Source organism: Punica granatum, chromosome 3 (assembly GCF_007655135.1).
Source record: "Punica granatum isolate Tunisia-2019 chromosome 3, ASM765513v2, whole genome shotgun sequence".
Taxonomy (NCBI): domain Eukaryota; kingdom Viridiplantae; phylum Streptophyta; class Magnoliopsida; order Myrtales; family Lythraceae; genus Punica; species Punica granatum.
The window spans coordinates 7,072,862-7,197,136 of NC_045129.1; the positions used below are offsets into that span (position 1 = coordinate 7,072,862).

Here is a 124,275-nt window from a genome sequence, read left to right on the forward strand (position 1 = left end):
TTGTCTTTCATAATTATCTAAATTAACCCCTTCAACTTTCCATTTTCTTTCGCATTCTAAAAGGGAAACCATAATATTATGAATTATGATACTTCTTCTTACTACTAGGTGGAAGATCCACACTTTCGGACAAAAGTTTTGAATTTATCATTTATATCAAAATACCTTTTGTGATTATTTTTATTTATTTATTGACTGAACCTTAAATAATATGAATGTAATCTATCATATGAAGTGTGACATAAGATAAATAAAATAAATGGTAAGCTAACTAATCATAAATATAGTAAAAATTATAAAACCGTGAAACTATCCTCAATTTTTTTAAAACAAAGTCACATGAAATTTTTAAAGAATGATGATATCAGTTAAGTTAGAAATCTTGATTTAATCAAATGATCTTTCTTTATGTTCATCACAATTTATGTGTGATAAATACCAAAATTTTAGATATAGATTATTTATATATTGTTGAAATCGGTTCCGCTATAAATTATAACCTATTTCTTTGACAATTGCATAAAATTCACAAAGAATTAATATTTTTCAACTAATTATTGATCGAATGAGTCGTTTCGCCCTTTAGCAAGACACAGGACTAGCGCCTAGTCATTTAAACAAACTAAAACTCTTGCACATGAGGACAGCTGTCAAAAAACAAAAACTCTTGTGCATGAGGACAGCTGTCAAGTTATTATAGGCTTGCCCTTCTATTATATCATTTTATAAAGAAAATAAAATTGATGCCCAGAACCAATTCAAAGCGGGTGGCTTGTTGGTAAGATCCCTTTCCCCTTATTTTGTGGTCCCAAGTTCAATTCCTTTCATTCACAATCACACATTCTGCCCTATTTTTAAATATTTTGGATTTGTTTTTATTTTATTTTTGTTTTTAACAATTAAAACAATTTTAGGTGCCAAACTACTTTTAATAAACCATAAAACTATTCTAATCCACTTATTTTCTAGTCGATTTCACAATAAGCCCTCAAACTATTGCTCATTCTTTTTGCTTTTTTTTTTAATATGATACCAATTAGAGAAGGAAATATATTTTTTCACGATAGGCACACAAATCTAGGTATATAGATGACTGAAAAATATATATAGTTTACTCTATTAACATATATGAGTTTTTATAGTTTCTTTTTAATGAATAAATAAATGCTCAAATAAACATGTTAGGGTCTTTTGTCAATTGACGTGCTCGTTTCTTTAGTTTTTACTTATACTGCTAGCAAATTTCATGAATATTGAGAGAGCTTTACTTAAAGTTTTAGTAAAGTGTTTGATTACGTTAGGTCACCAATTCTGGCAATTGCACTATAAAATGTTTCTACAGTCACGATCGAAGGAGAAAAGCTATCTCATTCAGCCAACTCAATTTCTCTTAATAATGTGAACGTGACAAATGAATTTAATTAAAAATAGATAAAGTACAAAAGTAGTAAAATCCGTGAGATGCCATGCGGCTTCATGACGAAACAGAGAGGTACAAGAGTTTTGGTTTTAGTTCATAAGATAAGATAACGATGGGTTTGTAAGATAATGAATTGGGTCTAATGAGTGAAAATGATGGCGGTAAGGAGAGAAGAGAGGACCAAGCCCCCAAAATAACGAGCGAACGACCCGAAGAACCTTAGGAATCCACCTAAGTTATTCGAAATCAGAGAAGAACAACTCAAAGAATGAATTACTCTAGAATATAAATTGATTACTTCAAAGATGACTTGCCCATATCCTTATAAGATCATCATATTTATAGAACAAGAACACAAGGACTTTTTAGCTTCCCAAGACACCCTATTAACTCTAATTCTATCTTCTCGGATTTTCTGGACACGACTCACAAAAATGACAATAACTTTTCCTAGACAATTCCAAATTACGAACAGTTTAATTCATTGGAAACTAGACTTCTAGGGCTTTCCAATGACATCTTATTTGAACCTATTTAGTGCAGAAATGACTCAGAAAACTAAGCACGATTTGACTCTTCGGTTTCAGTCCAACAGTCTTTAATTGTATTCTAGAACCATCATATGGTCTTCTCGTTTTCTCCATCATTCTCCCCCGGTTGGAAGAGACTTGTCCCCAAGTTGGACCCTTCGTCTTCTCCAGCATAGGGCAATAGGTCAGAGACATTGAAAGTTGCAGAAACTCCATAGTCTCCCGGTAGCTCAACTTTATATGCGTTTTCACCCACTCTCTTCAAAATGCGAAAAGGTCCATCAGCTCTAGGCTTGAGCTTACCAAAGCGACCTTGGGGAAATCATTCTTTGCGAAGATGAATCCATACCAAATCTCCTTCCTTGAAAGTTGCCGGTTTCCTGAACTTGTCGGTTTGCTCCTTGTACTTCTCATTTTGTCGGATGATCTTCTTGCGAACCTCTTCATGCATACTCCGAATTTGCTTCACTCTTTCTTCAGCATCACTACTGAAAGAGTGATTAATTGGAAGAGGGACCAAATCCAACGGACCAATAGGATTAGATCCATAAACAACCTCGAATGGGCTCTTACCGGTAGACTTGCTTTGAGACCGGTTATAAGCAAACTCCGCTTGAGGCAGCACCATGTCCCATTGACGAATAATTCCTTTCAAGCACTCTGTGATAGGAATGACAAGAGTGCTAAACCCCGCAATGAACCTCCGATAGAAAGAAGCTAGCCCATGGAAACTCCGGACCTCTTGGAGAGATCTTGGAGTCGGCCAATTTACGATCACCTCCACTTTACTTGGATCCATGCGAATGCCTTCTTGAGAGACAATATAACCCAAGGAATTGACACTATTTGTGAGGAAGTGACACTTCTTGAGATTGGCATATAGGCGTTGCTCTCGAAGCACCTTAAAGAGCTCTTGAAGGTGCTCCAAGTGCTCCTCCACGCTGGTACTATAGATCAAAATTTCGTCAAAGTAGACGACCAAGAACTTGCCGATGAAAGCTTTCAACACATGGTTCATGAGGCGCATGAAAGTACTCGGGGCATTAGAGATGCCAAATGGCATAACTAGCCACTCGTAGAGACCATCTCTAGTCTTGAATGCCGTTTTCCACTCGACTCCGGGACGCATTCGAATTCGATGATATCCGCTCCTAAGGTCGATTTTGGAAAAGACCGAAGCTCCATGAAGTTGATCAAGCAAATCATCAAGTTGCGGTATTGGAAAGCGATACTTGATGCTGATCTTATTCACAGCCCGACTATCAATGCACATCCTCCAAGATCCATCCTTCTTTGGCACGAGAAGAGCGGGAACCGCACAAGGGCTCAAACTTTCCCGAATCAACCCCTTATGCAAAAGTTCGTCGACTTGGCGTTGAAGCTCCTCATGTTCCTTTGGACTTATTCGATACGCCGCCTTACTTGGGATAGCAGCCCCGGGCACCAAATCAATATGATGTTGGATATCCCGCATGGGAGGAAGTCCCGACGGAATCTCATCGGGCACCACATACCGAAATTCTTCGAGCAAAGACTTCACTACGGGTGGAATATCCCATCGTTCTTCATTCTCCTCCAAGAGCATAAGTGCATAAGCCTTCGAAGAACAATCCATGACTTAGAGAAATTGGGATTTGGAGAGATAAGAGCTCCCTTCTCCCGTGACGGCCTTAGACTTGTCCTCCATTCTACAAGGTGCTAGAATAATCTTGACACCTTCCTTGACAAAGGAGTAGGTGTTCTTAAAGCCATCATAAATCACCCTTCGATCATATAACCACGGCCGTCCAAGAAGTAAATGACACGCATCCATGGGAACCACATCGCACATAATCTCATCCTTATAATGCGTGCCAATAGAGAATTGCACCAAGCAACGTTTATTGACATGAACGTCGTTACCTTTCTTGAGCCAAGAGAGCTTGTACGGGTCCGGATGAGGCTCCACCTTGAGATGCAATTCTTCCACCATGGTAGTGGAAATGACATTCTCACAACTCCCACTATCGATAATGACCGTGCACACTTTGCCATATGAAGTGCATCGGGTGTGGAAGATGTTATGCCGCAACCACTTATCGTCCTCAACATGTGCGGACTTCAAGATGCGTTGAACGACGAGAGCCTTCCCTTGATCACCATAAGTGACCTCTTCTTGCTCAACCTCATTCTCCTCGTCGTCGTAAGTGTCGTACACTGGCTCATCATTAGCTTCCTCCACTAAGGAAATAATCTTCCGATTCGGGCACTCGGAAGCGATGTGACCAAATCCTCGACACTTAAAGCATTGTTTTGATATCGTGCTTGAAGTGTTGCGAGAAGTAGCACCTTGTGCGGGTGTAGCCTTGGAAGAAGAAGCCTCACCAATCGATGATGACTTTGGAGTCGGAGCACTCCCCCAGTTAGAGACCCCGTCTCTTCCCAAGGTCTTATGAGTACTCTTATCCTTAGATTGCTTCTCCACACGAACGGCCAGCTTGCAAACATCCTCGAAAGTCCAATAAGGTTGCAATTGGACCACATTACGAATCTCGGATCGAAGATCGCCAAGATACCGAGCAATGGTTTGTTCCTCGGGCTCCACGAGATCGCACTTCATCATGAGATGCTCAAACTCCGCGGTGTATTTCTCTACGGTCAACTCCTCTTGCTTGAAGTTGTAGAGCCGAGAGAAAATATCTTGCTTGTAGCTTGCAGGAACAAACTTCTTCTTGAGCTCCCGTTTCATCTTTTCCCACGTCACAATCCTCTGTTTTCCTTCACGTTCTCGACGCCTCTTCAAGTTCTCCCACCAAACTGAAGCATGTTTTTTCAATTTGATGGCGACTAACTTCACCTTCTTTTCTTCGGAAATGTTCTTGAAGTCGAAGACTCGTTCAACGGTAGCCAACCAATCAATGAAATCTTCTTGGTGCATTTGACCTTTAAAGTCGGGAATGTCGACTTTGACGCCATAATCCTCAAAACGATTCCTCCGACCAAGTCTAGAAGAAGCCCTTTCGATGGACGAATTGGAATCTTCGTTGTGGAAAGGGTTCACCTCCCCAACCTCGCCAACATCCGAACCATGACGTGTCTCGTCACGGTTTCTAGCTTGGAGACGCACAAGTTGCTGTTGGAGTTGTTGCACTTGCCTCCTCAGCTCATCCATCTCGACATCACGAAGGTCACGCTCCGTGGGAGCCACGTTGACGTCAGGTACTCTACGTCGACGGTTCGCCATGGAAAGAACCGTGGCTCTGATACCAATCTGATGGCGGTAAGGAGAGAAGAGAGGACCAAGCCCCCAAAACAACGAGCGAACGACCCGAAGAACCTTAGGAATCCACCTAAGTTATTCGAAGTCAGAGAAGAACAACTCAAAGAATGAGTTACTCTAGAATATAAATTGATTACTTCAAAGATGACTTGCCCATATCCTTACAAGATCATCATATTTATAGAACAAGGACACAAAGACTTTTTAGCTTCCCAAAACACCCCATTAACTCTAATTCTATCTTCTCGGATTTTTTGGACACGACTCACGAAAATGACAATAACTTTTCCTAAACAATTCCAAATTACGAACAGTTTAATTCATTGGAAACTAGACTTCTAGGGCTTTCCAATGACATCTTATTTGAACCTATTTAGTGCATAAATGACTCAGAAAACTAAGCATGAAATGACTCTTCGGTTTCAATCCAACAGTCTTTAATTGTATTCTAGAACCATCATATGGTCTTCTCGTTTTCTCCATCAGAAAATGTCGAGCCTTTTGTCTTTAGTCCTTAAAAATTTAGTACCTCTGTGATGTCCTCATCAATCGCCACTATACTAAATGAACTTGATCTAATTGTTAGCTAGCTAAGTTTAATTAATTACTCGATCCCCAACCATTTAAGTTATGTTTATTGAAGAGTTGGGATTGCCATGAGAGATATAATGTTTGTTAAGAAGATAATTTCGTGTTAAAAATTGAGCTAAATAAAATATCAAAAGTAAAAATAATTAGATATATAACATGTAATTGTGGTTATTGTTGTAGAGAAAATAATTATTTTTTTGAATAAGTACCTTGGATAACTTATTTTTCAATTATTCGCCTTCTTAAAATAATTATTTAAGATTTACGTTTTTTCTATACTTGAAAAACTGGCGCATTGCTTTTCTTTTTGCATCAGAATTATTTTTCAATTTCAAATTGTATAATATCTAATTGTTTTACTTTCATAGATCACGTGATTTCTATGAGGAACAAGAACCTCAGTGAGGACATCAAAATTCCGCTCCTTGATGAAAAATAGTTTCTGTTAAACTCATTTAATTCTTAAGTGAAACAATTTTAATCCACAATATATTTTCTTAAATAAGAATTCATAACGTAATTAATTTTAAATACTACTTATTGTTTTTTGGCCAATATTACTTATTGTTAAAAAATTTAAAATCTTCTCGCGCGGTGCGCGGGTTATCACCTAGTTTATATGAATATTGAGAGAGGTTTACTTAAAATTTTAGTGGAGTGTTTGATTGCATTAAGTCATCCGTTTTGGTAACTATACTATAGAATTTAGCCATATTCATGACCGAAGGAGAAAAGTTATCCCATTCCACCAACTCAATTACTCTTAATAACGTGAACTAGTCGTTCGGCCTGAGCATCTAGAAATTTTTCATTGGTTTGATAATCTTTGATTTTCTCAATTTTTTTCATCCTACTAATCAACTGTAAACTATTGAGCGAGCAATAAGAGGAATTGACGTGAAAAAAGATAATAGTGGAATAATTCTTACATATTGCTTTTTCTTTTTTTTTTAGAATCACTAATTTTTTTAAAATGTTGTTTCGAGTAAATTATTTATTTTGGTGATGAACTACTTAAACCTTACAACTTCTTTCACGATCCCTTTAATTTGTATTTAATAAACTGTGACATATCAATACCATATTATGCCAACTATTATTTAGTGATTGGCTAGCATATGAATGGTCACTTAATGTAAGACTTCTTTCATCTCACGTAACATAATTTGACTTTTTGTGTTAACTTTTAATATTGTATATAGATATAGATGTGAGAAATAGTAAGAATTGTCCGTTAGTTAGATAAAGTAAAAAAAAAGCCTTAGGATGCCATGTGGCTCCATGAGGTAATAGAAAGGGAGAAGAGCTTTAATTTATTAATTTATAAAAGAAAGATAAGATGGTTGTTAGTATTTCGTAAGAGTAAATTATCAATTTCGTTCTTGACTTTTACAAATTGTATCAATCAGGTTTTCGAGAAAAATATTATATCAATTCGATTCCTAATCACATCAATTTGATTCTTAGTCAGTTTAATTTCATCGTTGGTCATATCAATTTAGTCCATTCACTTGATTACATAAATTCAGTTCTTCCTTGATCACATCATTTTGATTCTTGTCAATATCAATTCTTTACATCAAAAAGGTCCATCTGGTCTTCTCCATCATTTTTACTACTCTTATCTCCGAGCTGACTTTAGAGTATTCGTTCTCATTGCTCGGACCTCTGATTCTCATGTTCTTAGTGGCTATAGAAAGCTTATACATAGCACTACTACTTAGGATCAAGTTTCGAGCCAAAAAGCAAAGAAATAAGTTAGAAAAATGTTGTTGAAATTTGATTTTCACTCAAAATGAAGAAATTTCGGAGAGCGATATCTCTCAAACCGTGCAACGAAATTACTAACCGTCAAGTGCTGTAACTTCCTTACGATATGAGGAATCTGTTTTTGGACCAATATTGACTCTAGAAGAATTTGCCATTAATGATCCGTAAAGCTTTCTCTCTCTAAAACACCGGGAACAAATTCTTATAGAGTCAATATTAGTCCAAAAAAATTATATAGACAGATTCCTCATATTGTAAGGAAGCTATGGTGGTGTTTGGTTTCATAGTAGGATTTTAAAATCAGATTTTGATTTTGATTTTGAGTGGTATAAATGGGGCCCACCCTTTGACTTTGTATGAGTTATGTTGTTTTGTTGTGGGAAAAAGTGATAAAAATAGGACCCACTCTTTGACTTTGTATGAGTTATTTTGTTTTGTAGTGGGTAGAATTAAGTTAGAATTGTGATTCTAAAATACAATTGTGAAACCAAACAGGCCCTATAGCACTTGATGGCTCGTAATTTCGTTGCACGGTTTGAGAGATATCCCTCTCCGAAATTTCTGCATTGTGAGTGAAAACCAAATTTTAATCACATCTTTTTAACTTGTTTCTTTACTTTTTCACTCGAAACTTGATCCTAAGTAGTAGTACTATGTATAAGCTTTCTATAACCACCATGAACACGAGAATTAGAGGTCCGAGTAATGAGAACGAATGTTCCAAATTCTGCTCGGAGATAAGAGTAATAAAAAGGATAGAAAAGACCAGAGGGACCTTTTTTATGTGAAGAATTGATGTTGACAATGATAAAAATGATGTGACCAAGGAAGGATTGAATTGATATGACCAAGCGGAGATACTAAATTGATGTAACTAATGATGAAATTGATGTGACGAATGACAAAATTGATATGACTAAGGACGAAATTGATGTGACAAATGACAAAATTGATGTGACCATGGACAAAATTGATGTAACAATAGACCAAATAGATACAATATTTTTCTCAAGAACTCGATTTATGCAACTTGCATAAGTAGGAACGAGATTGATCGTTTACTCTGTTTCATAAGTACCTTTCATTAACAAAACATGCTTCATTTCTAAATTAATTTTCATAAAATATGTTTGGAAGGGGAGGAGACAAATACATGAGGATTGTATCAAAGAGGGTGTAGTATAGTAACTTTTGATTCTAGTCTTACATTTTATCTTTGTGCAGTGGACAGAGGAGGAGGGCTCAGTGGAAAGGGGGTTGTCTCATGAGAGAAACAAGGAGATCTCCTCAATGGACTCCTAACGTATGCGAAGGAGTGTAGCTTGTTCAATAAATTCCTACCTCTCTATCTACTTCTAAGATGTTTGAAATGGCACACGCCTTAGCCTAGTAACTAAGAGGTTTCATATTTGATATTTAGTGAGACTAGTAACTAAGAGGTTTCATATTTGATATTTAGTGAGACTATCCGTGAGCTTTTATTAGATATTAATATTAATATTTTATTTTATTAGGCTCATGAACCTCCATTGTACGAGGATTGTAACCAAATATATATTGGAAAGGATAAGAGGTATAAAAGTGAAAAATGATATAACTTTACGAAATTTTTGAATATATAAGCAATATAAGAAAACTAAAAAAAGAAAATGGAGAACACGTGTTCCCTTGTCATGTCTTGATACAAATCAGTTTTAATTTCTTTAACTTTTACTTATACTGCTAGTAAATTACATGGATATTGAGAAAGTTTTACTCAAAGTTTTAGTAAAATGTTTGATCACGTTGTGCCATCAATTCTGGCAATTTCACTATAAAATTTTTCTATATTCACGACCAAATGAGAAAAGCTATCTCATAAATATATAAAAGCTAAGGAGTTAAATGTTATTAGTGGCTCGAGTTAACCCATTCGATAAACCTAAACTCTTGATGAAGGCGTCAGTCAAAAGACAAGAAATGGGAATTGATGAAAGTTAGAAATCGCCATCAGAGTTTTGCTTACAAGGTTTGGCAAACACACCCTTCACTATTCAATTTCAACCTACTCAACCAATCCCTTTTCCCTCCCTCCTTCCCTATCTTTTTTTTTTTAATTAACAAACTGAAAAGCTCCATACATTGCATATATATGACTCCCGCTTGAGCTGGAGTGGTCATTCTCATATGCGAACACACATTCATACGAAGGAGAAATCAAATTGAAGAAATTTGAGATCAAGCAGCCTAGAAGAGAACCATGGGGAGCTGTGGGAGGATAAATTTTTTGAGGGTAACCCTTGTTCTCATAGGGTTGTTCCTCGGATCGTTCATCCTGTTAATCAACTTTATTCTATTGAGCGAGCAATATATGCAGGAAGAAGAATTGACGTGAAAGAAGATAATTGTGAAATACTTCTTACATATTACTTTTCCCTTTTTTTAGAATCACTAATTTTTTTAAAAATGTTGTTTCGAGTAAATTATTTTTTTTGGTGAATTCTAATAAACTACTTAAACCTTACAACTTCTTTCATGATCACTTTAATTTGTATTTAATAAACTGTGACATATCAATACCATATTATGCCAAGTGTTATTCAGTAATTGACTAGCATATGAATGGTCACTCAATGTAAGACTTCCTTCGTCCTAGGTGACATAATTTAGCTTTCTCTCTAAGCTTTTAATATTGTATATAGATATAGATGTGACAAATAGTAAGAATTGTCCGTTAGTTAGAAAGGTAATAAAAAGGTACAAGAGCTTTAATTTATTAATTTATAAAAGAAAGATAAGATGGTTGTTAGTATTTCATAAGTACCTTTCATTAACAAGGATGTGAAACGTGCTTCATTTCGAAATTAATTTTCAGAAAATATGATAGGAAGGGGAGGAGACAAATATACGAGGATTGTATCAAAGAGGGTGTAGTAACTTTTAGTACTAGTCCTACATTTTATCTCTGTGCTGTGGACCGAGGAGAAGGAGGGCTCAACGGAAATGGGGTTGTATCATGAAAGAAGTAAGGAGATCTCTTCAATGGACTCCTGACGTATACGAAGGAGTGCGGTTCGTTCAATGAATTCCTACCTCTCTATCTATCTCTAAGATGTTTGAAATGGCACACACCTTAATTTAGTAACTAAGAGATTCCATATTCGATACTCAGTGGGACTACACATGTTTCTTTATTAGATATTAAGATTTCTATTTTATTCTAATAGGCTCATGTGACTCCTTTGTGACTCCTTTTGTTGGAGGACATAAGAGAAAATCTACCTTCATGAAGCCGAAAGGAGCAAAGATGTGAACAAGAGACCCAAAACTGAGGCCTTCTCTAGTAATTGTGATGGAACTTCTTCAGAATTATGTGAGCAAAATGACTGTGGTTTGCTGGATGATTTGCTCGCAAAGTTCTTGCTATTGAATAGCGTTGATAGTGGTGTTGTCCAATCATCGTCCTTTATTGAATTCATAAATGCTGTGGCTGCATTTGGTGCCGCCTATAAGCCGAGTCATTCTACACTTAAAACTGTGGTGATTCCTAAGTTGCTTGGAGAAGTTGAAGCACATGTGAGAAGTGTGAAGGAATCATGAGGACAAACTGGTTGTACCCTCATCTCTGATGTTTAGTGCGATGAAATAGAGAAAAGCTCCTTCATTAATATCATGGCATACTCATGGAAAGGGATAGTTGTAAAATTCCACTAAGCCTATAAGCGATTGAACCCATCTTCAACCCAAAAGCTTGAGCTAATAGATTGTGGTACCCAATCTCTTGTAAACTTGTGGAATTCCTCTTATACGGACTTAATCCATTTCTTAATTCTCAACACCTGCCCTCACGTGGTAATGTGTGGTCCATCATGTGTCACGCGCCGTTAAACATCCGCCCTCAACAACTGACCACCAGCCGGGCATCCTCTTCCGTGCTTGGGCGATGAGGGACAAACCAAACTAACCACGAGATCCACACTCGGGTCTAACTTAACATGAGGCACATTCTTCGCTGCCTCGAAATTGGACCTAACCACACTCAGGCCAACACGAGTGCATTTTTCGACTACCCTCACAAACAAACCTTAAACCTAGTGTGGTGTGAGTCCACACATGTGCACGCGGAAGCATAATCTATCTTGGAACTATTTTTCTTGATATAGGACAGCACCACGAGGAAGACGATTGGAGTGGGTGAGCTCCAAGGGGGTGTGTACTATCTTCGGCTTGTGGCTATTCGGGAGCAAGCTAATAGAGTCATTAGCAACGAGACGGATGATTTGTGGCACATGTGACTTGGACATCCATCAGGACGAATTAAATTCAATGGTACTGGTTTGGGATCAAATGTAGTTATGAATAAAGAGTGTGATGTTTGCCTTCGGGCTAAGCAAACTCGATCAAATTTTGATTTAAGTATGAATAAAGCTGCTATTCTGTTTCAATTAATTCACTGTGATTTGTGGGGGCCTTATAAGGTGACATCTATTTCTGGGACTTATTATTTTTTGACAATTATTGATGATTATAGTCGAGCCTTATGGTTATATTTGATAAGGGAAAAATCGGAGACACAACACCATCTCGCCAACTTTAGCAAATTGATGAGGAATATGTTTAATCGCACTGTGAAAATAGTGCGAAGTGACAATGGGAAGGAATTTGTTTCTTGGGATATACAAAATTATTTTTCCACCGAAGGAATCATTCACCAAACCTCTTGCATAGACACGCCTCAGTAAAATGGACATGTCGAGCAGAAGCACGGGCACATATTAAATGTCGCGGGGGCTTTAATTTGTCAAGCAGCGCTTCCAACTGAATTCTAGGGAGAATGTGTTACTATAATGGCACATCTGATTAACATAACTCCCATACCAATTTTGGGAGGTAAGAGTCCACATGAGGTATTCTTTGACAGGCCGCCGAATTATTCAAATTTGAGGGTGTTTGGGTGCTTATGCTACGCTCATGATAGGCCGAGGGACAAGGATAAATTCGAACATCGATCAAGTGGATGTATATTTGTTGGTTATCCATATGGTAAAAATGCTTGGAGAGTTTATGATCTTGAGAAAAATGAAATATTTGTGACTCAAGATGTATGGTTTTGCAAGAGGGAGTCTCCATTTTCTGACCAGATGGATGATTCGAGCAGGAGGGATACAGGTCCCCATTTGATTTTTTGATACTGAGAGGCCTATTTATTGGGCAAGGAGTCAGGGGGGAGGGGGGGGAGTTGAGAGAGGAAATGGGTATTGGGCTGGACTAGACAAAATTTAACAATGAATCGAGAGAAGATTTTTTTGACAAACAGGATGCAGTGGACACGAGTGAGCCTGACACACCTCATATTGAGATGGAGAGTGCTGAACGAGTGTTACGACGTTCTGATCGACATAAATCTGCACCGAAATATTTGGAGGATTTTGAAGTTCACATTCACACTGCTTTACATACCCCCCACTCCCAAGCTCATCTGCTCCATCGAAATCCTCAGGTAAGGGTCATTCTATTGAACAATATTTGTCTTATTATGATGCCTTTCACAGATATCTTGCGTATGTAAGTACTTTGGACTCGGAGGTAGAGACTTCATCTTATCAGAATGCAGCAGCAAATTCACAATGGAGGCTGGCTATGGCAGAAGGGATTAAAGCATTGGAATCCAATGGGACGTGGACCATTGAGAATCTGCCTCCAGGAAACGACCGATCAATTGCAAGGCGAGGCTTTTTGCGAAGGGATTCACTCAGGTTGAGGGAGTGGATTTTAATGAGACATTCGCACCGGTAGCCAAATTAGTCACAGTAAGATGTCTTCTGACTGTGGTTGTGGTAAATGGGTGGGAGATACATCAAATGGATGTCAATAATGCAGTTTTGCATGGAGATCTTGACGAGGAAGTTTACATGTGCCTACCATTTGGATATTCTTCTCAAAGGCCATGAGTAGTTTATCGTCTCAAGAAGTCACTTTACGGGTTGAGGCAGGCTTCACGAAACTGTTATGCCAAACTTGCAGAATCCATGCAACACTATGGTTTCGGCAGTCTGGAGCGGATCATTCACTCTTCATATTTAATCGCGATAACATTTTCCTTGCGGCCTTAGTATATGTTGATGATATTCTTGTGGTTGGGAATAATCATGAGCAGTGCACATGTTTCAAGCGATATCTAGATCAGTGTTTTCGTATAAAGAATCTGGGACCGATACGATATTTTCTTGGAATTGAAGTGACCAGTATGGAGTTCGGGATATTTCTTAATTAGAGGAAGTATGTGCTCGACGTACTCAAGGAATGCGGGATGCTTGGTGCACGACCATCTCCATTTCCAATTGAACAACATCATCAGTTCACAACGGAATCGGGAACTCTTCTTAATGATCCCAGTAGGTATAAGCGACTAGTTGGTCGTTTGATTTATTTGACGATTACACGACCGGAACTTTGTTACTCAATACATATCATGTCTCAGTTCATGCAGGATCCATGTCAAGGTCACTGGGATGCCGCGATGCGGGTGCTTTGTTATTTGAAACAATCACCAAGACAGTGAATTTGTCTACGGCCAAGCTCATTGGAACTTGAAGTATATTGTGACTCGGACTGGGCCAGTTGTCCCACGACACGTCGTTTAATCACGGGATATTTTGTAACATTAGGGGGGTGTCCCATCTCTTGAAAGACAAAGAAGCAATCAACGGTGTCTGGCTCTTCGGTTGAAGCGGAGTATCGAGCTATGGCAGGGGCAGTTAGTGAAATCTTATGGCTTCGAAGTTTACTTAATTCTCTTGGGATCAATTATTCTGTGACTACTCGACTATTTTGCGATAAGCAAACTGCTTTACACATTGCAGCTAACCCAGTGTTTCACGAGCGAACGAAGCATATAGAGATAGATTGTCACTTCGTTCGTGAACATATTCGGTCTCGTGTGATCAAAATTTCACACATTTCGACAAGATTGCAACTTGCAGGTATCTTTACGAAAGCATTAGGACGAGATCGATTCCGCTTTCTCTTGAGCAAGTTTGGCATTCAAGATTCTCATGCTCCAACTTGAGGGGGAGTATTATGGGATACATTATGTTGCTGAGATTAGCGGAACTATTTTGTATCATATAATCTTAGTTAGCCTAATTAGTTTCATGTATGATAGGCAATTGGATATCATAGAAATCTTTCCCCTTTTTCCCTCTTGTACTCAGCTATAGGTACATTACCAGAACATAATCAAATTAAGCTTTTGAGCTTCTCAATCATTGGAGATTAGCGGAACTATTTTGTATCATATAATCTTAGTTAGCCTAATTAGTTTAATGTATAATAGGTAATTGGATATCGTAGAAATCTTTCATGTTTTTCCCTCTTGTACTCAGCTATATGTACATTACCAGAGCATAATCAAATTAAGCTTTTGAGCTTCTTATTCATTGGCATTCTATAATAGTAGTGTTGTTGAATACGTTCAAAGTACCAACGAACAAGTTAACCAGCGACTTATTGGAGGTAATCATCTGTTTTTCAATCAAAACTATTGGAGCAAACAATGTCGTCCAATATATTAACGGTGCTCTAAGTCTGGAAGCTACAGGGGCTTTGCTCGCTAATGAATCCTCACATATACATGACCCACTGTGTTGCTGCTGAATTTAGATGTCTACTAAATTGTGTCTACGGGCATAGCGACCTTTTGTCACATATAAGGAAGCACACCAACAATCGGGAGTTAAGACAACCTCAAATGATAGAGTTTTCCTTGAACTACGATATGCTACGATCCATCATTGAGCTTAAAAGTGAACTACTTCAACTTGTGCAGTCTTCTGACGTACAGAGTTAGAGAAAGAAGTAACTGAGATACTTCATAGTCCAAAATTTTGGAATGAAGGGCAAGAGATAATAGAGGTTCTGGAGTCGTTGTACCTAATTTTTTATCTAGTTGATAGATATGGTTCCTCTTCCGGGTACTTGTATATGGCGATGGAATTGGCGACAGAAGAAATAAGAAGGATTTATGAGCGTAATCCACCTAAGTACGAGAAGCTGTGGGAGACTTTTAACTCAAGGAAAGGCAGGATTGTCTATCCAATACATGCCGCTGCAACATTTCTAAATCCTGCATATGTGTGTAACAATGTGTTTAACGATAATGAGTCGAAGTAACTGAAGTCATGAACTTCGTGGTGGGAAATCTTGTGGCTGACGAGGATAAAGAAGCTTTCGTGAAGCAAATGATGGATTACCATGCTAGAGAAACCAAATTATTTACAGATATAGCAAAGATAATGTTGAAGACATCTCACCCTTGTAAGTTTCTTATATATTTGGTAATTTCTAGCAGCGATATTGGTTATTGTTGAGATCGATCTTGCTATAGAATATGATCTATTTCTTGGACAATTGCGTAAAATTCGCAAACAATTAATATTTTTGGATTAGACCTGTCAGCATCCCGTTTTGGTCCCCCGGCTCCAAGGGGGGACATCGACAGCACTTTTAACGTCAACCCTTGAACCGCAGCAGAAAGTGCTAGTTTCACAGGATCTACGGAAGCGTAAAAGGAACAGAAATTCAAAATTTTTTACTCGTCAAACTAATCCCAAGACCTAATAGAAGAATAAGAGTAAATAAAAGCGTACCTGGAATATTTAATATTGTCGACCGAGCGTCCCACGCGTGACGTCTCTACCGGTATCCACACCGATTTTGTCTACGAGTCTTCGAAATCGACGGTGCTAGCGACCAACACTCAAAAGAAATACCGATGCGACACTCGAAATTTTTAGACTAATGGACCTAATTTGAGTTTGAACAATTCAACCCAAATTATATTAATATAAACTCATATGCATACATGTATATATATAAGCATACACATATTTATATCCCCTTAAAGCATATGTCTCCCTCTGCCCCTTTTATAAGCAACAGGGGAGGGAACTTTTCTAAATCCCACCGAGGTGGGACAAGAGAAAAGTTAGATTTTCATGAGCAAGTGTATGGCTAAGTGTCATCATACAATTGGCCCATGTGCCTTTCTATAATTGGCTTCAAATGGTTTTATAGAAAATAACCACTTAGCACACCATTAAATCTAATAAATCGGATCTAATTAATCGACAAATTTAATTTCATTAAATATCCGATTAATCGATCGCACCATAAATCATCTAATCTTTATTAGACGATTTTATTGTTTCAAAATATCTCGTCAATTTAGTCGTAGTGTGTGACCCTGTAGGTTCCCAATTACGTTGACAGTAATATCGAAATCTCTATTTCAATATTACAAACAGTGAGCGGCATCTAGCAATGCATCACTATTACTCAAGTAATCGGAAAGTCAATTTCTCGACGAACCTTATGACCTACGCTGCTGTGTAATATAATTCATTTGTCTTCTATATCTCTATTGAGCCCAAGGCATGGTCGATGACATCCTTGTATGGCTCAATATCTCTCTTTCTTGGTTTACTGGGTAAGTCTATCAGAACAAATGAGTTCGATATCGCTATATCGACTCATTTGGGTATGCATACACTTTTAGACTTAACCACCAAGTGGCCGTGAGATATCGCTCCCGTTTCGTAGGAGGGACAAATCTTATCTTAGTCACTCACATTCCTCTCCATGCTTTGTGATATACCCAATAACTGTCTTTATAACCAGCCTGTTATGGTGACGTTTGACAGTATCAAAGTATATGACATTACATGTAGGAATCCATGGTGACCTCAAGTCAAAGAACCATTACACTAGAGTCACTTTGAGATATGCTAATGACAGTTACGTAACAACCCATGTAGCAATCTCATGGCAGGTCAGTCCAATACACATTACTCTTAATGCATACATGTGGTGTGACTTGATATCTCCATATCCATGACCTGTGAGACTTGGTCATCAATCAACACCCACACTAGTCTAACCGTATTATCGTTGTCCTAATTAACGATAATACTTTGACTATGGACATTTAGGAATAATGTTCAGTAATTATAGGATTTCACAATCAAGTCACACTTGATGCATATTGAACCTACTATTCCAAGGATATTATTGTGTAAAATCATATTTTAGCGCAATCTACACAATAACATAAATGCCTCGTAATATAATGAAATACATGTCATATTACAAAACTAATGATAGATTGCCTCTAGAGCATACACCAATTCCTAACAATCTCTCACTTGCACTAGAGCCAATTTGGCATCTGTCTAATGCCAATAGATCTAGTGTGAGCCTCGTGCTTGCGCTGCACAAGAGGTTTCGTAAGTGGATTTGCGAGATTCTCATATGTTGGTATTTTGCATATCTTCACATCTCCTCTGTCAATGATCTCGCGAATAAGATGGAAGCGCCTTAGTATATGTTTAGATCGCTGGTGAGACCTGGGTTCCTTAGCCTACGCAATGGCTCCATTGTTGTCACAATAGAGATCCACTGGGTCTGTGATGCTAGGAACCACAGCAAGTTCTGTCACGAACTTCTTGATCCAAACGGACTCTTTTGCGGCATTAAAGGCAGCAATATACTCGACCTCGGTGGTAGAATCGGCTAGTGTCTCCTGCTTGGAACTCTTCCAACTCACAGCACCTCCATTCAGCCAGAACACATACCCTGACTGCGATCTACTGTCGTCCTTATCGGTTTGGAAGCTAGCATCGGTGTAACCCCTTACAACGAGCTCTTCTTCGCCTCCATATACCAAAAACATCTCCTTAGTCCTTCGTAAGTACTTAAGGATGTTCTTTACTGCGATCCAGTGTCTCTCACCTGAATCTGATTGATATCGACTCGTCATACTCAAAGCATACGAGACATCAGATCGAGTGCATAACATAGCATACATGATGGATCCAATAGCCGACGCATATGAAATCCTATTCATGCGGTCCCTCTCCTCTCGAGTAGAAGGACTCTGAGCCTTCGAAAGGCTTATGCCATGTAACATAGGCAGCGGCCCTTTCTTAGAATCCTGCATGCTAAAACGCCGAAGCACTTTATCTATGTATGCACTCTGACTTAGGCCAAGTAGTCTCTTGGATCTATCTTTATAGATCCTGATACCTAGCACATAGGTAGCTTCGCCTAAGTCCTTCATAGAGAAACACCTTCCCAACCAAGTCTTCACAGACTGTAGGGAAGGAATGTCATTCCCGATCAGAAGTATGTCGTCTACATACAACACTAGGAAGATTACTACGCTCCTACTAACCTTGTAAACACAGGGTTCATCTTCATTTTTAATGAAACCAAACTCTTTGATTGCATCATCAAAACGAAGATTCCAGCTCCTAGAAGCTTGCTTCAGTCCATAAATAGACCGTTGTAACTTACAAACCTTTCCGGCACTATGTGGATCGACAAAACCCTCAGGTTGTGTCATATACATATCCTCAAGGAGATTCCCGTTCAGGAAAACAGTTTTGACATCTATTTGCCAGATCTCATAATCATAATAAGCTGCAATTGCAAACAAGATCTTGATGGATTTAAGCATAGCCACCGGGGGAAAATGTTTCGTCATAGTCAACAATATGAACTTGTCTAAAACCTTTTGCCACAAGTCTGCCCTTAAAGGTAATCACATTACCGTCCATGTCAGTCTTCTTCTTGAAGACCCACTTACACCTAATGGGTTTTGCCCCTTCAGGTGGATCAACCAAAGTCCATACTTGGTTAGTGTACATGGACTCCATCTCAGATCTCATGGCCTTCAGCCATTTCTTAGAGTCAAGGCCTATTACGGCTTCCGCATAAGTTGTAGGCTCATCATCCTCTATGAACAATACGTCAGTTTTTGAGTCACGAGAAATCCATATCTCTCGAGCTCATGACGTATCCTACGAGACTCCTGTGTCACATGTGCAGAAGATTGTACCACAACACCTTGTGGTACTTGTTCTGCAACATCACCCGTCGATTGGTCAATGTCATTTTGTGGTAGAACTTCCCCAAGTTCTAATTTCCTCCCACTAGTTCCTTTGGAAAGAAACACTTTCTCAAAGAATACCGCAGTTCGAGCAACAAACACTTTGCCCTCGATGGGATTATAGAAATAGTATCCTCGAGTTTCCTTAGGATACCCCACAAAGTAACATTTGTCCGATTTAGGGCCAAGCTTATCCGAAGACAATCTCTTCACATAAGCTTTGCAACCCCATATTTTTAGAAAAGACATCTTGGGACACTTACCATACCACATCTCATATGGTGTCCTTTCAACTGATTTTGACGGAGCATTGTTTAATATGAGAGCAGCTGTCTGTAGATCATATCCCCAGAAGGAGTCAGGTAAGTTTGCATGACTCATCAAAGATCGAACCATATCTAATAAAGTTCAATTCCTCCTCTCATCTACACCATTCCACTGTGGTGTTCCAAGTGGAGTCAGTTGAGATAAAATCCCACACTATTTAAGATAATTAGCGAACTCATAGCTCAAATATTCACCTTCTCGATTTGATCGAAGAACTTTAATGCTCTTACCCAACTAATTCTCCACTTCATTCTTAAATTCTTTGAACTTTTCAAAGGATTCAGATTTGTGTTTCATCAAATACACATATCCAAATCTATTGAAATCATCAGTAAATGTAATGAAGTAGAGATACCTACCTCTAGCAAGCTTGTTCATTGGTCCACATACATTGGTATGTATGAGAGCCAGAAGATTACTAGGTCGCTCACCCTTTCCGGTAAAAGGGGCCTTAGTCATTTTCCTCATTAAGCAAGGTTCGCATGTCTCAATCGATTCTAAATCAAACGAGTCTAGTAATTCATCCTTATGGAGTCTAGAGATGCGACTCTCTCTAATGTGACCTAAACGACAATGGCAGAGGTAAGTCGGGTTTGAATCATTAGATTTGAGCCGTTTGGTTTCCACATTATAAACGGGCGTATCTAGATCAAGAACATATAAACCATTACTTAAATGTGCACTGTCATAATATACATCATTCATGTACATAGAACAACACTTGTTCTTGATAGTGAAACAAAATCCCTTCTTGTCCAAACAAGAAACAGATACTATGTTTCTACTAATAGCAGGTACATAATAACAGTCGTTAAGATCTAATTCTAGTCCAGTAGGCAAAACTAGGTGATAAGTCTCTACAGTTAATGCAGCAACTCTTGCTCCATTTCCTACTCGTAGGTCCACCTCGCCCTTTGCCAACGATCTATTGTCCCTTAGGTCCTACATATTTCCACAAATATGAGCACCACATCTGGTATCCAATACCCAAGATGTAGATGTAGTAGATACATTGATCTCTATAACATGAATACCTGAAGTGGAAGTCTCACTTCCCTTCTTCTTCTTCAACTCCTACAAGTATACCTTGCAATTCCGCTTCCAATGTCCAGCGTTGCCACAATGGAAGCAATAATCATTCTTCACCACCTTGGCTTTAGGCTTCAACGCACCCAAGTCATACTTGGATGCACCTTTAGCCCTCTTGCCTTTGCTCTTGTCCTTGCCCTTTCTTTTGGTCCCCTGGACCATTATAATGGACTTTCCCTTGCTGATATCATGCTCAGCTGTTCTCAACATGTTAAGAAGTTCAAGCAATGGTTTATTGTAGTCATTCATATTATAGCTCATGATGAACTGACTATAACTGCTGGGCAGTGACTGTAGGACTAAATCTGTGGCCAACTCTTGACCCAGAAGAAATCCCAGTCGTCCTAAAGTCTCGACGTACCCAATCATATCGAGTACATGAGGACCTACCGGGCTGCCCTCAGTCAACCTTGCTTGAAAGAGTGCCTTAGAGATCTCGAATCTCTCATGTCAGGCCTGCTCTTGATAGAGCTGCCTGAGATGCACGATCATATCGTATGCCCTCATGTTCTCGTGTTGCTTCTGAAGCTCCGAGTCCATGGTGACTAATATGAGACATCCGACGTTCACGGCATCATCATGATGCTTACTATAAGCATCTTTCTCAGCTTGGGGGGCATCGTCAGGTGGTGGCGCAAGAAGATGTTGCTCTAAGACATATAACTTTTTTTCTTGGGTGAGGACAATTCTCAAGTTTCGATACCAACCTAGGAAATTATTCCCTGACAGTTTATCCTTATCAAGGACGGATCGCAAATAGAAAGTACTAGAAGTGCTCCCTGCCATGGTAATTACCACAGAAATATGCAAAATAAGTATTATGACACAACAATATTCAATGAGGACTTTATTAAATATTGCTCCAACTATTTATATCAAATCAATAACCCTCACCATTGATTCAGAGAATATCATTCTCATAGTAGTTCAAGATCTATATCTCACCAAGCTCTGAGTCAGCGAGGGCTGATTCACCCAGAACTGGCTATTTAGGTAGGGAAGTCACTTTCCCAATTGCAACACATGCAACTCTTGATTAGTTGGGTGAATAACTTCTTATTCAAATCTATCTTGTAGATCGATGCCCAACTATATGCCTCTGAACTCCTAATCCTATTAGGCTTGCTCAGTTAAGTCCGACCCACTGGTAAACACCACGTCTTACTATGATAGATGAGGGCATCCTGCGAGGGCAAGGTCTACACATTCATCGATCTTGGTCTTGACGAGCGTTACATGGTGGAAGGATATGGACTTAAAATTTTGAGGGATTTTATTAACATTTAATCGATCTCACCATACACTATTATGTAACCATTACATAATTGTCTACACGTATAACTATTATACTAACACAACTAGGACCTAGTCCATGTCTAACAATCATGCACCGCAAATATCAAACATAATCACACCAATACCAAGCATAAAATCATATTTTATGCTATTATCTACTCAGATTCTAACTAGCTAAGCTCTGATACCAATTGCTAGTTTCACGGGGCCAACAGAAGCGAAAAAGGAACAGAAATTCAAAATTTCCTACCCGTGAAACTAATCCCAAGACCTACTAGAAGAATAAGAGTAAATAAAAGCGTATCTGGAATATTTAATATTGTCGACCGAGTGTCCCACGCGTGACGCCTCTATCAGTATCCACACCGACTTTATCGACGAGTCTTCGAGATCGACGGTGCTAGCGACCAACACTCGAAAGAAACACCGATGCGACACCCGAAATTTTTAGACTAATGGACCTAATTTGAGTTTGAACAATTCAACCCAAATTATATTAATATAAACTCATATGCATACACGTATATATATAATCATACACATTATTATATCTCCTTAAAGCATATGTCTCCCTCTGCCCCTTTTATAAGCAACAGGGGAGGGAACTTTTCTAAATCCCACCGATGTGGGACAAGAGAAAAGTAAGATTTCCATGAGCAAGTGTATGGCTAAGTGTCATCATACAATTGGCCAATGTACCTTTATATAATTGGCTTCAAATGGTTTTATAGAAAATAATCACTTAGCACACCATTAAATCTAATAAATCGAGTTTAATTAATCGACAAATTTAATTTCATTAAATATCCGATTAATCGGTCGCACCATAAATCATCTAATCTCTATTAGACGATTTTATTGTTTCAAAATATCTCGTCAATTTAGTCGTAGTGTGTGATCCTGTAGGTTTCCAATTATATTGACAGTAATATCGAAATTTCTATTTCAATATTACAAACAGTGAGCGGCATTTAGCAATGCATCACTATTACTCAAGTAATCAGAAAATCAATTTCTCGACGAACCCTGTGACCTACACTACCGTGTAATATAATCCATTTGTCCTCTATATCTCTATTGAGCCCAAGGCATGGTCGATGACATCCTTGTATGGCTCAATATCTCTCTTTCTTAGTTTACTGGGTAAGTCTATCAGAACAAATGAGTTCGATATTGTTATATCGACTCATTTGGGTATGCATATACTTTTAGACTTAACCACCAAGTGGCCGTGAGATATCGCTCCCGTTTTGTAGGTAGGACAAATCTTATCTTAGTCACTCACATTCATCTCCATGCTTTGTGATATACCTAATAACTGTCTTTATAACCAGCCTGTTACGGTGGCATTTGACAGTATCAAAGTATATGACATTACATGTAGGAATCCATGGTGACCTCAAGTTAAAGGACCATTACACTATAGTCACTTTGAGATATGCTAATGACAGTCACGTAACAACCCATGTAGCAATCTCATGGCGGGTCAGTCCAATACACATTACTCTTAATGTATACATGTGGTGTAACTTGATATCTGCATATCCATGACTTGTGAGACTTGGTCATCAATCAACACCCACACTAGTCTAACCGTATTATCGCTGTCCTAATTAACGATAATACTTTGACTAGGGACATTTATGAATAATGTCTAGTAATTATAGGATCTCACAATTAAGTCGCACTTGATGCATATTGAACCTACTATTCCAAGGACATTATTGTGTAAAATCATATTTTAGCGCAATCTACACAATAACATAAATGCCTCGTAATATAATGAAATATATGTCATATCACAGAACTGATGATAGATTGCCTCTAGGGCATTCACCATTTCCTAACAGAAAGCTACCGAGCAATCTTCACAGTCTGGTCGGCCATGTTAACATGACGGCGTAGGGAGTTCAATTTCAGTTCACTATAAATATATATTTCATACTGTTCAATTTCTTCAACAAGCAAAAATCCATTAATTCTCGAATTATGACAATTTCTTCTATTTCTTCACTATTTATTTGGAGCTCCCCAAATCTTGCTTCAATTCAAGCTGCAAAAGATCTTATCGACCTGTAGTTGTAAAATGAGACAACTTCTTATACAAGAGATGATCCAATTCTTTTTTATATATATTTTGTTAGAAATTTTGATACACTATAAATTTTCATTAGGGGTTTAATTAGAATACCAATAATCATATTTTATACAAAATATACATTATTATTCATAAAACAATTCGCACAATGCATGAGTTTTCATCTAGTTCAACTTAAAAAGAAAAAAAGTATTTGTTATGCACAAATTTGCAAGGATGAGATAAGATGCTTGTAAGTATTTTAGAAATACCTTTCATTAACAATAATGTAATACGTGCTTCATTTCAAAATTAATTTTACGGAAGACATGTTTGGAAGGGGAGGAGATAAATATACGATGATTGTATCAAAAAGGGTGTAACACAATGGCACACGCCTTATCCGATAATCAAGAGATTTTAGATTCGATACTCAGTGAAATTATCCACGCCCCTTTATTAGATACTAGCTTATTGGAATTGTGCGTCGCACGAATTATTTAAAGACAAGTTTATTATAAAAGTTTAAATATGAAAAGAACAATTAGCATAAATTAATAATTTATAAGTAAATTGTGATAGTTTTATCTTTTAAATTATATAAACTTTAATGCAGTAAATTTAGACTTGTGATAGAAGAATATATATCAAAAGTTTAAAAGTAAGGAATTTATATAGTATATACATCATTACAATTAACAATTTATATTTTAAGAAAATTAACAAAATTTGAGTACTTTTAGATTAAGTAGTTAGTTTTATTTGATGAAAGATTAATAATTTCAGAACCCATATAACTTTTAAATTTCATTATTTGCTTATGCTTTATTATACATAATATTCCATATACTAAGTTTTACAAATTCGAATAATTTTAGATAAAATGACCCAATCATTTTGATGAGAAAACTTTATATAATCATAAATGATACTTTATTTTCTTAAAGACTATGAATATACTTATTTATTAATGAAATGATAATAAGTGATCGAAAATTTGAAATATTCTTTCATAGTTATTTGAATATTTTTTTATATTCATATATATATATATTGCTATTAATTATAATATTAACTATTACCATTTAATTTCTATATAATATATTAACATATAAATTAATAAGGAATTTACTGATTTATCCCTGTTTATTAGGGTGTTGTCAACTTAATTATAATATTAACTTACATGATACTTTATTTTCTTAAAAATTAAGAATATATTTATTCATTAATGAAATGAGAATAAGTGATCGAGAATTTGAAATCTTCTTTCATGCTTCCTTGGATATTTTCTTTATATTCGTATATTGTTATTAATTATTATGTTAACTATTATCATTTAATTTCTATATAGTATACAAGCATATAAATTACTAATTTACCCTTATTTATTTGTATTTTGTCAACTTTATAAATTATATAGATATAGATTAGGATTTCTATTTCATTCAATCAGGCCCATGAGCCCTCATTGTAATCGAAAATATATTTGAGGATTGTAACCAAATAAATTGGAATGGAAAAAGGGGGTAAAAGTGAAAAACTATATAAGTTTACGAAATTTTTTAATATATAAACAATATAAGAAAACTAAAAGAAGAAAATGGTGATCACGCGTTCCCTTGTCTTGTCTTGACACAAACCGATTTTAATTTCTTTAGTTTTTACTTATACTGCTAGAAAATTTCATGAATATTGAGAGAGTTTTACTTAATGTTTTGGTAAAGTGTTTGATTACATTATGCCATCAATTCTGGCAATTGCACTATAAAATGTTTCTACAGTCACGATCGAAGGATAAAAACTATCTCATTCTGCCAACTCAATTACTCTTAATAATGTGAATGTGAACAATAAATTTAATTAAAAATAGATAAAGTACAAAAGTAGTAAAATCCGTGAGATGCCATGCGGCTCCATGAGGAAACAGAGAGGTACAGGAGTTTTGGCTTTTGTTCATAAGATAAGATAAAGATGGGTTGTAAGGTGGTGACGGTGTCCTCCATGAATTGGGTGTAAAGAGTGAAAATGTCGGGCCTTTTGTCTTTAGTCCTGAAAAATTTAGTACCTCTGTGATGTCCTCGTCAATCGCCACTATACTAAATGAACCTGTTCTAATTGTTTGCTAGCTTAGTTTAATTAATTACTCGATCCCCACCCATTTAAGTTATGTTTATTGAAGAGTTGGGGTTGCCATGAGAGATATAGTGTTTGTTAAGAAGATAATTTCGTGTTAAAAATTGAGCTAAATAAAATATCGATAGTAAAAACAATTAGATATATAACATATAATTGGGGTTATTGCTGTAGAGAATTGTTTTACTTTTGCAGATCATGTGATTTCAATGAGGAACAAAAACCCCAGTTGGGACATTAAAATTCCGCTCCTCGATGAAAAATAGTTTCTATTAAACTCGTTGAATTCTTGAGTGAAACAATTTTAATCCATAATATATTTTCTTGAATAAGAATTCATAACGTATTTAATTATAAATACTACTCTTTTTTTTGCCAATATTACTCATTGTTAAAAAATTAAAAATCTTTCCCGTGTATCACCTAGATTATATGAATATTGAGAGATATTTACTTAAATTTTTAGTGAAGTGTTTGACCACATTAAGCCATCAGTTTTGATAACTATACTATAGAATTTACCCATATTAATGACCGAAGGAGAAAAGCTATCTCATTACGCCAACTCAATTACGCTTAATAATGTTAACTAGTCTTTAGGCCTAGCATGTAGAAATTTGTCATTGGTTTGAAAATCTTTGATTTTCTCAATGTGTTTTATCCTGCTAATCAACTTTATTCTATTGAGCAAGCAATATATGTAGGAAGAAGAATTGACGTGAAAGAAGATAATAGTGGAATACTTTTCACATGTTGCTTTTTCATTTTCTTTAGAATCACTATTTTTTTTAAATAATGCCTCAAGTAAATTTTTTTTGGTGAAGTCAAATAAACTATTTAAATGTTACAACTTCTTTCACGATCACTTTAATCTATATTTAATAAACTGTGACATGTCAATACCATATTATGCCAAATGTTACTCAGTGATAGGCTAGCACATGAATGGTCACGCGATATAAGGCTTTTTTCGTCTTATGTGGCATAATTTGGCTTTCTGTCTTAGCTTTTAATATTGTATATAGATATAGACGCGTCAAATAGTAAGAATTGTCCATTAGGTAGATAAAGTTAAAAAAAAAATCCCTAAGATGCCGTGTGGCTCCATGAGGTAATAGAAATGTAGCTTTAGTTTATTTAATTTATATTTATTTATATTATATACGATAAGATAAGAATGGCTGTAAGTATTTTAGAAATACCTTTCATTAACAATGATGTAAAACGTGCTTCATTTCGAAATTGAGAATAAAAGATTAAGATGGTCGTAAGGAGATGGTCGTAAGGTGGTGACGGTTCCCCCCATTCATTGGGTATAAAGAAAAGGTAGGTGCCATTTTGTTTTCAAATATAAATCTTATTCCATTCCACTCCACTCCACTAATTTATTCTCTTAGTTTAACAATATAATCATTACTTTTTTTATCATTTTTTCTATTTAATAATATATTCTCACACGCTTTTTTCTAACCATTATATAAACAAAATATGAAATATATTAGCAAATAAATGAAGAAATTCTTTTTCTTTCATTTTCTATAAACCTTTGCTTATTTCCAATTAATGTAAATACATAAAATAACTCTTGCTTTAATTGTTCTTTATAAGTATTTAATTCTTGACTTCTTTTGAATAATGGCGTTTGATAAATTTTTGGAATTTTTAATAAACTTTCTAAATTATTTATTCTCTCTCTCAAAACTTTTTTGTATTTTATCCATTCACTTAGATCATTCCTATCAACGTTTATATGAATCATTAAATGTTTGATTGTTTGATTATAACTCATTTTCATTCACTCTTCGGGATCATCGTCTCCTTGAAACCAATCACTATCTAAGCTTTCATTATCTTGACTTCTAAGTCCTCCATTTTCATGACTTTCATTTTCTTTTTCTTCGTAGAAAGCATTTATCATGTTTCCAATCAGTCTTTGACTATGTTCGTGATTATTAAATACGTATCCTGGTAAGCTTGCATAATAAAATAATGAAGAATCAACATAAAAATGCATAAAGTTATTAAACCTTTTATTCCAATTTAATGACTTTATAACTATTCTATTTATTGAAATCTCAAAATCATTCATGACATGATGTATGCAATGAATGCTAACAAATATAGGCAACTATTGATCACCTATTTTCCTCATGTTTTCTCTTTACGTCTAATATCATTTTGATATTTCTATTCATTAGATCAAAAATAACTTTGTTGTATAAAGCAATACTTTCATTTTGGGGATATCTTAGAACCACAAATAAACAATCAAGCTCAAATCTTTTGTATCTTATTTTTTGATAATAATTCATTTTAAACCAGTAAAACATGATAAAAGATAATTTTGAACAATAGAAATACTTGTAAATCTTCCTTTATTTCGTCAAGGATATCTTTCGTACAGAGTTGAGGAAGAAGGAATACAAATTCGTGGAAAAGGGATACAAGCTTTGAGCATAGCTATGGAAATTCTAAATAGGATATCAGGCAGTGTTTTGGCAATGCCTTCCTCCCTTCCATCTATCCTATTTATACAACAAAAGCAAAGCTTACGATATTCTCGAATTATAACAATTTCTTCTATTTCTTCACTATTTCTTTGGAGCTCCCTAAGTATGCTTCAATTCAAGCGGCAGAAGATCTAATCAAATCTGTAAATGTTATTGCAAAATGAGAAAACTTTTTATACAAGAGAAGATCCAATTCTATATCTTATATATTTCGTTAGAAACTTTGGGGCACTTTAAATTTTCGTTAGGGGCTTAATTAGAATATCGATAATCGTATTTTCTTCGGTGAATGATATCGATGACTATATTAAATTGAGAAAATTTTATGAAATGTTAAATAATTACGAAATCTTAAGTGTTGATTATTTTTTATATTTTGTAAAAAATAATTACTTTTCTGTATAATTGTTGCATTATTATTTATAAAAAATTTCCACTGAAAAAGAAAGTGCAGGCTTCCAATAAAATAAAAAAGAGTGTGAAAACTAAAATTTGAGAAATCGACAGCCCAAAATCCATGGGAAATGTTTCCTCTCAAACTGATAATGCCTTCTTTTTTTGTTTTTTTTAGCACTTTTCCTTATTTAGTATATGCTTAGTTTCTAATAAAATTAAACTGTTCATCTAAACAGTATTCCTCTTATTAGTTTCCTTTCACAGCAGTGATATTTTTTGACTTATCATCTAACCATATCTTTCTTGTAAAATTTATACTTACTCCTAAAATCCCCCATCCAAGTGTTTCAAATCACTAGCGTTCACCACTCGGCACACGTTAAAACTCCATCCTAAACGGGAATGGCCCCAAGATCATGAAAATCCTTTTCCCTTCAGACTGAAACGCTCCTTTAACCACCACACGAAAGTTCTCGGAACCTTATTCTCCTCAAACTTACGATTACGCAAATTATGTTATAGGCTAGAGTCAGGCCTTTCTTTACTCTAGTTTTATGCATATCTGCTTTTTTTCATTTTGGTGTAAGATACGAAAAAATGTTAAAGATGGTTCTATGACTGGTGGCATTTTCATGGGGCTCTCTAAAAAATTCTACTGCTCAAAACGTATAAAGGATGAAAAATGTTCAGAGATGAAATCATCATTGAAAGAGGAACATTTATGGCTAAAGGACTTTCACTTTTTTGCCCAATTCTTAGATCCATGAATTTTTTTGTTGAAACTTCAAGATCAAAAAGATTTCCCCGGAAGAATGCCCACAGATCAATTACGACAGGTGTGTTTATCATTTCCCTAAACTCGGTAGACAGTCTAAGGTATATCAGAGCATTTAATATTAAAAAATTAATTTAATATCAAGTAAATAAGTTTTACTAATTTTCATACACCTGTGCAATGGCAAACTTGCACCTAATTGTTAATAAATTACATGAATATTTAGGGAATTTTACTTAAATTTTTAGTAAAATATTTACATAATACACCATACCATCTCTTTTTATCTTAGTGATTGTACCTTATAATTTCCTTATTCTCTTATGGAAAAAGTTTCATAGCGTGTAGTAACGAAGTTAAGTTTAATTTGAGGATATGAAAACAAAAATAGTTAGGAAAAGTATGTGAAAATTTTAAGAAGAAGATAAAAAAGTAATAATTGTGTTATTGAATTAATTCCAAATTTATCTAGGGTTAATTTCTCCGTCAATATTTAACGGTATTGCTGATGTGGAACATAAATGAGCTCATTCTTGCCGTTGTGCACCTTTATCCGGGATAGATTTGATAAAAAAATTTAAAATCGTGGAATAGGTTTGGAGCCTACTTACATTTCATCAACAGATAAATTGACGGCGAGATAAATTTGGAGCAAGATGTAAACCATAGAAAGCATATGATAGATTTGAAAAAACGGTAAAATTATTGGATATATGGTGTAATAACAAAAAAAAAACCTTGCAATCGACATGCCGACCATCAATGTATACTACTCGCTACAAAGTTACGTGAGGGCCATCGTGGCCATCGTTTAACCCCGAAGAAAAAATAAACTACAAAACTGCTTGTCTTGGCGGAGGAGGACAGCTCCCAGCTGGCTAGCTTTAATATTTCTGGACCCAACCATGCGTTCTTTCATGTTTTTAATCATAACAGCCATGATCTAAATGCTAAATATATATGAAGCGAAGGTCAACGTGGATAGGTTCAATCGGTTCGACACTTATTTCGTTTAAGCAATGTCTCAGATTCTAGTGCTTGTGAATGTAGAAAATTCACTCTGAGAGAACTTCTCAGCTCGAATGAACAAAATATGCATAACCCAGCAGAATATAAATATATAGGGAAAATGACACTTGAGATCCTATATGTTTGCTAATTTTTGACATCGAGTCCTACATGTTTCACTTTGAAAAATCAAGTCCTATAAGTTTGGAAAATGTGTCAAATTTGGTCCTATCCGTTATCCCCCTTAACGGTGTGTCGACGTGGCCGTTAATTGCCAACATGGCACGAATGGGCCGACTCCACCTCTCCGGGCCGCCCGACCACGAATGACCCGACTGAAATTCCAACCCGACTTCGAGTTCTACCCGAGCAGAACCCTTCCTGATCATGAAATTCCAACCCGACTTCAAGTTCCCAAATGCTTCCCTAATCGTGAAATTCGTCCCTAATTCCGCGATCCCTCCCTCCTGAAGTCGAGCATCCTGAAATCAACTACCCCTGCTCATCCCTGTCATCCGTCCGTGCTCCATCCGTCCTGCTGATCCTCCATCCGTCCTGCTCATCGCTTTCATCCGTCCTGAGCAGCTCGTCCCTCTCCTGAACCCCTTTACAACTACCCCTCGGCTCTTCGTTTGAATCTAATCCCTTCCTTTATACATGGTTTTGGTTATAAACTAATAATTAAGCAAGTTAAAAGCATCATAATTAGAGGAATCTTCCATTTGCCGAAGAAGCTGAGAAGGAATTAACGATTTGGGAGGATAGGAGCTGAGAAGAAATTAATGATTAAGGTTGTCTTTTATATTTTTTGGCAGAAATTAAGCAAGAAAATTTCTTTGCATTACTACCATTACTACCATCAATCAAAATAACCACTGATTAAATGACATTCAATACAAAAAGTTAGGTACATTTCATTGATTGAATTTCAAATTAAATTTTAGAGAAGAAGAGGGGGAGCTCGACTCAAAGAAGAAGAAGATTAATATTTACTGAGCTTTCCTCAGTAGGTACTCTTCATTAATATTTTTGAGCTTTCTGTTTTTTAATGAAAGATTATTATGCTTGTCAATATTGTTTTACACATAAAACAACATTGTGATGCTTGTTATGTTACATTGGTCTTGTAGAATGGATGACTTTCACAACTTAAACTATCATGGATACACTCTTGAAATACACCATGGCGGGTCGTTTAAGGAAGAAGGAGGAGAACTATTGTACAGTGGGGGTGAGATATTGCGTTGGGATATTTACCCAGACAAAGTGTCCATTACGCATATGGTGAAAGAATTAGAAAAGATGGGGTACAAAGGTAATGTAGAGGTAGTCTTGTGTTGGGTCCATGGGAAGGGGTTAAAAGATGGATTATTTTAGGTTTATAAGGATTGTTCTATTATTCAACTTAGAGGGCAACTATTGGAGCATAAACATTGCCAATAGTATGTCAAACACAAAACCGACCCTAACCCTAACCCTAAAGCATTTTAGCAACATAAGGCAACTAAGGCAGCTACTGAGGAAGGTGATGAGGCTACTGAAGGAGGTGCTTTAAGAAGGAATGGAGTTGATGCTATTGTAGATCGAGCTGCAGAAGAAAGTGAAGATAACAGTAGTGGGAGTGAGAGTGATTTTACTTTCGGGGATGTGCCTGCAGATCTAAGTGAAGAAGATGATCCTGAGCTCCAAGACATCAAATCCCAAGTTCAAATTGCGAAGGCAAAGAGAGCTGAAAAGTTGAAGAGTTTGAGTCTACAGAAGGATGTACAGACAAGTATAACGGAAGCAAGACAAGACAAGCAAGCCAACAAGGGCAAAGAGAAAAAGGGCGCTGTTGTTGCTGTTGATGCAAGAGATGAATGAGACATAACCGATTATCCATCTTCTAATGAGGCGTGCAGCATTAACTCCGATGAATCAAGTTTAGAGTTTGGGGATGAAGACACAGTGAGAGAAAAGCAACCGAGAAATTACTTCAAAAAGTTAGGTACATTCCCTCAATATGAACCGACTTGTGAGTCGCCAACTTTTACCGTAGGTCAATTGTTTGAAGATAGAAAACAGTTTAAGGATGCAATTTGTTTGGCTTCTATGAAGACCCAAAGGAACGTATACTTCAAAAAAATTGCGAGTATATAAGAGTGAGGTGTAAAGAGAGGAACTGTCCTTGGAAGATAGTTGTTAAATTCATGAAGAACCTTGGTGCTTACCAGGTGAGGAAAATGTTTGACAATCATATTTGCAATATCACTTACAAGAATAGTAGAGTCAATAGCCAGCGGTTAAGTAGACATTACATGGGCACAATCAGATCACTTCCATCCATCAAGCTAAATGAATTCAAAAAGCTAATGAAGGAGCAGCTTGGTGTGGAGGTATCTAGATCCCAGTGTAGGAGGGCAAAGGAAAAGGTCTATGATTTGTTGGTTGGTGATAGTAAAGCAGAGTATGCATTGATGTGGTTTTATGCTGATGAGTTGAAAAGAGCAAATAGGGAATCCTCTTCTGTATGAAGGTTGAAAGGCCAATACCAGCTGAGCCACCTATTTTTGATAGATTTTATGTATGCTTTGATACTTTGAAGACGGAATTTGTGAAGGGGTGCAAACAGATAATTGGTCTTGATGACTGTTTCTTGAAGACAGTAGTTAATGGTCAACTACTCACTACCATTGGTAGGGATGGGAACAATCAAATGTTTCTCATTGCTTGGGCTATAGTTCAAGTAGAGAGTAGAGAAACATGGTTTTGGTTTTAGAGTCTGCTTAAGGAGGACTTAAACATAAGTGATGGCTTGGGTTGGTCAATCATATCTGATCAACAAAAGATAATGTAATTAATATATATACTGCTTCATTATTCCCCTCATGTTATTTTAAAAAAGTGCTAATTTTTTTATTCTTTTATGTAAAGGTTGGCACAAGCAGTGGCTGAGTTGCTCCCTCATGTAGAGCATAGAATGTGTGCAAAGCACATATATGCTAATTGGGGTGAAAGTCACAAGGGGCCAAAGATACAGAGGCAATTATGGAACATTGCCAAATCAACTACTAAAGCAGATTTCAAGGAAAATATGGAATTACTCCATAAAATGTCACATCAAGCATAAGAGGGGATTCAATCGATTGAGGGGAGAGGGAATAGGGTTTACGATTTTGGGATCTCGGGAAGGGAGGGACGAATTAGGGTTACGATTTTGGAAAATTTGGGATTTTTGTGCTCAAGCCGGGTAGAGAAATTCAATTCGGGCCATCCGCAATTGGTTTCAGTCGGGTCATTCGTGGTTGGGCGACCTGGACAGGTGGAGTCGGCCCATTCGTGCCACGTTGGCAATTAACAGCCACGTCGACACGCCGTTAAGGGGGATAACGGATAGGACCAAATTTGACACATTTTTCAAACTTATAGGATTTGATTTTTCAAAGTGAAACATATAGGACTCGATGTAAAAAATTAGCAAACATATAGGACCTCAAGTGTCATTTCCCTATATTTATATATATAAGAGAACAAAATATGCACTAGATTATATACATTACAACATAATATGTAGACTACCTACAACCTAATAAAGTTAAACTTAAATATAAAATAAATAACATATATTTTAACATAATTTGTTGTTGTTTGCATTCAACTTAATATATTATACAGAAAAATAAAATAGATAACATATATATAGATATATGTATCAACATGTGCATATATAGAGTATATAAATCAGCATGCGCATATATATAGTTTTCTTATTTAGTAAGAATCAATATATCTCCAATAATAATGCGTGTGACAATTCAATGTGTTTGTGTGTGTGTGTGTATAGCACGAATGGCATGGGTAAGTAATCTGAGGCGTAGTGTGTCAATCTTTTAGAGGAGAATAATAATCTGAGACACAACGTGAGTAGAGGTAAGTATAACATGTCCTTCCCATTAAACTTGCTGGGAAAGACTAAAATCATTCTCATGTGTGACATACTTGATTATTTTCTTTTCATTCATTTATCTTTTAATGTATAATTTGCAGATTTTGAGATGCCACAATGGTTTATCACATGAAGATTGTGGGATGTCATGAGCACAAGGATTAATGAAGCCATTAGTCAATCAAGAGAGGGAATAGTACAGTGGTGCACCTCTCGGCTGGTGACCAAGAGGTCTTAGGTTCGATACCTAGTGGGACTATCCGTGACACTTTATTAGATATTTAAAATTTCTATTTGAATGTACTAGATTCATGGGCCTCCTTTGTAACAAAAAAAAAATGAAGCCATTAGTCTTAGTATAATTTTTCTTGATCCACTGAAAAAATAAATTTGAAATATATTTTGATTTTATTCATAATATAGATTATGTATATATTGATTCCTTTTGTACATATAACAATATATTCCGTTTGTGGTATATATATATATATATGTATTGATTCGGCTACGTAAATCTTATATATATATATATATATATATATGTAAATAAATCGATTTTTTGCATATGTAACAAAATATATTCCATTTGTATTATATACAAGCACATCCTCACTTTAATTATGTAAATAATATATTCAGTAAAATATATCAAATTTCTTATTTGGACTTAATTATAGGATATTTTTATATTTGATATATCTTTTTAATTAATTTAAATGGCAAAAGAATTATAATAAAAATATATAATAATGTATGCATATATTTCTTTTCAATTAAGTATATATTATTATAGAATTTTAAATATTATATTTCCTTTTATGAACTTAGATATCTCTTCAATTGACTATAAATATGCATTTTATACCATTATAGTTCTTTAATAAGCACCAATTCATTGATTCTCGAATTATAACAATTTCTTCTATTTCTTCACTATTTGTTTGGAGCTCCCTAAATATGCTTCAATTCAAGGGGCGGAAGATCTAATCAACTCCGTAGATGTTACCGCAAAATGAGGAAACTTCTTATACAAGAGAAGATCCAATTCTATATCTTATATATTTCGTTAGAAACTTTGAGGCACTTTAAATTTTCCTTAGGGGTTTAATTAGGATATCCATAATCATATTTTCTTCGGTGAATGATATCGATAACTATATTAGGTTGAGAAAAATTTAAGAAATGTTAAATAATTACTAAATGTTAGGTGTTGATTATTTTTTATATTTTGTAAAAAATAATTACTTTTCTATATAATTGTCGCATTATTATTCATAAAAATTTTGGACTGAAAATTTATTATTAAATGGGAGAAAATTATAAAAAAAAGTGTGTATATATATATAGAGGTAAAAATAAATAGGAAATTTATTAGTAAAAATTAGTAGCAATAATTGTTAGATAAAAGCGTGTCAGAATTTATTATTAAATGAAAAAAATAAAAATGTATTGATTATGTTGTTAAACTGAGAGAATAATGGAGTGGAGTGGAATGAAATGGAGTAGGATTTATATTTCAAAACCGTGTGTGATGTGGTAGAAGAAGCGGCAAGTCGATACCTTGAGAAAAAACAGGTTCTGACGACTCTATGTCAAGGGAAACAGCTTCCGGAGCAAAACTCATTGTTTTGCAGTGAAATTTCGATATTTAAGGCAAATTCCATCGTTTAGAGCCTCAAACAGGCAATTTTATGTTATTTATGGCGTTTTTTGCTATATTAGGAAATAATCTATTTTTTAGAATATTTTATATTTTTTTCGATATTTTTTCGTTTTCTCTATTTAAACGATGTAAGCCATAGGGTTAAGACAGTTTTTTTCGGATTATCAATAAAGTCTTGGAGCTACCGTGCTCTTTCGCCCAATCTCGGATTTGATTCAAGTTTGACGCCTATTTCCTAGTATTCGTAGAATCAACAAGTTGTAGAAGATTGTTGTCTGGTATTCGTGTGCAAATCAACAGATCGCAATTAGTTCCGCTGCGTCAATATGGCACCTACCTTTTCTTTAGACCCAATCAATGAGGGACATCGTCACCACCTTACGACCATCTTAATCTTATATTCTCAATTTCGAAATGAAGCACGTTGTACATCATTGTTAATGAAAGGTATTTCTAAAATACTTACGGCCATTCTTATCTCATCTTATATAATATAAATAAATATAAATATAATAAAAAATATAAATATAAATATATAAATAATTATAAATTATAAATAAACTAAAGCTACCTTTCTATTACCTCATGGATAATTTATAATTTTATATATTTATTTATATTTATATTTATTATTATATTTATATTTATATCTATTTATATTATATAAGATAAGATAGGAATGGCCGTGAGTATTTTAGAAATACCTTTCTATTAGTTTATTTATAACTTATAATTTATATATATTTATATTTATATTTATTATATAAGATAAGATAAGAATGGCTGTGAGTATTTTAGAAATGCCTTTCATTAAAAATTATGTAAAACGGGCTTCATTTCGAAATTGAGAATATAGATTTTTTTCCTTTGTCTTTAGTCCTGAAAAATTTAGTACCTCTGAAGTCCTCATCAATCACCACTATACCAAATGATCTTGTGGTAATTGTTTGCTAGCTACGTTTAATTATTTACTGGATCCCCAACCATTTATATTGATCGATGTGATGAAGGCAAGATCGGACTCCGATGCTCCAAGCGATGAAGTCACTGAACTTGAGAGCGCTCTTTTTTAGCCTGATCGGAACCCTGTTGTTTCACTTGATCTCCCTATTTTTTCACTTGATCAGAATCCCCTTTCCTTACTTCGAGGAGGCTCTCTTCGGCCTCGGAGCTCACTTCAAGCATCGTCCGCCCCCGTTGTTTCACTTGATCAGAATCCCCTTTTCTTACTTCGAGGAGGCTCTCTTCCGCCTCGGAGCTCACTTCAAGCATCGTCCGCCCCCGTTGTTTCACTTGATCAGAATCCCCTTTTCTTACTTCGAGGAGGCTCTTTTCCACCACGGAGCTCACTTCAAGCATCGTCTGCGGCCCCAGTCCAGCCTTAACTTTGAGCATTATATGGAGAGGAAAGTAACGGCAGTGAATGAGGCCCTGGACGCCGCGGTCCCCCTGCGTGCCCCTCTAAGGATCCACGAGGCGATGCGGTACTCACTGCTTGCGGGCGGGAAGCGCCTGCGCCCCATCTTCTGCATTGCTGCCTGCGAGCTCGTGGGCGGGACCCAGTCCAAGGTCATGCCCATCGCCTGCGTCCTCGAGATGATCCACACTATGTCCCTCATCCAGGACGACCTGCCCTGTATGGACAACGATGACTTGCGTCGCGGGAAGTCCACTACCCACAAGGTAAGGTTGATATATTTGCTGCTTTGTGGGTGTCTCCGGGGCCTTATTTCTATTTTGCTAGAGAAATCCTAAGCTTTTGCAACGACAGGTCTACGGGGAAGCAACTGCGATTTTGGCCTGCGATGGCCTTATAGCATTGGCGATTGAGCATGTCACTGTAAAAACGGAAGGTATTATGAGCACCGCACAAATTGTCCAAGCAATCCGGGAAATCGCGACTGGAGCTAAGGCCCTCATTATGGGCCAAGAGGAAGATATAAGATCCGAAGGGATGTCCAATGTGGACCTAAAGCAGCTCGAGTTCATCCACTTACACAAGACTGCGCCCCTTTTTGAGGCCTCAGTTGTGCTCGGGGCGATCATGGGAGGCGGGTCCACCAAGGAGATTGAGAAATTGAGAAAGTTCGGAAGGATTGCCGGGTTGCTGTTCCAGGTGGTGGACGACATCTTAGACGTGACGAAGTCAACCCCGGAGCTGGGAAAAACTGCGGGGAAGGACGTAATGGCTGAGAAAGTCACCTACCCAAAATTGTTAGGGATTGATAAGTCCAGGGAGTATGCCGAGGAGTTGGTTCAGGACGCACTGGGACAGTTGACGGGGTTCGATCCTGTTAGGGCAGCTCCACTGGTCAGTCTAATAAATTATGCCGCCTATAGGCAGAGCTGATGTATTGTATCATCTCATCGTGTCCTCTGTAGGTTCGGTTGATTGGCATGCAGGCCGTTGATTTGTCTGAAAACAACCAGTGGTGCTGGTTACGTTGTTTAGCGCCGAATCAACTGTAGTAAGATGCAAAGCTCCTAGTCCTTTGTCAATAAATCGTTTGCAGAATTTGTTCCTCACAAAACCATTGTGTTCAATAACTTATGTAATGATCGAACTATGTATGACCGAAACAAACCTGAGTCACCACGGCCCAGGAACTGGCTGGAACATGAGATCACACTCGTTATTATCATGCCAGAGCCTCCATTTTGATTTTCGGAAGGTTGGTGCTATGCAATCTTTGATCGTTTGCTGGAGTACTGGCTCGGGACGGGAGACATGTTCGTTTTTCGGGAGGGATTCTAGATTCCCAGCCATGCATGCTCCTCTCATGGATGTTGCTTACTGGTCTAGTTTCTCAAGCATGGTGTAAAATATGGGAATCATTTTCACATTTAAGTCCCCATTTAGCTCAATTTCGCAAATAGCTGCAACTCTCATTGATTAGGTGCAGACTCGTATTGCACGAGTGTGTAAAGTAATTAATAAAATTTTAGTTTATTTGTCTTATGGAAAAATATATTAATTTATCCGAAAACTTTTCATTCCAGATTGTTTCTAATATTTATTTCCCATCGAGAAATCTTTTTTCATTTTACTCAAGAAAATATTTCATGTCTATTCGAGAATCGAGAAATTTATTTCATTTTTCGATATTATAATTTTTATGATTATTACGGCCGACCACTCTAATAGTTACTCAATTACGAGCTGAGAGTATTAGAAAAATGCTAATGCGACACATCTTCATTGTGCTTACCAACTTTTATATTCTATATAATTCACTGATTAATAAATAAGGGAAACGACTCTCACATATATCTAGTAGTAATTTATGTCGTTTTATATTTACTTAGACATCAATATTTTGATTTATTTGCCATTGTTAATCGTAAATTTTAAATCGAATATAATATTAATAGACTAAATAATTTGAAATATATTAAAAATAAAAAGGCACTTATAGATATACTTTTTTTGAAAAAAACTTAATTATTTTTGTATTTAGAAATCAACTGATATCTATTTAAAATTCATCATGTGAAATAGTGTGCCAAGTTACATTATTTTCATGCGCAGCATACGCAATTAGTTTACTAATATTATAAAAAAAAATGTTAAAACCCCATAAATTTGAGATTTATTAATAATTTACAAACAACCCGTTCTGTTCGCTTCATTCCACATCATCAAGAATGAAGAGTTTTTTCATGTGGCCGCATCATCAAGACACGTCTTTTATACAAAAGAATAAAACCTTGATAATGTCATTCATTGAGAGACTTTACTAGCAATACGAGCCACTAAGTGCCTAAAGTGATTTTAAACCCTTACATTGCTGGTAAAATGCAAGCTTCAAGTGCTTAGTTTGTTGTATGAACCACTTCTTAGCATAGTTATATACGTCCTATGCATTAACAGATAAAACTGTGTATACTAGTTAAGATACCAGCGAATTATCGTTGAATATTTTAGTTTTAATCCAATTGTAACAGACAATCTAATTTTTGGTAAAACATTATTATTTTCAAAATTTTACGTCAATTGTTATTTTTTTATAGAGGCATTTAAATTAATCTTAAAAACTAAAAAAAAATCAAAGGAATCCGTGCAAATATAGTTTTAGTAAATTTAGGGAATAAAAAAGGAGTGAGATCAATATTCGGAAACTTTTATAACGTTAATTTTTGTATTAATAAGATTGTAGGAATTTCTTAAAACACTTGGATAAGGTCTTCCACATATAGGTTTTTCTTTCTTAATCTAAAAAATAAATTATAATTTATGCAAATTGGAAGAAAATGGTGGTGGGGTGTCTCACTGACAGCCACCACCCCATCCAAGGTCGCAGAATAAGGAAATATTCCGTCAAAAGTGGCATAAGCAAAAATGCATATCAGAAAAAAAAATGGAACAGTTAAATTCATCCTAATATGAACATGAACTTGATTTAGCTTGATTATGGGATTCACATGATAAGTGTAAGGTTGTGTTTGTTTAAACTTAATTTTAAGCGCAGAAAATTAAGTGCTAAAAATTTAAAATCTAAATAGAATAAGTGCTTAATTGATTAAGTGGAAAGTGTTTATTGAATGAAAATTACAATGATTGAAATTATATTTAGATAACTACCCACTACTTTAACTTCTTTTCACTTTTACCCATATTTAATTTAAATTTTTTAAATTTAGAAAATTTAAAAAAAAATTGCAGAAAAAAAAGGAACCAGAGTCAATCGGAGTAGAAGGGGGCGGAGGCCACCTCCAATTCCGACCACCACCTCCACAAATGAGGTCGTCGAAGAGCTCTATGATTGCCAACAACCTCCTTTGTTGAGGTGGTGGCTAGAACCGGGTGCAGCCACCACCCTGATTTCGTCAATTTCTCTCTTCGGATCGAAGAGAGAGATCGAAAATTAAGGGCGGTGGTCGCCCCAATCCCGGCCACCACCCCTCAGGCGAGGTCGTTGGCGACTCGTGATGTCACCGATGACCTCACCCATGACGGTCGTGGTCGGGATTGAGGGCGCCCCCCCCCCCCCCCCCCCCCCCCCCCCCCCCCCCTTTGCGTCCTCCCCTCACTCCGACACTGCCGAGCAAAATTTAAAAAAAAAAAAAAATAGGACCAAATTGAAAAGTCAAAAACTTCAGGGGCACCGCTGAAAATATCAGAAAATACCCCCCATTGAGCGCATTAAGTCGGAAAAAAGTAGAAATTTTCTACTTAATGGATTAAGTCATCTCCCATAGTATTTTTTTACTTAACTTAATCAATTAATTCAACCCCATTTGCATTTACCAAATAAGTTGAATTGAATTAAGTGTTGAAAAATTATTTTCAACACTTAATTTTGGTTATCAAACCCACTCTAAGTTAAGTCAAATAGTAAGCAATCAAAAGATGAACACTCTAAGGGTCGGTTGGCTACGAGCTAAGAAACTCTCAAAATGACCATGTTGAATGCATTAAATTGCTAGAGTAGCTTTAACATTTTGTATGTAGTGCACTATAGCTTCCTTTATACGCATGATTTACATATTTGTGTTGATAAATGCTCAGGTTTGTCCGAGGAGAAATATATGACTTAGGAAACAGGTTTAGCTGTAGATTCTATCTTCTGTCCACAGGAAATGGATTACGGAAGGATGTTGTCTTTATTTGAAAGATTTCCTCGTTACTTCTTGGATATGCGTGTTATCTCTTTAAGTCGTAAGCAAGAAACTTTGGCGATGATCGTCTTCAATCTTCAGGGTTGGATGACTCGGTTATTCAGTTAATATGATCTCGGATGGTTATGTGTATTAGATGGATATATTCGTGTTAAATGCATTATGTGGGATCTGTTACATGACGGCTTTGCCACGCCATTATGTTGGATCTCAGAGTTAATAGTACGGACATGAAGCTTACTTTTAACTTGATTGTGAGTCCGCACATGGTACGGTTAGTAAAGACAAATAGCAAGCAACCCATAGGTACCTATTGGCATCAAAGAATAGGTTACCAGAAGCTAAGAAATTTCTCAAAACGATCATGTGGCGTGCGTATAGCACCATTCCCGGGGATCAAACCCGGGTCGCCAGCATGAAAGGTTGGAATGGTCACCACTATACTCAATGAACTTGCTGTAATTGTTTGCTGGTTATGTTTTACTCGATCCCCCACCATTTAAGTTGATCGAAGTGATGAAGGCCAGATCAGATTTTGAAGCTCCCAGCCATGAAAAGTCACTGAGCTTGAGAACCCTCTTTTTCTACTTGATCGGGATCCTCTTTTCTTATTTCAAGGAGGCTCTTTTCTGCCTTGGAGCTCCCTTTCAAGCATCGTCCGCCACCTGACTACAGCCTTGACTTCGAGGTCTACATGGCGCAGAAAGTGGCAGCAGTGAATGAGGCCCTTGACGCCATGGTCCCCCTGTGTGCCCCACCCAGGATCCACAAGGCGATGATGGGCAAGCCAAAATGATTCGGCGAAAGAAGAAAAATTCTCGTGTCCTCTGTAGGTTCAGTCAATCGGCAGGCCATTGATTTGTCCAAAAACAAGTAGTGGTGCTGGTTAAGTTAATTGTTTAGTGCCTAATCATCAACTGCAATAAGCTGCTAAAGCTCCTTTGTCAATTCATCGTTTGCAGAATTTGTTCTTCACAAAACCATCTTGTTAAAAAACTTACGTATGATCAATTTGTATATGATCGAAACAAAGCTGAGTCACCTCAGGACTGGCTGGAACACGAGATCACGCTAGTTATCATCATACAAGAGCCTCCATTTTGATTTTCTGAAGGTTGGTGTGCTATGCGAGGTTGGTCAGCTTATCAGCTAATTGCTAGCATACAATCCGTGCGATTAACGGAATTCTCACATATTTATTCTATTAATATTTGTACTAATATATTTTTAAAAGACAATTCTAATAAGTTCACATTCTAGTATCTTTAACAAAAAATAAAAATTGTTACTTTTAATCTTTTACCAAGTAATGCATCTAGTGACCCACCGAAAAAAATGCATCCAGTGAATAGGCTTAGCATATGGAAATCACAGTTATGACAAAATTACTTTTAAATCTTTGACCATGTTATGCATAAGATAAATAGGCAGTATTTTCAATTTATAATCAAACATGTTTGTTCTGCTTTATTTTATTTTATTAAATAACTGTCATACTAAATAAGATATATGAAATAAACTCTTCTATAATGAATCTTTTCTAATCAACTTTACATTTCAATAATATTTATAGATGTGTAAATTCTAGAAATTTAGAAATACCTATGGAACAGTATAATTAAAATTACAGTAATATTCAAATAATGTCTTATATGTAAATATTAAAAAATTATTAATGTTGTAATTTTTTTATAATGATAAAGACAAAATAAAATAAATTATAATACTTATAAATTTCATCGTTATTACATTATAGATGAACAAAATATATAGACATATATATATGTTATAAATGTTATAAATAAATATTATTATATATACTTAAATCGCTATATTTTAAATAAGAGCAAACAAATATAAATGCAACATGGGCGTTAACTTCTATTAAAAGCTTATATTTATACGGTCTATAAAAAATTTGAAAATTTTTCATATGAATGATTTAATCTTTAGATGATCATTTCCACGTTGTACAAGATTATAGATAAAAATATGAAATATATATGTACACATATTCATTTAAAATTACATAAACAAATGAACAAATTCAATTATAATGAAATTATAGTCCCTATATAACTACATCACTTACCTAGATTTGCTAAAATATACACACACTCACATATATATACACTTAAATAGTTGCAATTATAAATGAAGAGAAAAAGTCTACTTATAACATCTCGTTCTTTTATAGAAATTTTTTCGCATGAAAATATTTGAAGCGTGGATTTCTATTATATATTAGAGCTTCTATTATACAAGACAGAAAAGTTTCTATAGAAAGTAATACCTACAAAATAAAATTAAAAAGGAAAAATATGTTTACTAAAACATTATCTATATACTGAAGCATTTATTATAATAACTGTAAATTATTATATTTACTATAGATTTTGTACTTCGGAAATTTCTTTCATATTTTCAAGAATATAATTTATTTAATAAATGTAACATTTGAAATAACATTGTAGACAATGAGCTCGATCAGGGTTAAACCCAGCGCAACTTCAAATCGTGTGAATCTTTTTATTGAACTTCTTCGTTTATAGATAATTAAGTATAAACGAGGCACGCATCTTGATTTTAGTCTTTGTAACCGACCACACACTTAAATATGTTCAGTTTAGGTAAAAGATTTTAAAATTTTAAAATTCTAAACGTTAATTTTTTCCGTACAAAAGTTCTAAACATTAATTCAATCACGATCATTCACATGGCCGTTTCTTGTTTTTGTTGACTTAGGGACATTTCACTTGTTTAATTTGTATTAGTATTAATATGTTCAGATAAAAAAATAAAATAAAATAAAAATAGTCATATTTTTATATATGGATAGATGATTACTTGAAAACAAATGGAGTGGGTCCCATTTTAAGAAATCTCAATTCCTAACAGCTAGCCCTTAAGCTATACCTACATACATACATATATATATATATATAAGCAAAGCATGGCCTAAATTCTCACATCGCTACATCATTAAAAATAAGAAACGGAGGTCTCTCGCTTTGCCACGCCATCACTTATGTATTAAGGAAATTTTTAGTCCTTAAATGTGTAGTAGAATATATATTATTTGCATATAGAATAACAAAATATATACAAGAGAACAAAAATTGCAGTAGGTTATATACATTAGCTACTATTCATGAAATTTTTTACATTGTAATTATAGTAAAATATAAAGTTGAAAATCAATATTAACGTTGGTTTTATTTATAGAGTTGTCATTTGTATTATAGGTAAATATATTCTTATAATATTAACCACAATCAAATTGCAGTTTTTATAATGTTATTTGTTTATAATATTAAAAGGGAGAAACAGGAACCCCAAGAGGTTTGGTCTAATGATTAAAGTGCGTCTAAACTTGCACCGGATCCCGGGTTCGAATCCCCTTGGGGCCATCGGGGCGCCTTTGGCGTAATTACCCACTATGTGCGTCGTCGGGGGTTCACAAAACCCCGGGAAATAGTTGGGCGAAGCCTGGACACCTCGGGTTAGCAAAAAAAAAAAGAGGAGAAGCGGGAAGTGTACCAACCTAGGGCAAGCAAAGGGAGAAGTAAAGGTAAAAAATCTTTTCTTTAAACTTGCACTCGCCTAATAAAAAAAAATTCTGATTTCTTTTGCTAATTGAAGAAATAATTATTTCATATTAAAATTATGTGACATACTTGAATTTTTTACTTTTCATTTACTAATCTTTTGAGAAACTATCAATATGGTCATTCAAAGATCATATTGCTATCAATTTGGTCATTCAAAGATTTTTTCCATCAATATGGTCCTTCAAAGATCTTATTGCCATCAATTTGGTCCTTCAAAGATTTTTGCCACCAATATAGTCCTTTGAAGATCATATTGCCATCAAGTTGATCCTTCAAAAAAAATTTCCATCAATATAGTCCTTTAAAGATCATTCCATCAATCAAATTAATCCTCTGTCAAAAAACACCACTAGTATTACTTAATTCCGTCAAATAATTTATATAAAAATATATATTACTGAAACAAATAATTGGTAATATTTCTCACTCCAATATATGCACTGTGATTCTGTCAACCTCCTGATAATGATAGTCTCCAATCTCCATCTCCACCTCCATCTCCATTCATCTTCATCTTTCCCATTGATAAGAAGAACAAAGAAACCAAGCAAACACGTACATTTCCAACATGAACATATATAGACTTAGTGTTATAGAGAGAGTGTGAGAGAGACTGAAAGAAAGCAGTTTTTCTTTTATCTAAAATTTTTAATTTTATTTTTTACAGAAATTATTTGACGGAATTAAGCAATTATAACGGTTTTTTTAAGGGAGGACTAAATTGATGGCAATATGATCTTTGAAGGACCATATTGATGGCAAAATCTTTGAAGGACCAAATTAATGGCAATATGATTTTTGAAGAACCTTATTGAGGGCAAAAAATTTTGAAGGACCAAATTGACGACAATATGATCTTTCGAGGACCAAATTGATAGTTTTCTCTTAATATATAATATTGCAGATTTTGAGACACTATAATGGCTTATCACATGATCAAATAATTGGGCTCTGAGAAAGATACATGGACTATTGGAGTGAGATTGAAAAGATTGTACGATACCGTGAACACATGGACAAATGAAGTCATTAATCTTGACATGATTATATTTGATTAAGAGGTATATTTTGGTACTTTTGACTAATTATAATATTTTAAAATAACTTGATTATTTATTTAATTGTGCTTGTTTATGATGAAATCATAGTTCTTTAATGCATGCAAGAATAAGAAAGTCTCAAATCGATTTGTTCATATCGTCACTTCGTGAAGGAAGTTTATACACCGTCAAGAATTTCAGGATAACTACAAACAAAGTGATAATCTACTTGACATTAATTATTATTATTATTATTATCATCATCATCATCACCATCATCACCATCATCGTCGTCGTCGTCGTCGTCGTCGTCATCATCTTTGTTTAGGAGATTTTTTTCATACTAATTCAAAAGGACAATTTTTTTAGATATATACTAAAATATTATTAAAAATATTAGTTTTGTATATAGTTGAGTTCTAATAACGTGTTCAAAAATCTTACACGTGAATCTTTTATTGTTTCTTTTATTATTAGTTATGCAGTATAATATTTAGATTATATGTATATAGGCCAAGAGAATATATACAGAGGAACAAAATATACAATGGACTATATATATACATTATGCAATATATAGATTATCTACAACCTAATAAAGTTAAACTCAAATATAAAATAAATAACATATATTACATAATAATTTGTTTCTGTTCATATTCAACTTAAATAGATTATACAACATATAAAATAGATAACATATGCATATATATCAACGTGTGCATATATAAAGTTTCCTTATTTAATAAAAATCAATATATCCCCAATAATATATATATATATATATATACACTGAAACATATATATACAATCTTCACTTTAGAAATATATATTTGTAGTATATATCATATATTGAGACTTAAACTACTATTATCGATTATACATAAATATGTCGTGTAGATCATATAGTGAATTTAGACTATTATTTTTAGAGATCAAAAAAATTTCATTATATTGAATTTTTTATATTTGATAGGAAATTTCGTTATTAATCTATATGACCTTTGCATTATATATATATATATATATATATATATTGTATATGTTTATTTGATATATTAACACCAATATCTTACACCAATTTGGTTGATTCGCAAGACTTCAATAGACTTTGTTAGATTTTCTCAAAATCCATTATAGTCAAATTCATCCATTTTTTATAAAAGTAATTCGTTTATTTTTTAATTTTTTTAATGGATGTTAATTTATTTGATGCATTTATTATTTGCTTAGAACTATTTTGCATGAAAATTTTTCTATATCATTTATTTTTTAATCTATACCTTAATAGATTTTGAGATGGTACAATGGTTTATCATATACTAAAAGAATTGGAACCGGAAAAGTAATAAAATTGTCAATTTTGATATGATTTTTCTTGATAAAGATGTATACTTTGCGTGTTCTATTATTTTTTAATAAAAATAAATTATTACTAATTTATAATGAAATTAGGATTCATTGATGCATATAAGCATAAGAAAGTCTCATGTTAATTTGTTTCGGACCTTATTTTGAGACGAAACTTATACACAATTAATAATTTCAAGATAATTACACTCCCATCGAAGTATCATCCAGTTAAAGTTGAAGTAAAGATATCATTTTTTCTTAATGAATGTGAATGGTTTTTGATAATTTATTGATATTACTAACATAATTCATTCGGTTTTAACTACAAACTATTTATGCATAACGTGTAAAATTATGTAGATTAGTTGCAACAAAAAATTATGCTATTGCACCGGAGTAACACGCGCGCCATTGACTAGTTTTATCAGTTATGAGGAAGACTCATGAAATTAGTACAATGATATAGAAATCTTAATAGTCAATAAAAGAGCACGGGTAATTTCACTACGAGAATCGAACGTATATCCTCTTGATTATTAAATTAACGAGAGCGTGCTTCATTACATTATAACCATCATTTCACAACATATGTCATTTCATTATGAAAATATTGGTAACCTTCACGATGCTGGAAGCGATCTTATTTACTTAATTGAGGAAAAGGTAAATTTGACTCTGTAATTCGTTGCGAAGAGAGAACAATCAAACATTTCTGAGGCAGAGAGACATGTTAATTATTAATTCAATCTCTTTCTTTCCCAATTATTGTTTCTTTTCCTTTTTCTTTTTCTTTTTGTGACAAATTGATTGAAGTGAGTAATTAAGCAGTGCTAAATGATATCATTATTCACTTTGACCAAATAATATAGGACATAAAATGTATTATGTTCTTCAATGTTTTTGGAGATGTCGATTAAAATGTTACTAAAAAATACGAAAAACTAAATCTTTTTTATGTCAAAACCTTAGAGGTCTTTCTTTTTTAATATGAAAGAAGGCTCTATCTGACCTCTCACTTCCCTTTGCGACTCAGAGGGATGAGTCATATGGCTTGATGCCGGCCATTAGGATGAACCGTACGGCGATCCTTGCCAAGGTTCGGGATGGCCGGAATGGACCACACCCCCCTCCCCATCTCCGCTCTTCCCACCTACTTTCTCCTCTTCCTCTCTATCTTAGCCCCACACTTACATAAAATAAAATGTTACGCGTAACATTTAAAGTACGCGCACCTTGTCTTTCCTCCGTCAAACCCCGTACCGTTTTTCTGCACACAATGATTCTTTTCTTTTCCTTTTCTCTTTCACATGGGTGGGTCCGTGGGTGTGTGTGTATATATATATATTGTAATATCAATATGCATAATGTCAAACTCTTTTTCTTCTCCTTTTGTCTCCTTTCCTCTTTCTCCTCTTCCTGCTCTCTGCTTTCCCTTGTGTCGACGCGTTCTACCCAGTTTCCAAAGGTAACAATCTATCTTTCTGTGTTCCCCTGAGTTTTCAATAAACGTGTGATATGTTCAAGATATTGATCTTTTGTTAGAGGACATAAGAGAAAATCTACCTTCATGAAACCGAAAGGAGCCAAGATTTAATTAGCTGGAAGGCACTGGTAGTTGCAAGGATATATACATTAATCAGTTCAGTTGCTTTATGGTGCTTGTGTTCTGGTTGCGGGTCAGCTTGAGTGCTTAATTAAGTGGTCCTAAAATTGTGAATAAGTCCTGTCCATAGTTAGATTGTCCATGAAATAGTCAGTAGTCACTGAAGGTAACCATTGAATTTCTCCGGAAACTGAGTCGCGCTGTCTGACTTTTCTCGCAACAAGAGACTCATAAGGTTGTTTTAGTGAGTTGATTAGGTAGGCCATTTCAGGAACCGAATCCTTTGAGTTTGGGATGTCCGATATTGCGAATAGTTGTGAATTTAGTGTCTTGATTTTTTATTTTATTGGTAGAGCCTGTGCCCGGTTTATCTTTCATAATTAAAGTAATTATGCAAAGTTCTTGACCTGTTTAGCTTATTCGTGCAATTTCTTGGGTTTTAGGGTGCGGGAGACATCATGACTAGAAAGAAAGACAGATTTTGGGAATATGCAGAACGTCTGAATGGGCGATTTAAGTGCAATTTCTGCAGACGAGATTTTGCTGGGGGTGCCCCTAGAGTTAAGTCTCATTTATCGGGTATTAAAGGACGTGACATAGATATATGCACCAAGGTCCCCAAAGATGTCCAGTTGGCTGCTGCTGCAATGATTAAAGGTGCGAACAAGAGACCCAAAACTGAGGCCTTCTCTAGTAATTCTGATGGGACTTCTTCAGAATTATGTGAGCAAAATGACAGTAGTGTGCTGGATGATTTGCTCGCAAAGTTCTTGCTATTGAATAGCGTTGATAGTGGTGTTGTCCAATCATCGTCCTTTATTGATTTCATAAATGCTGTGGCCGCATTTGGTGCCGCCTATAAGCCGAGTCATTCTACACTCAAAACTGTGGTAATTCCTAAGTTGCTTGGAGAAGTTGAAGCACATGTGAGAAGTGTGAAGGAATCATGGGGAGAAACTGGTTGTACCCTCATCTCTGATGTTTTGTGCGATGAAATAGAGAAAACCTCCTTCATTAATATCATGGCGTACTCATGGAAAGGGGTAGTGTTGTTGAATACATTCAAAGTACCAACGAACAAGTTAACCAGTGACTTCTTGGAGGTAATCATCTGTTTTTCAATCAAAACTATAGGAGCAAACAATGTTGTCCAATATATTAACGGTGCTCCAAGTCTGGAACCTACAGGGGCTTTGCTCGCTAATGAATATCCTCACATATACATGACCCACTGTGTTGCTGCTGAGATTCAATCTCTTTTTGAGGAAGTTTACCATAAAATCGAGTGGGTTCATATGGTATTTGATGATGCTAGATGTCTACTAAATTGTATCTATGGGCATAGCGACCTTTTGTCACTTATAAGGAAGCACACCAACAATCGGGAGTTAAGACAACCTCAAATGATAGAGTTTTCCTCGAACTACGATATGCTGCGGTCCATCATTGAGCTTAAAAGTGAGTTACTTCAACTTGTGCAGTCTTCCAACTGGCTTTCATTTGGTTCTGATGTGCAAGAGTTAGAGAAAGAAGTAACTGAGATACTTCTTAGTCCACAATTTTGGAATGAAGGGCAAGAGATAATAGAGGTTCTGGAGTCATTGTACCGAATTTTTTATCTAGTTGATAGATATGGTTCCTCTTCCGGGTACTTTTATATGGCGATGGAATGGGCGACTGAAGAAATAAGAAGGATTTATGAGCACAATCCACCTAAGTACGAGAAGCTGTGGGAGATTTTTAACTCAAGGAAAGACAGGATTGTCTTTCCAATACATGCCGCTGCAGCATTTCTAAATCCTGCATATGTGTATAACGATGTGTTTAAAGATAATAAGGCTAAAGTAACTGAAGTCATGAACTTCGTGGTGGGAAATATTGTAGCTGACGAGGATAAAGAAGCTTTCGTGAAGCAAATGATGGATTATCATGCTAGAGAACCCAAATTATTCAACAAAGTAGCTGAGATAATGTTGAACACATCTCACCCTTGTAAGTTTCTCATATATTTGGTAATTTCTAGCAGCAATATCGATTATGTTTGTTTTAACTTATAACTTGTTGCAGGCAAATGGTGGGCTTATTGCGGTAATGACGTTCCCATATTAATGAAGTACGCCATTCGAATCCTCAGTCAACCTTGCAGTGGTTCCGCGTTTAAACAGAGTCTGAATGTGTTTCAGAGCAGCCATAATGAGAAGCAAAAGAGATCTGCACTTGGAGCATCATACCACCAAAGATCTCTAAGGATGAATATGATTTTGACCGCCAGATTCACAGCAAGCGGTGATTCTGATAAGCAAATTGATCTTACACAGCTCAGCAGGCCTAATTCGATCGACATGAGTATCTCTAATGATTTTTTGAATGAGGCAGGGGTTCCCCAATTAGATGTACAGCCAACTCAGAGGTACGAGCAGTGACTTACTTGCTTTTCACGTAATGACTAGCAATTATATCAGAGAGTGCATTTAACCGGTTGAAAAGGGGCAAAGAGTCTGCATGATCGACATCATAATAGCTAACAATAGTTTCACCTGAATATTTTGATGACGATGGAAAGAACCACAAACAAATATTCCCATAAGTTTCGACAAACTTTTTCTTTAAGAACCAAATACAATCTATCTTATTAATTCATTCTTGACTTGAATATCTGCAATGAGCATAAAGAGCTAATATTCACTGTTTCTTTTTTTATTGTATAGAATCTGGAACACAAATTAGGATCATTCACCCTGCCTGTATCTCGGTTTGCTACTCCTGTGGCCAGAAGGGCTATTGGATATGCTGAGAACTACTGGAATGTACTCAGCACTAAAGTTAGTGCCTACATTATTCTTGTCGATGAAAGAGCCTATGCTATATGTAGTTTCTTGGAGTTGTCAAGTGTCATCAATGATATCAATAGCTTATCGAGTAACTTTTCCCCTGTAACTTTTGAAAACTATCTTTTGTAAACTCCTTTGTCAAATTTTGACAGGTCTGATTTAGCTGCTGAGCAATGTCCAAGTTGGAAATGTTTGCAGTTGCAGTTTGTAACACAAATTTCATCTTTCCAAGTTACTGGTCAAGAGGTTACGGGCGAACAAGGACATCAGATTCATGTTTTCTTGGTAAACACTACCACAGGTAATGTGGTACAAAGCGGTGCGTTATCAATGTTAAAATTGGCAGTTTCAGCGCTTCAAGGAGACTTTGATGAAGAAGCTAGAAATATTTGGACAAGGGAGGATTTTGAAGAAAATGAAATAAGTAGTACGCTGGATGTCCCACTAATGTCTGGTGACTTGCAAGTCACCCTAAAGGGTGGGATGGGAACATTGGGAGATGTTACATTTAACTACGACTCCAGCATAGCAAGAAGTGGAAAGTTCAGACTCGGGGTCAAAAGTTTTACAGATGACAGCGAAAGGATTTCAGTTCGCGAGGGCATATCCAATGCATTCATTGTGAAGGACAGAAAGGGTAAGTTGCTTGGTATGGGCTGGTTAATGATATCTTGTCATGGTGTAGAACTACTCAAATTTCTCAGCTGAGCAAAAATTAGCTAAAACATAACAAACGGTTCATCTGTAGGGTTGACGATCAAAATTCAATTTGGCAATAGTCTTTTGTTAACTATCTCTGATTTGGCAAAGAGCCCAGAGGGGCTTTCAAGCATTGCAACTTCAGCAATTAATGGATACTAATTCAAAAGTAGAATTTCACTCCAGAGTCCAGCCTTGCATGCAGAATGTTATTCGGATAGATAACTATGAGCTAATATGAAGTAGGCTTCTCGAGTTGCTCTATTTCTTAGATTTCTCAAGAAGTTAACTTTTCTGGATGAAAAGTATTATGTTTGTTAAGAAGAGAGCAAATGATGAGGGTGGAAAAGAATCAGACTGACAAATAATCTCACTTTCAGATTCAGTCCTTTTCGCCAAACCCAAATCGTCCGTTGTAAACTGAGGTGCAAAATTTTACCAAAAGCAAAAAACTGATGGTGCAAACGTGAGTATCTTTCCTGTTTGGACAAAGCCTGCTTTGAATTAGATCTTTATCTATGTGATGACAGTCACAAGGGAGCCCGATGCTGCTGCCGACTTGACACGGGTTCCTGAAAATTCACAACTGATGATGACGGATAATATGGATGACATGGCACGACTATGGAGTCCTCTGCAAAATATTGCTGATGGCGAGACAGAACTCTACAGTCAGTTTTTCGGATCTATGTGGAATGCTGAAGCAGAGTACAAGCACAAGCAGAAGGACAACATCAAGTCGAGGCAGGCAGCAATGAGATGGCTAAAGCTGAAAGCCATTTTGCAATGGGCCATTCTGAGGAGAATGGTTGTGAGGAAGAGAGCTCAGAAAATGTCTGTCAGGACCCAAGTACAGAAGCGACCGGAAGAATATTCAAACAAAGGTATATTCATCCTTAACTGATATGAAAGCTCTTCTCCAAAAATGGGATTTGTATTGAACGCCACAGAAATCTACACTGTCTATTAGAGAATCAAAATTCCGTATTTCATACGAATGTCCATTCATCTCAAATTACATACGAGGTGGAGTGAAATGGAATGGACAGTTGTATAAATATCTTTCTGCATGACTTTAGAAAAATTCAAAAAGAGTTTTTATCTTAATGTAGTAGTAATTGCTTTGGAAATACAAAGGCCATTTAAGAAACACGAAAAGACTTTTGCTATTGCAAATACAAAACGTACTTCTTTGGCCATTTGTGAGTAAATCATCAAAATTAAAATGAAGAATTCTAAGCCGACGTTAAAGTTTTGGTGATCACCGGATTCATATATATGAAACACAGGTTTAGCTCGGAGTGCTGAAGATGAAAAACAATGGAGGCAGTTCCCACTAGATATGCAAGAGCTCGGCAAGGATAAGTGGAAGGTATGTTGTAACTAAAGGCACCTAGCTAGTCAAGTGTCTGGTCATGCTCAGGAGTCTTTCAAGGGCAAACCTGGATCTTGCTTGGACCAGAATTACACCTTAACCTCGTGTCCGTATATCTAGATGCAATATAACATGTCGAAGGCCCTCGCACATTCAATCATATATTTTGCACTTTTACAGACACTCATTGGATGTGTTATTGTTCTATTAATTATTTCCTGAATATGTATTTCCAGAACAATGAGAAGCCACTGCTACCGAGGCCTCCTCAGGAAGCAGAGCTTGAATCGGCTCAGCGTCCTAATTCAAGTATCGGAAACTCCAGTACATTTCCAAAGCCGAATATCTTGCAGTCTAGACAACCGTTGACTCTCTTCCCATCATTATTGGCTGGCAACGACATGGAGCCTATGGAGATTGAGGTACTCAAGTTCTTAAGCCCCTCCCCATACATTTGAGCAAGCATAGTCAATGGTAATGGATTTTCTACTCTCTAAACCTTTAGGGAGAATCTGGATCTTTCGATGCCCTTCAGGAGGTTGACAGGGGATCCGCATTAAAAGAATGTTCAACATTATCGATGGGACAACATACAGAGCTTCCAGAGGATAAGGTGCGAGAGCTTCCGAAGCCTGTAGCAAGACTGTCAACAAGTCCAACCAAAGCTAATGAGGCGAGTTTAGGTAATTCCAAATGCAATTCTTGTCCCTCCTCCCTTCCTTGATTTCATTGCGATCCTCGCACAGAAAGTCTCTCATGGATAAGGTGGAAGCATATCAACTCGAAGTTCGGCTGTATTCGGAATCCTTGTTAAGTCGATCATATATCGCGTAGATAGTAGATACTGACTGCATGCCTTTTCAATTATTACTAGATTGTCTAAGAAGCATTAGGGTTTCCTCTCCTTCATGCAGAGGAAATGAACCGGCGAGGAGTCTGGAGCTGCAGGTCGTGCCACCACCTCAACTTAGAGAGGAGTGAGATGTGCCGCTGCGGCGACTCAAGGTCCGGTGCTGGGCTCTGCTATGGGAGTTTAGGCAGGAGGGGAAATGGCTCCTCGTTTGGGTTCCCTGACGTCCGCCCTGGGGACTGGTACTGCATTGCTGGAAAATGCGGGGCTCACAACTTTGCCAGCCGCTCCAGCTGCTTCAAGTGTGGTGCGGTCAAGGATGACTCTGCCGGCGGGGATTCTGACTGCGACCTGCCCCAAAATACGTGGGAATCTAGACGACCGCTGACTCTCTTCCCGTCGTTATTGGATGGCAGTGACGTGGAGCCTATTGAGGATGAGGTACTCAAGGTTCTTGACCCTCTAAATACGTTTGAGCAAGCATACTCAATGGTGATGGTGGGGAGCGATGCTGCTGAAGCGGAGGACATCCTCTCTGTTCCTTCTCCGTATAAGGTGAAAACTTGTTCTAATCAGATGCCTTCTAAGTTCTTCCTGTGAATGTTTCGAAGAATATGCCATTCTTCTTCGGGGAAACCTTTTCTTTGATAGGTTTGAGGGTCACGCAACATTAAAAATGTGTGCAGAGGATATCGTATTAACTGCAGGTGGGATGCATCTGTTTGCAGGTTCATCGAGCAATGTGCACCGAGCTAATGAGATTGGTCAACAGAGCGATGAGCCTACTGCCAGAAATTGAAGCAGCTCGTCCTCAGTGCTCCTCAGGAATGCAAGCACTCTGCTCATTTAATCAGGCAATCGAGAAAGCCAGGCAAGTCCTCCAGCACTGTAGCGAAGCCAGTAAACTCTATCTGGTAAGTTCTTTTCTTTTATTTTCTTTTTTCCTCCTTGTTACAGTAGCTTGGGAGTTAATTCTCGATATAGGCCTTGAAGTTTAGAATATTGAAAAGTTGTTCGATGATTTCCGGGGAGCAACCTTTTTCTTTTTGGGGTTGTTTCTAACAATGTGTTGATGCTTATCTTATATTGATTTTAGGTGTATACAGCTGATGCAATACTTTCAAGATGCGAAAGGTCAAGGAAACTGTTGGAGCAAAGTCTTCTCCAGATTCAAAACAATGTTCCGGTTTTGTTGGCCATAAAGGTGAAATCCCGAATTCTCTAACTACTATTATATCTGAAATTTTGTAAACAAAGTCTTGTTTAGAGCCTCTTTTGATCAAGCTAACTTTGCCCCCTTACTCAGATATCTCAGTTCATAGATGATATCAGAAGTGCGACTTTTACATTGGACTTGTCTGAGGAAGAGGCTGTAAAGGTTATCCATCAGTTAGTCCATCACGGTGCACCTGAATCCGGCAGTGTTGAGGATCTTGAGCTGATAAAGACCTTTCAATCTGTGGTATCAAGACTCCACATTACCTCTCCAAAGGCCATCTTGATTGAGAGAAGATCGATTAGGAAACTGCTCAACAAGGTCGGGGATGACAACACAAAGAAGAAGAAAATCTTAACATATTTTTCCTATCTTTTCAAGAAGTATGGCAATCAAATTGTGGCTGAACAAGCTGAGACCATCGAAGTTGAGAGTGATAAGCTGTTTTTAAATGATGACACTAAATGTGATCCAGAACCTAGACGATCTGCCCGAGTTGAGAACCAAACTAGCCCTGGCGATATCCTGTCCGACCCAGTGATCCTTGAGGAATTCAAGTGCCCACTCTCCTCGAGGCTCATGTATGACCCTGTGGTCATCGCCTCGGGGCAGACCTTTGAGAGGGTTTGGATACAGAAGTGGTTCGATGAAGGCAACAATACTTGCCCAAAAACAAAAGTGCAGCTCAATAATTTATCAGTGACTCCAAATGGCACCATGAAGGACATGATATCAAAGTGGTGCGCAAAGCATGGGGTTTCCATGCACGACCCGAGCGTAGAGCTCAAAATAGAAGCCACGCCCTCATTGGACCACTCCTTTATGTCCATTGCGAGTATTGGAGACTCTGTGAATGATTTGCACATCCATATGGATCTTAGCAATGTTTCATTTGGGTCCTTAGATACGAGCTTTAACTCCGACTCCTCACTCCCCAAAATCACAAGAACAAACGAGAACAGCAAGAAGAAATCTTTGGATTCGATTTGGAGGCTATCAGAGCTTCCGTGGCTATCTCAGTGTGAGTTGGTCGAAGATTTCCGGCGCAGAGTAGAGCACAATGGTCAAGCTCTTTACACGGCATCGCCAGAGAACTTTCTCAGTCCAATATCGAAATTTGTTGGAGAGGCTATCCACCACAGGGACATCAAGGCTCAGAGGAATGCAGCCCAGTTGTTACTGGCATATATGAAGAAGAGCAGGTCTGCACTATTCTAGTATTCTTGGTGGTCTTGATTTATTTATAGCTTGTTTCATATCGTGCTGTATTGCTGGGTAATTTTGTCATAGTTTCCCCTCGTTGATGCCTGACTTGTATAGTACATCAGACTTAATCTGTTTGGTTCCAACTCTCTAAAGGAAAGGAAAGGAAAGGAAAATACAGGCAGTCAAAGAAACATTTATGTTCTGTTTTGATGGGACGACTTTCTTCAGCGTAGAATATTATCGGATACTAGAATGTTTCTCTATTCCTTGATTTCATCTTCATTTTTTCACTTGTCTGATGCTGGTTGTTGCAGATACGGTGCAAAAGACTTGACAGAAGAATCATACTCCGTGGTGGTGTCACTCTATTCATCAGAGGAAGTCAAAGAGGAAGCTCTTGCAATAATAGAAACTCTTTCTTCTCAGCCCCATTGCAGACCAAAAATTGCTGCTTCCGGTGCTCTTGCTTTGATATTGGATGCCCTCTGCTCCAGATCTCGAGGCCTTCAGGGCTCTGCACTAAGGATTCTCCATAACCTCTCCTCAGACAGCGATCTTCGGCCCCTCATCTTGTCCCTAGACCACATCATCCCCAAGCTGGTCCCTTTCCTGAAGGACACCAAGGTCTCGAGACACGCTCTGTTCATCTTGCAACATCTCTGCGATATCGAGGCAGCAAGAATCTCCATCACTGAAACAAGAGATTGCATCGCCCCCATAGCTGAGCTGCTCGACACTGGGAACAGCGAGGAGCAACAGATTGCCCTGTCGATTTTTCTCATGCTGTGCTCTCAGAGGCTGGAATACTGCCAGTTGGTACTGGACGAAGGGTTTGCCGTTATCCCAGCCCTTGTGAATATCTCTATCAACGGGAGTGAGAAATTGAAGGTGAGCGCGATGGAGTTGCTCCGGCTGTTGAAGGATGTCAATGTCGTCGAGGACCAACAAGACTATTCTTCTAGGACTGATCCTGGCCAGGCCAGGCCTTGAGACCTCGGTGACCACCACAAGGAGAACAAGAGATCGTCTTCTTCACGGTCATCGGGGCTTTTTTCTATTTTCTCTAGACCAAAGAGGTGAAAGTTTAGATCATGCCCTCATTGCGGTGAAGTCTTTCGATCTCACTCTATAGCTATATAAACATATATAGGTTCTACTTGTTTTGCACTAACTTTGTAAGTTTTGTTAGCAGATAGGTCAGTTGTTTTCATCCAGGTAATGCTGCTTATGGCTTCTCTTGTTTGGTAGGAAATGTACCGTAGTTTTCATGCTGGAATGCAGATGTATTGTACTAGAAGGCATTTATTTTAGGTCAGGTATTAATGCGAGAAGACCGGTATGGAAATAAGTTATAAATTGTCCCCTTCTTATTTCATATCTTGCAAATGCATAGAGTAGCCTCTGTGCTGAAATTCATTCAACGAATCACTTGGTAGTATGTACTGTCATCTGGACTAACTGATGACGACCGGTATGGAAATAAGTTATAAATTGTCCCCTTCTTATTTCGTATTTTGCAAATGCATAGAGTGGCCTCTGTGCTGAAATTCATTCAACGAATCACTTAGTAGTATGTACTGTCATCTGGACTAACTGATACTTCGTAAATCTAGCATCACTTCTTTTGATATATTTTTCGTGCATTTTCATTGCTTCCTTGCCTGAAGCAGGGCTTTGGACTAGAAGGCATTTATTTTAGGTCAGGTATTAATGCGAGAAGACGGGTATGGAAATAAGTTATAAATTGTCCCCTTCTTATTTCATATCTTGCAAATGCATAGAGTAGCCTCTGTGCTGAAATTCATTCAACGAATCACTTGGTAGTATGTACTGTCATCTGGACTAACTGATGACGACCGGTATGGAAATAAGTTATAAATTGTCCCCTTCTTATTTCGTATTTTGCGAATGCATAGAGTGGCCTCTGTGCTGAAATTCATTCAACGAATCACTCAGTAGTATGTACTGTCATCTGGACTAACTAATACTTCGTAAATCTAGCATCACTTCTTTTGATATATTTTTCGTGCATTTTCATTGCTTCCTTGCCTGAAGCGGGGCTTTGGATCATACAAGGAACACTATTGTGGTCTCGGAATTGCCTCTCTTGAATCTGCGGGACTTAATGAGAATTCCGGGTTCCGTTGGTTTTGAAGTTCTGCTGTGACAATGTTTCCAGCCGGCTTAATACATTAAATCTTGATCGTTTTGCCATCTATTTCTTGACCAGTAACTGCTCTCCATTCGCTTAATGTCATTATCATCTCAATTCTATTCCGACAAATCCCTTCTTCTAGCAGGTTTTAGACTTAAATGGATTTGACTCGGTCGAAGTCTAATAAGAGATTAGTGCTTAAAAGTCTATATAATTTCTATTTTTTGGGTTAGTGAGTCACATCTAATTTCACTATCATTGAGAGACAGAGAGGTCAATGAAGAGTTGGAAGTACATTAAATTCAATGCACCCAAATCTGATTCAGTTGTTGGGGTTGGATTAGGGCAATGGGATCTTTTGGTTTGAACCCTTCTTTCTTGAAAAACATGGACATTCGGGAAAGTTCTTTGTTTTTGTTCTCACACTATTATGTTCGAGGCATCAGGCATGGTTCTTAGAGCGGTCTGCTCGCAGAAACTGCCCCAATATTCGGTTTCGCATTCATCATTTTTGTATACCTAAGGGGGACTTCAATTAGTCCGCTTAGATTTATAATGATATTGTTCTATGGAAAAAGATTGACCCGATGAATTGGTAGTTCTAAGTAAGAACTCTCTGATTCCATGCATCTCTTCTTCTGACAATCGGCTAGCTGGGGTGTTGGATTATGGTGGTTCTATGACAGATCAAGGATGAAGAGGAGAAACAAGTAGACCAACGAAATATGTTGCAGGTGATTCACGATTTCAAAGTCATATAAACTTTGGATTTTTTGGGTTTCGACAAAAGCCTTCTCTTATATAGGATGCCTTGTAAGAGCTTAATCAAATAGACGCACAATCTAGGTAAATAAAATTCCTATAATGTATGTTGGCTCGCATTTCTTGTTGAATGATATGATCCTTACCACTAGATAATATTATTACGTTAGTAATTGTAAGGATTGGAGAAGCATCATTAAATCACTAACACTAATCACTAAATCATAGTAATTTTAGGGTATTTTTTTCGCATATCTACCTCCACTCTTTGAGATAATATTAAAATATTTGCTATTTAGTTGTAATGGATTAAATTACAATTTTAATTATCTCTAAGTATATATAAAATTGGTCATAATAAATTTTTAGAGAACGAGTGTACCATTTACTTTCAGAGTGCGCATAATTTTTTTTTTCTCGCATATTCGATACAAATTAATAAAAAAGCTACCGTTGGCAAATCAAATTATCTGGCGTCGTGGCGGTGCCAAGTGCCAATTCCCTTCTAATGGCGTCTTGTTCAATTCCCAATTTTGCCTCTTTCTTTATCTCTCTCTCTCTTTCACTCTTTATCTCTATCTTTTTCTTGTAATTTGAGCTTACATTTTTTTTCTAAACATACTATTACAAAATAAAATGATATAAATGCAAAACTTACATTCACAAAATTCTTTCGGTATGTCAATTGTTAAATAATAAAAATAAATGTATTTTAATGTAATGACTCTTAAGTAATACTAATATATATTTTCAAGCTTATCAGGATTTAAGACTTTTGGGACGTTAAAACTTAAAAGGTGACCCTAATATAATTGAAGGCATGCATGATTATCTAAGTGATTCCAAGAAGATATAGTGGGAATTAAATTTTATATTTGGAAATAAACGTCCCTTTTTTGGCATGTATTGGTTAATATGTTCTATTATAAAATTTAAAGAGTTTACTAACAATTTTATATCAAAAAGGGTGTAGCGCAGTGGTTCACGTGTGGGACTACACATACTCCTTTATTAGTTATTTAAGATTTCTCTTTCATTGCACTATATTTTTTGCTTCACTTATACTCGAAAAAAAAGATTTTACTAACAATTGGCGGTTGAGAGATTGGTCCTGGCTGGTCTTCCATTGCTTGGACCGGTGGATGCGACGGCGAGTTGGCCGGTGAGTTAATGTCCAGCTACATGAGAACCTTTGGGTTAAGAGAATACGAATCTTGCGTCAATGGGAGGAATAGGATGTTCCTTGTTGTAGTCTTCCAACGCCCTCTCAATAATTCGCTTGGTGAGCATATAGTCTCCTGAATAATCCCATGGTACCTGGACCTAGGCCGGTGGCCAAATGACCCATGAAACCTTGCCGTTCTTTTCACAGATTATCCTTTGAAATTCCTTGTACTTGTGTTCATCGTCAAAGATATATGTGATGAGTGTCTTCCACACCTCTAAAGAGTAATTCCGTTGGAATTCTGAAGATTCTCCTTGTGCCCGGAGAATTCTTCGTCTTCTAGGACCCATGTACCACATTTGTTTGACCAAAACAATTGTATGTCTGTCTAATTGAGGTAGTGTTTGTACTCGCTTGACTTCTCGAGTAAAGATGGTTTTCCATTCTGGAAGTGGCCTAAACCATCCTAGGAACTAGATGAAGTGTGTATCCAGGTTTCTGTCTTCCGTGAGGTAGCTAATCATGTCTCTGATTGAGGTATTGCGCTCGAGAAATCTGAGAATTTATTCCAGTTCAAACTGGATTTCAATAGTGTAGTTGTGGCATAAATACCAAAACAGCCACTTCATGTCCTCAGGATAAGGCAAGGCTTCTGAATGTCTGAACGGGTGAATGAACGGGTATTAAGGATGCATCCCGAAAGCTAAGAGGGTGAGTCCTCCATGGTATCAGAATATCCTCCATTGGTATTCCCAGATGAGGTTGTGAGCCTCCACTAGGAACTTATTCTCCCTACCTAGCTCTGTAACTTTAGGGGAAATGTCTCTCGTTAGCCTTCCAGGGTTTCTCCAGTGTGCACCTGCGGCTTGATTCTGAGTTCGCAGTGTAGTGAACATGCAGATAACAGGCAAAACCTGCAATGTCTGCCTATTTTGCGCTTGCTCCTTCCTTGATAAGAAGTCCGCCAAAGTGTTGTGCTTTCCCTTGATGTGTTCGACCTCAAATCAAACTTAGAGAACCATTCAACCGACCTAAGTAATTGAGGATGAGGTAGTTGCTTCTGCTTGAATTGTATAATCTTGGGAAAGCTTGATATGTCCATCTCTACGCTGAACTTATGTCCAATGAGGTGGAACTCGAACTTTTTAATCCCATTCATAACCGCCAAAATCTCCTTGAAAGTGGAGTGATAGTGTTTTTCTAACAGTTTGAACCTACTACTCTGGTATCCACAAATATGGCGTTTGCCATGGATTTCTTCAATTAAGACTGCACCCCAGTACTTATCACTTGTATCGGTCTGTAGTATCCTTTTTCCCGTGAAGGGAATTTGGAGTGAAGGTAGGGACTGTAATTGTGCCTTGAGCTCCTTGATCGCCTTAGTCTGAGCCAGCCCCCATGCAAGAGCATCTTTCTTTAACATCTTCTCTAGAAGGCAAGTGAGTTTGGCTATCTTCTTAGGAAGTCCCTAAGATAGTTCTCGAAAATGTGTCTGCTTCTTAGTAAGTGACTCCTCAAGGTATTTGAGTAGTTCCTAGGCCACATGTGACTCCAATTGGTATTGTCCGTTAGCAAGCTGCATGTCAAAGAAACTAATCTCTCTTTGGCCTATTACCATTTTCTTCTCGAAGAGCATGATTCCATAGGCTTTTACAATTTTCAAGAATTTTTGGAGCTGGTGGAAGTGGGCCTCCTCACTTGGGTTAAACAAAAGGATGTCATCAATGTATACAAGAGTCTAATCCATGATAGGACTGAAGACTCGACACATGGCCTTCTGGAACAGCGATGGAGCTGTCTTGAGTTTGAACGGCATGACCTTCCACTGGTAATGGGCTTTCGGAATACAGAACTCAATCTTGGGTCTATCGTCTGAATGGATTCTGAGCTGCCAAAAGCCCGCCTTTAAGTCAAACTTTGAAAACACCTTAGCCTCAGAGAGGCTAGTAAAGAGGGCTTGCTTATTAGGCAGTGGAAATTTGTCATCTCGAAGGAAGTGATTGAGAGGCTGGTAATTGATGACTAGGCGCAACTTTCCACAAACTTGCTCTGACCGCTTGTTAACATAGAAGGCCTCACATGCCCATGGTGAATCAGAGGACTCTATGAGATCTTGTAGAAGCAGCTCAGCACATTTAGCGGAGGCAAGCTGTTAGTGCTCAAGACTCATTCCTATATGACTGACCTTTGTAAGATTGATGTTCTCATTTTTCTTGAACAGCAGTCTTACGAATAACTGCTCATTCTTCCACAAGGGATGAGAACATTTCTTGAGAAATTCCTGGTGGGAGTTCGCACAAGACTGTTGCTTCAAGTCATGGACTAATCCTTCAATCTGCTGCTTTACTTCATCTTCCTAAGCCATGAAGAATCGAGGGATCTACACGTACAATTGGAAGTACTACTTGAACTGCCCTCCTTCTAGCATCATCTTGAGCTTTGTCATTTTGGTAATGATATCCCAACCAAAGACGATGTCCTTCCTGGGCAGGGCTGAACCAAGTACCCTGGTGATGAGGAAACATCCATAAAAGAATTGGATTTTGATTGGCTTGCTAATAAGGTGAGTGGAGAACACCTCACTGGAGACGGTGCTGAAATTCTTGGTAAATGGCTTCCAACACTTTTGGGGGAGGAACTCTGGGTTCATAATGGTTTGGGCAGCTCTAGTATCTAAAAATACGATAACCTTAATGGGTTTCGCATACTTGGAAGTGTAGACTGAAATTGGAACATGAGGAACTGAATTCACTAGGTTGATCTCTTCAGTGTCCTCGGCTGCCATGTAGCATGTGTCAAACTCGGACTCTGAAAAGCTAGAGTCAGAATCTGTGTGAACTTTCAAGGCTGCAATAAACAATGGTCCAGCTTTTTCATCTAGAGAAAAGAGTGACTCCACAACATCCTTCTCCAAGGAAATGCCTGTGGCAGTTTCAAGTTGCTGGACTAACTTCATTCCTTGCTTCGGGGCTTTCGCACAGTTCTTGGCGAAGTGGCCAAGCTGGTTACAAATGTAGCACCTAGAGGATTTAAACTTTTTCCCCTACCTTCTCTTCTTCCTTAGGTACTTCCATTTCTGAATTATTTCAATCAAATATTTGGCACTTTTACATACAATCATTGGATATGTTAGTGTTCTATTAATTATTTCCTGAGTATGTATATATCTATATGTATTTCCAGAACAATGAGAAGCCAGTGCTACTGGAGCCTCCTCAGGAAGTAGAGCTTGAATCGGCTCAGTGTCCTAATTCAAGTATCGGAAACTCCAGTACATTTCCAAAGCCGAATATCTTGGAGTCTAGACAACCGTTGACTCTCTTCCCATCATTATTGGCTGGCAAGGACATGGAGCCTATGGAGATTGAGGTATTCAAGTTCTTAACTCCCTACCCATACATTTAAGCAAGCATAGTCAATGGTAATGGATTTTCTACTCTTTAAACCTTTAGGGAGAATCTGGATCTTTCGGTGCCCTTCAGGAGGTTGACAGGGGATCCGCATTAAAAGAATGTTCAACATTATTGACGGGACAACATACAGAGCTTCCAGAGGATAAGGTACGAGAGCTTCCGAAGCCCGTAGCAAGACTGTCAACAAGTCCAACCAAAGTTAATGAGGCGAGTTTAGGTAATTCCAAATGTAATTCTAGTCCCTCCTCTCTTCCTTGATTTCATTGAGATACTCGCACAGAAAGTCTCTCATGGATAAGGTTGAAGCTTATCAACTCGACGTTTGGCTGTATTCGGAATCCTTGTTAAGTCGGTCATATATCATATAGAAAGTAGATACTGATTGCATGCCTTTTCAATTATTACTAGATTGTCTAAGAAGTATTGTATTCTTCTTTTCCGGTTCGATATTTAGGGTTTTCTCTCCATGCAGAGAAAATGAACCGGCCAGGAGTCTGGAACTGCAGGTCGTGCCAATACCTCAACAAAGAAAGGAAAGAGACGTGCCGCCGCTGTGGTGACTCAAGGTCCGGTGCTGGGCTCTGCTATGGGAGTTTAGGCAGGAAGGGAAATGGCTCCTCGTTTGGGTTCCCTGACGTCTGCCCTGGGGACTGGTACTGCACTGCGGGGAAATGCGGGGCTCACAACTTTGCTGGCCGCTCCAGCTGCATCAAGTGTGGCACGGTCAATAAGTTGCAGCCAGACTCAAACCACACCTCCTCCAGCTCTGAAGACGGTGGCAATCAAACTAACATGGACACTCGATCTTGCGCACTGTCACATTTCGGGTTGGGATGGGTTAGTTTTCAGACTATAGTAAATATGCATTCCTGTTCTGTTTCACCTGACCAAACTGCAGGCTATTACATAAAGCACGACCTAGGAGCCTAACCTTTCGTCCAATTTGGATACAGATTCTTTGAGGCTGAGCTTTGCATTTGAATCTGCTATGTGGATAGGTTCGAGCATAGACTGGGAGAGCAATGCTGTACCAGGGAGTTCACCATGCATCTTTGGCTTGACTAAGCGGTTTGTGATAACTACTTCGTATATTATTCAAATATAGATGTCATGCTGTATCCTCGTTAACATCCAGCACGCGAGTTCTGTTTTATAATTTGGCTTAATAGAATACTAGCTAATCTCTTTTTAGTCGAAGATCAGACTTCCCGTACTGCTGTTTTGTCTATTTGAGCAGAGATTGCATAGTAGTTGCAAAGGAGTATGCTGAAATATTACCGGAGAAGTAATGATTTTATTTATACCTTAGTTTCTCTGGACTTCACATGATGTTGGAGTTTGACGACATTCATCCGGATTAAGCAAGCAACGTGACGTAACTATCCCTCTTGTTGCTGATAAATCAGAGACAAATACTTCTCATGGATACATTATATTTTGGACTAGCCCATGAAAGATGAAGGCGGAACTTCCATACCTGGAATGCTGTGGATAGTCGTCGCAATCCAAGTAATTACAGTTGAGATTTTAAATGAAATTTCACTGTTCACGAGATGAGATGGTGAAGTAAAAATATACCCACATAGCTAGTTTGCGTATGGGAGTTTATTGTGTTTATTGCACAAGTAACAGTGTTTAATCAGATTTTTCCGTACATCAAAATGGCAATACTGATATAAAACGCATGCATGCTCCTACCTAATAATTAAGTAATTATGATAGTCATCAATTCCTAAAGAATTATTGATGTTACATACAAATAATGATGTAGATGACATATGAGACATACAGTATGTAGCATCAATATGATGCAGTAGAATACATCGTATCTTAGTTATGTGTCATGAAGAGTTAATTAGTAGTTTAAAGAGTAAGGTAGAAAATTGTTGATGCATTAATACTGAATCGAATATAGCATAAATATGATGCGGTGAAATTCAGTATTGTATTGGTTAATCAGGGCCTAAGGAACTGTTCATAGAGACTGTTTGGAAAGCCCCGACTGCAAGAGCTAGCTTAAATATTTTATATGATAGATTTAGTTTTTTTTTGGGGGGGGGGGGGGGGGGGGGGGGGGGGTTGAAGCTTCATAGTGAGGGTCAACTCGACGTTCAAACGAGATTAATTTAATCTCGCCAAAATAGAAAATAAAAAAATCAGATTTTATTGACAAAATAATGATGTAGCAATTTTTAAAAAATAAAGGTGATTCATAAATTTGATATAAGAAAAAAAAATAGTAAATAGGCGCAGCCAACGAGATTTGAGCATGAAATTTCTTAGTGGAAGCAATCTCGTTTAAGAGGAAATCTTGTATACAACGATGGTATATAATGAAATTCACATGATAACATTACATGACACGTAAAAATTTTTATTTATATATTTTCTAAAAATCAATAGAAATGGAGATATCCTAAAGTTTTGTAATGTTATTGCGTTGCATACAAAACTTTTGACCATAAAGATACGGTGGAGAAAACAAATCAACTTTTTCACATGCAAAACCAAACGCATTATTAACTCAATAAATATTTTTTTTCCTCCCCTTGCTTTCTTTTTAAATTCGCGAGAATACTGTTAAAAGTAATAAATAAAGAATACGAAAAGTCTAATTTGAGAAAATCAAAGGTAGAATTTCGTAGTTGCAGACGATCGAGATGCTTTTGGATACACTAAAAAGCTTGTTTTTCGCCGAATTTGTTGGTATTAAAATTTGAAAAATTATATCATCCTTTTTTTGTGGGAGTCGACACAAGTGGGAAATTATATATCTGATGAAAGAGTGTTGGGTCGTAACCCTTTACACAAGTCAACTCATTTCTAAGCTCTTAGAACCGCCCAACTGGGTGAGAGATTGGTTTCCACATATACCCAATACGCTTCCGACATGTGGCGAGTTCCACAAATCCGACACATTAATTAAGCTTAAGAACATTGTGCCCTAAATGGAATGCTTATAATAATAATAATAATCTTTCTCAATGCTATATAATAAGAATGGGAAAGCAATTGCCTATATCAATAAATCACTGGCAATTTGACTGTTAGGCAATTTTCGGGAAAGCAATCGCCTATATCAATATGTTTGAGGGATAACAATTTGAAACTGTTAAAATAGAGAATAACTATAAGCGATTTTTATGAGTACCTATTAATTTACTGGAGAAAATCACATTTTCAATCGTTCAAATCAATCAAATCATGATTCTGAAATAATTAAGGGAAAAAAAACCACGTACATGACCCCCACCACCCTTCCAAATAAAGCGTTATTCAGTGTGAAGATTATGCAAGATGTTTCGGAATCATCAACTATTATAATAATCCTAGTTTGGGTAAAGTCCTATGTTTTGAGGCAGATATGAGTCCATGGTAATATGGGGAATATCTCTCTCATAGCAGCACTGGAAAGACATTTTGGGTAAAAGTCCTATGTTCAGTCATCACGGTCGTCCTCCTAAGCTCGAAGGGATATCCTTGATAGGCCAGCAAGCTGTGATCAAAACAAGCTCCTAAGGTTGTGTTTGGTGAACCGGATATGAATTGGCATAAGTATTTCGAAATTCTTATCTTATTGGATAGGAATTGATTTAGTATTAAAGCTACCTCAATTGAGTAGTGGTGGCAAGTGAAGGAATCCATCGCCCATATTTTGTATTTCTATGTTTTTTTAATTGAAATTATTTTTATTTTGAGAATCTTTTAAAATCTTTATTTTATACATATTAGTCACTTCATTTTCATGTCACGATACATATACGGTAATACCACATACTTGATTAGGATTTTACAAATTTAGGGGACTTTAAATTCCATCCCAGCCCTTAAACGAATATGTCCAGTGCTTGTCACCAAACTCTGCGTAACAAATTTGGCCTATTTTAAATCTCATCCCAACATCTAAACAAATCGTCCAGTCCGCATCACCACCTAACATATCGGTTCGTTTTCATTATGGAAAGGACAACCTATGCAATTATCGCTCGGACGTAGGAGGGGGAAAAAAAGATTACATGTTAAATGGCAATTGTGAGACGAAGACGCTGACAAAATGCACCTAAAATCTCCCCCATTGAGAAACTTTTCATTATTTGATTAGAACTATTATATTTGCATGAAAAAAAATTTATATCATTTATTTTTTAATCTATACCTTAATAGATTTGGAGATGGTACAATAGTTTATCATATACTAAAAGAATTGCAACCGGAAGAAGTAACGAAATTGTCAATTCTGATATTATTTTCATGGTAAAAAAGTATACTTTGCGTGTTCTATTATTTTTTTAATAGAAATAAATTATTACTAATTTATTATTTGCAATGAAATTAGGATTCACTGATGCATATAAGCATAAGAAAGTCTCATGTTAATTTGTTTCGGACCTTATTTTGAGACGAAACTTATACACAATTAATAATTTCAAGATAATTACACTCCCATCGAAGTATCATCCAGTTAAAGTTGAAGTAAAGATATCATTTTTTTTTAATGAATGTGAATGGTTTTTGATAATTTATTGATATTACTAACATAATTCATTCGGTTTTAACTACAAACTATTTATGCATAACGTGTAAAATTATGTAGATTAGTTGCAACAAAAAATTATGCTATTGCGCCCGCGTAACGCGCGGGCCATTAACTAGTTTTATCGGTTATAAGGGAGACTCATGAAATTAGTACAATGATATAGAAATCCTAATAGTCAATAAAAGAGCACGGGTAATCTCACTACGAGAATCGAACGTATATCCTCTTAATTATTAAATTAACAAGAGCGTGCTTTATTACATTATAAACCTCATTTCACAACATAAGTCATTTCATTATGAAAATATTGGTAACCTTTCACGATGCTGGAAGCGATCTTATTTACTTAATTAAGGAAAAGGTAAATTTGACTCTGTAATTCGTTGCGAAGAGAGAACAATCAAACATTTCTGAGGCAGAGAGACATGTTAATTATTAATTCAATCTCTTTCTTTCCCAATTATTGTTTCTTTTCCTTTTCCTTTTTCTTTTTGTGACAAATTGATTGAAGTGAGTAATTAAGCAGTGCTAAATGATATCATTATTCACTTTGACCAAATAATATAGGACATAAAATGTATAATGTTCTTCAATGTTTTTGGAGATGTTGATTAAAATGTTACTAAAAAATACGAAAAACTAATCTTTTTTATGTCAAAACCTTAGAGGTCTTTCTTTTTTAATATGAAAGAGGGCTCTATCTGACCTCTCACTTCCCTCTGCGACTCAGAGGGATGAGTCATATGGCTTGATGCCGGCCATTAGGATGAACCGTACGGCGATCCTTGCTAAGGTTCGGGATGGCCGGAATGGACCACACCCCCCTCCCCATCTCCGCTCTTCCCACCTACTTTCTCCTCTTCCTCTCTATCTTAGCCCCACACTTACATAAAATAAAATGTTACGCGTAACATTTAAAGTACGCGCACCTTGTCTTTCCTCCGTCAAACCCCGTACCGTTTTTCTGCACACAATGATTCTTTTCTTTTCCTTTTCTCTTTCACATGGGTGGGTCCGTGGGTGTGTGTGTATATATATATATTGTAATATCAATATGCATAATGTCAAACTCTTTTTCTTCTCCTTTTGTCTCCTTTCCTCTTTCTCCTCTTCCTGCTCTCTGCTTTCCCTTGTGTCGACGCGTTCTTCCCAGTTTTCAAAGGTAACAATCTATCTTTCTGTGTTCCCCTGAGTTTTCAATAAACGTGTGATATGTTCAAGATATTGATCTTTTGTTAGAGGACATAAGAGAAAATCTACCTTCATGAAACCGAAAGGAGCCAAGATTTAATTAGCTGGAAGGCACTGGTAGTTGCAAGGATATATACATTAATCAGTTCAGTTGCTTTATGGTGCTTGTGTTCTGGTTGCGGGTCAGCTTCAGTGCTTAATTAAGTGGTCCTAAAATTGTGAATAAGTCCTGTCCATAGTTCGATTGTCCATGAAATAGTCAGTAGTCACTGAAGGTAACCATTGAATTTCTCCGGAAACTGAGTCGCGCTCGATGTGAGTTTTCTCGCAACAAGTTTTTGTCCAAAGTGGTGCGTCAGAGCGTGCATATGGTAGCACTCATAAGGTTGTTTTAGTGAGTTGATTAGGTAGGCCATTTCAGGAACCGAATCCTTTGAGTTTGGGATGTCCGATATTGCGAATAGTTGTGAATTTAGTGTCTTGATTTTTTATTTTATTGGTAGAGCCTGTGCCCGGTTTATCTTTCATAATTAAAGTAATTATGCAAAGTTCTTGACCTGTTTAGCTTATTCGTGCAATTTCTTGGGTTTTAGGGTGCGGGAGACATCATGACTAGAAAGAAAGACAGATTTTGGGAATATGCAGAACGTCTGAATGGGCGATTTAAGTGCAATTTCTGCAGACGAGATTTTGCTGGGGGTGCCCCTAGAGTTAAGTCTCATTTATCGGGTATTAAAGGACGTGACATAGATATATGCACCAAGGTCCCCAAAGATGTCCAGTTGGCTGCTGCTGCAATGATTAAAGGTGCGAACAAGAGACCCAAAACTGAGGCCTTCTCTAGTAATTCTGATGGGACTTCTTCAGAATTATGTGAGCAAAATGACAGTAGTGTGCTGGATGATTTGCTCGCAAAGTTCTTGCTATTGAATAGCGTTGATAGTGGTGTTGTCCAATCATCGTCCTTTATTGATTTCATAAATGCTGTGGCCGCATTTGGTGCCGCCTATAAGCCGAGTCATTCTACACTCAAAACTGTGGTAATTCCTAAGTTGCTTGGAGAAGTTGAAGCACATGTGAGAAGTGTGAAGGAATCATGGGGAGAAACTGGTTGTACCCTCATCTCTGATGTTTTGTGCGATGAAATAGAGAAAACCTCCTTCATTAATATCATGGCGTACTCATGGAAAGGGGTAGTGTTGTTGAATACATTCAAAGTACCAACGAACAAGTTAACCAGTGACTTCTTGGAGGTAATCATCTGTTTTTCAATCAAAACTATAGGAGCAAACAATGTTGTCCAATATATTAACGGTGCTCCAAGTCTGGAACCTACAGGGGCTTTGCTCGCTAATGAATATCCTCACATATACATGACCCACTGTGTTGCTGCTGAGATTCAATCTCTTTTTGAGGAAGTTTACCATAAAATCGAGTGGGTTCATATGGTATTTGATGATGCTAGATGTCTACTAAATTGTATCTACGGGCATAGCGACCTTTTGTCACTTATAAGGAAGCACACCAACAATCGGGAGTTAAGACAACCTCAAATGATAGAGTTTTCCTCGAACTACGATATGCTACGGTCCATCATTGAGCTTAAAAGTGAGTTACTTCAACTTGTGCAGTCTTCCGACTGGCTTTCATTTGGTTCTGATGTGCAAGAGTTAGAGAAAGAAGTAACTGAGATACTTCTTAGTCCACAATTTTGGAATGAAGGGCAAGAGATAATAGAGGTTCTGGAGTCATTGTACCGAATTTTTTATCTAGTTGATAGATATGGTTCCTCTTCCGGGTACTTTTATATGGCGATGGAATGGGCGACTGAAGAAATAAGAAGGATTTATGAGCACAATCCACCTAAGTACGAGAAGCTGTGGGAGATTTTTAACTCAAGGAAAGGCAGGATTGTCTATCCAATACATGCCGCTGCAGCATTTCTAAATCCTGCATATGTGTATAACGTTGTGTTTAAAGATAATAAGGCTAAAGTAACTGAAGTCATGAACTTCGTGGTGGGAAATATTGTAGCTGACGAGGATAAAGAAGCTTTCGTGAAGCAAATGATGGATTATCATGCTAGAGAACCCAAATTATTCACAGATATAGCAAAGATAATGTTGAAGACATCTCACCCTTGTAAGTTTCTTATATATTTAGTAATTTCTAGCAGCGATATCGGTTATGTTTGTTTTAACTTGTAACTTGTTGCAGGCGAATGGTGGGCTTATTGCGGTCATGATGTTCCCATATTAATGAAGTACGCCATTAGAATACTCAGTCAACCTTGCAGTGGTTCTGCGTTTAAACAGAGTCTGAGTGTGTTCCAGAGCAGCCATAATGAGAAGCAAAAGAGATCTGCACTTGGAGCATCATACGACCAAAGATCTCCAAGGATGAATATGATCTTGACCGCCAGATTCACAGCAAGGGATGCATCTGACAAGCCAATTGATCTTACACAGCTCGGCAGGCTTAATTTGAGCGACATGAGTTTCTCTAATGATTTGTTGAATGAGGCAGGGGTTCCCCGATTAGATATACAGCCAACTCAGAGGTATGAGCAGTGACTTATTTGCTTTTAATGTAATGACTAGCAATTATTTCAGAGAGTGCATTTAACCGGTTGAAAAGGGGCAAAGAGCCTGCATGATCAACATCATAATAGCTAACAATAGTTTCCCCTTAATATGTTGATGACAATGGAAAGAACCACAAGCAAATATTCCCATAAGTTTCGACAAACTTTTTCTTTAAGAACCAAATACAATCTATCTTATTAATTCTTTCTTGACTTGAATATCTGCAATGAGCATAAGGAGCTATATTCACTGTGTTTTTTTTTTAAATTTTTATTGTATAGAATCTGGAACACAAATTAGGATCATTCACACTGCCTGTATCTCGGTTTGCTACTCCCGTAGTGAGTAGGGCTATTGGATGTGCTGAGAACTACTGGAATGTACTCAGCACTAAAGTTAGTGCCTAAATTATTCTTGTCGATGAAAGAGCCTATGCAATACGTAGTTTCTTGGGCTTGTCAAGTGTCATTGATGATATCAATCGCTTATCGTGTAACTTTTCCCCTGTAACTTTTGAAAACTCTCTTTTGTAAACTCCTTTGTCAAATTTTGACAGGTCTGATTTAGCTGCTGAGCAATGTCCAAGTTGGAAATTTTTGCAGTTGCAGTTCGTAACACAAATTTCATCTTTCCAAGTTACTGGTCAAGAGGTTAAGGGCGAACAAGGATATCAGATTCATGTTTTCTTGGTAGACTCTACCACAGGTAATGTGGTACAAAGCGGTGCGTTATCAATGTTAAAATTGGCAGTTTCAGCACTTCAAGGAGACTTTGATGAAGAAGCTAGAAATATTTGGACAAGGGAGGATTTTGAAGAAAATGAAATAGGTAGTACGCTGGATGTCCCACTAATGTCTGGTGACTTGCAAGTCACCCTAAAGGGTGGGATGGGAACATTGGGAGATGTTATATTTAACTACGATTCCAGCATAGCAAGAAGTGGAAAGTTCAGACTCGGGGTCAAAACTTTTACGGATGACAGCGAAAGGATTTCAGTTCGCGAGGGCATATCCAATGCATTCGTTGTGAAGGACATAAAGGGTAAGTTGCTTGGTATGGGCTGCTTAATGATATCTTGTCATGGTGTAGAACTACTCAAATTTCTCACCTGAGCAAAAATTAGCTAAAAAATATCAAATGGTTCATCTGTAGGATTGACGATCAAAATTCAATTTGGCAAAAGTCTTTTGTTAACGATCTCTGACTTGGCAAAGAGTCCAGAGGGGCTTTCAAACTTTGCAACTTCAGCAATTAATGGATACTGATTCAAAAGTAGAATTTCACTCCAGAGTCCAGCCTTGCTGGCAGAATGTTACTCGGATAGATAAACTATGAGCTAATATGAAGTAGGCTTCTCGGGTTGCTCTATTTCTTCGATTTCTCGAGAAGCAAGAACTTCTCTGGATGAAAAGTGTTATGTTTGTTAAGAAGAGAGCAAGTAATCAGGGTGGAAAAGAATCAGACTGTGACAAATATTCTCACTTTCAGATTCAGTCCTTTTCACCAAACCCAAATTGTCCGTTGTAAACTGATGGTGCAAAATTTTACCAAAAGCAAAAAACTGATGGTGCAAACATGAGTATCTTTCCTGTTTGGACAAAGCCTGCTTTGAATTAGATCTTTATCTATGTGATGACAGACACAAGGGAGCCCGATGCTGCTGCCCACTTGACACAGGTTCCTGAAAATTCACAAATGATGATGACGGGTAATATGGATGACATGGCACGACCATGGAGTCCTCTGCAAAATATTGCTGATGGCGAAACAGAACTCTACAGTCAGTTTTTCGGATCTATGTGGAATGCTGAAGCAGAGTACAAGCACAAGCGGAAGGACAACGTCAAATCGAGGCAGGCAGCAGTGAGATGGCTAAAGCTGAAAGCCATTTTGCAATGGGCCATTCTGAGGAGAATGGTCGTGAGGAAGAGAGCTCAGAAAATGTCTGTTAGGACCCAAGTGCCGAAGCAACTGGAAGAATATTCAGACGAAGGTATATTCATCCTTAACTGATATGAAAGCTCTTCTCCAGAACTGGGCTTTGTATTGAACGCCACAGAAATCTACACTTTCTATTAGAGAATCAAAATTCCGTATTTCATACGAATGTCCATTCATCTCAAATTACATACAAGGTGGAGTGAAATGGAATGGACAGTTGTGCATTTATCTTTCTGCATGACTTTAGAAAAATTCAGAAAGAGTTTTTATTTTAATGTAGTAGTTATTGCTTTGGAAATACAAAGGCCATTTTAAGAAACACGAAAAAACTTTTGCTGTTGCAAATACAGAACGTACTTCTTTGGCCATTTGTGAGTAAATCATCGAAATTAAAATGAAGAATTCTAAGCCAACGTTAAAGTTTTGGTGATCATTGGATTCATATATATGAAATACAGATTTAAATCGGAGAGTTGAAGAGTTCATATGGCGGTTCCAACTACAGATGCAAGAGCTCAGCAAGGATAAGTGGAAGGTATGTCGTAACTAAAGGTACCTAGCTAGTCAAGTGGCTGGTCATGCTCTGGAGTCTTTCAATGGCAAACCTGGATCTTGCTTGGATGAGAATTACACCTTAACCTTGTGTCCGTATATCTAGATGCAATATAACATGTTGAAGGCCCTCGCACATTCAATCTTATATTTTGCACTTTTACATACAATCATTGGATATGTTAGTGTTCTATTAATTATTTCCTGAATATGTATATATCTATATGTATTCCCAGAACAATGAGAAGCCACTGCTACTGGAGCCTCCTCAGGAAGTAGAGCTTGAATCGGCTCCGTGTCCTAATTCAAGTATCGGAAACTCCAGAACATTTCCAAAGCCGAATACCTTGGAGTCTAGACAACCGTTGACTCTCTTCCCATCGTTATTGGCTGGCAAGGACATGGAGCCTATGGAGATTGAGGTACTCAAGTTCTTAACTCCCTACCCATACATTTAAGCAAGCATAGTCAATGGTAATGGATTTTCTACTCTTTAAACCTTTAGGGAGAATCTGGATCTTTCGATGCCCTTCAGGAGGTTGACCAGGGATCCGCATTAAAAGAATGTTCAACATCATTGACGGGACGACATACCGAGCTTCCACAGGATAAGGTGCGAGAGCTTCTGAAGCCCATAGCAAGACTGTCAACAAGTCCAACCAAAGTTAATGAGGCGAGTTTAGGTAATTCCAAATGTAACTCTTAGTCCCTCCTCTCTGCCCTGATTTCATTGCAATCCTTGCCCAGGAAGTCTCTCATGGATAAGGTTGAAGCATATCAACTCGAAGCTCAGCTGTATTCGGAATCCTTGTTAAGTCAATCATATATCATATAGATAGTAGATACTGATAGCATGCCTTCTCAATTATTACTAGACTCTCTAAGAAGCATTGTATTCTTCTTTTCCGGTTCAATATTTAGGGTTTTCTCTCCTTCATGCAGAGAAAATGAACCAGAGAGGAGTCTCGAGCTGCAGGTCGTGCCACCACCTCAACTTACAGAGGAGTGAGATGTGCCGCTGCGGCGACTCAAGCTCCGGTGCTGGGCTCTGCTATGGGAGTTTAGGCAGGAGGGGAAATGGCTCCTCGTTTGGGTTCCCTGACGTCCGCCCTGGGGACTGGTACTGCAATGCTGGGAAATGTGGCGCTCACAACTTTGCCAGTCGCTCCAGCTGCTTCAAGTGTGGCGTGGTCAAGGATGACTCCCCCGGTGGGGGTTCTGACTGCGAAGTGCCCCTAAATACGTCAGAATCTAGACGACCACTGACTCTCTTCCCGTCGTTATTGGATGGCAGTGACGGGGAGCCTAGTGAGGATGAGGTACTCAAGGTTGTTGACCCTCTAAATACGTTTGAGCAAGCATACTCAATGGTGATGGATTTTCTACTCTTTAAACCTTCAGGGGGACTCTGGTGTTTCCAGCGACACTCAGTTTGATCCCGAAGCACTCGTTGAAGAATTTATTCATCATACAATGTTTCCTGATGATAAAGCACGAGAGTTTCTGAAGCCTGCAACAAGCCTGTCAACAAGTCCAACCAAAGTTAATAAAGCGAGTTTAGGTAATTCCAAATGTAATTCTAGTCCCTCCTCTCTTCCTTGAATTTCATCGCATTCCTCGCATAGAAAGTTTCTCATGGAAAAGCAGGGTATAGAGTCAATGCATATAGTTCAGATGGAAGGTGAGAAAGAACTGGAAGGAAATGTGAAAGCTTTTCAGCATCTCTACCTTCAGAAAATGTAATCGCAAGGTTGAAGCATTTGCTGCATATCAATTCGAACTTCAGCTGTATCCCAAATCCTTGTTAAGTCGGTCACATATCATATAGATATTGCTTGCATGCCTTCACAATTCAGTATGTCCTTTAATTCAGCGTAACTGGCTTGCAGATCTATCTCAGAAGGGTTCATTTCAAAGAAGAGGAAGCGTCCTACCACCGAGGCGTGGACAAGTGAAGGCAATCTTTTTTGAAAAACTTCGTTCGACTCTAAAGCGCTACATAATGGGATATAAGGTTAGTTTAACTGTTTGCTTGTCAACTTTCAATGTGTTATGGGCAATTTCTTAAGTGATGACAGGTTCTTTTTATGCTTTACTGAGAATAGATATTGTCTTGATTATGATTGGGAGTCATCCATTTAGTTTCTTGTCATTAACTAACAGTTATCTCACGTTCTCTTGTTCCTTTTTCATGACACTCAATAAGTTGCAGGCAGACTCAAAGCACACCTCCTCCAGCTCCAAAGATGGTGGCAATCAAACTAGCATGGACACTCGATCTTGTGCACCGTCTCAAGTATAGGGGTGGGATGGATTAGCTTTCAGACTATAGTTAATATGCATTCCGGTTCTGTTTCACCTTGCCAAACTGCAGGCTATTTATAGCACGACCTAGGAGCCTAACCTTTCGTCCAATTTGGATGCAGATTCCTTGAGGCTGAGCTTTTCATTTGAATCTGCTCTGTGGGTAGGTTCGAGCATAGACTGGGAGAGCGATGCTGTACCAGGGAGTTCACCGTGCATCTTTGGCTTGACTAAGCTGGTTTGTGATAACTACTTCGTATATTGCTCAAATATAGATGTCATGCTGTATCCTCGTTAACATCCTGCACACGAGTTCTGTTCTATAATTTGGCTTAATAGAATACTAGCTAATCTCTTTTTAGTCGAAGATCAGACTTCCCGTACTGCTGTTTTGTCTATTTGAGCAGAGATTGCATAGTAGTTGCAAAGGAGTATGCTGAAATATTACCGGAGAAGTAATGATTTTATTTATACCTTAGTTTCTCTGGACTTCACATGATGTTGGAGATTGACGACATTCATCCGGATTAAGCAAGCAACACGACGTAACTATCCCTCTTGTTTCTGATAAATATGAGACAAATACTTCTCATGGATACATTCTACATCCAACATAGACGGTATATTTTGGACTAGCCCATGAATGATTAAGGCAGAACTTCCATACCTGGAACGCGGTGGACAGTCGTCGCAATCAAAGTAGTTACAGTTGAGATTTTAAATGAAATTTCACTGTTTACGAGATGAGATGGTGAAGTGAAACTATACTCATACAGCTAGTTTGCGTATGGGAGTTTATTGCGTTTATTGCACAAGTAACTGTGTCTAAACAAGAACTTTATTAAACAGATTTTTCCGTACATCAAAATGGCAATACTGATATCAAACACATGCATGCTCCTACCTAATAATTAAGTAATTATAATAGTCATTAATTCCTAAAGAATTATTGATGTTACATACAAATAATGGTGGAGATGACATATGAGAAGCACCCTACGTAGCATCAATAAGATGCAGTAGAATACATCGTATCTTAGTTATGTATCATGAAGAGTTAATTGGTAGTTTAAAGAGTACGGTAGAAAATGGTTGATGCATTAATAATGAATCGAATATAGCATAAATAGGACGCGGCGAAATTTAGTATTGTATTGGTTAATCACGACTTATTATGTAGCAAATAAAAAAAATAAAGGAGACTCATAAAATTTATATAAAAAGAAATAGTAAATAGGCGCAGCCAGCATGATTAGGGTATAAAACTTCTTGATGGAAGCAAGGAGGAAGTCTTTTACGCAACGGTGATATGCAACGGAATTCATATGACAACATTACAAAACATGTAATAAATTTTATTTATATGATATTTCTAAAAACTAATATAAATAAAAATATTCTAAAGGCTTGTAATGTTATCAGGTGAATTCCATTGCATACCATTATTCTATACAAAACTTCCGACGCTAAAGATACGGTGGAGAAAACAAATAAACTTTTTCGCATGCAAAACCAGACGTGTTATAAACTCAATAAATATCCTTTTTCCTTCCCATTGCTTTCTTTCCAAAGTGACGAAGATACTGTTAAAAATAATAAATAAAGGATCCGAAAATCTCATTTGAGAAAATCAAAGGTAGAATCTCGCAGTTACAAACGATCGAGATGCGTTTGGATACCCTAAAAAGCTTGTTTTTCGCCGAATTTGTTTGTATTAAAATTCGAAAACTCATAGAGTGCGTTTGGATTGAGAGTTGAGTTGAGTTGAGTTGAGTTTTGGTTTTAATTGATTTGTAATGATTGTATTGTTGAATTATGAGAAAAAGTGTGAAAAAATAATAAATAATTGAGAGAAAAGAATGATTAAGCAATGATTGTGTTATTGAATCATGAAAAAGTAATGAATAGTTAAGATAATTTAATATTAAAAATTGAATTAAATAATTAAAAATATTTAAAAAATAAAAAAAGTAATGATTGTGATGTTGAACTGAAGATAAGTGGAGTTGAGAATTGAAAATAAGTGGAGTTGAGTTAAGTTGAGTTGAACATTATTTATAAAACAAACACACATCATCCTTTATGAGTGGGAGTCGACACAAGTGGGAAATTATATATCATTGGCCACTTTGATGAAAGTGTGTTGGGTCGTAGCGCTACACACTTTACACACGTCAATCCAATTCTGAGCTATTAGAACCGCCCAACTGGGTGAGTGATTAGTTTCCACATATACCCAATACGCTTCCGACATGTGGGGAGTTCCACAAATCCGACACATTAACTAAGCTTAAGAACATTGTGCCCTAAATGGAATGCTTATAATAATAATAATAATAATAATAATAATAATAATAATCTTTCTCAATGCTATATAATAAGAATGGGAAATCAATTGCCTATGTCAATATGTCACTGGCAATCTGACTGTCAGGCAATTTTCGGGAAAGCAATTGCCTATATCAATATATCATTGGCAATCAGACAGACAGGCAATTTTTTCGAAATAGTAAATATCATGCAATGTACAGTACAACATGTAGAGACTTGGTTTGAGAGTGTTGTTGGTGAAATATAATTGCTGAAAAATAAATGTTTGATTTCAAAATAAGCAAATGTGTTTGAGAGGTAACAATTTGAAACTGTTGAAATTAATTAATACTTTAAAACAGAGAATAAGTAGAAGGATTTTTATGAGCACCTATTAATTTACTGGAAAAAATCACATTTTTAACCGTTAAAATCAATCAAATCATGATTTTGAAATAATTAACGAAAAAAGACATATACATGACCTCCACCACACGTCCAAATGAAGCCTTATTTAGTGCGAAGATTATGCAAGATAATGTTTCGGAATCATCAACTATTATAATAATTCTAGTTTTGGGTAAAATCCTATGTTTTGAGGCAGATATGAGTCCATGGTAATATGAGGAATATCTCTCTCATAGCAGCACTGGAAAGACATTTTGGGTAAAAGTCCTATGTTCAGTCATCACGGTCGTCCTCCTAAGCTCGAAGGGATATCCTTGATAGGCTAGCAAGCTGTGATCAAAACAAGCCCCTAAGGTTGTGTTTGGTGAACCGGATATGAATTGGCATAAGTATTTCGAAATTCTTATCCTACTGAATAGGAATTGATTTAGGATTAAGGCTACCTCAATTGAGCGGTGGTGGCAAGCGAAGGAATCCATCGCCCTATTTTGTATTTCTATATTTTTTTAATTGAAATTATTTTTATTTTGAGAATCTTTTAAAATCTCTATTTTATACATATTAGCCACTTCATTTTCACGTCACGATACATATACGGTATACCACATACTTGATTAGGATTTTACAAATTTAGGGGACTTTTTTAAATTCCATCCCAGGCCTTAAACTACCACATATTTTGAGAAACATCCATGTCTCGCACAAGTGATGGCAACCGTGTGGACGCACGAATTGATACTTGGCATTGGTAATTTCACCGGAACACAAGAAGGGTGCCGACGCAAACACAGAAAAATGAGAAACACTTTTTTTCCTTTTTTTTTTTTTTTTTTTTGGGCAGAACGAGGAACACAAGGTTAGCACCAGTAGAAAATCCCGTTTTTAAGATAAATATAAATATAAATATATATATATATATATATATTTATTTATTATTTATTTTTTCATCTTAAAACACCAGTTTTTCTCTGCCAATTAATAATCCTAACTTCTCATTTACGTTTGATTTCCCATACCATAAGATGCTTTTAATGACTCGTGAGTTCTTTGGACTACAGATGAAATCCGATCCATCAACATGAGATGGAATTTGTTAACAGCGTGAGATCTCGTGTGAGACACATGTTTTGAAGAAAATATAGGAAGAAACGCACATTAGCAGAAAAGATTCCAATGTCTAAGTGGCCGCCCAAATGCAAAGATCCTATCTTTGTCATCCTCTCCCTCCCCTCACGTCTTCTTCTCCTCCTCCTCCTTCCGCCCTTCCTCCTCACTCCATCCACCTCCTTCCCAACTCTCCTCTCTACCCTTCTCTCTCTCTCTCTCTCTCTCTCTCTCTCTCTCTCTCTCTCTGTCTTTCGGTGAAATACGATGAATCAGAAATGGGGCCCTGCGTCTGCAATCTGCCCCTTTTGTTAATCTTCCAATTTGTGGGCAGTGGCAGCAGATAATCGAATTGGGAAGGAACAATCACTGCGACTGCTGAAGGTTTCCCTTTTTTCCTCAGTCAACTCTCATTTCACGCTCTGCTCAAATCAAGAACTTCTGTGAAGATCGGATTTTGAAGCAATTAAGCATGAATTCCCTCAACTTGAGCGCGTGGGTCTCCCCTATCAGGACCCATCCCAGATCCCTCGCCTTCAGGAAGCCTTCCTTCCCCCTCGCAGCTCCGACGAAGCATCGGTGCCCTCCCGCCAGGCTTGGCTTCTCGGTGTCCGCGGTCCTGACCAAGGAGGAGACGGTCCAGGAGGACAACAGGCCGAGGCCGGCCTTCGACTTCAAGGCCTACATGCTGGGGAAGGCGGCGGCGGTGAACGAGGCCCTGGACGTGGCGGTCTCCCTCCGGCCCCCGCTTAGGATCCACGAGGCGATGCGGTACTCCCTGCTCGCGGGCGGGAAGCGGGTACGGCCGATCCTCTGCATCGCTGCATGCGAGCTTGTCGGTGGGGCGCTGCCTATGGCCATGCCCTCCGCCTGCGCTGTCGAGATGATCCACACCATGTCCCTCATCCACGACGACCTCCCCTGCATGGACAACGATGACCTCCGCCGCGGGAAGCCCACTAACCACAAGGTATAGTGAATTTTGCTGCTTTGATTGCAGTGTTGGACAGAATTCCTCAGAGAATCTCGAGCCCGTTTTCGTTGACGGGAGAAAGGAGATCCAAGCGTGAGGAACGCGTTTGAGATTCGTCTCATTGATCATTCTTGCTGAGAATAGGAAATACATAACGAAGAGATGTGAAATTTTGCTTAGGATACTGAAATGCGACCGATGTGCTAGACGAAGTTTCTAAAGAATCAGTAACTCCCAAAAAAAAAAAAAAAAAAGGATGCGAAGAGCAGAGCTGAAAGCTCTCATGATAGGACCCCCGCTATGGTGAATTAAGTTACAAACTAGTAAGATTAGTTTAGTTCACTTCTTCGAGTCTCTGTGACAATTTTATGATTCTGATTTTGTTTTTGTAACATTACAACTCTTCACCATTACAGGTCTTTGGGGAAGATGTTGCGGTTTTGGCCGGTGATGCCCTCCTAGCATTCGCTTTCGAGCATATTGCTGCAGATACGAAGGGGGTGACCCCTGCACGAATTGTGAGAGCGATTGGGGAGCTCGCGAGGTCAATTGGAGCAGAAGGTTTGGTGGCTGGTCAAGTTGTGGATATAAGCTCCGAGGGGATATCTGCTGTGGGCCTGAAGGAGCTCGAGTTCATCCACCTCCACAAGACTGCGGCCCTTCTCGAGGCCTCAGTCGTCCTCGGGGCAATCATGGGGGGTGGATCAGATGCGGAGGTCGAGAAATTGAGGATCTTTGCCAGGAGCATCGGGTTGCTGTTCCAAGTGGTGGACGATATCTTGGATGTGACAATGTCATCCCAAGAATTGGGGAAAACTGCAGGGAAGGATCTAGTAGCCGATAAGGTCACGTACCCAAAATTGTTAGGGATCGAGAAGTCGAGGGAGTTTGCTGCGGAGTTGTTGCAGGAAGCTTGCAGTCAGTTGGTTGGGTTCGATCCCGAGAAGGCGGCACCACTGGTTGCTCTTGCGAAATACATCGCCAACAGGCAGAACTGATGGTCTTGTGCCAATACAACCGTTGCGTCGTTACAGAGAAATCATAGTTGATGGTCAAGCAATACATTCGGGAATCAGGCGGCTTCAGTTTTGTTTCATCGGTAGCCCGAGAATTAATTTCATTGAAAGCAAAGAAGTGGTAGTAATTACTACATTGTTTGTTGTCAGTGATCAGCTGTACCTCCTCTGTCAATTAATGATCCAGAGAATTTCTTCTTGGACGATATATCATTTATGCAACCGCCTTTAAAGACTCTTATAACTCACGTCTCATACAGATTTTGCTGCGATGTGGAAGCTAAAATCGTGTCTATGATATGGCAATTCTATTCCCAAGTGCTTCGACTTATTCGTACCGAACATGGCATCAGAGTCATGGGTAAAAGAAGAAGGCGTTCGATGTTTGCCTCGTGTGTACTACCGTGAAAAATAGCGGGCATCCACACATACCGGTCAAAGTATAAAAAATATCAGATGTTGATAGGCGATGGGCCTGTGTTTATTTTCTTTGACAGCGTTTGATGTTTTTTAGTTAGACTTGAAGATTAAGAGGACAAAAAATAGATTATCGTGCAAAACGTTCTCCACGTGACTGACATGTATACGCACAATTAAAGCATTTGATTAATTCAGATAGAGAGGAGGAACCATATGATCGGGCAAAAGGGTTAGCTGTGGGTTCCATGATCTTAATTAGGATTATATCAAATGTGCAAGGATTTTCTGTTGTACTATTAACTTGTTAGGAATGAACTTCGGCTATGATCGAATATGAAGTTGGATGACACGGTTATCCAGTTAATATTACACGTTCTTGAATATGAGGGTCTGACTTCAGTTCGCACTATCTATGACCCGGTTTAAATCCTTTCTTGACTATTCTCTTGTATTCATTACACACTTGAAAGATATTTGAGAGAACAAGAGGAAGAGAGGATCAGGGTTCTTCAATTTGAAACTTTAGGGTTCTTTGGGTGTTTGATCGAATTTATTGGTTTAGTCATATGAATTTTAAATAGTGAATTTCTCTTACTTTGTATCATAAATGCTTCATACTTCGAGTTTTACCACATAAACCTTGCTCTCTTACTTTTCCTTCCATCTCTCTACCTTATGTTGCTGTTGTTGCTCGTGTTTGGCTTGTCGATCTTGGGTAGTATTTCCGTATTGTTATAACAATGGTATATAATATTTTGAAAAAAAAAAAAAGATGGATCCATTTTACAGATTTGTGATCTGAATAGTATTATAAAAAGGAAAAATGAAAAATGAAAAAGATGGATCCATTTAACAGATTTGTCATCTGAATAGTATTAAAAAAAGGGGGATAAAAAGAAAGGAAAGCGCCGTTGCCGGGGATCGAACCCGGGTCACCCGCGTGACAGGCGGGAATACTTACCACTATACTACAACGACTTTGATATATTCCTACGCTTTTGTCTTTATATTTCTTCGACTTGACGCCTCCTCCACGCAAATGGTCCTTGGGTATAAGTGGACGGGAGCAAGAATATACAAAATCTGGCTACTGCTGCTCATGATCACGATCCCCTCAATAGGAGCACTTCAGTGTAACGAGGATCCATCAGTTTGCATAGTCGATGTCTTCTCGAGTGTCACACTTCACGCTTTCTTTTTTATCGTCATGTATTTTTGTTCTTCACAAGTTACGGATGATCATAACAGAAATATCCAAGAAATGCTACTCCATCTGCCATTGTCAGAATTATCAACTTCAACTAGACCTCCCAAAAATAGAAATACGAAATCCTGCTTAAATCCATAAAACTACATTGGACATGTTCCTAAAGATCTATCAAGTTTGGTGGCTTTATATTGTGTTGTGCCAACTGTCCTTCCCATCGTCTTTTATTTTTCTTTTTCAATTTCCCAAGTTTCTTTATTTTCAAATTTCTTCAAACTTATATAATCTTTCACTTTTATCCCTCTAATCTTTTTCAATATATTTGATTAGAATCATCATGTTTTTCTTTTCCCTTTCGAATCCCATACTTCCTGAAAATTAATTTCAAAAAACGAGATATGTTGTAAAAAAATTAAATTATAATTTTTTTCAAAATTAATTTGGAAAGAAACTACATTTTTGAATTTTCAAAGGTACATATGAAAAAATTTAAAAAAAAAGTTGCACGTGAATATTTGAGGAATGATTATACATATGAGTAACTAACTGGGTAGGATATAATTTGGCAAAATTATATCAGGTGTCATATGAGTAACACTTGCAATCACATCTATTATCATGTTTTTAATATTGCCATGTTAATGCTCCCGAATATTGATCTATATGATATAATATAATACAGTACGTATAATTGCAAAAGGGAAGGGAGGGCTTATATATGCTAATGGCTATGGGCGCATAGAGTACTCTTATTCTGATTAACTGTGCACAGGCATGTGACCCTAAAAGCCAATGACACCTGTTGGTCAACATGTTTGTGCTGCCACCGTACCACCCAAAATAATCATAAATAATAATTATTATCATTATTCTCATAAATTGGTAAATTTTATACATCTTACCAAATAGGTACAAAGTTCGAGCTTTAAAGACGATATACAGGATTCTATCAAAAAAAGATGACATACAGGAGCGTAACAATATACATGTATCGCGATTACAGACAAACCAGATCGTTAATACGAGCATTAAATCGAGAGAAAATCACGAAGTTATGGGTAATTGATCAGAAGAACAAATTCGAATTACTTCTCGAGTTTGCGAAACATCCCACCTAGGAAAAATTAGATGGGTGGGAGGCTACACATGTAGGGACTTAGCATTAACGGTTAAACTTCCAATTATAAAGCTGCACTCTAAAGTCTAAGGACAACAGACGGGTCCCCCCTTCGCCTTTTCTGCCCCTAATACCTCTTTCTCACTTTCCAAATATAGACATTACTGATGAGATTACCCCTATGAGCAAATCTTTGGGGTTAAGACAAGATGAAAATAATATGAGCCGGCCTAAATACAGTCCACCCAGTGATTCATTGGCACGGCAATTTCTCGATGTGACTTGAATCGGACCAGACACTGAGGGTGAGTTGATAACTTACTCAGCAACATGTTAACAGTTGTGGCTCCTACTAGCAAACTTCTCACTGAAACCGGCTTCTCTTGGGGTTTGAATGTTCTCTGCATATCCGGAGAAAATGAATCTCAATTCGTTTAGGCTAAGGATAAGTCAAGAATTTCGGTTGTTGATACTGATGCAGAAAGTGAACCTCTCTACCCATCCGAGATCGACCAAAGAAGAACTTTTGCTTCACTTACCTAGTCTCTAAGCAGTTCCCGTGATCAATCTCTCCCTTTGATCCAACTTTTTCACCTTTATGATTCCCACAAGAACTTGCAAGCCGAAAAATGTGCAAACCGCATATGCTATCATCGCGGGCATCTGACGCACATAGCAGTTAACAATGTACAAGTGTGAAAGAGTTTTCTTGTCAAGGCAAAAAGTACCAAAAGCTTCAGAAGGGAAACAGCAATAAATCTAGAAGAGGAGCTCTTACCCGAATGGAGTTCAGATACAAAATTGTTGCAAGGTTTACTAGGCTCCCAGCAGCAACCGCCTGTCAGATTATCCAGGAGATAAATGGTCATATCTTGTAATATTTTGTATATGATTCGAAACGAGAGGGACAAGAACCAAATCTCTTAGACTATTAGTAGGGGTGCGGTCAGGATCACGGTAAATTGTTGGAACCAGCCTGAAATATAGGTTTCTAGGTGGTTTATTCCATGTCTGAGGGGGTTCCTCTTCCAATTTCAGTTTCTAGCAGAACACAAGTCTATAGGAAATGATTGGAATTCCAGCTGTAAACTCACATTTCCGATGGTTTTCTGGACAGCTGCTACACGCTGAAATGCCCTCTCAGACTCCAGAGCTCGAACTCGGAGTTTCAGATCACCTTGCTCCTATACATCATTAATAATATTGCTGAAATAAGGGATACGATCTAGAGGGAGCAAAACTAGATAAATTCATCTGTAGTATTTTGGAAAGAGAGATTGATACCAATCGTTGGATTATTCCTGCCAGCTTTTCAACTCGGTCAGCTTGTCTGAATAAGTTGTAAAATGCACGGGACTGACGATCCAGTCTCTTTTTGAAGTCCTGGAAGATTCGAATAGCACATATTGAAGTGGTATGATAGCACTTTCACACAGTAGAAAATAAAAACAGTAGGATAGGGACTTGCCTTCAAAACAACTTCAACACCAGCTTCACGAAACCTTAGCAGTTCCAATGCATAGCTACAAAGTAAAGCATGAAACCATAGTCAGACTCAGGGTATAACACAAAATCTATATGGAAAATTGTTGCATGGAAGGGATAAAGAAGCCTTTGTCGCACCCAGTTGAAACAGTCTAGCAATCCAGTATATTTCAGTATCCGTAGGATTGAATCAATAAGTAGTTACAGTAAATCCAAGCTTACGGTTTAGCAATCTCAGTGATGTCAAAATTAAAACGAAATAACATGAGAGTATACGAGCTAATAAGCATTTATATTATATATGACTTTTATAATTATGTTATCATACTTATAATAGTACAATCATGCATATGTTTTCCTAAACAAAATATTGTATATAAATTAATGATTTTACTTGCAATACTATTGGGGATGATACGCGATTCTATTTCACTCCAATCCTAATTTAATTATAAAATATCGATCTTCAAATATAATCGATTTATGACGTAATTAAGTAATATTTTTAAAAATTTTATCTAAATTAAATGAAAATTTTATCAATCCTAACTAAGACACATAGTAGAATATTTGACTCTCAAACCAAATATAAATTAGGCATGTGTCTCAAATAAATTGGAATATGTTCTAAATGATGAACATATAAAATGAAAATTGAAATCTCAAATTCCTTTTTTAAGAGAGATATTAGATTTCACTTTTTAAATTGCCATCCCTTTTATCATTGAAATATTTTTGCCATAAAAAAACTTCAAACATTTCCATTCCGTCTACCAATTTTGCCCCTCCATCGACTCTCTTAACGAAAATCCGACATTGCTACCTACGTGTAATAAACGGAGTCTAAAATAATATATTCTGAGAAAGGGGGTGTAGTGCAGTGGCTAATACCCTCACCCGGTAACCTAAAGGTTCCAGGTTCGATTCTCATCAGTGAAACTACCTGTACCCATTTATTTAGATTTTCTTTCCATTTTCTTGTACTAGAATATGAGCTTCCTATTATAACCGAAAAAATAATATATTCTAATCAGATATGTTCGAGTGACGTCGTTTCATTGTTTTCTCTTTTATTTTCAATTTCTCTTTCAGGAGACTAGCTCGAGGGAAAGGAAAGGAGCAGATCGAAGGTGGCTCCCCCGCCGGCCATGTCCATCTCCAGTCGCCCTCCCCATCCGGTGAACAGCAATCGCTTCCATCGCTACGATCCTGGCCCGACCTCCGTCTCCTTCCTACCCAGCTCGATTGACTTTGAGCTTGTCCACAGTGGCTGCTCGCCTTTTCACTGCGAGTTCATTAATGCGTCCCCTCCTCCCGGTCATCTCCTCGCCGTCTCAAGAGAGCGCAGCACCTAGCAGCGTCTCCGATTCGGAGGTGCCGTCCTCCTCGCTCCGGTGGCCTATCCCTATTCGCCGCTGCTTGATCCCCTCGGGTGTCGCAAACCCATTCTTTTGCTTAGTAGTCCATCCAGTAAAACCAAAGACAGTCCATGCGAGGAAAATTAGTAGGTATTTCGAACTTGAACCCGAAAAAGTCATGGCGCATAAGGCTGGTTTGGTTGGACCTAGGGATGGACAACTGAAAGCAAGCTCTGATAGACGGGTTCCATAGGCCAATCATGGGTTGATGAAGTCATCGGCGATACAAATCAGACTGTAATAGCACCGACGTAGTCATATAGGTACTCATCCAGAAGTCTCATTCCTGATCTTCGACGAGTGAGCCACCGGTTGTCGTGGGGGATAGTGTGGATCTCCTACCGGCGGGTGAGGGTCTGAGGGAAGCAGCGCCTCGAGAGGACGAAGCAGGAATTGAACCAAAAAAAAAAAAAGATAGAGAACATGCAAACGACGCCGTTTCAATCTTATCTGATTAGAATATATAATTTTATACTCTGTTTATTACATGTGCCTAGCCAAGTCGGATTTCCGTTAAGAGAGTCGATGGAGGGGCAAAATTGGTGAACGGAATAGTAACATTTGGGGACAACAAAAATATTTCAATGGCAAAAGTGATGACAATTAAAAAAGTGACGAGTAACGGTGATACTCTACTCCTATATCACTATGGATTATGGTTTAAATTGAAATTTCATTTTATTGATAATTGTTAAAAATTCACAAACATATCACATGATTTTGGATTATAATATAAGTTTCTGAAAGTTATATCAATATTGTCTTTCCTTATCATTATTTAAATCATCCTTTTCGACTAGCGGCGTAAACAAGCCGAGATATTCGTAAACTGTTTGAGCTCGGCTCAATGAAAGCTCGAATTTGGCTCGCTTTTATACAGCTCGAGCTTGGCTCGGCTCGAGTTTGCCAGTTAAATGAGTTGAGCCGAACTCAATGATATTCGATTCGTGAAGTTCGCAAACCTAAACGAGCTTTTTATTTATTTATATATATTCTTATAAGTTATAAATATTATTATAAGTTATATATATATATATATATATACATATTATGAGTTATTATAATAGTTCAATTCGAGCTCATCCCAATCTAAACCCAGGCGAGATCGAGCTCACGAGCCTTATACAAGTCAAGCTCTGCTGGCACAACGAGCCTATATGGGCCAAGCTGAGTCTTCGCTAAATACATCGAGCCAAGCCCAAGCTCAAAGAGTTAGGCTCACGCGAGCTTGCGGACTAGCGGTAAATGAGCCGAGACATTCGCGAATGGTTTGGGCTCGGCTCAATGAAAGCTCGAATTTGGCTTGCTTTTATAAAGCTCGAGCCCGGCTCGGCTGAGCTTACCAGTTAAACGAGTTGAGCCGAACTCAATGGTATTCGATTCGTGAAGTTCGCAAGCCTAAACGAGCTTTTTATTTATTTATTTATTTATATATATATATATATACCTATAAGTTATATATTATTATAAATGATATATATATATATATTATGAGTTATTACTATAGTTCAATCCAAGCTCATCCCAATATAAATCCAGGCGAGATTGAGCTCACGAGCCTTACACAAGTCGAGCTCTGCTAGCGCAGCGAGCCTATATGGGCCAAGCTGAGTCTTCGCTAAATACAACGAGCCAAGCCCAAGCTCAAAGAGTTAGGCTCACGCGAGCTTGCGGACTAATAAACGAGCCACGCTCAAACCTAGTATATTCGGCTCAGCGCGACTTATTTATACCACTATTTTCGACCGCAACATAGCCGCGGCCACTTTTCCTAGTTCGAATTGATTCCTCGACAGTCGACAGTTTTGATTCTGAATGATTCGATTCACCTTCATGTGTCTGTTTGCCCTTCTGACTCAGCTCTTGTTCCACTCTCAGAAGTCAGAAGCTCTCTCAAGATCAGATCTTGAAGCTCCCAGGCATGAAGTCACTGAGCTTGAGAACCCTCTTTTCCACCTTGACGAAGACTTATTTCCCCGTCGGAGCTCATTCGAAGTTTCGTCCGCCGCTCAGGTTTGGCCTATCCATCTCGGGGATCCCGACCGATGAGGAGGCGGTCCGGGAGGAGGATGACAGCCCGAGGCCCGCCTTCGACTTCAAGGCCTACTTGGCGGGAAAGCTGGCATCGGTGAACGAGGCCCTGGACGGGGCGGTCCCCCTGCGGGATCCGCTCAGGATCCACGAGGCGATGCGATACTCCCTGCTCGCGGGCGGGAAGCGGGTCTGCCCCATCTTCTGCATTGCTGCCTGCGAGATCGTGGGCGGGGCCCAGCCCGTGGCGATGCCTGCCGCCTGCTCCCTCGAGATGATCCACACTATGTCCCTCATCCACGACGACCTCCCCTGTATGGACAACGATGACCTGCGTCGTGGTAAGCCCACCAACCACAAGGTATACTGGCCCTGCCATTTTGCAGGTGTTTGATGAAATTTCTAGGAGAATTGAGGGGCTATTTCCGTTTTGCTAAGCTTTTTGCAATTACAGGTATACGGGGAAGCTATTGCGGTTTTGGCTGGTGATGCCCTTTTAGCACTGGCATTTGAGCAGATCGCCGTCAAGACAGAAGGTGTGCCCCCAGCACGGATTGTCCGAGCAATCGGAGAACTCGCGAGATTGATTGGAGCAGAGGGCGTCGTAGCTGGCCAAGTGGCAGATGTAAGCTCCGAGGGGATGTCCAATGTAGGCTTGAAGGAGCTTGAGTTCATCCACTTAAAGAAGACCGCAGCCCTTCTTGAGGCCTCCGTCGTGCTCGGGGCGATCATGGGAGGTGGGTCCAACGATGAGGTTGAGAAATTGAGGAGCTTCGCCCGGAGCACCGGGTTGCTGTTCCAGGTGGTGGATGATATATTGGACGTGACAAAGTCGTCCCAGGAGCTTGGAAAAACTGCAGGGAAGGACTTAGTGGCTGGCAAGGTCACCTTCCCGAAATTGTTGGGGATCGAGAAGTCGAGGGAGTTTGCCAAGGAGTTGAATCAGAACGCCCAAGGACAGTTGGCGGGGTTCGATCCTAAAAAGGCAGCTCCACTGGTCGCTCTAGCAGATTACGTTGCCAGCAGGCAAAGCTGACTGTCTTATACAAATGAGTTGTTGGTGGTGTCGTTTCAAAGAGATCCACTGTGGATGACCAAGAAACGATTTGGAAAAGAAGGGAAGACGCATCGCGGGAGTGATCAATCGCATGGATTTGAGTTCGAGTCCTCTGTAGGTCGGCCTTGGCCATTGATTTCACCGGAAACAAGCAGTGGTGCTGATTACACTGTCTAGTGTAGCCGCTTTGTCAATTCATTGTTTGCAGTATTGTTCTTCACAAACCATTGTAGGCGGCATCTTATGTATGATCAAATCATGTTGCCACCGTAACAGTCACAAGACTGGCGGACGAACTAACCACCGTTTTACGTCGGTCTCCATGTTTCCTCCTCGGGATTTTGAAGCGCGTTATTCATTTAATATGATCATGCAAAATACTTCAATAGTTTTTACATCTTTGTTCGGAACGTTTCAGAGTTTGGAAATGTTACTTATTCCAATCCGTGCTTCAACTTTAGAAATGTTACTCTATCCCATCAGAATAATCAACTTAAACTAGACAAGGAGGCCGTGTTTATGCATGGGCTAAAATTGTAGGTTCTGGGAATAATTATTGATCAATAGTAAAAATGACAAAGGTAATAAGTTAAAAAGGAAAATTTTAGATGCGAGTTTATACATGGAAAACGTTTTTTTTTTTTCCCAATCATTATTTTGTTGTTGTCGGATTTGTCTTTCACGAACAAAAAAATATATATATGCTTAGGGGCATTGAATCAGCAATTTAAACAGTAAACAAATAATTCAAGTAATAAACTCTACTCAATGTCATGCTCATTGAATGGCAGAAAGGTCGAAATCATTCGACCGTATTTCTCTATTCTCAACTTTCATTTTTTCTTGCTACCAAAGGGTGTTCTTTCTTCTTCTTTTTTTTTTTTTTTTTTTTAAGATTCTAGGTTGTTTTTCGAAAAGTTTCTAAGATAACTATTGAAAATAGTCATTTTTCAACTAAAGTAACTCCTCTAGAACTTTAAATGCCGCTACTTAAAATTCTCAGTTCATATATATGTCTTATGATTTCCATTAGTGCGGTATATTTCCAACTTCTGTAACCAAGGTAGACAACCAATATTGAGACATTTGTCATATTTTTACTCGAAATGTCACACAATCAGAGACTGATTTCATCCTACATGGCATGTTATTATTTATTGTATGTAGATGTGTTCCATGTGGAGAATTGGCTAAGGTTTTTAAAATATATATGTAAAAACTATATCTCCACTTCCTTAATAAAACTATATATATATATATATATATATATATCAAAAGAAAGCTCAACTTCATACGAATCATTTTTTTGGGATTTATTGAAATAAATATTCAATTATCCTTTCAAGAAAAGAAAAGATAAAATATTCAACCTTCTTTTTTTTCTCGGTGGAAAAATATTCAACCTTGATTCTTTATGGTATCGGACCTGAATGATTCAGGGAGGAGCTTTTACTTTGTGCACATGTATTCAAACTTGCTTGCTGTTTTGCTTGCGAATTCAAAACGCTCCCTATACTTTATGAAAGTTTGTCTAGTTATTGCATTTTGACAATGATGCTGATTATCGGTGAAAAATATGTGTGAGGGAATACCTTTTGCCTTGCCTCTAACAATGAAGCCACCATCCCCGCTTCTCATTTTATTATCACATCAAACTCCATCTCGACTCCTCCTCACTTCACGAAGCGGTACAACAGTCTCATTCGGAACCTCTCACGAGACTGAACGCAATCCGAGAAAGAGAAGCCAGTCTGTATCTTGCGCTGGACACCTGACTACATGGACAGGGTTTGCCAATACGCGGAGCTCACCGGGCTGAATTGAGATAACTCCGGCTCCACGACCCTCATGGGGCATTTGGGGAGTGTACATAAAGTACACGGAGCGAAATGAAAATAACCTTAAAATGTAATTCTTATGTTTCTGTATATTCTTGGCCTTGGTATTAAACGACAGTGACGTACTTTTCTACTTCTAGTATTCCTCCACGTCCTTGATGTCTGTCCGAAAGGGAGTTGTTGCTTCGTTGAGGAAATACAGAGAAGACAAGGGAGAAAATTCAGCGGCTGCAGCAGCATTTTATCATTAACGAGTATTCTAGAGCAAAGTGTTGACTTGACTCTGCTGCCCATCCTCAATCCCATCTTCCAACCCTCAAATTTCATCTCGCTGCGTACCAATTCTTGCTCCATTTTGCTTCATCGAGAAACTTGAGCCGCCTTCGCTTGCCCTCCGAGGACGACGGAAACGAGAAACTCACAGGATCTCTGCGATTTCAGCTGAATCTCAGGTACCCGGAAGCTCATTTCATCCAGACCCAGACAAAGTTTTGCTCCTTAATCTGCCCGATTTCATCCCTGCCTGCTTCAACTCTCATTCCCCTTGCTGTTGATTTCTTGATACTGCTGCTTTTGGTGCCCATTCGGATCTGTGGCCTTGTTGTTGTCAGTTGATTCCTTATAATTCGGTCCTTGCTTCCCCAAGTGAGGAAACCCCCTTAAGACTTCTGTGTTGACTTGATTTAGTTGGCAGAGACAAGGTTTCTCTTTCTTGGTTGGAGAGCTTCTTAAGGTTTTGAACTGGCTGCCCTTCGAATGGTTTTTCAGAAAATGAAATTTGAGCCGCAATACTTCTCAATTTCGGCCCATGATTTGATAAGGTGCTTCCGCTCTGCATTTTCTTGATGCATTCTTAGTAAGCACAAAGGTTTCATTCTGGACAGGGAAGAGCATATTCCAATCGTTAAACATCCGGAGACAGTTTTACAGTTTTGATCTTCCTGTCTTGTCAGTATAGGCAAATCCCCTGAAATTTTCAAGCTCCATTACATTGACCAGAATTCATTCGATCAGTACCGGGAGGGAGGAAGAGAGGGGGAACATTTTGAGGGTTTACTTTGGTAGCCAGTCCAAGTTAGGTGCTTAAGACAATGGGGGGAAGATGTAGCAAGCCTAGAGGCGGGGATGACGGATCTGTAACCCCTAACCTGGCTGATCTTGCCCAATATGAGACTGCTTGTGGGGCCGATCCTCGGCTCACAAACTTTGACACTGCTCTCCATAGGACAGCAAATCGGGTGATCAGCACGCTCGCAGTCGACGTGGGCCGTCAATCCCTGTCCTTCACCTCGCTACAGGAAGTGACAAATAGCCAGCTTGAACTGAACCAGCATGTGGTTCGGCTACTACTTGAATGCCAAGACGATATGTGGGACGACAAGGACCTTTCTGGCCTCATAAATGATTACTTTGAGACAAGCAACCAGGCATCAAGATTCTGCAATGTCCTTGACAAGTGCCTCGCTCGGGCTCGGGACAGCCAGCTGATACTCCAGTTCGCAGTGAGTCATTTTGAGGCGGAGGAGGAGGAGGAGGAGGAGGAGAAGAGGGAGAAAGAATGCGAAGTTGGTCTTGAAGGGACAAAGTATGCTAAGACATTGAGAGAGCTTGAGAAGTTTAAGGCGGCTGGGGACCCATTCACTGCTGACTTCTTTGAGCTTCTGCAGTCAGTGTCAGACCGGCAATTTGGGCTGCTGAAGAAGCTTAGGGACCGGAAAAAGAAAGTGGAGAAAAAATTGAAGTCTTCTGAGACATGGAGGAGGGTATCGAACGCTCTATTTGTGGCTGCATTTGTCTCGGCCCTAATCTTCTCGGTTGTGGCAGCAGCAGTGGCAGCTCCGCCAGTTGTGACAGCTCTCGCAGGCGTGCTTACAGTGCCAATCGGTTCAGTGGGGAAGTGGGTTGACTCTCTATGGAAGAAGTACCAGAAGGAGCTGAAGGGGCAGAAAGAGTTGCTCGGTCTTATGGGTGGTTCCACTAGAATAGCAGTCCTTGAAGTGCAAACTATTCAGGTGCTCGTGGATAAATTTGAAAACAAGATTGAGTCTCTCATGCAAAATGCTGAATTTGCCTTTGGAGGGGATGAGGCACTGAGGCTTGCGGTGGGTGAGATCAAGGGGGGGATCGAAGGGTTCATGAAGGCTGTCGAAGATCTCCGTGAACAGAGCCACACATGTAGCAAGGATATTGGGATGGCGAGGATAATTCTCTCGCAGAAGCTACTTTCGAGATCCAACGGTGACTAGAGAATTATGACAGATTTTTGGATATCATAAGCTTGGGCTACAATCCGACTTGCTTGATGAGTGAAGCACTTTATTGCAAGGGAAAAACTTCTCAGAGATTCAAGTCACAAAGCAAGCTGGCGAGCCATCAGTATAGCATTTTTTAGTTCCATGATCAATCAATGAGTTGAAATGGTGGCTTAAAAGGGATAAGGACTTCCGTTATTATTGTTCTTCTGATTGCGTGAATGGAGGCTATGTTGGTATATATATATACTCATGGGATCTGGGAAAAGCTTACCGATTCAGTCCTCAGTCCCACTACTATGTATTTATAAGTGTGCTTCATATATGCTTGTCGATTATACTGATGTTTAGTGATGTATTCTTTTAGAAAGTGAGTAAACAGTTTTTAACGGTTTCCAGACTGGTACTCCTGATTCCTACTTAACCTTCTGCGCATTTTTTGAAAGGGTTTTTACCTAAAATTGCCCATGATTTATGCGTTTTGTCAAATTTATCATATGTTTTTTTTTGTCAGCTATATCTCATGATTTACATTTTGTTTGAAATCTATCCCGCCGTTATCTTTTTCGTCGACATTTAACGGTCGTGCTGATGTGGCGCCCACGTGACAAGTGGGGAGCCCACTATCTCTCCACGTGCCACGTCAGCACGACCGTTAGATGTCGACGAAAAATATAACGCCCGGATAGATTTGATGTAAAAAGTAAATCATGAGATATATTTGATAAAAAAATATATATATGATAGATTTGACAAAATAGGTAAATCATGGGTTATTTAGGGTAAAAATATACTGTTTCCACCACTTGTTTATGGTTATGGCTCAATTTCTAACGCTGCTCAAGCCATCTGTTGTAAACAGATCTGGAGGACATTTAGACCACATTTTTCACGAGACTTGTGTTAATTGGTAACTGCGCTTTCGTGACATGCAGTTTCTTTTCATTTTGGTGCTATAAATTCTGGGGAAACTCTGAGTGGAAAGATATGGCATGGCACTAGATGCTTGGTTCCCTGTTTGCAGGGGCAAAGCCATGATTTCTGTCCAGGGGTAAAAATATTATAATAAATATAATTTTGAGATAAAATTTTAAAAATTCAAAGTTCAGGGAGTAGGGGGCAAAAATATTAAAATAAGCATACTTTTGGAATAAAATTTTAAAAAATTTAAAGTTCAGGGGGGGCAATTGCCCCCTTTGCTAATATGCTGGCTCCGCCCTTGCCTGATAGCATGACACTGATTTCGAATTTCTTGTACTTGAAACTATAGCAACATTAACAAGCTCATCAAGAAGACAATCAGAATTTCGTGTTCTTGGGGCACACTGTAACATGATAAGTGCACTGAAGGAGGCTCTCATACTTGCACCATCTCGACTGCTACCTCGATTCAGACACGACAGTTCATTGCAAACTGACAAAGACTTCTCAATCCTCATAGCGGATATTTTCTATATCCGGTTTGCAGCAAAGTTGTCATTCGGAACCGAGATGGAACTTGTCCAAAGGTCGCCATTGCATGAGCCAAGTTGGACCTGCTACAAAATCGCAGGGCCCATACTTCTTCAGATACAAACTGCAGTCCTGTTCACTTTCTCACCCGAAGTTCATAATTTTCCCACACAATTATGGATCAATCGGTGCGCGATGAGACAAAATCGGAACCCGAGTCCTCGGAATATGCAGATTAATAGCATATAAACTTTACACCCCAGATTGGACCAATAACAAAACTTTGAGGGCTGAAAATCAAAGAAACAAAAGTAGAGTCTCCTTGTCAGGGTTTCTTCTTCTGTGTTCAGTTAACTAACCAGAAACACTGAGACACAGAGGACCGAGACGAGTTCTTCCATTGGAATCGATGAAGGGATTCCCCTGTTTCAGTTTTTCTTCCAGCCCAAATTTCCGAAGACTCGTCCTTTCCACCTTAAACAATCGAACCCATTTCGTTTTCGATTCACGGTACCTCCATTCCTTCCGCCCGCCGGAACGGAAGTCTCCGGCGAGCAAACAGCGCTCCAAGAACTCGCCAAATCAAAAGCAGAGAGCAACAGAGGACCCACCACAGACATACATGAGGGATAGGATCTCCGACATTTACCGGATCCTCAAGTACTCGACCTGGGACTCTGCCCAGGGCCAGCTCTCCTCGCTGCCCATCAAATGGGACTCCTTCACTGTCGCCCAGGTCCTCAAGACTCATCCCCCGATGCAGAAAGCATGGCTCTTCTTCAACTGGGTGGCCCAGGTCAAGGGCTTCAAGCACGACCAGTTCACCTTCACCACGATGCTCGACATATTCGGGGAGGCGGGCCGGGTCTCCTCGATGCAGCACGTGTTCCGGCTCATGAGGGAGAAGGGATTGAAGGTCGACACCGTGACTTACACCTGCTTGATGCAGTGGGTGTCGAGGTGGCAGGGCGCCGATGAGGCGGCTCGGGTTTGGGAGGAGATGAAGGGGAGAGGGTGCCGCCCGACCGTCGTGTCGTACACGGCTTACTTGAAGATACTGTTCGAACATGGGAGGGTTGAGGAGGCCAGTGCGGTTTTTCGAGAGATGATTGAGTCGGGTTGTGCCCCAAATTGTCATACGTACACTGTCCTGATGGAGTACCTCGTCGGTTGCAGTAAGTTGGAGCTGGTCCTTCCATGTTCATGGCGTGCTCTTTATGTGTTTCTTATATTGTTTGAGAAGATATTGTAACTCAGAACATGTGGAAGGCAAAATTCTGTCTTAGGCCTGATAGAGGACTAATTAACCAAAGCGCGGGTCTTGCGGTTCCTGGTGGTAATTCTCACAGGGTTATGACAATCAATGGTTGATTTTTGATTCGTAATCTTTTTAGACCCGAACATGCTTCTCACCATGATTCAGGTCCTTGTTCGTAATAATCAAAGTTTCATTGATGAGTATGCTTGTCTTAGTTCTCTTTCTCGTGATTGGTTCCAGGTAAATATAAAGAAGCCCTCGACATATTTGAGAAGATGCAAGACGCAGGATTTCCACCTGATAAAGCAACCTGCAACATCTTGGTCGAGAAGTGCTGCAAAGCACGGGAGACACAAACAATGCTCAAGATTCTTCAATACATGAAAGAAAACCGACTTGTCCTTCGCCACCCAGTATTCCTCGAAGCCTTAGAAACTCTCCGGAATGAGGGTCAAAGTGATGACCTTTTGAGGCAAGTGAACCCTCAGTTTTCAGACGAATTCAATGTAGGCCAAGAGGACTCTGATGTTTCCTGCACGACCGATAGAGCAGTTCTGTTGATCCTGTTGAAGAAGCAAAGTCTTGTTCCACTGGACTTTCTTCTCATCGCAATTGGAAATGAAAATATACGACTCGACGGGACGATCGTTTCAATCATCATCGAGGTGAATTGCTCCCGGGACAGACTTGAGGGTGCACTGTTGGCCTTTCAGTATGCCATAAAGTTAGGCTTGATCTTGGACAAGAGCGCTTACCTTGCCTTGTCGGGCTCTTTAATTAGGAGGGATGAATTCGAAAAGGCAGTTGATGTCTTTAAAGAAATGAATTGGGTCGGACATTTCCCTGGTCCTTATCTTGCTGCCCTCTTAATATATAGATTAGGGAACGCTAGGAGACCGACATTAGCTGCGATGGTTTTCAGTTTACTTCCCAATAACCTCATAGATGTAGCCACTTATACTTCTCTTATGTCAGTTTATTTCAATGTGGGCGCTCCCGAGAAGGCAATGAAACTTTACGAAGAGATGAGGGGTAAAGGAATTCACCCTTCGTTAGGGACCTATGATCTGCTGGTGGCTGGTCTTGAGAAGAGTGGGAAAGTATCAGAAGCTGGAACTTACAGAAAGGAAAAGAAGAGGTGGTTGTTTGGGAACGTTTCGGAAAGTTCCATCTCCTTGGAGGAAAGGATATGTGACCTTCTGTTTGCCCGGGATGCTGCTGTCTCGCTCGTTGGTGCTTCCTGAGCATATTCCCAGTTCCTGAACTGTATATTCGTCTCTTCTTTTATATCGGAAGAAGACCAGACATGCTCCTGCATCTAGAGGAGCAAAGGGAAATGGGTGGATACCAAATTTGAAAGAGGGAGTCGGCAGTTCCTTAAAAGGTACCGTCCTTAGCTGCTCTAATTTGCTGTACAGTTCTTAAATTAGTATGAGGAAAAGATATAGCAGATGACTCTCACGAACATGGTGTCTGCTTAGATTCTACATTTGACCGATCATGTCGTGTCACTGACTCACCAACCATAAACCGGAGCAACAGTGGCGGAAAGTAACAAAGCATAAGGCAGTTGTCCCGCTTAATTGTGGAAAGTGGTCGCCATTGCTCCTGAAGCGGTTGAAGAATAAGAGAAGGAATCTCTGTTGTCTGTCGATGCCAAAGCAGAACAAAATTGCGGGATATTTTATGGCAGTTATCTAAGATTCTCTCAGATATCATATTATTTCTTATCTTTATCATTATAAAATTTGTAAATTCAATCATTAACGAACAATAAAAATCGTAAACGCTTGCAAAGCGCACGGGGCTATGTGTCTATGGTTTTAAAACCAATCTTTGCCTCGAAAATCAATTGTTGGCTGTTGCCACTTCTAGCAACATGTCAGGAGAAAAGGAGAACCCCAAAAAAAAAAAGAAAAAGGGAAGGATCAAAGGAAGCTTCAGTTTTCCCTTTCACTGAAGCTCCACAGTTGAAGCCTGACCCGCCTGTCGTCCCTCTCTGGAACTTTGGTGATGCCAGTGGAGCAGAAACAGTGGTGGGAAATGAAGAAGAAGATATGACGCGTTGAAAATGGGGGATTGGAATTGGATGGGCAGTGGAGAACGGGCGGTGAAAGTGGGGAAGGAGGTGTGATTTTGGGCCTCGTAGAACTTTGGAGATTATGATAAAATCCACAGTAGACAACCCTTTTGGTGGCTATCATGTTACCACGTTGGTAATCCTGTATATTACTAGCTTTTATCCGGGGAGCTCATTTCCTCGAAATGTCTTTCTAGGTCTAGACCCCCAGAAAATTAAAAGGAAAGCTTTGATCTTTAGTACTGTTGCCGACTTGATTTCGTCATTATCTGCTTAAATTCTCATGTCACGCCCCCCAAGTGAAGGAAGGATCCCGGAAATTTCGAGGTCCGGTGTATGATGTTTCCTTCTTGACAGGGCAGCTTCTCAAGGGTTAGGTTTGGTGATCAGTTGGATAGTTAGCTTTGTTCTTTCTTTGTGAGTTCGCACTTGGTAATTCGATCTCTGCATCCCAAAGATTAGGAAATGATCCCCTGAAGTTTGTGTTTGTTTTGACTCTTGTGTGGACTTGATTCAGTTGGCAGATACAAGGGTTTGTTCTTGATTGAGAGAATCTTCTTCTTATGGTAATCCCCTCTTAAAGATTTTTGCTGATAGAGAATATCTTTGATCTTCAATCGTTTTCAACATTGTCTCGTTTCGCTTCGATGAGGAGTTTCCTGAAATTTCAGGCTCTTCCCGCTCTTTGTTTTCTTGATTCATTCTCAGTAGGAACAAAGGTTTCATCCTTGACTGGGATAGGGAGCTTAAGTTGGTGCCTATCCTAGTCTTTAGACACCCAGAAAAAGTTTTGGTCTTTCTATCTTCACCCTGTTGTCAACCCCTGGAAATTTTGCAGCAAGCTCCAGCATATTGAGCAGGATCAATTCGATCAGTACCGGGAGGGACAGAGAGGGAGCTTTCTGAGGTTTGATTACGTAGCGAAAACACTGACCTTGCCCTATATAAGTCTGCTTGTTGGCCGATTCTCGACTCACTTTCGTCGACACTGCTCTCCAGACGGAAAATCGGGTGATTACCATGCTCGCGGTCGACATGGCCCATCAGTCCCTGTCCCTCACCTCGCACCGTGAACTGACCAGTAGCAAGCTTGAATTGGACCCTGAAGTGGTCCGGGGGTTACTCCAAAGCCAACGGGACAAGTGTGACCAGGACCTCTTCGGCCTCATCGAAGATTACTTTGAGACGAGCAACCAGACCTCAAATTTCTTTGTTGCCCTTGACAAGTGCCTCGCTCGGGCTCGGGACAGCCGGCTGATACTCATGAACGCAGTGAGCTATTTCGAGGAGGAAGCAGAGAGGGAGAAAAAAAACGGACTTGATCTTGAAGGGATCAAGTATGCTAATACACTGAGAGAGCTCGAGAAGTTTAAGACGGCCGGGGACCCATTCGGTGGTGAGTTCTCTGGGCTTCTGCAGTCAGTGTCAGACCGGCAATCTGGCCTGCAGAAGCAGCTTCGGGAGCGGAAAGAGAGAGTGGCAAAAAAATTGAAGTCTGCTGAGACTGGGAGGAGGGCGTCAAATGTCCTATTCGTAGCTGCCTTTGTCTCGGCCCTAATCCTCTCGGTCGTGGCAGCAGCAGTGGGGGCTCAGCCAGTCATTACGGCTCTCGCGGGCGTGCTTATTATGCCAATTGATTCAGTGGGGAAGTGGGTTAACTCTCTTTGGAAGAAGCGCCAGAAGGAGCTGAAGTGGGAGAGTGAGTTGCTCGGTCTAATGGAAGCTTTCACTTTCCTCGACGTGGAAATTATTCGGGTGGTCGTGGATAACTTGGAAAACAGGATTAAGTATCTGATGCAAAATGCTGAATTAGCCCTCGGACGGGATGCGGCAGTGAGGCCTGCGGTGGGTAAGATCGAGCGGGAGACCGAGTGGTTCACGAAGACTGTGGAGGAGCTCGATCAACGGAACCACAAATGGAGTCAGGAGATTAGGATTTTTCTGACGTTCCTCTTGCAGAAGCTGATCTTTAAATCCAATGATGACTAGATAAATTTTTTTTTTCTTTCTTTGGTGAAAAAAGACCAAACATGCTGCTGCATCTGGAGGAAAAGAACGTGATTGCACGGATGCAAGCAAAGGGACATCAGATGAATCCAAGTCTCCCCTTTGAGATTATTCAATGGGTGAAAGAGGAAGTTGCCGATTTTCGAATGTTGGGCATTCCTCCAATTTGAAGGAAGTTGGGCTCAAATCGTATAGACTTTTATTGGGCTTTAATATTCTCAAGGACCCACCTTTGTGAAGATTAATTTCAGCAAAAGAGCTGAGCAAAGAGTGGAGTGGAAAGTGACAAGGATCAGCAGAGAACAACGGCAGAGTACAGAGAAGAAGCAGAGCAGATTTTCAATCCGACTAGCTAGAGATCAAACCTCGATCGGGACGTCAAACGAACTCTGACCGGGATGAATTTTTGGCAACAGCTTCATGACGTGTGGAGCTACGTTCCGAATGGTCAGAATTTCTATTCGAACTCTGTAGGTATTATTTCAGCTGATTTTGTAATCTACCGGTTGTGGGTGACGAATTTTGATTTTTTGATGATCTAAGAGAATCTGTCTCTTAAGTTTGGTGATCCAAGGATTTGCCCTTGATGAAAAACATTGTGTAATCTTTATTGATAGTGGATCATTGATTCGAAGTCGATCCTGTGATTTTTTCCCACATCGAGATTTTCCACATAGAAATTCTCGGTATGTTTTTCTTCTTTATTGCTTATTGGTTAATTTGATTGGTTCCCGTCAGGAAGACTAATCGCTGTGTTGTTGTTTGGCCAAACAAGCCCTTCCCAACATTGAAAAGGTACTGTGCCACTTCCCTTCGCCAGCCTATTTCCTTGTACATCATAATTTGCTAAAATAAAAGATATAGCAGATGACTCTCACAGACATGGTCTCTGCTTAGATTCCACGTTTATGACATTATGTCAACAGCAAATTTTTGGCACTCCGGAAAACCGGAGGATGAAAATCCTTTCTAGTGATAAATATGTTTCTCATTAGTAAAGCATTAGGGAGTCGTCACGGCGTCGCTCCCCGTAAGGCTGTAACATGTTTCCGGGCGACATTGTTATAGGGTATGCTAAGCAAGAGGGCATTCCTACCGATGTCCTACCATGTAAAAAACGTACAGATGTAAACTTCTCTCGTGTTTCTACCTTATGTCGACGGAACGAGGAATCCTTCTCAGGTTTACCTTCAAACAAACAGTTGCATTTCTGAACCTCGTAATCGTTCCGGTTCCAGTTTGTATTCGTGTTGCTAGACCGGGCTTTGATTCGATGATCTCGAAACCGGTCTGCCGACCAACAGTAGAATCTTGACAACGACAGCAAACACTCATAAAGCATATGGGGGCCTCTTTTTTGCCACTATCACCATTCAACTCTATTGTCCTCTTCAGCGAGCAGAGCAGAGCAGAGCAGAGCAGAGCATAGTGAATATTCCTAGCAAAAAGGGCCTACTTTATGATGACTTAGGTTAGGACTGCTGGGAACTATTATCCGTCCCTTCTCGGACGATCACTTGAATTCTATGGGCCGGTAGATCAACACCAAGAAATGGGATGTAGTGTCGATTTGACGGCTCAAAGGTCCCGCAACGATAATGATATATTCCGGACTATCCCTATGAATCCTCGTGAAATCGTGATTCTAAATCATTGTCACTTTAGTATATCTGAAAATTTATGCCAACGAAATCATTATCTGGTAGACCGAGTGCAGGAAACTATAAAATGGCATTCTTCTCCATATTCATCATTGTTTCGACTTATTGGGATCTCCCCAAAAAGTTAAAATAATTAGATCTTTGAAAAAGAGTGCGTATCGCATTTGTTATATGCTCTCGTCTGCTAATTAAAATTTCAAGTTCGTGGTGAAACTTGTACCTTTTATATTAATAATTTTATTTCATTTCACTAAATTGATGAGTTTTTTTATAATCCAAAACGAAAAAAAAAAGTATAGTTATATATAAATATTTGAAGAGATGGAAAAATTGGCGGCTCGAATTTCATAATATAAAATAACTAATAATTTCAAGGTGTGCATCGATAAAGAGATTCTACCAAATCTACGAGGTGCGTTACTTGAGACCCAAATCATCGTCAAAAATTAACCTCTCTTGTTTAGTGCATAGTGGGTATAAAACGTCCCGATCTAATGGTGAATGCCAACTAAGGTACTGCAACGTAACATCAAAGTATTATTATTATTATTGTTGTTGTTGTTATTTATTCTTCTTGGCTGGAGAAAACGTTTCGGGAGATGTAAAGTCAACAGTTCTCTTCACTTTGGAACTTGAAGTGCATTGAAAGGGAGAAGAAGCAGGCAACTGATCTCTATCACTTTGTTTGCATATAATGTTAGCGTATGAACCTTTTCGACAATTGTCACCCTTCATTATCGCAACTGTTAATTCAGCATGTCCATATTCGTTCCGTCTTGTACTACACGGATAAATTACTAAATGGATCGACGATACCTGCAGGGCACGGTGATGAAAGAAAATGTTGCCAAAGTTTTACGAACTTGATATGTAACAAACCTGTCTAGAGTACGGAATCGATTAGATTAAAGCTCTTGGTATCAATCGATTACCTAGTTGAAGTTGGTCTTTTTGGTTCCCTAGCGCCGAAGCAACAGAAGAACAAGAGAAGGAATCCATGTTGATGCATGGCAAGGAGGACAAAACCGTGGGATATTCCATTGCAATCAGCTAAGATTCCCTCAGATGCATTAATATTTTTTTTTCTTTTGTATGATTAAAACAAAGAAAAAATAAACAAAATCAGGGTAAAAAGGGAAATGACTACCAGCTAAAAATAAAATTTGGAAGTGACTTTCGTTGTCCAACTTTAAAATGATGCAAAATTAAGAAAAATGGTGTAACACGAGTCACAAACGCTCTTATCTAGTAATTTGAAGGTCAGTTCCAGATTCAATTATTGTAGTGAAGTTACTCGTGGTATTAGACTAATGAATCTCACTTGTGATCCAAAAAATATATGCAAGGTTTGGTCATACGACTTAGTCGAATTTTGCACTCATCGAAGAGAAAATATGTATTAGTTCAGTTATACAAGGAGTTCATTTAGAGAAAATAAGGGAAGAAAATAAAAAAAAATATCGAATTCTTTATCGGGAAAACTTTTGAATTGATATGGTGGCAGATTTTCAGTTTCCGAGTCATCCTCAACCCTATTGTTTTCTTTGATGTCCTCGTGGTGGTCGACAACAAAGTGACCAAATTGGACCATTGCCAATCATATGAATCATGGAATTCAACAAAACGACAGAAAAAAAAGGGGGGAAAATCCAGAAAATAAGAAACCTCAGCAATCAAAGAGAAGGAAAGAAAGGAGCACAACAAAATTTGTGTATAATATTTAATATTATATTTTACAATTGAAAAAGAGATGGATTGTCTAATTACTCTACTAATTAAACTAAAAACACTGACGAACCTAATTAACACATCAAAGACCTTTCAAGCTCTTCTTCCTCATCCTCATCATTTTTTTTTCTTGCTGGATTCCTCATCCACCATTTATTTCGCTTTATTTGTAAATTCATGTATATACCGTTTTGCCCATTTATACAAAAATTCCCGTAATTAAAAAAAAAATTAAGTAGAAAAAGAAGGGCCCTGCAAAGACCTTGGTATTGTGCGCTGCGGCTGCCAACCAAAACTCACCGTTAAAGGCTCTTCTCCTTCACCGTTGCCTTCTTCTCCCCCTCAGCCTCCCCGCTTGGAGAAGAAGAAGACGATGATGCTGGTGGTGATGATGATTTCTTGTGCATCTTTAAGTAGAACTTCAAGAAGAGGAGTAAGATCGCGCCGTTGAGGACGGAGTTGATTCCCCAGGCGCCGATGCCGTTGCAGCCTCCCTTGATGAGCTGGAGTAGGAGGAATCCAACGTGGCACGCCAGGTTGCACCAGAGCAGGACGATCTGGCAGTTCACGACGAACGGGAAGCACGCGCTCGGCAGCCCGATTGCCGTCCAGAACCTGTACCCGTACACCACCGAGTAGACCAACGTTGTGCACAGTATCGCCAGCACCTGTAACCCGAAAAACCGGGAGGCATTAGTACGCAATTCGGGTCCGAGGATTATTCATGTGATATTAAAGGATCCCTCAGTCCTGAGACAATGATCAAATGCACAAAACATCGGTACAGGCTAGGCCCGATGTGTTCCACCGTCGTAGGTTGGGAGGGACAAAGTGCTATAAATTAAATTACATGTGCTCAATCGCAACTTAAGTCGAGGTTCGAATCTCACTGGAATTAGTATCACTTGCAGACTATTCGTGTTCTCATTGAAAAAAAAACATGTAAATGACGTTCGAATTAAATTTAAGGATATTTTGTCATTAGAAATTTCAAAACAAAAAAAAAAGAATTGCGAAATAATTTGTGAATATCTGGACTGAGTTGTTGTGTCGTGAGGGCTAATCAACCTGGAATGATTGGGAGAACTCGAGCCAGAGGAAGGACATGAAGGTGAGGATGGAGTTGTTGAAGAGCTGGGCGAAGGAGAGCTTCCGGCGGCGGAGGATGGTGAAGAAAGTGCGGATCATGTGGAAGAACCGGGAGAGGTAGAACATGTACGACCAGAAGAAGACGCGGCCGGAGGGCCGGGTCCCGAGGGGGAAGCAGAGGAGCCACTGGAAGGGCGAGGTCGCGAGCCTCGACCGCCGCCACAGCCACCGCGTGTCCCGGATCTCGGCTGCCGACGAGAGCAGGATCCCGGCGAACGTTGTGGCGGAGAGGAGGGCCATCACGAGGCTGTGCACGGCGGGGACGGGGCCTAGGGGGACGGGCCGGTCACGGCGGCGGAGGACGAGAAGGAGGGCGCAGTGTAGGAAGAGGGACAGGGCGAGGTAGGCGGCGATGGAGTAGAAGAGGAAGGACCACGTGGAGCCCCATGATTGGGTGTGGCTCCACCGGAAGCTGACGATCGAGGGGTGCTCCGACAGGTAGTAGGTCACTGCTTGGGTCAGGATCATCGATTCGGCCCTTCAGATTGTGGCATTCATCAATTCGGGTCGTGATATCGTCGTCTTCTTCTTCTTTCCGCGTTGCGTTTCTTCTTCGGTCGTCAAAAATGGAGGATTTTTAGAGAGAGAAAGTCTCGTCTTGTTAGAGAGAGAGAGAGAGAGAGATGGCGGAGGAGGGGTTATATGGCAGTGCGGACAGATCAATGAAACGACTGGTGGACATGAAGTTTTGGAAAATTGGTTGTATCGTGACGTGGCATCACCTCATTGGTCGAGTGTGCTAAAGGGTGTTGAGAGGTTTTTGTCGGTTTGCCGCAATAATAATTTTTCAATGCAAATACCGCAGAAACTAACTTTAAAATCTAACGACTGTTGGCCGTTTGGTTTCGAGTGTGATTTTAAAATTTAATTTTAATTTAATTTTATCAATAATAAAACTAAATAATTTATACAAGTTAAATGATGAATCTTATTTATATTATTTTTTTATAATAAAATAAAATAATTCATACAAAATCAAATGATGAGCTCCATATATAACTATTTATACCGCTTATTTTCAAAATTAAAATCTAATTTTAAAATATTATTTTGAATCCAAACGCAGCATAATCGATCAAACCCCGCGCATGTTATTAAGTTCTTTCTTTAACAAAATAACTATTATAAATTCTTTCTTTAGGACCTCTACATAAATGAATTTTATGTTATTCCATATATTTTATGCATGCAATATGTTATCTTGATATGTTGAGTAATTTTAATACTCAACTCTCTGTCAAAATATATGGATTCTTACTTATTCGGAAAATCCTTAAATGAATATATTTATTTTATTCATATGCAACAATAAAGTAACTATGAATAATATACCAAATTTCATGTATTATTGCGATACTCCTATTACCTAAATAATAAAATTCAATATATCATAAATATAATCATGAATTTATCATCTAAGACTTTACTTTATTTATTTATTTAATAAGACATTTGATGAGTTCAAGTCTTTTCGGCTTCTAGAATCGAAATGGCAATGCGATACACAGCAAGTGTCACGTTCTTGTTAGTGGTGATTCAGAAAGTCTTGCAATCAAAGGCATGCTTCGACTAAGTGGCGCATTCTTATGCGTTGGTTTAGGATTTACTATATGGATATAGATATAGATAATAGGGACTCTCGCAGTTACGCGGTGTAAAAGTAGTGCATATTCTTTAACAATAAATATTGAGGAGGCTCGAGTTGGGACCATGGGGGAAGAAGCGAAGAGAGCTGAGGGTGCCGCACAATTGTACGTATTCAATAAATCAAGGATGTTGATTGCACGTACGTCTTCATGTTATCGTTGCCAATTGATTCTAGACAAAATGGACAAAATGGTCCCTGAAATATGCACCTCGGGACAAGTTCATCCCGGAAATTTAATCAGTGGACAAATTCGTCCGGACGTTGCAAACTTTTGGACGAATTGGTCCTTTCGTTCGAAAAAATGCAGGTCCCTGACGGAACCTTAGACGCCGTGATGAACTCCGTTTGCCCCCTACAAAGCGAAAAATTTCGTCTTCAGATCTGGATTGTTCTGCAACTCTAGCAAGATCTGGTCAGCTGCCGTTCTCTGGAAGATCAATACAAGCAGCAGATAAAGCATTCAACTGACTCGACAGTGCAGGGGAGGGGGGTTGGGGGTTGGGGGTTGACAGCAACTCACGGCAAATTCGACCGTGAAAGAGTAATCCGTCAGGGACCTCACCTGTTTTCGAACGGAAGGACCAAATCGTCCAAACTTTTGCAACGTCCGGACCAATTCGTCCAAACTTTTGCAACGTCCGGATGAATTTGTCCACTGATTAAATTTCCGGGATGAACTTGTCCCGAGGTGCATATTTCAGGGACCATTTTGTCCATTTTGTCATTGATTCTATAGTCATTAATTATTCGGTGGTATAATGCGATAAACCATTATGGCTATCGTAATTATTACATACCGAATCCTAGAATGGGACCTACATATAGCCTCATGACCAACACCCAACATGACATATGTGCACTAGCTCTATCCTAGAATCTTTTAAATGTGCTTAGCACAACAATAACCGGACAATCATCTTTTCTTTATCCTCTAAATTGTATTATCATGGTACATCCCTCTCTCTCTCTCTCTCCCTCTCCTCTCCCTCTCTCTCTCTCTCTATATATATATATGAATGAACGCGGAACTGATCAAGCGGGATCGGCCTAATGACTTAAGAGTGCTAATACAACCATCTTGAATCTTTTAATATCTTTTATATCTATAAAATTTTAAAAATATTATTATAAATCACAAATTTTAAAATTTGCAATTTCAATTAAATATTTTGAATTTTATCAAGTTTTTAACTGATAGCCTCTTAAGGAATCGAGTTGTTTAATTTTCAAATAAATATTTTTAGTCAGATTTGATATCGATATTATCTTTTCTTGATTTCTTAATTCTTTATAACATCATTTAGTAATCTCAAATATTGAGTTTTTAAATTATTTTAATAATATTTTTTTTATTAATGAATCACAATTTTTTTAGTTTTAACTTTTCAAATAAATATTTTCCGATAAAATGTGTTTTTTGCATAGCATGTTTACAATTTTTGATTTTTTTCACATTTATATGTACATTAATATTTAAGGTTTATCATTTTTTAAAATGATAACATCAGAAATTATTGATTTTCTTCAATTTTTTTCAAATATATCTTTTCTAATAAGATGCAGCATAATATGTAACGTATATCCTTTTGCGTATTTTTAATTTTTCAAGTAAAAAAATTCTAATTAGATATATGGTTATTTGGGTGACTCCTGAACTAATTCAAAACATATTATAAATAAAATCGCTGATAGATTGTGATCAATCCAACTATTAAAAATGATACTTTTATTAGAGAAACTACTAAAATTTATCATAATAAACACTGTTTTATTTTACAGACAAAAGCGGAGAAAAGAATTGAATTAAGGATGATACTTATTGGGTTAAAAAAAATCTTATCATTCTTTTAATTCTAGCATTAATCATTGTCCATTGTTCTTACTAGCTTGATGTCCACTTCTTGTTACACCCGCGCATTGAGCAGACGTTCTATCAAGTTTTCGAGCATGGCAACTTGAATTGCTAAATGAAATCCTTTTTCTTTAGGGCTTGATCCAATTAGAATCTATTATATTACATAGTACAGGTTCATATCGCAATTCCCCTATAATTTAGCATGAATGATCAATAAAGTTTGAAAATGATTGATTAGTATTTTCAAAGCACGACATGATGAGGCTTTACAATAAGGGGAAAAAATCAGTCATCGTCTTGGTCGAGAAACCTGAATTCCAGGTAGATCAAAAGAGTACAATGTTTAAGTTGGTATTATTCAAGGGGGAGAAGACAAGGAAAAGATCTTTTCTCAACCAATAGCAGACACGCATATATATGCACGCCATGAGCCATCAATTTGCAAAATTTGACTATTGCTTACTGATTTTCACGTCAATAAAACCAAGTTTTTAATGAAATTTGCTTTAGCTTATGGATTATGAGGGAGATTTACAAGTCTAATAAGAAGTCTTATAGACAAACTTTGGAGCTAGTTAGGATTTCCTATTTTCATGCTAAAGGCGATGAGTTTCTCCTTATACAGAAAGTTAATTTTTTTAGATAAAAAAACAAATCGTATGTGTCGAAATAATAATAATAATAGTAATCCCTCGAGCATCCTTTTATATCCTTTGATTGGCCTGACATGATAAACCCTGCCAGTAAGGATAGATCATTTCTTTGGAATGTCAATAATTTACAATATGATAGTTATGAGTTTTGCAAGTAATTAGTTATGAACTAATATCCACCCATACTTTAAATTATAAATAACCAAGCTATATATGTATGTATATATAGCACATAGGTTACTAAAACTTGATATATTATCGACTCACTTGTCTTGATGCCTACTTTTATTAGAGATACTTTATATATATATATATATATAATAGGTTATTAGAGATAAAAGGGTAAATTTTACTGTATGCGATATTTTAAAAATTTTCACTACATGACACATATCATATTAATTTCACCAAATTGCAAGATATTTTGAAAATTTTTTAATGACATAGCACGTTGTCAATTTTTTTTATCAATTCCTTAATGAAGAGTTGTCGTGGCCGACGTTGTGGGCCCACCTTGCACAGCTGGAGTTTTTGTGGGCCATGAAACATTTCATAGTATAGAACGAAACTTTAGAAATTTTCACAATGTAGCACATATAGTATTAATTTTTTGACAGTATAGCACGAAACTTTAAAAAATTTCACAATGTAGCACATATATGGACTCACACTATCGACCACATTAGCTCTCCGTTAAGGAATTGACACTGTATTGTGCCATGAAAAAATTTCAAAATATCGTGCAATTTTGTGAAATTAATACGATATGTGCCATGTGGGGAAAATTTTCAAAATATTATGCTGTATGGTGAAATTAACTATTTAAGAAATTAGAATCAATCACCACGATTATTGATTATGGTAGTTATTATCATGATATGAATTGTGATTGAGATTCTAATATTAGGAGAATATTTAATAGATATTTATATTTTAAATTTTAAATTTTCTTTATACGTCATTTGGCATATAAATTGGCTAGCCCGTTATGTGTTTTCTTGAGTTAGCCATTCTAACAAAGTTTTCTTTTGTCAATTGGCCCATATGGCCTACCATGTTTATCTTTTCTACTCGACTCCCTTTGTAAAATAAAGTGGAGAGCTTTCTCAAGGTAAAAAAGAAAAACTCCTTTTATTTTATTTTTTACAAGGGAGGCATGAATTTAAGACAATGAAATAGAAATCGCAATAGTTATTAAAGGGATACGGGGAGTCCCTTGTGAGAATTGAACCTACAACTTTCTCAATTGACATGCGGAATTATAATGCATGTGTCACTGTATTGCACCATCTTTCTCAAATTTTTTTCCGTTTATTACCATAAAATTCAGTGATGAACATAAGTATTTCTTCCCATATGAATACGACTTTGTAAAGATCATTTTGGAAATAACTCCCATTCTGTTGTATGAATTTTAAGATAAAAAAGAAATTAAAATTTCATTCGGTAAAAATTAAGATCATAACTAACATCATAAAAACTCAATTACTTAAATCCTGCACGAAGTAAATGGGCCAATTTATCTAAAAATAATCAGAATCACACCCAAAAAAATTATCAGAATCACGAAGATTTAATATACAAAACATAAGTAACAATAATGCATCACCGGAGATTGAAATTTAAATGTATGAAGGCTCAATGATCTATTCTTTCATGAAGTAAAACTAAAGATTTTGACTTTTTATGGTTTTAAAATTGTTTTCTTAATTACATTGATAATTGAAATGATATCAATTTACATGAATTTTCCCTTATAAACTCTCAAATTAAGTAAAACTAGAGTTTTTTTTTTTAATGACGGGGTGTCCAGACTCCAAGCTTCCCCTCCGGGGCCGTGCACCCTCTGCAATATGCGGAACAGGTAAACATGGCAAACCATAGTAGGTGGCTTCAAGGGGATTCGAATTTGGGAACGTCAGATTGAGTGGATAGTTGTACTCCTCTTTACCAGTAAGACAATCCCTACCAAACCATCAACAGTTGGCCCATATTTGATGATGTTAAGAAGTTGTTTGATATTTGATCATGATTAATGAACTAATCCATACAATACGATGCATCAGTATGATGTTCGGTTTGCTCTGAAGGCATTGTTTAACATATTGCCTTCTGATCGACAACATAAGGTAGTCTACCCATTTTTGCTAGAAAGCAGTAGCATTATGAGTTACGTAACCTGAGCTATCGAGATGTTAGAGTAAAGTGTTTGTACTATCCAGGCATGGAGAAGAATTTATGATCCAATTTGATATGTTATTTTTCTATTTAACTATATACACAGTCTGATAGCTAGCTAGCTTGGTTAATAAGTCTTGCCAGACCTACCAGTTGGCCCACACTCGGTGACGTTTTAAAGTGATTCGTTACATATACGATAGTAAGTGAAAAATCGAATGTATGAGACGGATATGGCAGACGATCAAAAATAAAGTATACACTAATTAAGAAGATGGAACAACATGAAGAGCATGCCGAATCCATCATATATATTCAAGACATCAAAGAATTTGGTGGGGTATCACAAAGATAAACATCAACTGCAAAGTATCCACGATCAATATGTTTTTAAGAATATATATACTATACGTTACTGATAATTTGTGTATGTTCGGTGCATGACCCATTGTAGAGGATGTTGTGAACTGAAAAATTTATGAAAATGCCGTGATGATAATCTGCCAATTTGCTGGACCCTAGACCTTGATGTACCATAGCAATTGTTTCTTAACATGTAAGTAAGCAATTTAAGGCCGGTGGCTCCACATCTCCTCCTCCCCCCCCCCCCCCCCCCCCCCCCCCCCCCCCCCCCCCCAAAAAAAAAAAAAATGAAGGCCGGTGGCTACGTACACCTCCGCGCTTGTGGGAAAACGCAATAAATATCCTGCCGATTGGTCCACATGATCTGTTGGTCTAAGGTCAATTTTTTATTCTGTCTCCGAAGATTCCTAACATTCAATTCATGATTTCCCACTTTCCATGCGACATCGCCAAGACCGTTTGTTCACGAGAATAATTAATCTTATATTAATGAGGAAGTAAAGATGAGTGCCCTTCGAACGTAAGGTAATATATATGGACCTTTTAAAGCTATGGATACCCTTAGGATGCAAGGTAAGATCTAAAACGAATGAGAAATTCATCTATCAATTTGAGAACGGAAATAAATTCTTAGGTTGTACTCTAGTTTAACCTTTTTTTAAAATTTTCATTATTGAATTGATATAGCAAATGACTATTAATTAAGCGATATTCATCGGCATAAGAAATAGTTTTTATTGTACTTCGTATATGTAAAACTTTTACTAAGTTTATAAACGATTGTGCTCACACTTAAGCTCAAAGTTCGAGTAGCCAATCATCTTATATTTTAAGGGATTTCTTTCAATTTCCAATGTGGCATTTAGCTCTAATACTTTGACTCTCAATAACATATATACTTTAGAAAAATAGCTTTCTATTCGTGCGGAGTGAAAATGATGTCGCATAAAAGTTGTAATTATAAAATCTCTTTGGCTGCATAACTCGGCTATTGATAATTATTGTATATAAATACGTACTACGCATAATCTATTTATAAGTTTTGTTTAGACTTTTACATATTGATAGTGTGACATTATTACAATTGCACGTATGAACCATTAATTATCGATCCAATCTAACAACCGATCCTCACAAATTACAATTATTGATTTGTCTCGCCTTGTATTTTTTGCTTAGTTCCTTGAATTATCCTTAGTTTATTATTCACAAACGTCACTTTAGTTTTGATCATAAGATTTTTTTTTTCGGTGAATAATCAAATAATGTCTGTGATATTGTCCGTTAAGATTAGATGCTCTACATCTGTAAGATAATTATATCTTAACTAGTTGAACGGCCCGTGTGATGCAATAATTTTATTTTTAAGTACTAAATCTAACACTATTTTTAAAGTAATATCTTAACTTAATCATTTTGATCTTTCATATTTTTATTTTTTCATTTCCCTATTAACTTTTATATGTATAAATCATAAAAGTATTTGAAAATAATTAGAAGAGTATCTAATACTTCAATCCCAATAATAAAAATGTTATTCTATTTTTACAATTTTTGTTTCATTATATAGTAGTATTTTTTTAAGTAAGTTTGTTCACAAACTTTTGAATTTTTATTTATTTGAATGTTGCATTTGGATAAAAAATAAAATTTCGTATAATTTATAAAATTTGAAAATTATTAATTTACTCTTTTAATCGCCAATACTAATCATAATATTTTATTCTATTTCCATTCTAATTATTATATCTAATATTTATTCTTAGTATAATAATTCTTTATATATTTTTGAAACTATATAATTAGATATATAATATAGATGTTAATCCACACATTCAAATTAATTTACAATTTCATCATCTCTATTAATTCACATAATTAAATGCAGCAATTCTTCTTTACTTATGTATACTAATCTTTTCCCGTCTGATGCATGGGTGTTTGATGGTGATTATATTGCTCAAATTTGTGCTAAAAATATTATCAAAATTAATAAATTCTAATTGAAAGATTTTATGTCATGATAATCATATTTTGGGAGCTCAAATGATGAATGAAATATACAATTGTAAGAAAAATATAGTTAATTTTTTACCTAGTGATTTCTTTTATAAATATTTGTATTTTCAATTTTCATCAAATATGTTTTTATAAGTAAATGGTATCTTTTGATAAATATCATATTGATGATAATCATGTTGTATGAAAATATGAAAATATTTTTTTTTAATATTTTAAATAATAAAAATCAAATATATTTAAATATAGTGCACAACACTTCTTCATTATATATCATCTATACACATACTTAATTGCTGCAATTATAACATAAGAGCAAAAAGCTTATTTACGAAATTTATCTAAAATATTTTTTAGTTATTATCATGGTAGAAAATTATAAGATCTTTTATTTGAAGCATTTTCTTGGAAATAAATTTAAAATTGACTAATTAGTTACACTAAAATATTTAATGCGTAATAAATCTACCCATTCTCTTTTACTGTATATATGGATGGATGGATATGGATATATGAATTTGCAGCAAACATATTAAGTATAATTATAGTACTTTTTTAACTCTAAATATTAATTAAACCTAAAAAGTGCATGGTTTTCGATAGCATAAAAAATTTGAATAGATAAAAAATTATAGAGCTTTTATAAATCTATATTATATATAAATATACAAGACTTATTTGCTAACATTGACTAAAATTAATTAACAAATAATGTTTAGGGGTTTTTACCCCATATATCTCATGGTTTAACATTTTTTTCAAATTTATCCCATGGTTTTAAAATTTTTAAAAATATCCCATATTTTACATTTTTTTCAAATATATCTGGCGTTATATTTTCCGTTAATGAATCGTAAGTAGGCTCCAAATATATCACATGATTTTAATTTTTTCTCAAATCTATCACGGGTAAAGGGCCACAGTGGGAAGACAGTTAAATGTTGACGGAAGATACAACGGCATGATAGATCTGGAAAAAATGTAAACCATGGGATATTTTTTATAATTTTAAAAGTATAGAATAGATTTGAAAAAACGGTAAAACCATATGATATATAATGTAATTTCTCCTAATTTTTAATTGTTTTATTATTTAATGCAAGAATTTTACTTACTTTTCATATAAATGATATTTTAACCATAAATATTATTTTAACATTTGCATTTTATGACTCTATATTCACATTTACTTTTTTAATCCTATTTATTGCATGGGATACAATTTTATATATAGATATAGATTATCCGCTTGAGATATAATTATGCAAGTAAGAAAAGTTAGTAAAAAAGCTTAGTTATATTATTGGAATTATAAATAGGCTCTTTTTCGGTAGGATATAAATAGACTCTTAAAAAAAAAGAGAGTAAGTTATGAAATATTTGATGCCACTAACATATGGCAGGTTTGTAATTCTGCAAAACTTTGACACTTTTATTCAGAGAGATTGGACATATTTTCGAAAAATCATTTTCAGGGAAAATATATATTTATCTAATTTTAATTATTTAAAAATATTTTAGTTTTCAGTTTTAAATTTAAAAGTGCTTAATTATATTCTTGAAATCATAAATAGGTTCTAATTTCTCTTTGAAAAAATAGTAAAATATTTTATAAAATTTTCCACAAATAATTACTACATAATTGGAACTGTAAGAAGGCTCTTAGAATATATTGTAAACAATATATAAGAGACAAAATACTCACCATATCTTAAAAAGGTAAATCCTTAGCTCCTAATTCTCTGTTTTTTCAAATGGCTTAGGTCACCATTAAATAATAATAATAAGCATTTAATTACTAAGAATAATTTTTAATATTCTAGTAATTTTTTACCTTTTACAAGTAATTAATTGCTTTCTCAAAAATATAAAAGAGTTTCTACAATATTAAAACTCGTTTCCAATCCTCCCATTAATATTAAATACTCCATAAATTTTTTTTAAATCACTTTTAAAAAAATCATTATATATGAAATAATTTTGTTCTTATTTCTCAAAAGGAATTGTTTTCTTGAAAGATTAAGAGCTTTTAAAAAATATAAGAATTTTTCAATTTTCATGTTAATAAAATAGTGTTGTTATGTACTTTGTGCTCTTACCAATTAACATATATATATATATGTACACACACGCGTATGGGGAATTTAATTTAATATTTAGAGTAAAATAACAAATTTAAGTTATTTAAAATAATTGTAGCGGCATGGATTGCTTTCTAGAAAAATTAAGTTTTTGGAAAATTTAAGAAATTTTCAATTTCCACGTTAATAAAATACACCTAAAATTATTAGAAAATTTTCAGTTAATACAGAAATTAATAAAGAAATCATTAAGAATATAATAAATTTTAAAAATAAAAAGCTATGTCATAACAAAGTAAATAAAGTACATAAATTTAATAAAAATATATAAAGTTTTTTTTTAAGTTGAAGCATGCAAATTTAGGAGTGATTTGTTATTGTATAAAACATCTAAAATTGAAAAGAAGAAGAAGAAGTATATTCTACAATTGCGATGTTAAAAATTAAGAATTCCCTTTAGAAACTTAAAAATTCTAATTAGTTACCTTAATTTTGATTAAAATAATTTTGGTCCTTTAATTATTAACTTAATTGCTAAATATATAAATTAATGCCTTTTTAAGTAAAAAGTAGTGCAAAATTTTATATAAATAAAATATTTAATAAAGTAAACTCAATAGGATAAATTTAACATTTTTTATTATTAGCTTGAAAATTATCAAGGAATTAATTATACAATTATAGATTAATTAATATTTTTGGAGGATGTTCCATGGAGGCTTATTTGGAAATGGCGTGGTCCGCAATGCATACGAAGCTTCCTCTGGCTCGTGGGACATGGTAAACTACTTAAGAATGAGCAACGTCGACGTCGAGGCTTCTGAGTGCTCGGGTGCAACGTGAATGGCAACATGTAGGAAGGTGCACACCGCCGAGTGGTTGGATCAAGGTTAACACGGACAGTGCAGGTAAGGGTAATCCAGGGATATGGCAGGAGCTGGAGACCTTATTCGAGATGATTTTGGTAGATGGTTGGGAGGGTTTTCCGAGAACATCGGGAGCACTACCTCTAACGCAGCTGAGAGCTACGGGCGGTCAAGACGGACCTTGATTTGGCATGGGATTTGGGAGTAAGGAAGTTAATTCTTGAGGTTGATTCTGAAGTTGTACGACAGTTTTTGCAGTTGAATCATAATGACGTTGGAGGCAATGAAGCTCTACTCCGAGATATTCGTGCTTTATTATTACGTGAGTGGCTAGTTGTACCAAAGCATGTCTACCGTGAGGGCAATATGTGTGCTAATTGGCTTGCTAACCTTGCGCTATCACTCCATTTTGGTGTCCATAGATTAGCGAATTGACCTAGTAGACTTGATCTTATTTTACTTGGGGATGTTGCAGGGGCCTTTATGCCTTGTCTTTGTATTGCGTAATTGTTTTATTTAATAAACTTGGGCTGCGGCCCCAAATTATCCAAAAAAAGAATATCAAGAAAAGTCACGTGATCCTAATTACAAATATGAAACCCTCTCAATTCTCCTTTAACTTTTACCCATTTTTAGTTATTGCAACAACAGTGGATCCTGAGAATTTTAAGATATGCGAAAATTACACACATATATATATTTTTTATATTATAACACCACTGATGGTATGCGATAAAGTTGAGAACAGATCCACGGATTCGAAGGTCATCAGAATTAGTAGAACTCGTTGATAACCTCATTGGAGGTCCGTATGCCTGATGGTTAGCCACTTCTACTCTTCAAAAGTCCAAATTTGAAAGATAGAGGCCAAGAGAAATTAATTTGAAATTATATACTTTTTGCAAGAATTGAAACATTTAGAAACGATTGAAACGCAGAAATAAATTTTTAATTTGTTAAAAAATTTCTTTTCGCAGGATTACTCTATTTTATCAGACATTAATATGTTGCCACAAAAAATTAGGACCACCATCTTCCGATGCTGACGACGGAAAAAAGAAGAAGCGAAGATTTGTTTTTTTTTTTTTTTTAATTTTGTTGATGCTTGAGAAATAGTAATTATAAAATCTCTAGGCAGTATAACTCAGCTATTGAATTTGATTAATCATATATCGGCCGAAAGGTCGGCGGGCCACGAATATTTTGGGGCCGTCCAATTCTCCTAATTTTGTTCGTTATATGCCATGCCGCCGCCATTTTACCCTTTAAAAACAAATTTCTTCCTTCTTGAATAATTAATTAAGTAAGTAAGTAAGTAAGTAATTTGTATTTCGTTTGCGTCAGCTGCATTTAATTCTGCTGGCCTGCCCCTAGAAGCTTGCATATCTTCTCATGCGAGCAATCAAACAACAAATTATATTTACAAGTTGTTTAAATATTGAGAAAATAGATAATAAAATGCATTGAATTTTCTGAATAATTATCAGCACATCAATTTCACAGTTATGATCGTGTTTTTATCATGTCACATGTGAAATGATGTGGCTCCAAGAAAAGAGTTCATTCAGGGGCCTAAGCTTGGAAAAGCTTAAATGGAGCCTAAGATTCATACCGACCAGGGCATGTAATAAATCGCAAATTCCGTTAGGGTCGTTAATTGAATAACGGATTCAGAACATGTTGAGACATGGATGGCGGGTCAAGTTGGCCAAACCTTAGCTAGTATAGTAAAGTTTGGTGATAACTCAGCCGTGTATTGACTTGTTTAGCAAGATGGAAGCTCGAAATGACATAACATGATATACAAATTATCATATCGTGATGCATTTTCTTCCCTTTTTGCATGGCAAATAGGCTTAATCTATATATATATATATATATATTTGAAGATAAGTGTATTAAATAGTGGCATAATTGTGAATATATATATATATATACAAATACAAATAACTCACATTAACAAAATATTTATCAAATAAATAAACAAATAATAAGATAAATTTATATATTCTAGAAATATATTTACATCTGTAAAATAAATATATATTTTGGAAGTACATACATATATGAGAATCTAGTTTGGTAATTGTTTTAAATGATTATTGGTAGATAAATGATCGTATATTTGTTTAGGTGCATAAAAAATTCTATGTTTGTAAGTTTATTTGAATTTTTTATATCACCGAAATGTAATGGATTTTTTCACTTTATATAATTTTACATATTTATCATAATTATAATTATAAATTAAGTAAATCTGAAAAAAAATCACTTTTAGAGAGAAATATTTTTCATATAATCACGGTAGAATCGAAAAGACTTCATATGGTATATCTTTAGAACATAAACATTACATACAAAGTAAATATAATTTATGAATACTATGAAAAAGTGAAAATAGTGAAGAATCTTATTAGGTATTTTGTTTACCCTTTAAGAATATATTTTCGTTACCAAATTAAAAGAAAATAGAATTGTAACAGAATCTTAAATAAATTAAGTATTTTCATATTATATTAAAATTTATATTGTATAAAATAATTTTTTATGTTATATACATTGGGAAAACTATACATTTGGTCTTTTAGGTTTGTATGCTTTTGTATTTTAATCCTTTTTATATTTTTTATCATTTAGATTTTATACCTTTAAATACTTTTCTATTGCAGTTCTTCTCCTTTTTATTGGTTCGTTTTCATCCAATATCTTTGATTACATTCTATTTTTGTCCTTTTATCAATTTTTTTATTATAGAATATTTTAACTTTGGTTCTCAACCTTTTAAAGTTATTTTTATTCTAATTTTTTATTCAATTTTTCTTAATATTAAACATTTTGTTTCTCACACTTTTACCAATTAAATTCCCATAAAAATGCCACATGACATTTTTGAAAAAAAGATTATTATTTTAATTTCAAAAACAAAACAAATTATATCAAAATGATAAACGAAAAATCGTGAGCCTACTTGAGAGAATGAGTAGGAGGGAGACTTTAGACTGCAGACAATTTGGACATTTTTCATTAGGAGAATCGGTATTCAATTTTGCACATAAAATAATGTAAAAATCTTGGCAAGGGCAATAGATTTTGTAAATGTTCGCTCTACTCATTCTCTCAAGTAGGTTCATTTTTTAATTATTTTGATGGATTTTATTTATTTTTGAAATTAAAATAGTAAATTTTTTATAAATTTCGAAAATGCCTTGTGGGCATTTTTATGGGAATTTGAGGGTAGAAGTATAAGAAGCAAAATGTTTAATACTAAGATAAACTTGAACCAAAAAAAAAAAGGATAAAAAAAAACTTTAAAAGAATAATGATCAAAGTTAAAATCTTATATGATATTTTTTTTATTATAAAAAGACGAAAATAGAAAAGTAATCAAAGGTTTAGATGAAAATGAACCAAGAAAAAGGAAAATAATTGAAATAAAAAAGTATTCAAAGGTATAAGATCTAAATGATAAAAAAAAAAGAAAAAATGATTAAAATAGAAAAGCATTCAAAGCTAAAGGACCAAATGCATGGTTTTCCCTATATATAATTGTAATTATAAAATCCACATCAACAATTATTATTGAATTCAATTTCTTATGTTATAAAATTCCATCATAAATTTTTTATATTTATAAAATCCGTGTACCGTATGAGCTTAAAAACCTAATATTTTCTAAAACATAATTAAAAATTGTTATCTCACGATTTCTTCATTTTTTTTTGGCTAAAATTGAATCTTTTATTTCCAGACGCCTTCAATGATATTGGATCAATATATTTGAACCAAAATTGATACACGTGCTTGCGTCTTCGCATACGGAACAGTATTTTCATGGACTTTATTGAAAAAATGGGGAAACATTTAAACTATAGGAAAGCGATTTATTAACACTAGCTAGACCAAATGGTAATTAAACCAAACGAAAATGATGTATG

The 124,275-nt window shown here is 37.3% G+C and overlaps 10 protein-coding genes and 1 non-coding gene across 17 annotated transcripts; 8 read left to right on the plus strand and 3 right to left on the minus strand.

Annotated features, from left to right (window-relative positions):
- Nucleotides 1-37,692: 37,692 nt before the first annotated feature.
- LOC116198751 (geranylgeranyl pyrophosphate synthase, chloroplastic-like) lies at nt 37,693-39,278 on the plus strand. The gene is made up of 2 exons (XM_031528979.1): nt 37,693-38,381; nt 38,470-39,278. The coding sequence occupies exons 1-2, from the start codon at nt 37,725-37,727 to the stop codon at nt 39,046-39,048; spliced, it is 1,236 nt and encodes a 411-aa protein (XP_031384839.1). The 5' UTR covers nt 37,693-37,724; the 3' UTR covers nt 39,049-39,278.
- Nucleotides 39,279-49,663: 10,385 nt separating this feature from the next.
- On the plus strand, nt 49,664-59,476 carry LOC116200201. 3 transcript variants are annotated; one of them, XM_031530977.1, is made up of 14 exons: nt 49,664-49,786; nt 50,368-51,382; nt 51,809-51,916; nt 51,992-52,334; nt 52,908-53,392; nt 53,985-54,338; nt 54,744-54,826; nt 55,066-55,251; nt 55,335-55,512; nt 55,744-56,234; nt 56,408-56,593; nt 56,776-56,883; nt 56,986-58,097; nt 58,416-59,476. In XM_031530977.1, exons 1-14 carry the CDS (start codon nt 49,679-49,681, stop codon nt 59,089-59,091), a joined length of 5,433 nt encoding a protein of 1,810 aa, XP_031386837.1. In that variant the 5' UTR covers nt 49,664-49,678; the 3' UTR covers nt 59,092-59,476. The 3 variants fall into 3 exon arrangements, with proteins under 3 accessions (XP_031386837.1, XP_031386836.1, XP_031386838.1); XM_031530976.1 differs by having other exon boundaries at nt 50,368-51,916; XM_031530978.1 differs by lacking the exons at nt 49,664-49,786; nt 50,368-51,382; nt 51,809-51,916 and adding an exon at nt 52,633-52,746 and having other exon boundaries at nt 52,193-52,334.
- Nucleotides 59,477-71,172: 11,696 nt separating this feature from the next.
- Nucleotides 71,173-79,200, plus strand: LOC116199089. Of its 3 annotated transcripts, none has more exons than XM_031529386.1 (13): nt 71,173-71,295; nt 71,918-73,466; nt 73,542-73,884; nt 74,466-74,950; nt 75,549-75,902; nt 76,309-76,385; nt 76,639-76,824; nt 76,908-77,085; nt 77,345-77,721; nt 77,804-77,963; nt 78,292-78,416; nt 78,609-78,706; nt 78,829-79,200. In XM_031529386.1, the coding sequence occupies exons 1-12, from the start codon at nt 71,188-71,190 to the stop codon at nt 78,702-78,704; spliced, it is 4,038 nt and encodes a 1,345-aa protein (XP_031385246.1). In that variant the 5' UTR covers nt 71,173-71,187; the 3' UTR covers nt 78,705-78,706; nt 78,829-79,200. The 3 variants fall into 3 exon arrangements, with proteins under 3 accessions (XP_031385246.1, XP_031385247.1, XP_031385248.1); XM_031529387.1 differs by having other exon boundaries at nt 78,615-78,706; XM_031529388.1 differs by lacking the exon at nt 71,173-71,295 and adding an exon at nt 71,593-71,731.
- A 3,396-nt stretch (nt 79,201-82,596) lies between these two features.
- LOC116199090 (geranylgeranyl pyrophosphate synthase, chloroplastic-like) lies at nt 82,597-84,761 on the plus strand. Its single transcript, XM_031529389.1, has 2 exons — nt 82,597-83,498; nt 83,918-84,761. The coding sequence occupies exons 1-2, from the start codon at nt 83,001-83,003 to the stop codon at nt 84,497-84,499; spliced, it is 1,080 nt and encodes a 359-aa protein (XP_031385249.1). The 5' UTR covers nt 82,597-83,000; the 3' UTR covers nt 84,500-84,761.
- Nucleotides 84,762-85,843: 1,082 nt separating this feature from the next.
- Nucleotides 85,844-85,915, minus strand: TRNAD-GUC. Its single transcript has one exon. It is a non-coding gene; the product is annotated as a tRNA-Asp (tRNA).
- Nucleotides 85,916-87,179: 1,264 nt separating this feature from the next.
- Nucleotides 87,180-89,012, minus strand: LOC116200322 (protein ACTIVITY OF BC1 COMPLEX KINASE 8, chloroplastic-like). Its single transcript, XM_031531182.1, has 7 exons — nt 88,969-89,012; nt 88,730-88,784; nt 88,546-88,644; nt 88,356-88,445; nt 88,040-88,099; nt 87,801-87,924; nt 87,180-87,662 (listed from the first exon to the last, which is right to left on the minus strand). Exons 1-6 carry the CDS (start codon nt 89,010-89,012, stop codon nt 87,808-87,810), a joined length of 465 nt encoding a protein of 154 aa, XP_031387042.1. The 3' UTR covers nt 87,180-87,662; nt 87,801-87,807.
- Nucleotides 89,013-91,840: 2,828 nt separating this feature from the next.
- LOC116198621 (geranylgeranyl pyrophosphate synthase, chloroplastic-like) lies at nt 91,841-93,630 on the plus strand. The gene is made up of 2 exons (XM_031528814.1): nt 91,841-92,556; nt 92,650-93,630. The coding sequence occupies exons 1-2, from the start codon at nt 92,086-92,088 to the stop codon at nt 93,229-93,231; spliced, it is 1,053 nt and encodes a 350-aa protein (XP_031384674.1). The 5' UTR covers nt 91,841-92,085; the 3' UTR covers nt 93,232-93,630.
- Nucleotides 93,631-95,279: 1,649 nt separating this feature from the next.
- LOC116201085 (UPF0496 protein 1-like) lies at nt 95,280-97,742 on the plus strand. 2 transcript variants are annotated; one of them, XM_031532179.1, is made up of 2 exons: nt 95,280-95,542; nt 96,049-97,742. In XM_031532179.1, exon 2 carries the CDS (start codon nt 96,182-96,184, stop codon nt 97,334-97,336), a length of 1,155 nt encoding a protein of 384 aa, XP_031388039.1. In that variant the 5' UTR covers nt 95,280-95,542; nt 96,049-96,181; the 3' UTR covers nt 97,337-97,742. The 2 variants fall into 2 exon arrangements, with proteins under 2 accessions (XP_031388039.1, XP_031388040.1); XM_031532180.1 differs by having other exon boundaries at nt 96,090-97,742.
- Nucleotides 97,743-99,139: 1,397 nt separating this feature from the next.
- Nucleotides 99,140-101,794, plus strand: LOC116200142 (pentatricopeptide repeat-containing protein At2g01390). The gene is made up of 2 exons (XM_031530861.1): nt 99,140-99,969; nt 100,293-101,794. The coding sequence occupies exons 1-2, from the start codon at nt 99,204-99,206 to the stop codon at nt 101,294-101,296; spliced, it is 1,770 nt and encodes a 589-aa protein (XP_031386721.1). The 5' UTR covers nt 99,140-99,203; the 3' UTR covers nt 101,297-101,794.
- On the plus strand, nt 101,298-104,796 carry LOC116200143 (UPF0496 protein At2g18630-like). 2 transcript variants are annotated; one of them, XM_031530863.1, is made up of 3 exons: nt 101,298-101,436; nt 102,971-103,039; nt 103,132-104,796. In XM_031530863.1, the coding sequence occupies exon 3, from the start codon at nt 103,153-103,155 to the stop codon at nt 104,119-104,121; it is 969 nt and encodes a 322-aa protein (XP_031386723.1). In that variant the 5' UTR covers nt 101,298-101,436; nt 102,971-103,039; nt 103,132-103,152; the 3' UTR covers nt 104,122-104,796. The 2 variants fall into 2 exon arrangements, with proteins under 2 accessions (XP_031386723.1, XP_031386722.1); XM_031530862.1 differs by lacking the exon at nt 101,298-101,436 and adding an exon at nt 102,557-102,698.
- Nucleotides 104,797-107,492: 2,696 nt separating this feature from the next.
- LOC116201774 (elongation of fatty acids protein 3-like) lies at nt 107,493-109,301 on the minus strand. The gene is made up of 2 exons (XM_031533175.1): nt 108,597-109,301; nt 107,493-108,196 (listed from the first exon to the last, which is right to left on the minus strand). Exons 1-2 carry the CDS (start codon nt 109,143-109,145, stop codon nt 107,831-107,833), a joined length of 915 nt encoding a protein of 304 aa, XP_031389035.1. The 5' UTR covers nt 109,146-109,301; the 3' UTR covers nt 107,493-107,830.
- Nucleotides 109,302-124,275: the final 14,974 nt, after the last annotated feature.

Coding starts and splice junctions, on each gene's coding strand:
- LOC116198751 (XM_031528979.1), top strand. CDS start 37,725: ATGCTCCAAGCGATGAAGTCACTGAACTTGAGAGCGCTCTTTTTTAGC. Junction 38,382..38,469: donor GGAAGTCCACTACCCACAAG/GTAAGGTTGATA, acceptor TTGCAACGACAG/GTCTACGGGGAAGCAACTGC.
- LOC116200201 (XM_031530976.1), top strand. CDS start 49,679: ATGCATAATGTCAAACTCTTTTTCTTCTCCTTTTGTCTCCTTTCCTCT. Junction 53,393..53,984: donor CATTGTGAAGGACAGAAAGG/GTAAGTTGCTTG, acceptor ATGTGATGACAG/TCACAAGGGAGCCCGATGCT. Junction 58,098..58,415: donor GCATATATGAAGAAGAGCAG/GTCTGCACTATT, acceptor TGGTTGTTGCAG/ATACGGTGCAAAAGACTTGA.
- LOC116199089 (XM_031529386.1), top strand. CDS start 71,188: ATGCATAATGTCAAACTCTTTTTCTTCTCCTTTTGTCTCCTTTCCTCT. Junction 76,825..76,907: donor TGGAGCCTATGGAGATTGAG/GTACTCAAGTTC, acceptor TTAAACCTTTAG/GGAGAATCTGGATCTTTCGA. Junction 77,722..77,803: donor GGGAGCCTAGTGAGGATGAG/GTACTCAAGGTT, acceptor TTAAACCTTCAG/GGGGACTCTGGTGTTTCCAG.
- LOC116199090 (XM_031529389.1), top strand. CDS start 83,001: ATGAATTCCCTCAACTTGAGCGCGTGGGTCTCCCCTATCAGGACCCAT. Junction 83,499..83,917: donor GGAAGCCCACTAACCACAAG/GTATAGTGAATT, acceptor TCACCATTACAG/GTCTTTGGGGAAGATGTTGC.
- LOC116200322 (XM_031531182.1), bottom strand. CDS start 89,012: ATGTTATTTCGTTTTAATTTTGACATCACTGAGATTGCTAAACC. Junction 88,446..88,545: donor CAGGAATAATCCAACGATTG/GTATCAATCTCT, acceptor AATGATGTATAG/GAGCAAGGTGATCTGAAACT. Junction 88,100..88,355: donor TCCAGAAAACCATCGGAAAT/GTGAGTTTACAG, acceptor ATAATCTGACAG/GCGGTTGCTGCTGGGAGCCT.
- LOC116198621 (XM_031528814.1), top strand. CDS start 92,086: ATGAAGTCACTGAGCTTGAGAACCCTCTTTTCCACCTTGACGAAGACT. Junction 92,557..92,649: donor GTAAGCCCACCAACCACAAG/GTATACTGGCCC, acceptor TTGCAATTACAG/GTATACGGGGAAGCTATTGC.
- LOC116201085 (XM_031532179.1), top strand. CDS start 96,182: ATGGGGGGAAGATGTAGCAAGCCTAGAGGCGGGGATGACGGATCTGTA.
- LOC116200142 (XM_031530861.1), top strand. CDS start 99,204: ATGAAGGGATTCCCCTGTTTCAGTTTTTCTTCCAGCCCAAATTTCCGA. Junction 99,970..100,292: donor GGAGTACCTCGTCGGTTGCA/GTAAGTTGGAGC, acceptor GATTGGTTCCAG/GTAAATATAAAGAAGCCCTC.
- LOC116200143 (XM_031530863.1), top strand. CDS start 103,153: ATGCTCGCGGTCGACATGGCCCATCAGTCCCTGTCCCTCACCTCGCAC.
- LOC116201774 (XM_031533175.1), bottom strand. CDS start 109,145: ATGATCCTGACCCAAGCAGTGACCTACTACCTGTCGGAGCACCCCTCG. Junction 108,197..108,596: donor AGTTCTCCCAATCATTCCAG/GTTGATTAGCCC, acceptor TTCGGGTTACAG/GTGCTGGCGATACTGTGCAC.